Below are 144,179 nucleotides of genomic sequence, written 5' to 3' on the forward strand. Positions count from 1 at the left end.
GAGAAATTATAACTTTTAATTAAGAAAATAAAAGATATAACCGTAAATGGCGAAAACTTAGTTAATTAACACATGGAGCATTAGATCTAATGCAAGAATATGTGGAGGAGTTCAAGATGTGATACCGGGAAGTCATTAATTGTAAAGTGAATTAATTTTTTTTGTTCATGTCAATTTCATTATTTATTATTAATTTTTTAAAACTTAATCATTTTATTTTCATTAATAACTTTTTTTATTAATATAGTATTAATTATTGCTATATTATTATATAATGATTAACTCATAATTTATTAGGCAAACAATAATCAAATCATTACTAAATTATTATAGGGATATACGCGTGATCTGAGATTGTGAAGAGGTTTTTCAAGAGTTGATGAAGTTTAGAAATTGTTCATATTAAGATAAAGTTTAATTGCATGCTTATTGAAGAAATTATTCTTATCTAGATGAATTTCAAAAGTTGTTCAGTTTAAACAACTTTGACTATCACATATGGGGAAATAATTCTCACCATGCAGCATTTGAAGAATTAATTTCACTGTTTATAGGTTATGAGTAAAAAAACCTCTGAACTCGTTCCCCGTAACGTACAGTAATTAATAGATCAAACTTATGCATGATCCAATTAAAATTTAAAGTTAATGGAATATATTTTTTCTAGCTGGCAAATATTCAAGGTTCGAGCGCACAAACATGCATGCATACATACATACATATACATATTTCTGATCAGAAAGCAATTACAACATATTTTATTCCAATAAAAAAAAATTTTAAACCTCATTAACTCTGCATTACAATTTAATAACTTTTTAACTTAACTTTATTTAATATACATGCACTTTTAAATGAAAAAATAATTTATATGATAATAAATTAAAGGTAAAATTGCATACTCATAAAAATTTTAATGATGTGACTTACAAATAAATAGAAATAAATAAAATATTCTCTCCACTTTATAAATAGAATCAGAAAAGTGTGTGTATTTGCTGCAAATAATTGTGGAAAACCAAAAATATTAAGACATGAAAGCTACAAATGTCAATTATGCAGGACCATCTACACGTTCCAGACAAGACAGCGGGATTTTACGTTTACGGGGACCAAATCAACTAGGAAATAGGGTTTTTAGGAAGAATCACAATGAAATCCCAAATAAAGAATATAATTACTACAAAATCCTAGTGACAACAAGACAGCCTACAATGACAAGTTTTAAAATACTAAATGATAACTTGTCACTTGTTATTGGGACTTTTTAATAATTATATTCTTTATTTTGGACCTCATTGCAATTCTTTCAGTTTTTCCGTGGCCCATATTTAAGGTTGATGTATATATTATATTCATGATGCATGGTTGGTTACCGTAACTAACCAGAGGGAGTAGCTTAGCATAATTTTTCTCTATTTCTTTTCAAATCAAAGATCCATCATTAATTATTAATTAATAATTAAAAAATGCATATAATTAAAGAAACAATGGCACCATACTACGACCTCTCATCAATCCGCCACCTCTAAAAGATCTATCATTAATTATAATTCCCTACAATTTCTATCAATTATTAATTCCCTACAATTTCTATCAATTATTAATTCCCTACAATTTCGAGTTATATAAACACACACTACCCCACCATCTTTACTAGCCCACACAAACCTCTGCTCATCTCGGTTTGAATCTGACATCTGTCGAGCTGCATGTTTAGGCCATCTCTATTTTTTCCCCTTACCTTCTACTTAATGAACTGTTTGAAATAATGCCTTTACTTTGTCGCTTTGGAATTATTCTAAAAATTAACCGAATTAATACAATATAGTGCACAATCCGGGTTGTATTCACTTTGAGGAGCCGAAAATAAAATTAAATCCTACTAAATAAATGCAAGTAACCTAAACTATAAAAAGAATTTTTGATTTTTATGAATTGCTAACTAAATACTATGAATCAAATTGAAATTAAAATACTTTTTTTTAATATATAAGAATGATTAAAATGAATGATGATGAAGGAAATGAAAATGAAACACGCGAGTAAACAATGATAATAATCAATCCTCCAATTCAACAATGCAGGCAATCCTCACTCTAAAAGATACGTGAATTAAAACAATGAATTAAGAATAATAATTAAGCTTTTAATCCAACAACCGAGTCACCTCAAATTACCACAAAATATTTTTGTAAAATCCCAACTTACTAACTGCAACCAGAATAGTAAAATGGGATTAAGGATGCTAAAAACTAATGTTTAATTATAACTCTTAAATCCAAAACAATAGAATTAAAGCTAGCAAGAGACAATATGATCTAAGATTCTAAGCCACCTCAGAAAACCACAATATATTAACTCCAAAGTCAATACAAGTGTCATAACCACAACATTATAATTGAAATTAAAGCTATAAACAGCCCAATGTCAAATGCTAAACAGTAATCTAGCCACAATAATCCCCAAACATAATCAGATTAAGCAATACAATTATCCCAACAATCAGAAAAACTATCCTAAGACCTAGGAATTGTTAAACAATTATTGAGCAGGAAATTAAAGCAACTAAAACTCCCCTGTGAAGATCCAAGCTCCTGCCATTGTTGTTGAATTAGAGAATTGAGGAGCTCTAACCACGGTTAGCCATGAAAAATGCCACAATCAATGCTTTGTTACGATTTGCCATGGAAGAGATGATGGAGACGTGGAAGACGATGATGAAATAGTGGATGATATTGAAGGAAATGGAGGAAGGATACGCTGATGGTGGATTTTGGTGGATATGGAAGATGATGATTTGAGGTGAAGAAACAGGAGGTTGGGGAGATGATCGCCGTCGCTAGTCTCCTCTCTGGTTCTTGTCACTCTTCGCGGCGTTGCTCATTGGTTCGCTCTTCAAGAAGGAGAAGAAGAAGATGATGGATGGCAGTTGAGCTCCCCTAGTTGTCTCGTGTTCTTGATAAATCCTATTTTAATATATGATTTAATGTCTTTTTGGGGATATTTATCAATTAAAGTAGAATAATTTACATTGATTGTGGATATTTTGAATTAAATATTGGTGGCACAAAATTAGAAATTTAAAAGAAAATCTTATCATATTTTATCTCTTTTTAAATAATTGATTTTGGGCTTTATGATAGTACCTCAATTTATCTTTTGTAGGTCTCAGAAAAGGAAATAAACATAGAAGGAAAGCTGAAACAAAAGGAAAAGAATTAAAAAAAAAGAAAGAAAAGAAAAAGACGCAAGAGATGGAAGGCATGGATTTTGAAAGATATTAGGTTATATATTAAATCCATCAATTGCAAGACGGAGGCCATATACACAATCCCACCCTTCAATTCCATTCATCAATACCCTTTCCTTCATGCACGCATACACCACTGCCACAACACTTCAATTTCCATCTTCCAAATTCATCTTTCTTCTCCTTCATCTATCCTCCATGGCTATTGAATCTTTGGCACGAGTTGTAGCTTGGTTCAAGACTATGAAAGGCTGAGTTCGCTGTGCTCTTTGGGATTGAATTCAATGGCTTGAGTTTGAGAGCTACAAAGGGGAGTTTAATTCTAGTCCTTGCTTTGGACTATTTTGTTAATGATTTTTGGTTTGAAGTTTGTTATAGTTGGTTTAAGGCCAGGAATTGCTAGTTGTAATTCTTGGTTTGGATTGGAATTGTTGAGATTTGGATTGGTATTTATAAGTTTGAGTACTTGGTTTATACATATATTTATGTTTATGCCTTTGTTAATTCATTGTTAGTATGATTTTTATGTGAGTTGTATAGAGATTATGCTTGAAGTGAATTTAACAAGTAATTAATGTTCTAGTTGAGTATTAATTTAAAAGGAATAACTTATATAAACCAGTCCTAACCGCTTAAGTTGCTCCCATATTATTAAACAAGCTAGGATAGTCATTGATTCATTCCCCAGGAGCATTCTCGATTTCTTACAATTCAAATTTGCATTTTTCATTCCTTCTTTATTAGAAATACCAAAAAAAAAGTAGTTTATATAAAAAGCTCCTCAAGAGACTCGATCCGAGTTGTGCTTTACTGCATAATTTGGTTTTATTTTTGATTTAACCCAAAGCGACTAAAAAGGTTCAAATCAGTTCTCCCTCTGGTTCGCTGTCGCTGAATCTCTCAAGCTAACGTGTGTCCAGCTCACGCTGCTGTGCCTCCGCTCGTCTCTCTTTAATGGATACGATGATGATAAATAGTAGGTTATTTGGTGCGTTTTGCTCCCCTTTTTTAATTCTATTTTTTTTTCTTTTTTTTTCTTTTTATTTTTAAATCTTCCAAAAACCTGCAAACAAAATTTAAGAATAAGGTAGCATTAATTGTCCTAAAAAATCAATTAGTCACAATTAAACCAAAATATGATAATTTTACCCCTATTATGCACTAATTCAAGTTAAAGCACTCTAATATAAATTATACTCAAATAATGCAATTAAGGACAAATAATAATGACAAAAACCCACCAAAAATATATAAAAATGTATGCAAAAACATAGGTTTGTCACTGTTCCCATTTTATATATACTTATCCTAACATAATAATATGAGCCAGAGATATAGAATTCAACTGATCTCATGGAGAGGGCACCGCAATGGATCGTATGGTTTTTCTTCATCTAACAATTACTTAATACTTGTGATGCAATGGAAGGAAACTCATCACCAGCAACGATGCTGGTCGCCTTGGTAAGAACACAAAGTTTCCGTCTCATAATGTTCTATGTTTTGACTAAAGCTTATGACTCATCCAACCTTTTGTTTCGATGGTTCATAAGTTTACCTTAAATATAAAACTATCCATAAACTATTTGTGTCAACTTTTGCGTGCACAGACTTCATAAGCATTGACTGTGGAGTGAGTAGTGGAGACATTGACCCACAAATTGGAATATCTTATTAGACAGACATTGGTTTCGACATTGGTTTCGTAGAAACAGGAACAAATTATGAAGTAGCAGTCGAACAAAGAATTAACATAGAATATCCCCTTTTTGAAAGACAACTCCAGACGCTGAGAAGTTTCCTAGAAGGGAAAAGGAATTGCTGCACCCTGAAACCAAAACTGGGCAAAAACAACAATTACTTCCTCAGAGCTTTCTTCGCATATGGGAATTATGATGCCAAAAATCAAACTCAAAAATTTGACTTCTACCTCAATATCAATTTTTGGGAAACTTTGGATTTGGATGTGACTGATGGTTATGTCTGCGACCACATCATTGAATCTCTCCTCTGCTTTGCAGATTGACTATGAATCTCTCTGGTGGACACCGCCAATTGAAAAGTCCTTCAGATATTATGTCTGCTTTCGCTTTGTTGAAATCGAGGAGCTTCCCGCTGGACAAAAGAGAGTAATTGATATTGGTGTTGATGATGAAAATATCAACTCAGAGCCGATAACTCCTGAATACTTAAAACCTGTGACAGTTACTAGTATTACACATCTAGGTGGTTTTCATTTCAGCATAAGGGCAAGGGGTCAAGCTAAATGACGAAGAGGCTGGATGATAAAGGATAATATGTCCAAGGAGGGAAGAATGCTTGGTCAGACAGCTATGGTGGGAAGGGAGAGGAGGAGAGGCGGGGGTGATTGATTCCTACCGGCAATATTTAACGGTGTGAGTAGATGCTTAACAGCAAGGACTAACACATTTAACAATAAAGAATTAAAGGATCTAATAAAAAGAAAAAAAAAATCTTAAGGACCTAAAATCAAAATCAATCAAAACTATAAATATCTGCATATTAATTATCCCTATTGTATTCTCAAGTATATTTATCTTGAATTTATTTCTTATATACCTAATTATATATGTATTTTTTTCTTTAACTTTTTTATTTAATTATCACATTATTGGTTTGATTGCCAATCTAACAGGCTGAATCATGAAAGCTGAGACCCACTGTTTTTTCTGAATTGCCATCCAATTTGGCTTTTAAAAACATTGAATGTTAACAACTTATTTCAAAAGAGGATGTATAAAAACAGAAGGATGTATCGTTTTTTGTTTTTTCAATAAAAACAATATTGCTTTCAGAAGATTAATATGCTCTAATTCTGACGATATTAAAGCTCAAATACTTACCATAATCAGTATGGCAAATTTTCAAACCTTGCAGCGTAGATAATTTAGAATTGATAATAAAATGGAGAAAAAGTCATTATATAAAAATTGCTAAGCACATGTATTCTTTAAGTAAAAGCAACTCTATTCAAAGTATTATCAGGTATTACATGCGAGGGGATTTGAATTTTAATTCAACACGTTACAAAAGATTGGCATTTTCTAATTACCCTGTTGCTATGTTCTGTTTCCTTTTTTTTTTTTGGGTAGAGGTTTTTTTTCTTTTTTCTTTTTTGGTTGCACAGAGTTGCACAATAATGCTAATGAACTTCTGGTAAAAAAAAAAAAAAAAGGGTAATGCTAATGAACGACCCAAGTATTATTGAAGCTTTGTCGGCCCAGATAGCCCATAGCCCAAAATATAAGATGGCAGCGGATGTGGTCAGACAAACCAACCGTAAACGAAGAATTCTTAGCAAATCATGCAAAATGAAATAAATGAAAGAGGATAAAATATACCCATTATTGAATCCCCTTACCATGTAAGATTTTGATTGGTAGGTGTTGAAATAAGCACTTTCTAAATTTGAATACATACTCAGGGCTTGATGATCTTTGGAGACCCAATATGCCTAAACCTTCTTATAGTAAAAAAACTAGATTTCTCCCCCGTGCAGGAAGTGATATCCTGAGAAGTATCAACCATAAAAGCAATTGAAAATGGAAAAGTATGAATTGAAGCATGAGGTAATATTCACATTCTGTAAAATCGAAAAAGATTTAATGTCATAATGAAAGAAATTAAGATAACAAACAACAATAACTTCATCCAGTCACTATAGCGTCTCTTTTAAAATCAAAGAGTAATAACTTTGACACAGGCAGTGGAGGTTTAATCACCCAATAAAAAAGGACATGGCGACCCAATCAGTGACCATATTTGCTTTCCTGTGAATCAACCCATTGAATAAGATTATTTGTAATTTGATTTGTCATATGTAGAATATCTATTGTTTGAAACTTTTAATGTAATGAATTTTGTCATAGCTTAGGAAATAAATGAAGAACCTTTTTTTTTAGTCATTAACAATAAAGGTAAGGAAAGTAGTTTGATCAACTTGGGAGAAAGCACTGTTCACATTAGTTTCTGAAAATTCTTAGTAGGTGTCATTGACTTACACTTAGGTTGAGAGCCATGACTGGTAGTGGAATAGTGTCATCTCCAGCTGATCATCTTCGAAAGTCCAGATGTTCCCAATACAATTTTCAGATATAGCTAGTCATTTCTCCTTCTTGATGTTCTTTGCCGGTTTGGTGCTGCTGAAGCTAGGAGGGAACCCTTCGGAGAGGCCTATATCATCAAGTTCTTCTGATTCATTTTTCCCATTCCTCTTTCTCTTTGACGAGGTCTCCACAGGTGTGATTATCTGAGATATTGTAAGATCATCATCATCATCCGCAATGTTGTGAGCGCCGAGCATCTTGGGAGATGAGTATGAGAGGAAGATGACTCGATTGGTGAATTCTGTCCAGTAGAATAGTGGGAAGAGAATTAGGGGTAATTTATAAAAAATGTGATGGAGAATGATGATGGTATGGTAAAATAATTGAACGAACTATTAAGAATGATGCCAGAAAATATGCTATGACATGTAGAATTTAATAATCCAATTAAAATAGATTATAGTTTCCTGACCTTGACATTAGCGTTGGCATCAGCGCTGACATTAGAGTATGTGAACTGATCCAAAATATCATTTTTCACAGAGAACTGTGACACTCCCATACTACTGGCAGGATATTTTATGTTGTTTTCCTTAACCTTGACCATTACTACAATTTCCTTTCCAACAGGTCGATCTAACTCTTTTGGAAAAGATCGAGACGACCCCACCTGATATCATAATTTATCAACTAAATAATTCAAATGACAGCAAGACAGTTTAGATTAAGAATGACAACATTCAAAGGTATAAACCCATGCTACCTTCTTCTTAAGTTCAGAAGCTGAACATTCTAATAGAGCAGATACATGCCGGTGGAAGAAAAGCATCGAACATTGTCCAGTGGAATCAAATACTTTGCAATGAACTTTGAACCTTTTACAAATGAACAACTAATTATATAAACGATGGAGACGAAGCATGGACTTCAATGACAATGAATAACTTTATACGTACTTGGGTTCAGTCTTAAGCACTTCTTGATTACAAGAAGTACACTTCATCAATTTATCATCAACATGCACTGGTTTTTTATCGCATGAACATCCATCATAGGTCCAACCATACTCACTCTCCAATTTCTGGATGGTGACCTTGGTGACAATTTGACATTCCTATTTAGGTAGAAAATAAATTTATAATTAAATTTAATATATAGGTGTATGATTAATGACTAATTTGGTGAATGTGATATATATGTGATTAACTGGAGGGACAATAATTATTTGAATTATAATGGCAAGACTATATTAATTCGTGATGTCTAAATGTGTGACAAAGTGAAAGAAAAGGATAATATCAACCTTTGTGAGCTTGGAAATGTCAGAAAGGGGAATTCTGGTTGGGAAAGTCAGGAGTGAGTCACTGGTAGCATCAAGCATTATGGTAGATGAAACTTGTGAGAAGGTCTGAGTTGCTCCAGGTGTCTCATCGATTCTGTAGACATATTCAGATCTATAATGAATACTAACATTTGTCAGACAGTTGCATAATTTAGATATAAAAAGTGACAAAGACAATCAACGCAAGAATAAACTTGGCAATTAATTCTCTGACTTCAGGGAGGTCTGGATTGAACAAAACTCTTGTAGCATGGAAAGCATTAGTTATATGTCCATAACCTTAAGTAAATACAGGAAGGTAAGTACAGAATGTAACATCCAAATATAACATGAAGTCATTATTTTCGCAATAAGCAAATACCTTTAGTTGTTGATATCCTTGCAAATCGGATGACAACTACAGTGGGAACTTCCAAATCATCAGTCCTAGCTTCAAATGCATTGATTGCCACATCTCTGAAAAGAGCCACGTTAATGGGGATTTGGCTGCATTAAATTAAGGTCTAATAAAAAAATGAACTGATGAACAAGGAAGCAGTAATGTATCTTATTATGAATGATATCGATTCAGAGGAGTTTGTGACTGAAGTGATGTTAGTTATGATCAGCGATGGCGAAATTCAGTCTCTTTATGGTATGTGAGTCTTTTTTGTGGTCAACCAAGTTTCCAAATGCTTGAAGGAACCCAGTGACATTTGCAATTTTTTTTTTCATATGATTAGAATAGAACATAAAGGAGTGAACAAACATGTGAAGGATATGATTACTAACCAATCAATTCATAATTTGTAGCATTATAGTCAGCAATATCCTTTATTGGAACAAAGTTAAATGCATTTAAAGGGACTGCTAAGTCATGCTTTTGGAAAAACGTCATGGACTGGAAACGAATCTTCTAAGTGTGATGACAAAGTTTGAAAGCATCATTGTTGGGCACAGCTACAAAGTTCTCAAACTGATATACTTCACCCTCTGTTATTTCATCCATGTATCTTTGTAATTGTGCTTTCTGGGACATAAAAGCTTCAACTCTATACCCCTGCATGTTTTCATTACAATGAGAGCCGCAAAAGACAATTAATATGAGAATAAAAAATAAAGTTCCATTTTTTGTCAAACCTGTTCATCAACTAAAATCATCCCTACTTTAAAAATATCAAAAGGTGGTGTCTTTTTAGTCATAATCCATTTTCTCAGCACTCTCGCAACAATACAGCAGGTATCTTTAGAATCATCTACATCTTTGATGAGATCATGCTCGAAGTTTGTCATTTGTTGCTGTGATGGTACTGACCTGCACAAATTAGTTGAAGGAGAGGAATGTTTGAGGACCAAACATAAGGTAACGTTTGAAGGAAATAACTGTTTAACAGGAAGTAGATACCTTAAAAGTTAGGCTGTGGAGACCACGCAATGTACAGATCCCCGATAGATTGTACGGTAAGTCAGCAGCCTCAGTTTGAAATGGATATCTGCTTATATAGAGAATAGATGTGTGTATTACCATGGTTGATAATATGACCAACTATAATGAATGATCATATGCTTAGAGCCAGCGTCTAGTAGTCTCGTTATGCAAACATGCGTACTGACATCGAAGAGGCAAATGCTGATTGAAGTATCCAATGCATTAAAGGATATAGAAGGGGAATCAGTAAATGTATAAATAAATATATCTACTGGAAATATGAAATGGCCCTGCATTTTTTTTTTTGATAAATAATCTAAATTCATTAAAAATTAATCAGATTATGTCAAAAGTAATTATATAGATAACAACCCACGTCATTTAAAGGGTTAAGAAGATTCGAGGTGCAATTAAAAGATGGGAGTCAGGAGGTCTGCTGAGCAGTATATAATAATAAGGAAGAAATATTTAAGTGACATTGGTCTTTTTTTTATCGCCAGCTTTTAATCTTTCTTGAAAAATGTTCAGGTGGGAATGTATTTATGAGTATTACATCCCTAGAAATATTTAGTTCTAATAGATAGTTGATTAATTTATTCTATATGACTCTTCAACTTACCCTCACGGAATAAAATTTTCATTTGATTCAATATATATTAGATATCAAGGTCGGAAAATCATTAAAAAAAAGGGAGAATTTCACTGAAGGACCGCAGAACACAATTAATATCAAAGAGCCTCCAAAACTTTTTGAAACCTCACTGCAGGACCAAGGGACCAAATTTAAATTAAAACTTAGAGTGAGATTACAATAATACCCCTCTCCTTTTGTTTTATTAAAAAATAAATATTTATCGGAGTTACTGTTCTGGCCACTGGAGGTCGGAGGTCCGGCCACCGACGCTCAGGTGGCCGCCGCCGGGGGTGGCCGGAACAGTAACTCCGGCCGGCCTCCGGTGGCCGGAATTGTTTTTGTTTAAAACAAGGTGGCTAAGGGAGGGTTTGAACCCATAACCTATTGGCACACCAAAAGGTTTGCAATCACCAAGCCAAGCAACCCATTCAAACATAAGATGCAAATAAAAATCCATATAACAAAACAAACGCAACTGTTTGAGTGTAAATGAACAAGTGAAATTAGACGATTTACACGTGAAATTCATCAATTTACAACAAAAATTAGGTAATCTATAAATAACATAATAGAATTCATAATCCTAAATGCAAGTGTTTAAGTACAAATGAGCAAGTGAAATTTGAAGATTTACAATAAAAGTTTATGGATTCACAATCCAAATTTGGCAAATACAAGAGAATTCACAACCCAAAATATAAGTGAACAAGTGAAATTCGACGATTTACAAGTGGAATTCAGCAATTTACAACAAAAATTAGGCAATCTACAAATAATATAATAGAAGTCATAATCCCAAATGCAAGTGTTTAAGTGCAAATGAGCAAGTGAAATTTGAAGATTTACAACAAAAGTTTATTAATTTACAACCCAAATTTGGCAAACACAAGAGAATGCACAACCCAAAATGTAAGTGTTTGAGTGTAAGTAAACAAGTGAAATTTGACGATTTACAAGTGGAATTCAGCAATTTACAACAAAAATTAGGCAATTTACAAATAACATAATCAAAGCCATAACCTCAAATACAAGTGTTTAAGTGCAAATGAACAAGTGAAATTTGAAGATTTACCACAAAAGTTTATGGATTTACAACCCAAATTTGCCAAACACAGGAGAATTCACAACCCAAAATGTAAGTGTTTGAGTGTAAGTGAACAAGTGAAATTTGACGATTTACAAGTGAAATTCAGCAATTAGAACAAAAATTAGGTAATTTACAAATAACATAATTAAAGTCATAACTCCAAATGCAAGTGTTTAAATGCAAATGAATAAGTGAAATTTGAAGATTTACAATAAAAGTTTATGGATTTGCAAGTAAAATTCGACAATTTACAACAAAAATTAAGAAATTTACAAATAATATAATGGAACTCACCATCTTAAATACAAGTATTTAAGTATAAATGAACAAATGAAATTTGAAGATTTGTAACAAAATTTTATAGATTTGCAAGAGAATTTTACTTGTTTATTTGCACTTAAATACTTGCGTTTGGGATTATGACTTCTATTATGTTATTTGTAGGTTGCCTAATTTTTGTTGTAAATTGCTAAATTCCACTTGTAAATCGTCGAATTTCACTTGTTCACTTACACTCAGACACTTACATTTTGGGTTGTAAATTCTCTTGTGTTTGCCAAATTTGGATTGTGAATCCATAAACTTTTATTGTAAATCTTCAAATTTCACTTGCTCATTTGCACTTAAACACTTGCATTTGGGATTATGACTTATATTATGTTATTTGTAAATTACCTAATTTTTGTTGTAAATTGATAAATTTCACGTGTAAATAGTCTAATTTCACTTGTTCACTTACACTCAAACAGTTGCGTTTGTTTTGTTATATGTATTTTTATTTGCATCTTATATTTGAATGGGTTGCTTGGTTTGGTGGTTGCAAACTTTTTGGTATGCCAAGGGGTCATGGGTTCAAACCCTCCCTTGGTCACCTTGTTTTAAACAAAAAAAATTTCGGCCACCAAAGGCCAGCCGGAGTTACTGTTCCGGCCACCCCCGGCAGCGGCCACCTGAGCGTCGGTGGCCGGACTTTCGACCTCCGATGGCCGGAACAGTAATTGCGGTAAATATTTAGTTTTTAATAAAACAAAAAGAGAGGGGTATTATTGTAATCTCACTTTAAGTTTTAATTTTAATTTGATCCCTTGGTCCTGCAGTGAAGTTTTAGAAAGTTTTGGGGATTCTTTGACATTAATTGTGTTCTGCGGTCCTTCAGTGAAATTCTCCCTAAAAAAAATGAAACTTTGCAGAGTAATTAATGAGATCTGGAAAAAGTAGACGTCTGGAAAGATAAGCCACAAGGACTTTTGAAGGTATGATAGTCCAGAAATCATGGAAAACAGTGCAACCTCCATGAGCAACCAATCACATTGTAATGCAATAATTACAATACTTGAAAGAGAGCAGAGTAAATGGACGGAGAAAATGTAAAACAAATGACTGAAATGAAACGCATTGGAAATCAACAAAAATCCTAGCAGAACATAAGAAGATGATATTATGTGGTCCCATCCACTGTGGACGAATGGACTATCAGCTGAGATGCACCAATCAGAATCTGTTTAGGAGTTTTCTAGTTGATAAGTTGATTGATACCCATTATTAAATTTGACTTTGACCAGACAATAAGGATTTTAATAACGGCCTAGATAGTGCATTAGTACTATTTCAATATATTGAAATAGTGTAATTAGATATAAAAAGTTCTAATAATAAAAAATAAAATAAAACATAAAACAATGCCAAAAAAATTCAATATGAAATAAATGTAAAATGGTCCTTCTTTTTGCTGCCGCGATAAGAATACCTGAGCTGTGGGACTTGAGAAATTTTTTGGCTCAAATTGCAAGCCAACAACTTAACCAACAATTAATTAAAAAGGCAACGCAAATAATGTTCACTCCGCAATGCATCGTTTTAAGGAAAATTATCAGTAAATTCCAAGTAAGAAAATAAAATACAGATGTGAATGTCAGCAGTATTGAAGATTCCTCAAAGATGAAACTGGGCTGAGAGTCTCCTCAATCAGATTTGTGGTTCATTTTTTTTTTTTTGACAAGTTAGCGATAAGCGCAATTAAATCATCCGAGGAAATTCCAAATGATCGAACTTGCACTCGTCAAGTCAACTTTGTTTTTTTTTGGGTTTTTCAGAACGTTTTTTTTCCTTTTGGGACCATGTAGACACGCTAAAGAAGGCCGAAAATTCAAATTTGGCACATTTCACTCTTACGAGATCTACTATCTCCCGTACTTAATAAAATAACTAGTTTGATATTTAATTTGGTTTTAAATATAATATCATAATTTATTTTATCTATTATATTTATTCATTTTTTTAGACAACTTTATAGTAGTTGCACATCTTAAAGATTTCATCAAATGGTAATTCTAACTGACATATATTATTAGCAAGAATATTTTAGAGAAAACAACACTTATTTATTATAAATAATTAAATTTGTTTTTTTTCAATTTATTTAAATTAGTCATTGGAGGACGTATATAGGGGGGAAAAGGAATTGGAAGGTTGATACACATTTTCACGGGAAATTGTGGAAAACTACAGATATCTAGATTGATGAGAAACGACAAGATGTAAATTCTCACGGAACCCAAAGTTTGGGATGAAACTGGTCCCTTGATGTCATTCTCAAGTACGTTTCGTGTGGAAACTTGAACTACTCCAATGAGAGGTCTGTAGAAGAGAGTAGGAAGAATATTGGAAGTTAATTAGTGTCCATATCAATACAACTTTGTATAACTCGAGTAGGAGGTCTGTAGACTGAGATAGGTTTTGCTAAAATTCCCACTTTTCTACTTTAGAAAAGTTTTAAGCTTTTGATTTTATCAACGGCTAGTTGTCCCAGCAGTAACGCCACTGATCACGTTTGGATAAGGTCTTGGATTTGAACCTATTTTTCACATATTTATGTGTACTGTATTTAATTGTATTATATAAAAAATTGACTTTTTTTTCAATTTTCTTTATGAATTGGTTTAAGTTGAAGTAAGTTATATTTTCATTAAGCCTTTGTGTATTACTCCTTCTTGTGCATGTTATGAAGATTTCTATCACATTTCTTAATATAACTTTTTTTTTTGTTTAAAATAATAGTTTTCTTATCCAGTATTCCTTGCAAACTATAAAAATTTTTAGCTGATTAAATAAACTCTTCTAACTAATTGACTTTTATTGATAGTAATCTTAACATTTCACAAGGAAAAAAACTAATTTTATTAACTTATATAATTTACATAAAATTGTTAATAGGTGCTTATAAATGGAATCAGAGTGAGTATTATTATATAATGTGTTACACAAAAGATTTGAGTTCTTCCCTACAAACGTCAACTTCTCTTTCAAGTTTCAACAGTGTTTCTTATGGTGTTTAATATTCTTGTTTGTAAATATATCAAAAATTGCATCATACTACCTTTGATATTTAATATAAGAGCAAAATAACAAGTTTGCAAAAATTAAAAAATTAATTAAATTAGTTATTTGTAATAAATGGATGTTATTTTTTTAAAAATATCCTATTAATCTTGCATGTTGAAATTACTATTTCATCAAAACTCCTTAATTTGTATAATCACTATAGGTATTATTTAGTAGTAAAATAGATAAATATTGAAAATAAAGTAAATTAGGGTTTTATATTGATAATCAAATTGAATTTTTAACTGACTCTAATATTAAAGACCAAAGGCAGCATGTAATTTGATTTAGGCCGGTTCAGTGGGGTTACGATTCTGTTTTGCTGCAGTTCGTTATTCTGGATGTTACTTAACCTTATTTGAAATATGGAATAATTTTCAATGGCCACACGTTACACAAATTGGTGAATAAGGTTGATATATTTCCAATAGAAATTAATTGTAGACTCCAAAAGCATTTTTCCCCAGAAAATGACTATAAATATATCAAGAGATGAAAACTGCATATGCCGACTGCATAGGTTGTTAATTCTTAAACCATTATGGTGAAAAGAGCGAATTCGTTATAGTTAATTGCTAAGTAATTATTGTAGATAACATATTGCAGGAATGGTCAAAATTTGCTAATTATCTTACATATTATTTTGCACCATTATATATCAATATTTTTAATGGCTCAATGATCACTTGCTACTCCTCTTATCCTTAATGTAAGATATAGCTAATTAATTTGTATAGATTAAGAATATTAGTTAAATTAATTAATATGATATGGTTTTTTAAAACATTCTAAGTATCTTAATTCCCTCTCTCCCTCTCCTGTTTAATTATTGTTGGGAGAATATTGATAGGGTCAATTTGATAAAAAAATAGATACACTAGTAAATTAAAATAGGTCTTACATATAAGACTAATATTAACTCTCTAATTAGGTCTTACACGAGAGGAATATTATGCCTTGCGTGCAGATTGGCTGGAAAGACTAGTTGAGATGACATAATATTATTATTATTTTAAAGAATGAGGAGTATAGTTGAAAATTTCGCCAACGATAAATACAACTTAAATATCAATCGGAGAATTTGAAATGATAAAACTTTAATTTGACTGTTCATGTTAATTTTCCTATTGCTTTTCTTTTTGTTTTATGGTAATGTCAGCCATCTGATAGCTTCTTTTTTCTGGCCCATTTTACTTTCACACACACACACACACACGTATGTATAATAATAGGGAGAATTAGCTCACGAGAAAAGAAAATAATTACTACTCCTCCAATCCTTAATATAGGCGCTAATTGTTAAGTTAATTGTAATCTTAAATATAAAACCTATTTATCATATTTATCAATTTTTTTAAATTACCCCTATAAATACTCCCTTAACCATAATCAAGTAAGTAAAGAAGGAAGTATATTAAGAAAGATAATTATGATATTTTAGGAAAAACATGTCATATTTCTTATAATTAACTAACTTTCTTAATCTAATCAAATTAGTTAAATAAGTCTTATATTAAGGACTGGAAGAGTATTAAACTCTAATGACAAGTTAGTTACAGATTTTTTTCGTTTCGTTGGCCTAGTCAAATCATTCTTGCGTAGCATGCTTGGAAGTTGGAAAGGTTGTTAAAACAACAACAACACCACCAGAAAAATATTTTATAACAGTTTAAAAATGATTCCTATTTATATTTTCTTTTTTGCAACTCGGAAGAGCATAGGTATTGATATAAATAAGCATAAATAAGCATTAGCTTTTAAGTGTAATAATAAACTCCTCTATAGCAAGAACAAAAATATTGGCCGTAATGATCAACGACTAAATTATTGGATAGGCTTGGGAAAATAAGCTAAGTAAAATATTTGAAACGGTCAAGTTCCACCTATGCCTTAAACTACGTTTTTTTAGTAGCACTCATTATTTGTAAGTTTTTTTCCAACTAAACTATTGGATAGGCTTGGGAATTAAAAGGGTTTGATAGTTTTTTTCACCAAAAAAAGGGTTTGATAGTTTGGTGGTCACAAATTTTTGGTCAATTAAAGAGTCATACATTCAAACCCTGCTCTTGGGTATCTTAGCTGGTAGCGATTAACTTTTTTTTCCTCAAAAAAATAAAATAAGAGTATTTTGGTCATTTCACATGAAAAAAATATGTTTTTATCTTTATTCTTACATATTAGATTGAAATTTTAGAATCTTTTAGGACCTATTTAAAATTATGTATTTTTTAGGACTTTACTGAAATTCTCCCCCCTTTTTTCTAGGTTAAAGGACTCATTATATTACATTTTTGTCAATTGGTACAACTACTTTGTCATATTTATGATTTTCGTTGTATTGCATGGAGGTAATTCATTTGTATAAATATGAACATTCGTTAGCCAAAAAATAAAATAAAATAACTAAAATAAAAGCATTAGCTTCCAAGTGTTGAACTGTTCTACTTCTCTAGTCCTATGTATAAATCATTTTCAACATGTTTCATATATACCAAGAAAAATCTTAAACTTGATTAACTCTCATTTAAAATTTTAACTTTATCCCTATTTAATATATATTATACCTCATAAACAAAGCCAAACAATAATAAATAAAGGGTAAAACTGCACATTCATACAAAAAAAATTTCTCTCAGTGTCCTATAAATAGGACTAAAAAATATCTTCTCTCTCTACCGTATAAAGAGATGAAAGCTACAAATGTCATCTCCACGTTCCAGACAAACCAATGGTATTTTGCGTTTACGGGGACCAATTCAACTTGGAAATAGGAAAGATCAATAATTAATTATGAATTCCCTACAATTTCTAGTTATATAAACACACATACCCCATCGTCTTGACTAGCGTACACAAGCCTCTACTCATATTGGTTTGAATCTGACATCTCTTGAGCTGCATGGTTAGTTCATTTCTATTTTCTATTTTCCTTATCTTCTGCTTAATTAACTGTTCCCACTTTATATATGCTTATCGTAACATAATAACATGAGCCAGAGATAGCGTCTTCATAGAATTCAACTGATCTCATGGGGAAGGCACCACAATGGATTGCATGCTTCTTCTTCATCCAACTTTTCCTTAATATCTGTGATGCGATGGCAGACGGAAGGGAACTCACCACCGGCGATGCTGCTGCTCACCCTGGTAAGCACATGAAGGTGGATTTGGGGTGTTAGCTACCCCTTCTTAGCTGCCCCTAATTTTTCTTTTTCACTTCTCAATTTCGTTTTTTTTATCATTAGATTTTGTATAAAATAAGTAAAATTTTAATATCTTATGGGTAAAAAAAAGTACTTTAGAATTGTGTTGTTTCTTTTTAATTTAGATACACTTTTTAAAAAAATATATAAAAAATTTAAAGCCGTACCATTTTTCTCGCATAAAATATCAAACTATCATTTATTTTATATAGAAGCTAATGATAAACAAAAACAAGAAAAAAATTTCAGAAGTGAAAAAAAAATACTAAGAGGCAAAGAGGCCGCAGCTAAGAACGGGCTGATACCTTTAATGTCTGCAATTGTCCATCCAATAGCCTTTTTGTAAACCTTAAGGACTTCCACCAATTGCTCTTCTTGTTGTACAGTGAGATTAGAAGAAATAATCACCGGTAGGGTATTGTCAGAGCCTAAGTAGACATACTGCAAATGAGATGGTAAGGTCTTAAGTTCAAGTGTTGGTGGCTCTTTAAGAGATGGCTTTAAAGCCTGTCTTTCTAAGGATGAAAGGTCCCGAGTTTCAAAGTATGCTCGGCCCTTAGAGTAAGAAGATGAGGCATTCATTAATGCCAATACGTTCGCTACTTCTGTGTCATATGTTTCAAGTCCCTACAACACGGCTTCAAGAGGGTCCTTGAACATTGACTTGTTAAAATCCTCTTGGACAATTTGATCAATGATGTCTATAAAAGAATACTACTCATGATGGCTTGGTGCTTTCATTAAATGGTGCATGTTGAATGTTACATGTTTATCATTAACCCTCAAAGTTAATTCTCCTTTTTCAACATCAATAAGGGTTTTAGCAGTTGCTAAGAACGGTCTCCCTAGGAGCAAGGGCATTTCTTTATCGGCTTCAAAGTCACGCACAATAAAGTCAGCAAGGAATATAAATTTGTCAACCTTAACCAACACATCTTCAATAATTCCCCGAGGGTATGACATGCTTCTATTAGCCAATTGCAAAGTAACAGTAGTCAATCTAGCTTCACCTAACTCTAACTTATTGAAAATCGAGAATGGCATCAGATTTATACTAGCTCCCAGATCGCATAAAGCTTGCCCTAAGAACTTGTTTCCAATATGACAAGGAATAGAGAAACTCCCAGGATCCTTCTGCTTAGGAGGAATTTGCTTGATGACATCTGTGAAACTTGTAACACCCCGAATTTTCTGACTCAGGATGAGCAGAAAAGAGAAGGTTCATTAAAATTATTTAATAGCTCAATCACAATTGGGGAAAATTATGGAATATTGATTTTTCAAGGTTTAGAAATATTTTGGAAAAGTTCATTCCCCAAAAACTGGCTTAGATGATTTTAAAGCTATTTTCATAGAAAAATGGGTTATTTTCTTAGGAAAATTATTTTATGGGTCAAAGAAGCTAATGGATAAGAAAAATCCATTTATGATATTTTGGTTTAATTTCTGGATATATCTTATATTTCAGAAAAATAGGAGAAGGAATAAGATTGGAGGAATAATTATTTAGGAGGGCAAAATGACTCAGCAACCATGTAGTACACGTGCTGCCTTCTTTGTTTGCCACCTGATTCACTCCCTCAATTATCAGCTGGTCATCCACGTGTTCTGTCTCTTTAACCTCCAGACCGATCCTACCCTCCTTTTTCATCTCATTCTGTTCTGCAACGTAGAGGGAGAGAACGAGAGAGAGAACGCAGAAGAAGCTACCAGCGAGAAGGTGATCGGAGGTGATTCTATTGCATGCAAACCGATTAATTGATCAAGGTGAGTCTCTTAAGCACACTTCCATCGTTATTTTCTGCTTTGGGAGGCTGAATATGAAGTTGATGATGGGTTTGAGTTCGGGTTAGAGAGAGGAAGTGGAGAGTTGGGGTATCAAGTTGCAGAAATTGTATCCAAGGACTAGAATGGAGTGTATAGCTGTTATTTTAAGGTCTTCATGTCTTCTGTACGCCTCTGTTATGTGACTCCAAAACTGCGGCTGAGTTTATGAAGCCACGGGTGTCGGGTTTACTGTTAAAAAGCAAGAGAAGTATGTTTTCTTGGATGTATGTTCCTCTCTGTGCCTCTGTCTTGTGTTTCCGAAACAGGTGCTAATAACCCATGAAGACAGTATCCGGTTCTGCATGTTGAAGTTGAATCACCGAATGGTTGCTCTGTTTTGACTTCGCCGAAACAGAGTTTTATGATCACGCATGTGTTTAGTTGTGGTTGTGGGTTGGATATTGCTATTAAAAAAATATATATATATTTTTGATTCTGCAATGTGCTGTCCGGAGGGGGGTTTACTCGAAATGTCTTGAGTATATAAATGTTAGTTGATGTTTGGAAGTGAAGGGAACCGTCAATGAAACGGGAATGGTTAAATCCTATTATATTTATATAATATATATTTTGAGTGCTTGGTTCAGTCTTTGTGTACGAATGGAGAAGTTATATGCATATATACAAATACATATGTAATAAAGTATGTTGCTGTGGCGTGATGGGATAAAGTATGTCTGGAGAAGTAGTAAGACTTATTGTTTGAGGTTGTAAATGAGGAATAAAAAAATTAGATTGATCAAAGTGTGTTGCTGTGGCGTGATGGGATAAATTACGTGGGGAATGTCTTTGGATCTGGAACCAAAAAGATTTCCTGATTTGTCATTCTGTGAGGCGTGATATATTGAGAGGGAAGGAGATACTTGTTTTAAGATGAAGATATAATAAGATGGTTAAGGTTGAATAGATTAACGAATGGAACTCTTTTTAGTTGAATAAAAATGTATCTGGGGACTTAAAAATGTTGATTTAAAGTTGAAGGAGAGACTCAAATAATTTGAATTATTTAAGAGGTTAAGAGATTCAAGTGGATGGTATAGTTAGAGAGTGAAATTAAATAGAACTTGAGGTTATAGGTGATTAAATAATTATGAGGATGCTAAAACAGTAATTGTTTGGGTTGAGATAAGGAAGGAAACTCTCCAAAGATAAAAGTTTAAATAAGAAAAATTGTCCAGGATGACCAACTATTAAGTAAGGGTAGAGATTGAAAGAGATTGGGATTTAAAGAGAGTTATTTAATTTATAAATTATGTTGGATCAAGTATTAACCAACCCTTACTAATATAATAGGTTTTGATATCTGCTCAAGCCCACCAAGAAATAGAAAGAAAGGAGAATGGTAAGGTTTGATTTGGAGGGATGCGGACCAGGTAGTAGTTCTTTCCTACCTTACACTTGTGTATGATTGCTGCATGTCTGTTTGTGCCATATTACTTTTCTAAAGCATGAGAACATGTAATCCTTAATTCCTTGCATGGATTTTTAACCGTGACCACGTGCAGCTGATAAACATGGGGCAGTGATTGCCAATTATATGCGCGGCAGTGATTGCCAGTTATTTGCGCGGCAGTGATTGCCAGTTATATGCGCGGCAGTGATTGCCAGTTATTTGCGCGGCAGTGATTGCCAGTTATATGCGCGGCAGTGATTGCCAGTTATATGCGCGGCAGTGATTGCCAGTTATTGGCGCGGCAGTGATTGCCAGTTATTTGCGCGGCAGTGATTGCCAGTTATATGCGCGGCAGTGATTGCCAGTTATTTGCGCGGCAGTGATTGCCAATTATATGCGCGGCAGTGATTGCCAATTATTAGCGCATTATTTATTCAGCTTGTCTAATAGACATGGGACAGTGATCGCCAGGTATTTGTGCATTATTTATTCAGCTTTTCTATCTGTCATCGCGCATAAATGCTTAATTGTATTAGCTTGCAAGGTTATGTTCCACTTTGGCTTGTTTTGCATGTTTTATGTGATCTACACATTTGTTTGATGGAAATTACTACTACGGGGATTCTTCGGAATCTCACCCCCCAATTTATGATGAACAGTGAAGGCTAGTAGCTAGAAGGACAAGGAGGTTATTTAAGAAGAAGATGGGCTGGTTGAAGAGCAGAGATACCTGTTATAATTCTGTAAATTGTATAGCAAATTATATGGGCAAGTAACTTTACTTACTCTATGGAAATATTATTTTGTATCCTCTAGAAGAAGGAAGTGAGCATTGCCAGGTGCACGTATATGCTGTCAACCAAGAGCGTTGCTTTATTTTTAATATAATATTATAAGATTGTATAGTATGAAATTATTTTAGATGATAATAGATTAAGTTGAAAGTAGGGTTGATATTGGATCACTCATCAGTTATCTGAAGCTTTGAAATATTTGATCAACGGATTCTAATGTTAAAGGGAAAAAAAAAAATTCCCTGTCTTTTCCCAGAACGGAAACCTGGCGTTAGTGATTCACAGACGTTAAAATGATCCTATTAGTATATAAAAGTGAGGTGTTGCATTTATGGTATCAGAGCATGAGGTTCTGGCTTTAGGCAGAATGCTCTGCTTATGTTCTTGTTATATGTTAGACTTGTTATAATTCTTAGAGAAGAACTAAGGCATACTAAGATATGAAGTTCAAGTCCCCAATGAATCAAGGGTTTTGAGTAAACTTATAAAGCGTAGTTCGGGCTAAGCGTAGATTTAATGAGATAGGAATTATATAAATGTGATCCGAATAAAATATTAATTTGAGGTGTGTTTAAGGTATATTTGACATAAGTTTGAGGTATGGTTGAGGTTTGTACTTTAGATGATGTTCATTGATGTTCCTCATTTTAAGTTCAATTGAGGATGAACTAGATGTTTGGCATTATGATTTGAGAAGTGCCATGAGACAAGAGAATATACAATAGTTGTAAGCTAGCTTAGATTCCTGAATAGATAAGAGAAAGTACTATGAGACAATAAACTGAAAGGGATGAAGACTTGAGAAACTTATTATGAATAGAGAACCTCTTGGATATGTTGTCATAAACAAATATTTGAGCCCAAGAGATAGTCTAGACTTGTGAATCTAGTATACATGATTATGAGAATTGGGTACCAAGTTAGAGGATTTTTAACAAATTAGAATAAGAGAGCTAATGATAAGCTTGATGCCTAACTGTAGGGGCTATTCAGTGAAAATGTTTAAATGGTTATAGTCAATGAAAGAGTGTTATTTTGATGATCGATGGTTTGTTAATAACTAGTTAGTAAAAGAATAGTTGAGATTGATTTGAAACTTATTGTTTGAGGTTTGTTGAGGTTCTAAAAGGTAGATAAGGAAATTTTAGTAGCCATCGAATGATCAATGATGCAAAGGAGTTGGAAATTGAGAGGCTTGAATATAATAGAATGTGATTAAAATTATTAGCTGCTTGTCTTTTGAATGTCAGCACGTTAAATTTCTATTCTTAGGAACTATTCTTTTGAATAGTGGAAGGATGTTCCATACCAGCTAGAAGTAGACAAATAGGGGTACATGAGAAGGAAGAAAGATTCCCTGTGAACTTTATGCAATAGGTTCTAAACTATCTTAATAATGAATGACTAATGATAGAAGAGATTAACAGATTCATAAGAAAGACAAGAAAGAGAAGGGAATATATATATATATATAGACGAAAGGAAAGGAGCACAGCAACAATAGCTTCTGGTTTTTAGCCATAACTAGTTCAACATTTGATCTCTTTTGTCAATACAAGTAGAGTCAGTAAGGAAGCAATATCAAATAAAGTAACAAATTTCAAAGGCATGTAAGAGTTGAAGTTTTGAAGAAGTAAAATTCAAATTATTTACCTTCCTTGAAAAGTTCAAATTATGGTGCAAATTAGTGCAGGAACAGAAAGATATATCTTTTGATTCTAATAATATTATTATAGATACTACTAAGGGACAAGATGAGTAAAGGCGAAGGTATAGTCAGATGCCTAATTATAGTGCCTGCTCAACAGGAATATATTTGAATGATATTCAAATGCTCAGAAAAGTTGGGACTAGACAGTATGCCTATGATATTTGTAAGGTATACGAATAAAGTACTCAGGTCATTAATGAAATTAAAGATATAATTTTACCATCGAGGTTTAGTATTGGCATTTTAGTAAAAGAGTTATGGTATGCAGTAAGAGTTTTCAGAGGAACCTAAAAATAGTTGACTGCTAAACTTAGTATGAGAAAGGTCTTGGCCACTGAATGTTTCCCAAGATAGTGGGAACTGGTCCTCTGAGAGGAAGAGAAAAGCAGCTGAGGTAAGGTAATACGGAGTTGACCTTATGTTAATGAAAGCATAAAATAAATTAGGGGCCAAGAGTAATGATGGAATCAGATGTCCCTTGTGTTTAGCAGGATACTAAGAAAGATTCAAGAAAAAAAAAAAATTCTCTTATGCTGCCAAATAGCTGACTACCAAACAAATTGACATTACAACTAGATGAATTTCATGCCAAACACTTTAATGAGTATTATTGCTTTAATTGCAAGATGGATGCCACTTCTACAGTACTTAGATGAGTCAAGTTGAGAGGTAATGATATGTTTTCATAAGAAAGTATAGGTAGCCACTAACGCAGAGTAAAGAGACTTTCCCTGAGGTTGAGTCAAAGTTAAGAGACTCCCTTACCAGAGTGTAATGGCAAGAGTTAAGAAAGCCAAATAGGGATATAAGTCTATTTTTTTTCATAAAGGCAAAGTGGCGACCTAAGCTTTTGAACAGTTAAGGCGGCCTTAAGAGAGATAAGGCAGTATCATGAGTTCTCTCCTTGTACCATCTAAAGTTATTAGAAGTGGTAAGACCCTATACTAAGGTAGGGCAAGTATGGTATGTGGCCTAAGCATAATGTTGATTCTAATGGCCACAAGGATGAATAAATAGCTCAAAGAGCTAGCTGACATGGTGGACAAATAGATATAAAGCTTGAGAAAGTTGAGAATAAGATAATGAAGTTAAATGAGAAGTGTAAGGAGATAATGTTGGAGTTGCCAAAAGGAATGAGTAAGGCCTAAGAAAGCAATGTGGGTATCTAAGATCAGTTTTGGAGAATTATCAGTATGGTTGCCAGATTTCATAGAGATAAAGTTATTCTATAACTTCATTCTTTGGTATTGGAATTCCCAGAAAGGGATCACAGTTAGATCCAAGAAATGGGCCTAGTGAGATCGCAGTTAGATCTCAAGATCGTAGTTAGATCTTATGGTCATAGAAGACCCAGAGGAGAGTTATTAATGCCCAAAATAAAGCAGTTTTCTTTGGGAAGACAATGACCTTAGATGAATTTAGAATGTAAGATTTCTTGAGTCTGGTTAACCGTTACAGAGAGAGTATCCTTGATTTTTCTTCAGATAGCCAAGTTGTTAAATAGACCGAGCTCAATTCTAATTGGTCAACAAAGAAAAGTAAGAGTTAACAAAGTGTAGTGTTGCAAATCCCAAGTAGAATGCATTTAGGCAAGCTAAGTTTGGGGTAAGAAGGTAAGAGGAACGGAAAAAGTCCCCAAATATTATATCAATAGATTGAGTACTAAGAGATAATGCCAAATACTCAGAATAATTGATGCAATTGATATACCTTGGTTGATATTTAGGTACTCAGAATGATGGATGCCATTAACAAGTCTTAGTTGATGTCAGGTATCCAGCATTGTGGATGTGATCTATCACAACATATGAGTTAAGAGCACTGAGAAAAATTACATAGTTAGCAAAGAAGGTAGTCAACGTTGAAGGTGGGAGACCATGTTTCCTCAATGCATCCCCAACTACATACATAAGTCGATCTATAAAGATCAGAAGAGTTATACTGATGAAAGAAGAAGACCGTTGGAATTTGAGATGGAAGATTATGTTTCCTTGAAAGTAGTACCGACTATGGGCATAGGAAAATCAAAGAAAATGAGGAAATTAAATTCGAGTTACATAGGACTATTTGAAATTCTTGCAAAAGTAGGCCCAATGGTGTATCAGATAGCTATACCTCCATAGTTGAGTAAGTTATATAATGTTTTTCACGTGTCACAACTGAAAAAGTATTAACCAGACTAAGAGCATGTCATTGAATATGAAGAAGTTGATCTACAAGATGATCTGACCTATGCCATGTGACCCGAACGAATCATTGATAGACATGAAAGAAGATTGAGAAATAAAAGTATTCCATTTGTAGAAGTGGTCTGGAAAGGATTGTAACCACAAGAAGCTACATGGGAGGTAGAAGAAGAAATGCAAAAGCAATATCCATACTTTATGCCTCAAAGTAATTATCCAAATTTCGAGGACGAAATTTTATTTACGGGGGGAGAATTGTAACACCCCGAATTTTCTGACTCAGGATGAGCAGAAAAGAGAAGGTTCATTAAAATTATTTAATAGCTCAATCACAATTGGGGAAAATTATGGAATATTGATTTTTCAAGGTTTAGAAATATTTTGGAAAAGTTCATTCCCCAAAAACTGGCTTAGATGATTTTAAAGCTATTTTCATAGAAAAATGGGTTATTTTCTTAGGAAAATTATTTTATGGGTCAAAGAAGCTAATGGATAAGAAAAATCCATTTATGATATTTTGGTTTAATTTCTGGATATATCTTATATTTCAGAAAAATAGGAGAAGGAATAAGATTGGAGGAATAATTATTTAGGAGGGCAAAATGACTCAGCAACCATGTAGTACACGTGCTGCCTTCTTTGTTTGCCACCTGATTCACTCCCTCAATTATCAGCTGGTCATCCACGTGTTCTGTCTCTTTAACCTCCAGACCGATCCTACCCTCCTTTTTCATCTCATTCTGTTCTGCAACGTAGAGGGAGAGAACGAGAGAGAGAACGCAGAAGAAGCTACCAGCGAGAAGGTGATCGGAGGTGATTCTATTGCATGCAAACCGATTAATTGATCAAGGTGAGTCTCTTAAGCACACTTCCATCGTTATTTTCTGCTTTGGGAGGCTGAATATGAAGTTGATGATGGGTTTGAGTTCGGGTTAGAGAGAGGAAGTGGAGAGTTGGGGTATCAAGTTGCAGAAATTGTATCCAAGGACTAGAATGGAGTGTATAGCTGTTATTTTAAGGTCTTCATGTCTTCTGTACGCCTCTGTTATGTGACTCCAAAACTGCGGCTGAGTTTATGAAGCCACGGGTGTCGGGTTTACTGTTAAAAAGCAAGAGAAGTATGTTTTCTTGGATGTATGTTCCTCTCTGTGCCTCTGTCTTGTGTTTCCGAAACAGGTGCTAATAACCCATGAAGACAGTATCCGGTTCTGCATGTTGAAGTTGAATCACCGAATGGTTGCTCTGTTTTGACTTCGCCGAAACAGAGTTTTATGATCACGCATGTGTTTAGTTGTGGTTGTGGGTTGGATATTGCTATTAAAAAAATATATATATATTTTTGATTCTGCAATGTGCTGTCCGGAGGGGGGTTTACTCGAAATGTCTTGAGTATATAAATGTTAGTTGATGTTTGGAAGTGAAGGGAACCGTCAATGAAACGGGAATGGTTAAATCCTATTATATTTATATAATATATATTTTGAGTGCTTGGTTCAGTCTTTGTGTACGAATGGAGAAGTTATATGCATATATACAAATACATATGTAATAAAGTATGTTGCTGTGGCGTGATGGGATAAAGTATGTCTGGAGAAGTAGTAAGACTTATTGTTTGAGGTTGTAAATGAGGAATAAAAAAATTAGATTGATCAAAGTGTGTTGCTGTGGCGTGATGGGATAAATTACGTGGGGAATGTCTTTGGATCTGGAACCAAAAAGATTTCCTGATTTGTCATTCTGTGAGGCGTGATATATTGAGAGGGAAGGAGATACTTGTTTTAAGATGAAGATATAATAAGATGGTTAAGGTTGAATAGATTAACGAATGGAACTCTTTTTAGTTGAATAAAAATGTATCTGGGGACTTAAAAATGTTGATTTAAAGTTGAAGGAGAGACTCAAATAATTTGAATTATTTAAGAGGTTAAGAGATTCAAGTGGATGGTATAGTTAGAGAGTGAAATTAAATAGAACTTGAGGTTATAGGTGATTAAATAATTATGAGGATGCTAAAACAGTAATTGTTTGGGTTGAGATAAGGAAGGAAACTCTCCAAAGATAAAAGTTTAAATAAGAAAAATTGTCCAGGATGACCAACTATTAAGTAAGGGTAGAGATTGAAAGAGATTGGGATTTAAAGAGAGTTATTTAATTTATAAATTATGTTGGATCAAGTATTAACCAACCCTTACTAATATAATAGGTTTTGATATCTGCTCAAGCCCACCAAGAAATAGAAAGAAAGGAGAATGGTAAGGTTTGATTTGGAGGGATGCGGACCAGGTAGTAGTTCTTTCCTACCTTACACTTGTGTATGATTGCTGCATGTCTGTTTGTGCCATATTACTTTTCTAAAGCATGAGAACATGTAATCCTTAATTCCTTGCATGGATTTTTAACCGTGACCACGTGCAGCTGATAAACATGGGGCAGTGATTGCCAATTATATGCGCGGCAGTGATTGCCAGTTATTTGCGCGGCAGTGATTGCCAGTTATATGCGCGGCAGTGATTGCCAGTTATTTGCGCGGCAGTGATTGCCAGTTATATGCGCGGCAGTGATTGCCAGTTATTGGCGCGGCAGTGATTGCCAGTTATTTGCGCGGCAGTGATTGCCAGTTATATGCGCGGCAGTGATTGCCAGTTATTTGCGCGGCAGTGATTGCCAATTATATGCGCGGCAGTGATTGCCAATTATTAGCGCATTATTTATTCAGCTTGTCTAATAGACATGGGACAGTGATCGCCAGGTATTTGTGCATTATTTATTCAGCTTTTCTATCTGTCATCGCGCATAAATGCTTAATTGTATTAGCTTGCAAGGTTATGTTCCACTTTGGCTTGTTTTGCATGTTTTATGTGATCTACACATTTGTTTGATGGAAATTACTACTACGGGGATTCTTCGGAATCTCACCCCCCAATTTATGATGAACAGTGAAGGCTAGTAGCTAGAAGGACAAGGAGGTTATTTAAGAAGAAGATGGGCTGGTTGAAGAGCAGAGATACCTGTTATAATTCTGTAAATTGTATAGCAAATTATATGGGCAAGTAACTTTACTTACTCTATGGAAATATTATTTTGTATCCTCTAGAAGAAGGAAGTGAGCATTGCCAGGTGCACGTATATGCTGTCAACCAAGAGCGTTGCTTTATTTTTAATATAATATTATAAGATTGTATAGTATGAAATTATTTTAGATGATAATAGATTAAGTTGAAAGTAGGGTTGATATTGGATCACTCATCAGTTATCTGAAGCTTTGAAATATTTGATCAACGGATTCTAATGTTAAAGGAAAAAAAAAAAAATTCCCTGTCTTTTCCCAGAACGGAAACCTGGCGTTAGTGATTCACAGACGTTAAAATGATCCTATTAGTATATAAAAGTGAGGTGTTGCAAAACTCTTAGTCACTGTTACAGTTTCATACTCAGTAAATCGCCTCCTCTTCTTTAACAGGACATCTTTCATGAATTTAGCATACTTTGGCATTTGTTCTAGGGCTTCCACCAAAGGTATGTTAATGTGCAATTGTTTGAACATCTCAAGAAATTTCTTGAATTGGCCATCCTCTTGCTATTTCTTGAGTCTTTGAGGAAAAGGTGGTGATGGCACATAGTTAGGAGGAGAGGTCAGCATTTTCCTCTTCTTTTCCTCCGCAATATCAATAGTCATATGCTTGCCCTTCACCACATCTACTATATTCTCCTCAATTTGCTTTCTCTTCTTGTTGTCATCCTTAGAGATTGCCTCTTCATGTCTTTCTTCACTATTGTTAAGATCACTTGCCACATCATTTTAAACTTCTTGTGCAACTCTCCCGGGACTTAAACTGTCATGGAGGACCTTACCACTCCTTAAGGTGATTGCTTTACATTCCTCTTTATTGTCCTTCTTGGGATTAGGAGCAATGTCATTAGGAAGGCTATTTCTTGTGAAAACATTCATTTGAGAGGCTAGTTGTCCCATTTGAACTTTAAGATTCCTGATAGTAGTCTTATGAAGAGAGAAGGTTGCCTTATTCTCAGCCCTTGCAGATTCTTGATTTGCTAATAACTGAGCAAACATCTTATTGATTTTAGATTCTTCCTTCTGAGGGTACTGTTATGGTTGGCTATGAAAGCTAAGAGGCCCTATTTGTTTAGCACCAGATGATAATATTTGTGGCGGATTCAAACTTGGCCCATTCTGCCATGAGAAATTTGGGTGATTTCTCAAGTTTAGATTGTAGGTTTGAGAGTAAGGACTTCGTTGTGGCCTTCGCTGCATATTATTCATATAATTGACTGTCTCCAAAGTGTAAGGGCATTGATTAGAATGATGTTCCTTATTACAATGGTCACAAGTGTACCCGAAAGCCTAAAGTGCATGAACCCCTACAGTGTTGCCCTTCTTAATTTGCATCTCCAAATTGTCAAACCTTTTGGAGGTCGCTTCAAGTTGCGATGCAATATCTTTAGATGATAAAGAACTCGGCTCCTTGTATCTCCTAGAACTTTGCCTTCTCTTATTATATTGTTACATAGTGCTAGATGCCACCTCTTCATACAATTCATATAGCTTATTCTGCTTTTATCTTTCCAATTCCTCCATTTGAAGCGGTGTTCAGCATAGTCACTGTCTGATCATTCAACCCATTCCAGAAAGCTTCTATTAGAACATATTTCTTCTGCTCATGATTCAGACAATTTCTCTACATATCCTTGAATCTCTCCCGAGCCTTGTAAAATAACTCATCCGGATGTTGCTCAAAAGAAAGTAATTCACCCCTTAGTGTAGCTCGTTTACCTCTTGGAATAAATCTGGCCTTGAACCTAGCCACAAGCTCATCCCAAGTCTTAATCAAGTGTTCTGCCAAGGAATTCAACCACATTTTCACCTTGTGAGATAAAGACATGGGGAACGATCTCAACCTCAGAGCATCTTTAGTAACCCCATTTTGTTTGAAGTTCTCACAAACCTCTATAAACTTGGTCAAATACTCATTAGGATCATCATTGAAATTTTCTTCAGAAGTACCAATCATCCCCAGTAGTTGAATCATAATGGGCTTGATTTCAAAATCCCTGGCTTGAATGTCTGGTAGCTGAATATTAGAGTGAGAAGTGTGCCCTTCCTTGTCCAGATAGTCATCAAGTGTGTATACGTCATTTTCATCCTTTTCTGCCATGGTTTCTTGTGGTTCTGTTTCAAGTAGTGATGGTAGAAGTAGCTGGGGTCATTGCTGAATCTTTGGTGTGTTTTTAGTTTCTCCTGAACTGGATTCTTCTTCAGTAACCTCTTCCAAAATAACTTCCAGTCTTCCTTGCATACGTCAGGAGTTACCTGCACATTCAAATAAAAAACACAAGTATCAAACTTATCTAGTGAAATGACCTAAATAAATACTACTACTCTACCTATAACTATTACTACAAATGCTAAAAGAAACTTAAGCGTAACCAATCACACAATAAGGATAATAAACCACAAACAATCTTGCTGTTAGTCCCTGACAACGATGCTAAAAACTTGTTAACCGATTAGCTAAACTGCAAGCGGATGGGTCGCAAGTAATATAAAAAGTATCATTCCCTCAGAGACTAAGGCTAGATGAGTTAAAAATCATAATTGTGTTCTTGATTAGGTTAAGTGAAGCAAAAGTTATAAAAGAATTTGTGAGATGAAATTAGGAAAACAATGATTTAAAGCAATATAAAATCAACTTGACTTTGAAACAAATAAGGGACTAGGGTTATTCTTTGCTAAAATACTTCATAAAACTGGACTAATCACTTCTCAAGTAGTAATTAACAATAAGTTCAGTTAGCCAGGGTTCGCAAAATTGATTAAGCTTTCTCAAGTCAAAACCAAATTTTTACAATCATAATAAAACATCGCAATCTCTTGCATTTGTTTAAAAATGTTGCACTTTGAAAACCAAAACCCATTTTAGTCTATGCTAGTTTAACAGATACATCTCTGTTCTATCAACAAACCATCTATTTACTCAGTTAAATTTCCAAACTAGCATGTTTTTACCAAAGTTCACAGATTAATTGAACTTTCTCAAGTTTAAACTAATCAAACAATCAATCCAAATAATGGCCAAACACAAGGAAGCATTAAGCTCAAGGTAAAAACAACTAAACATTATCATTAATACTAAAGAGATAGTTAAACCAAGTCTCTCTGCTTCTGGTCTCTCTTTCTTGCTCGCTTCAGGCTTTTTCTTGCAAAATTGACTTCCAAAACATATAAAAGGGCTCTAAAACAAGTTGAATAAGTAGACATTTGGAGAGGTTATCAGACCCCTTATAATAAGGACTAGAGGGAGTCGGACTATTATTCTCTTATTAGTAATTAATACGGTTATCCAATTTATACTTTTCATAATTAATAGTATTTTATAAGATTAATATTATTAAAATATTTCAATGGAAATATATAATTCTGGACTGTCAAAATTTGGTCGAAATGCTTAATACCAGAATTATATTGGAGACGAGCCAAATTGGGTGGCGTCTCCCGCATATACTTAAAGGATTAAGTGAAAAGAGGGTGAATAAACTTCATTATTTGAATGATTTAGAACAAAAATAAAACTCAGATCAAATTATTTTTATCTATTATATCAGTTAATATGTGAATTTACAAATGAACATACACATTCTAATAATTAACAATATCACAATAATAAGTGTCTATATGAAAATTTACAAATTCTAATTTATATTATAAGAATTGATACAAAAATGTACAAGAAATTAATAATTAAATTCATAAGTGTATATATGCATTTTAACAACCAATAATTAAAAAAAGAAAAATAGCGTGATTAGAGAATTTCAACTAAAGTTAACTTCACCAAAAGTTGACGTAAGTCTTGCCTTTCAAAAAATTTCACATCTATTCAAATTTGAAAACATATATTACGTACGTTGCGAGAATAATTATTACACCAACTTTATATTATTTCGTTTTAATTTGCTGTCGTTTTCTTTTTAATTCACACAAGGGCAATCTATTTATACGAAGTTTTTAGCCAGCATCTATTTATATAAAGTTGCGCCACTAACGTATTCAAGAAATTTACCGTGCTTCTTAATATTTATGTCAAAACATTAAGCCACACTAACAGACTCAGTAAATCCTTAATTGGCTAATGGGTCTAATTTAGGATTTTGTGAAAATTGGGTGTTTTATCACATTGCCTCTCACCTTTTCCTTTCAAAGGCTCCTCTTCATTTTTTAAAGCCGCCTTTGCCAATGACCTGCTGGCAATACTGTTAGGAACCAGAGCTCCGACAACTTTAACTTTATCATCAAAGTTGTATATCGAATAGCTAACGGAAACTTGTGAATTAATAAAGGTTGTGTTGTTGTGATTGAATACCAATAAAGGTTAATATATTGAGAAGCACCATTTTAATTTATCACAAACATTTTGTTAAGGATAGCTAATGGAGACATGTGAAGTACTAAATAAGACTTGTTAATTTCTAAACTTGTGATTGCATAATAATAGAAGTTTATTAGAGAGTGCAACTTTATTGCAAAATTTTTGTTATGAATAGCTAATAAAACTTGTGAATTGCTAAATATAATGTTGATCGTCTTTCACAATAAATGTTCATTCATTTAGAATAACTTTTCTGCAAACAGTTGAGTTGGGTTTAGCGTTTGTAGTGAACCAATATTTAAATTCTCATTGAAAGAGTTGCCTACATTTAAAAAAATATCTCTAATCATTTTCTTTCCTAGGTTTTCTTTTCTTCCTCATTTTCTATCCTTCCAAACGAGAGGTTAGTGTCTGCTTGTTCCTCAAATATGATTAAGGAGAAAAAGAACTTTTCCAAATTAAGGGGGCAATAAAAAATAAACAAAAAGCCAAATGAAAGATTAACATTTTTGATAATAAACAAATAACTAATTTTCTTTATTTATATTTAGACCAGTCATAGAAAAGTCACATGATTATGTAGGATCCTAATATTTATGCTCACTAGTCCTCTTCTTCTCCCGAAAGCACATCGTTTCTCTATCCCTTTTTCCATCTAAACTTGAATACATGATGAAGAAAATATCACTATGGATTTTGGTTTTGTACGTGCTTGTTCGTTCATCATTATTGTTAGCCACTCAGCCCATGATTCAGCAGGTAACAGATTAACCTCTTAACGTGCATGCTTTTCTGTTATTCCTTTTTCCTCCTAAATCTACATTGAGGAATTTTTATTTAAAACAAGGAAAATAATTCATATATTGGTTCAGGTTTCCTAAGCATAGATTGTGGAGCAAGGGGAGATTAGTTGGACAGTCAAACAGGAATCTGGTACCAGACAGATGAAGACTTCATTGGCAGTGGAGAAAACTATGAAATATCATCCAACTTCGAAGACTTTCCACACCTAAGCCGACAACTAAAGACGTTAAGAAGTTTTCCGGAGGGAAAAAGGAACTGTTACGTTATGAAACCAAAACAACAACAGAAGATGAATCAAACGTATCTGATCAGAGCAATATTTTCATATGGGAATTATGACAACAAAAACACAGTTCCAGTCTTCGAACTCTACGTTGGGGCCAATTATTGGACAACAATTCGGCTGCCTAATGCAACTTATTTCCAATTCAACGAAATCATAATTCAACAGCTTCCTTCTGATCACTTGGTTCAAGTGTGCCTGGTGAACACTGGACTTGGTACTCCTTTTATTAACACTCTGGAATTAAGGCCACTTAACAACTCTCCCTATTCGGCAGTTCCACTTCCCTTGTTACTATATTCCAGGGTCAACTGTGGCTCTCCGCCTTGGAACCCTTTTACCAGGTAGGTGCTCTTTCATTTTTGTTACGCTACAATAATTAACTAGCTTGTATCTATATTTTTGTGAGACTTTGTGAATTTTATATATATATATATATGAGAGAAGTCAAAGATGTACAGTAAATAAAAAGTAAAAACTATTATTTTTGCTGACCTTGAAAATTGATCTTTTATATACATACATACATACATATAGGTGGACTAATGCCCATGCATTTTTCTTTCTTGATTAAATAATTTATTTGTGCTCTATTAATATGATAACAGTGTTAACAGACCAAAGTTATATGGGCTAACGGTGCGAACAGAAAAAAATTAAGAATTTAATGAAGAGAAAAAAAGTATAATTACCACCAGGAAAATTATATAATAATTACCACCAGGAAAATTATATAATAGATACTTTCACGGTTTTCTTACTTTAAAACCCATTTGTTCTAATTTGATTGAACAAAAGTATGGTAAGCATATAAGAGGAAGGATCTATGGCAATCTCTGTGTGTGTGTGTGTGTGTGTGTGTAAGAGTAAAGATCTAAGTCTTCTTCCTCGTGCAAAGAGATTTTGTTTTTTTTTTAAACAAGTGTGTACGCGCACTTTACCGTAGGTACAGGGACGATGTATTCGACCGCTTATGGAGAACACGTCATGCTGACGCTTGGGATGTTGCAAAATCAAGTGTAGAAGGAAACACAGAGAGCTCCAATTATGACCTGCCATTAGAAGTATTAAGCACTGCATCACAACCCCTAAACAATTCCAATGTATTGACTGCGAATTGGAGTGGCGATATATCTTATCCATATTATTGGTTCCTTCACTTCGCTGAAATCCAGAAGCTTCCTTCTGGCCACAAGAGGATTATCAATGTCACCTTTGATGATGACGACGACAATTCACCGTCTCATGTACTTACTCTTCAATACTTGAAGCCTATCACCTTAAGTTCCAACAAGATGAGTAAAGGTTACGTTAGTTTCACAGCAATGGCAACAGCTGATTCAGATGCTCCTCCAATCTTAAATGCCTACGAAATTTATGAAGCCATCTCACAACCTGATTCTCCTACGGCAACACAAGATGGTATTTCTATTATTGCCTCCAGTCTTCAATATAAGATCTATTTTCTAGTACAATTTGCCCAACAAAGTAGATCTTATACCGGAGATATTATTTCTTTTCCTTATCATTCGTTCATTTTGGGCATCGTTCTATCAGTTTTTGCTCTATTCATATAATCACCATACTAAACTAAAAGAGAATAAAATACTATACTGTCTAATGATTTATGATTGGAAATTTTGTAGTTGATGCCATGTTGGAAATAAAGCATACTTATGGGATCTCTAGAATTAGTTGGCAAGGGGACCCATGCGTTCCATCTAAATTAGCATGGGATGGCCTGATTTGCAGCTCCGACAATAATATAAGGATCCTTTCATTGTAAGTAGTCCCATATTTCTACTCTTATTTATGATGTTATTTTTGCTGCATCCAAGGACAACATCTTGCACACAATAGTTAAGGATGAGAGTAGAATGCCGTATTATTTCGAGGTATGAACATTATTATTTGCTGATTTTTTTATTCATGAAATGACCTGCATGTCTTAATTTGATGATGTATCTCAATCATAGACTAGTATATATTTGAACGTATAACCTTTAGATTCCATTTCGTTTCTCTCTCCTAGTTACGTTGCTTAAAATGGTGGATAAATTACAAATTGTAGGAACTTGAGCTCAAGCAGCCTCAAAGGTGAAATAAGTGAATCCTTTGCTAAATTATTAAAATTGGAGTCATTGTAAGTTTTTACATAAGATAGGCTCTAAATTTCAATTACGTACCATTATACTGAGCATCTTGTTAGGTTTTACGAATAACACTTACTCTTGTTCACAGGGATTTGTCAAATAATGAATTGATTGGACAACTACCAGAGTTTCTCTCAACTCTTCCGAATTTGAAGTTCATGTAAGATCTTAATTAAAATTACATTAGGTAGTCTTTCGTGTTCATGTTCATTGTGAAGTCGTGTATCTTAGAATTCCACTTGCAGTAATTTAGCAGGAAACAAGCTCACTGGTTCGATTCCCAAGGCTTTGAAGGAAAATGCTGGATTGCAGCTAAGGTTTACTGTCTTGAATGTTAAATTCTATATTTCAATTAGTTCCTCCATTGTTTTAACTTTTAAAGCATTAAGGGACAAAAATAACCCTAAATCGCAAGCATAGAAGCAATCTGCTTTAATATAATAAATCAAATTTGATATGACATTATGTGTATTATATATCCTTATACTGTTAACTCGGCTAACCCCTGCTCTATTTTACTAGTGTGGCCAACAATCCAGGTCTTTGCCAAAAGAGTTCCTGCAAAAAACACAATTTTGTAATTCCACTTATTGCATCAGTTGCGGCTTTGGTCATCCTAACTGTTATTGTTGCTCTGGTGATCTGGAGATTTAGACATAAAAGAGGTATTTATTCGTACACATGCTGCCAATTCATTGATAGAAACGTATCCCCAAATTCCCCTTTTTTAAGGAAAAAAATCTGCACATGCCTTGATTCTCTTTCTTCAAACGGTCTAATCTCTTTGGATGGCCAATAATCTAATTAAGCTCAATTAGTTGCTTTTACAACTTTATAAGATCATGAAAGTCTCACAAAATTTCATTTAATGTTGTAGTCATCCTAAGTGAATTTCAAAAAAGGGAAGCTGCAAAAGATAACAATCAATCATTTTCTTACACGGAGGTACTCCGTATCACAAACAATTTAGAAACTGCTATTGGAGAAGGAGGGTTTGGAAAAATTTACCTTGGTACTTTAGAAGATGACACAAAGGTTGCTGTTAAGCTACTTTCTCCATCTTCAAGGCAAGGCTATAAGGAATTTCAATCAGAGGTCAGAAATAAAAGTCATCAAGTCATAGTTTTCAATTTTTTTAATAATTCAATGTTGAATATGTTCCTACTGGGTGGTAGAATGATGTTCTTATTAAAAATTATGTTCTAAAATAGAGATCTGAGCAATTTTAACTTGTAGGCTCAACTCTTAACAGTCATTCATCATAGAAACTTGGTTTCACTAGTTGGGTTTTGTGATGAAAACGACATCAAAGCATTGATTTATGAATATATGGATCTTGGAGACCTCAGCGGACTATTGTCAGGTTTGTCTTAATGATCAAATTAAAACTTCTCTAGCATTGCGTAATGGTTGGTATAATTTTAATATGGTTTTCTTGCCTTTATAATACTATTTCTGGTCATTAATACAAGAGTTAGTTGACTAATTTGAGTGGATTAAAAAAGGGTGTTAAGTTAGTTATTTATAACAAATGAGTTAAATTTCCTAGAATACCCTTACTAATTATGTGTATTAACTAGAGTTACCATTTGATGAAATCTTTAATAGGTGCAACTACTACAAGAATTACTTAAAAAAAATAGATAAATATGAGAGATAAAATAAATTGAGATTTTATATTTAAGACCAAATTAAAAGTCAAACTAACTATTATTTCAAGGACTGAAGGTAGTATATCTATAAGGAAGAAATTGGTGGTGAATATTTTATTGACTAAAACTAGTGCGCAAGAAATTTATCGGCACTCGACCAAGCAAGTGAAACTTTCTCCATCTGTGTCCTTAACTCCTCACTTGATTTCACTATCTCTAGCATTGTTCCATCAATTCACATCAAAGTTATTTATTTTACCAGCACATAACTTCTAGACAATTCATTTGCTGAGATTACTTCTTCAGACTTTTGCGACACCTTTTCAATCATTAATCCTACTAGAATCTTTTTTTTTTTCCTTGGTGTAAAGTGATTTTGGATCCCTATATACTTCTAATTAACTCCAATGAAAATGATTAATTTTTTGTTCACCCGTCAAGTATTGATAATCACACTTTTGCTTAATTTGAGTGACACAAATATGTTAAGAGTGAAAGGAAACTATTTTCAAAATTAAAAATTAATATAAACAAATGATTCTTAGACTTCAAGGATAAAATGAGATCTAGGATTATTTATCCCCCTTGTATTTATTAACATGCAATTTATCTCCTCTCATCAAAGCTTTTAATGAAGAATATATGCTAGTTTAGGATTCATAATGTATGTGTAAAAGCTTTCTCAAGTCAAGAACAAGTGTTTAATTTCATTAATTGCTCAATCTCTTGTTACAATTAATAAAGCCTAATTTTAATCTCCAATCCTAAAGCGACTATATAAGGGTGGCAAGTATATCTCTACTTTACTAACAAAACCATTCATTCGACATGCAAACTTAAAGTTCTTACACAATTTTACCCAAGTTCTACACTCAAGCTAGCCTTCTCAAGCATCACTCAAATAAACAGAACATCTAAATGGTAATCAAGCACTTAGAAGCATTAAGCAAGGGGTAAAATAAACACACACACGCACACACATCATTAATCACAAAATGAGAGGAGGAATCAAGAGTTAATCCATATAAAGATTCAAAATAATCCTAGAATTAAAGGTTTAGCTGCACATGTTCAGAAATCCCATGAAAAATACAGATAAACTAGCACAAACATTGAACATGAGAAAGGAAAGGAGAATGGAGAAGAACCAAGATATGAAGCCAAAATCTCTTCCAAACTTCAAACCCCAACTCAAGCTCCATCAAAATCCATGTCCTAGCACACCAAAGAGCTCCCAAATGCACCCAAGAAGACTAGAATGCGTGAAAATAGCGCATTCCTTTGATTTATATAGCATATGAAGCCCTAGGAAGCATGCTGTTTTCAAAACACAAAGTATCAGTAATTTTCCGTTGGTTGTAGCCAAGATTTTCCTTGGTTGCGGCCAATTATTCTCTAGAATGCTGTTAATTGAGGCTAAGAGATTTTGTTGGTTGAGGCCAACAGTGCTCTATTTTACATCTCCTCTTTTCTTGATTTCTTCATTATAGCATGGCTTCCTAAGTATATTTCCAACTTCATGGGAATCAATACTTTGTTTCAAATGGCTCAATTGGCAAGCTTCAACCACCTAACAAAGTAAGACAAACTGTGAAAGCCAAAATTGATAAATTAGGGGCAAAATATTCACAGTTAACCAAAATTCCACAATTGTAGCCCAAGTATCAATTATGCTCATTTTCCTTTCATGAGTACATCCAAATATGCACTAGTTTACCAAAAAGTGAAATAGCTAAAGGAAAATGTGATGAAATACCATAAATTTCACGAGGTTAACATTATCCCAGCATCTAGTATCAAAAACTATATATACTAATCAAAAACTAATTATAAATAGCTCACATATATGATCTTTTGAAGCGATTGGCTTCTTTTGCCAAGCCAAGAGTATACCAACGAATATGGGGGAACTTGATTATCCTCTTAGAAAATAATAGTAAAAGAAGATAACAACAAAAAAGAAAAAAGAAATAGAAAGACATCTCTTTAAGGGTTAGTCCCCTCACAAAGTTTCCAAAACTTCTACTTTACCATACTCTTTTTTACCCACTTTTCCTCTTTTCTTCTAAAACATCCTTTTAGAGTTGATCCAACCTTGACGCTTCGATTTGTTGTTCAAATTCTTTTAACAACTTCATTTATATTATACACTTTACTGAATTGTTACATATACCATCATATGCGTGTTTTGGTTCCTAGCGTTCGATTGACCAAAACCCAATGTCTCTGCAGAGAAAAACCCAAAAGTTTTAAAGTGGAATGAGAGACTTCAAGTTAGTATAGATGCAGCAAGAGGTTAGAGAACTAACGAGTTTTTTTCTCTCCTTAACAATCACATTTTACCATAACTTACATAATTTGATAAAGTTGCAGGACTGGAATATCTTCATCATGGTTGTAAGACTCCCATAATTCATAGAGACTTAAAACCATCCAATATTCTGTTAAATCAGTCCATGGTAGCCAAGCTTGCTGATTTTGGATTATCGAGAGCATTTAAAAATGAAAGAGATACTCATCTATCAACTCAACCAGCTGGTACGCCTGGTTTTATTGATCCTGAGTAAGTCATTGCATTTTATCAATAAAGAATATTAATCCAAAGAAAATAAAAGACTATTGTATTGTAAGCTAATTATTTGTTGACACTACAGATTTCAAAAGTCTGGAAACCTAAACAAAGAAAGTGACATCTATAGTTTCGGGATGATTCTTCTTCAACTTATCACAAGCCATCCACCGGTGAGAAGAGAACTTGAGGATATATGTTTCGTCATTGATTGGATTCGTCCAAAAATTGAGTGTGGGGATATCCAAGGCATTGTTGACCTAAGGTTGGCAGGTGAATTCAATGTTTGTTCCGCATGGAAGGCTGTGGAGACAGCAATGTCATGCATTGCACCACAGCGCACCCAAAGGCCAGACATTAGTTATGTGTTGCATGAACTAAGGGAATGTTTAGCTATGGAGATTGGTCTTTCGAATTCAAATGGTATACCAAGCCATCCAATCAATCATTCTGGGAATCTTGATTCAATCACCCTCCTCTCAGCTAGGTAGTATCTTTGCATTAGTTTATACTAAAATGGATGTTGTTGTGTGTAATATAAAGTGGTTTCTCATTGGACTTGTTCTACAGAAGTTATGTTTTGTTGGATTATGAAACTTTCTGACTTGATCATGGTTGTGACATCTGTCTCTGTTAATTTGCTACTGAAGTTTCAGTTGATTAGTGGGTTTCTATGGCTCTATTTCATTCTTTATTTTATTCCCAATTACTGTTTGGTTTGATTTCATGAATGGATCGATAATTAATGGTCTCAAAAGATGGAAAAGGGAACAAGAGATGGGAACAATGCAATAAAGGACGCACGGAGGATTAGCCGAATACTAAATTGAATCTTCATCGATGTCATTACCTGAATTTTATACTAGATTCATATCGATTTTCCTCAGGCCATCAAAATTTCAAGTTTTGTTTGGGAATTAATGGTTCCACCTACAAATCATGTCCACATAATTTGAAGTGGAAAAGGTCAAACGTGATTTTTCCAAACTTTTGTTGGTTCTCCCATGGAGATGGCACACGACTGGCACAAAAAAATGATATAAAGATACGAAAAATGTGTTTGTCCAAAATGAAACGAGGGCTTATGAATCATATTAGAGGGTCAAAATAATCCAGATAGAGTTTGTGTAAAAGAAAAGCTTGTTAGTGGTTGGTAATTTTGACTTTTTATTTTTATGTTTTTTTAAACTAAAAAAATAAAAATTGTTTAACAGTAACATCATATTTTTTATATATAATTTCAATGAGAAACTATCTTTTATACAAAGTGAATTCCACAATCCAAGTCATCACATAATCTTTTAAATCACCTCGCTCTAACAACCACAAAAAGACCCACAATGATAATTTTACTGTTTATCCAAAGGTTTCTTAATTAGCAGATTCAAGCTTGTAACTACACTACGTTTATTAGTTAAACTGGAAGAATCTGACCTTCTTATATCCGAAAGCTTTTAATAAGATCTGAATGTTGGCAGATAACTAGGAAATAGTTTTAAACCATCGGCTAAGGAGAAATATCCTTGTATACATCGAACATTAGAATTTATTATCTATTTTATATTTTATATTAATGCATGATTGATAATATTCATAGGGTTATATTAACATGAATCATAATGAGACAACTCATTGACTAGAATTCAGAGATTAATTAGTAAACTTATTTATTTACGTGAACCTATTCCTTTGGTCTTAAATATAATATTTATTTTCTAGTGTAACTTATATTATAGAATAGGTCTTATATTTAGAACGGAAAAGTATCATATACCAATGATGAGACCCTTAACTTTTTTTTTTCTGGGGCCAACGAGACCCTTAACTACTTGATAGTAGAGTAAGAGCTCCAAGTCTGCCAACATTAACTACGACTTACCATGACCTTTAAATTTTCATTTCTGACTCATTTAATTAGAATTGCAGGACCAATGATGAGACCCTTAACTTTTTGTTTTTGGCCAACGAGACCCTTAAGAGTTCAGTAGAGTAGACTCCTAGGGATCCAACTCTGTAATATCCCAAATTTTATGGAGTTAAGTAAAGCATGATGAAGGATTTTTTTTTTGAGAAATTATTGAGATTAAGACCCTTAAAATATGATCTAAATAATTATAAAGTACATTTCAGGAATTTAGGACCTATTTTCTTGAAAAATTCAAAGAAAAGTAGTTAGAGGATAATTTTTGAGCTGAGGTTTTTAGGATAATTATTTTATGGACTAAAACGCTAATGGAAGAAGAAAATTCATATAAAATATCCAGATTTGATTTCTGGAATTATTTGATTATCCTAGAAAAATATAGAAGGATCAAATTGAAGGGAAAATGAAGAACAAGGGCATAATGGTCATTCCATACCCCATACCCACTTAATCTGCCCTAACATCTTCTCCCTTCTCATTTTTCCTCTGCTTTCAAAGTGAAAACAAAGAGAGCGCTGAGAGAGTTCGAGAGAGATCAAGAAGGGGAAAGGCTATCGGAGGAGGGAATTGGTTCATACAAAGGTGAAAGTCAAACAAGGTGAGTCTCTTGAATCTTTTTCCGTCTTTGTTTTCTGTTATTTGGGCATGTGTTGCAAGGTGATGATGAAGATGAAATCTGGTTTTTGAGAGACAAAGTGAAGAGCATGAGAGCCAAGCTATAGAAATCGTGCTTAATGGTGAGGATGGAGTTTGTGGTTGGGATTTTTGCATTTGCTTGTATAGTTGATTGCTCTGGTTTTAGTTACCGAAACAGGGATGTTTAGTTTGTTTGGTGGTAGTTTGAGAACCTTAGGGCTGTAGGAGATGTAATATATATATATATATATATATATATATGTATGTGTGTCGGTGTTGTCCGTGTCAAATCTGGAATTTTAGTGGCAATATCTCAAACTGGAAAATTGAAGAATCATTACGAGTTGATGCTCTACAGCTATTATTGGCATATTGAGTTATTGGATCAAGTTTCAAAGCTCTATTGTGATGGTAAGAAAATAGTTTTAAAGCTGGAGAATTTTTAGAACTAAGATAAAGGGGCCTGTTCCAAATTTGGGAGTATGTTTAGAATCTGGAAAAGTTTTCTAGAATTGCTTATGAATGTGGCGTGAAATATAGGAAGGGAAGAGAGATGATTAAACCTCAGTGTAGACATATTAAAATATTTTTGGAAGCATGGGGTGCTGTCCAAAATTGATTAAAGTGTGAAGATAGATATTGAAATATGAAAAAGTTTACAGATTAGCAAGGGTGTTGAGATTAATGTAGAATTTAAATAATGATTTGAAAGGACTGAATCAAGATTTTTGGACATTAAAATAGTAAATAGAATGATGCATATGAAGCTCGAATTGTGGTGGAAATTTCTGAAAAGATTAATGTATGATAATTTGTTTATAAGTTTGTGTAGTATAATTGTCATACACACACACACACACAAACACACATGCGTGTGTGTGTAACTTCTGGAAGTATGACTGTGGGAAGCATAAGGGAAATGGGAGAATACTTAAATACTTATACCTATATATACTAATCTATCCTCACGTATATAATTTATAGGATTTGATATTTGTTCAAGTCCATTAAGAAGGGAGCCAAGGAAGAAGCAAATGGAAGTTAGTACGGAAGGAAAAGCAAAAGGTAGTAACACTTTTTCTTTAATGTGATTGTGCATTGATTGTCACATGCTTGGATGTGCCTTTATGCTGATTGTGCATGAGAACAGATAAGTTGCCTTTGCATGATAATATTTGTCATGACAATATGCGTTGGTTTCCATTTATTTTGGAATGTGGGCACGATAGATAGCGATTGACAATATGGTTGTATGGTGTATGTGCATCATTGATTATATTTAGATGCAAGGTGTTGTTTTCTTGGGCTTGTGTAGCATGTTGTTTGTGATCTTTTGTGATTACGTGAAAGCAATTTGTTACTATAGGGATTCTATAGAATCTCACCCCTTCTTCCATGTAACACAGCAAGAGCAAGTACTCCTAAGGGTAAGGGAGTAGTGATTGGTGGAGTTTGAAGGTGCAGTGAAGTTAACTTGCCCTTAATTTGTCGCTTTGGGGTTACTCCAAAAATTAACCTAATTAATGCAATATAGTGCACAATCCGGGTTGTATTCACTTTGAGAAGCCAAAAATGAAATTAAATCCTAGTAAATAAATGCAAGTAACCTAAACTATAAAGAAGGATTTTTGATTTGATAATTGCTAAGTAAATACTTTGAATTAAATTGAAATTAAAATACTTTTTTTGTTTTTTTATATAAAAATGATTGAAATAAATTGAAGATGAAAGAACTGAAATGAAACACACAAATAACAATAACAATAATCAATCCTCCAATCCAACAACACAGGCAATCATTACTCTAAAAGATGTGGGAGTTAAAAATAATGAATTAAGAATTATAATTAAGCTTTTAATCCAACAACCGAGTCACCTCGAATTGCCACAAAATATTTTTCTAAAATCCCAACTTACTAACTGCAACCAGAATAATAAAATGGGATTAAGGATGCTAAAAACCAATGCTTAATTAAAACTCTTAAATCCAAAACAACATAATTAAAGTTATCAAAAGACAATATGATCCAAAATTCTAAGTCACCTCAGAAAATCACAATATATTAACTCCAAAATCAATACAAATGTCATAACCACAACATTATAATTGAAATTAAAGTTATAAACAGCCCAATGTCAAATGCTAAGCAATAATTCAGTCACAATAATCTCCAAATATAATCAGATTAAGCAATACAATTATCCCAACAATCAGAAAAACTATCCTAAGACTTAGGAATTGTTAAACAATTATTGAGTAAGAAATTAAAGCAACTAAAACTCCCTTTTGATGATCTGAGCTCCTGTCATTGTTGTTGAATTAGAGAATTATAGACTCTAGCCTCGGTTTGCCATCAAGAACGCTGAATCTCTGTTTTTCTTGTTTGTGCCGTTAGCTCGCTGGTCCTTCTTTCTGTTGTGGGTCTCTGCCTCCCTCTGGTTTTGCTGCGCCCAAGAGAAGAAGAAGGTGAAGGCGCCGGTGATGATGGACTGGACCGATGGAAGGACCTCTCTCTCTCTTTTCTTTTTGCCGCCGCCCACAGCTCGTTCAGCGTCCCTCCTTCGTGTGCGCTCTGGTTCCGTGTTCAAGATCAGCTGAGAAGACGAAGGTGAAGTGGCCGATGATGATGATTCTCGTGTTCTCCCTCCCTATTGCTCTGTTTTTTTCCGCTGCCCCCAGCTAGCGTGTGTGTGTGTTTTCGTGTTCAGCTCGCTTGCGTCTGTGTCTCCGGTCCCTTAATTGAAGATGATGGATTATAGTATATTAGGTTGGGGGGGACGTTGCGTTTTGCTCCCCCTTTTATTATTATATTTTTTTAATTTATTTTTCTTTTATTTTTTTATCTTTTTTTTTCATTTTTTTAATTTTAATTTTTATTTTTAAATCTTCTAAAAACCTGCAAACAAAATTAAAAAATAAGGTAGCATTAATTGTCCTCAGAAAACCAATTACTCACAATTAAACCAAAATATGACAATTTTGCCCCTATAAAATAATAATTCAAAATAAAATAAATTAAATCAATTAAAGCAAAAAGGGACCAATTAAGCTGACAAAACTCATATAAAAGATACCAAAATATATAAAAATAATTGAGTTTGTCAACTCCCCCACACTTAGCCTTTTGCACTCCTGGGCAAAACTTCATTAAAGAAGAATTCAATAGAGAGACTCAATGCATGCAACCATAAAATTAACTAAGCATGAATGTGCAATTAACTCAAGTAATCTTTATTCCTAATTAATCAACAATCATAGAATACTTCAGTGCAAAGAAATTAACACTTGAAACATAGCATGATAAAGGGAGAGAAACATAATAGAGCTCACATAGAGTACAAGTGTTTCACTCATCTCTCTAATGGGAAAAATTTCACTCAATCCACCTAGATTAGCACCTACCATAAGCTTGTAGAGATTCTAATATCTCCACCACTAGCATACCTTAGGTTCATGATCAAGGGGACTTGAAGGGTTGTAATGTCAAAAAACAAGGCCAAATGAATGCAATGGATTAACAAGTGAAATGCATGAGTAATAAAGTATCAACTCAAAGTGAGCTAAAGTACAATCATGAAACAACACCAATGTGCAGATTTTAACCTTTTGAGACAAAAATCCTTGCTCTTCAAACCACCATTGAATGCCTTATTTCAAATTTATTTTTTTGGTTGCAACTTATTTTTTTTATAACTTTCTTTATTTGGCTTTTTCTAAACATTTTCTTTTCTTTCTTGCCTTTTTCTTTTTCTATTTCTTTTTTTTTCTTTTGGCATCCAAACCCAAGAAGGCAAAGATATAGACTTTAATGATGTACTTTTCAAAATAAAAAATCCAAATGTAACTCATGCAAAACACTTGCTTAAAAAAAATGAATGGAATAAAAGTGAAGGCTCAAAGGGGTGAACAAAGGTTAAATGAAGTTGTTTGTGTTTGGGTAAAGGTTTAGAAATGAATGCCCCTATCATCTTCATAAACCTAGGTATTAATGTAGCTTTGAAAAAGAATCTAGACAAGTTCTAGAGGTTAACTAAAACTAGATGAAAATCACACAAGATGAGAAAATATATAGCTCAACAATCCTTCCATGAAGGCTTTTTCCAAGATGTTTCCTCCTTAAGGATCAAGCTATGAAACAAGGTTAATAACACTGCACTAAAGACATTCTACTATGCTAATCAACTAAGAACAGAAATCACTCAATTCAAATGCAATCAAACTCAGTAGTGCAACATTCAAAAGCATTGTGCAAAAAGATTTTAAAAAAAATGCTCAAGAATTACAAAAGTCAAGTCAGCAACAGAGAAAACAGCAACTCGCCCATACAGCAGTGCAAAACACTGAGGCGAATGAAAGCAAGAGGACATAGAAACCAGCATCAAAATTCCCAAGCAAGAATCACTCTCAAATCATGTGATGCAATTTAGAAATCAACTAATAAGGCAAAGAAGAGAGCAATTATAGCAGCAATACTTAGGAAACAGGAGCAAATCTAAAGGCAAAATTTTTTTTTCCCAAAACAGCTCAACTCAACAACAATCTCTCCCCCACACTTAAATTTTGCATTGTCCTCAATGCAAAATCCAAGGACAAGGTAATGACAAGAGAAAAAGAGGATCAATAAGGGAGTAAACAAAAACAAGGTTACTTTTCTACTAGAATAGCTCCCCCACACTTATCCTCTTCAATAATTCAGTTAAGCACAGTTAATCAATGCAAAGTTAAGAGAAAATAAGTGAGGAAAGAGACAACCTTGTGCTTAAAGCGCCTTAGACTCTTAAAAGAGAAATTCTCATCAATAATGAGAAACATGAAGTTTAGCAAAAAGGATTGCTCTTGATGATTGCACTTTCTTGGTGGTGGCTTAGGGTCAATTGAAAGAGGTCCAAGAGCATATGGTGGAGTTTGGTGTTAAGGAGATCCCTTCCAATTATATGCCTGCACAGAAAACAAGCTAGCAGCAGTACCAAATCTAACAATATAGACTTCGAGAGATTTCAAATAAATAAAGACATTTTATGATCTAGACTCTTCAAGTAGCTACAGCATCTAAGAAAGTCAATGATACTCCCATCAATAGGAGTCAAACAATCATTTAAAGTTTCAAAACACTTAGGTTCATGTGACGTGGAAATTGAAGAATCCAAGTGACAGTTATTGGAGTACAGCACATCACTATCACATTCACAAGAGGTGGGAGGTAAAAGGGTGGAAGCAGAAGAAGATTCATGCAAATTGTGATCATGCAATAAAATAGTACTATTTACACAACTACCTAAGTCAGGAGGTAAGTCACAAGACAAAATTTGTTGAAAAGACTCATCTACATGCATAATTTTGTCAATCAAAATTTCAGAGTCTTTCTTAACAACACTAGAAGCTACTAACTCAAAGGAATTATCATGCATTTGGTTCTCAAGGCAATGATCATTCTCACATTTGTCATCAATAATTGCACTCAAACAAGATTTAGCAACCTTAATGTTCTCATACTTGTCAATAACAATACTTCCAACACTATGAAGAGGAACATGGTTGGCATGTAAATCATCACACAAAACAGCATCTTCATCCAAATCACTACCACTAAGAGCAACAGGTTGAGTATTAGCATGTTCAAAAACATGAGGGGATTCACAGACAATTTCTTCATCCACCTCATCATTACTCACATCATCAATAGCTTCAACAGGAATAGTAGTTATAGTATAAGGATCAATCTCCTCGAGAAGAGGATCAATATTACTTGATGTATGGCACAAGTCCTTATGAGTTTGTAGATGCTCTTGCTTCATCTCAGCTTCTTGTATGAGTAAATCCACTACAAGAAAATGATGAAGTAGCAGCGGAACATTTCTAGCGGTTCAACAAAACCGCTAGAAATTCCAAATATTTCTAGCGGTTTCCATAAAAACCGCTGCAAAATACAGACGGTTTGACCATTGCCCGCACATTTCTAGCTGTTACCACCTAATCGCTAGAAAATTAGAGCTAGAAAATTCCCCGGGTTTTGGCGAGAACTTGGCGCCAAATTTGTAGCGTTTATTTTCTAGCGGTTCAGGCCAATAAACCGCTAGACACTGAAAATTTCTAGCAGTTGATGCATGAACCGCTAGAAATATTTTTCATTCCCCGAGGAGTTTAGAAATTTCTAGCGGTTTGGCACAAAACCGCTAGAAATTTCTAGCGGTTTTGGACCGAACCGCTAGAAATTCTAGCGGGGTTTTGGACCGAACCGCTAGCCAATTCCCGAGGCACATGTGACCGTTGGGAATTTCTAGCGGTTCGGTCCAAAACCGCTACAAATTTCTAGCAGTTTTGTGCCTAACCGCTAGAAATTCTCGGTCTATATATACCCCCTCCACTCTCACTTCTTCAATCGTTCTGGAAGCAAAGCTCTGCTGAATTTTCTCCACAAACATATTCGAGTTCTGATTCAGTTGCAGATCCTTATTTTCAGGTAAAAATAGTAATTTATTGATAAATAATTTTTATTTTATGTTTTATTTTATTTATTTTATTATGTTGTAGCTTATAAATAATTTTTCTTTTTATTTTATTTATAAATAATTATTATTTGTTGTTATTAGGATGACTCGTCGACACGGGAAAGACCCAGTTGATCCTAAGAGAGCTGGACCCAGTGAGGTTCATCATGATGCTGGTGAGCCATTCCCCAGCATTCATGACTACGATCTCAGCGAGGAGGATATCCTCAGTTTTATGGAGCAGGATGATGTTGAGCGGACTGAGGAGGCTCATTTTACTGGGGATGAGCAACCCCATGCTAATGCTGATGCTGCTGACGAGGAGGAGGAGGAGGAGCAGGATCAGGGGAATGAGTATCCCCAGGCTGCGCAGCGTCCTGCTCCGAGACGTCAGGCTGGTTATGAGGTGGAATTTGTCGGTAAGTATTTATTTAACTTTTTAAAGTTTTGATCAGTATTTATATTATATAGAAATTGTATTAATTTATTGATATATAATTTATTTCTTAATTAAATTTTGCAGACACTGAGGGGAACAGGTCCTATCGGAGGCTGACAGCCAGAGAGCTGTCTATGATGACGAGCGGACGAGTGGTTGTGCCGCTCAATGAGTTGGGCCAACCGACGAAGAAAGGTGGCCAGTTGTACAACAAGTACGTGTGCCTCCTTGGTCAGCAGTGGACGCTGTTCCCCATCTACGTGCAGGATTGGAAGAAGATCACCTCAGACAAGAAGCAGCAAGGCTGGGAAATGATGAAGGTAATATAAAATTGTTATTTATAATTTTTTTAATTTAAATAAATGATTATATATTTTGTTTTCAAATAATTTAATTGTTTGATTATAATTTTTTATTTATTTAATTTGTTTGTTATTTATAATATTTTTAAAAGTAGTTAAATGAATATATATTTTTTATTTAAATTATTTAAAAGTAGTTAAATGAAAATAATTTGTTATTGATTTCATTAATTTATTACTTATAATAATTTTAAATTTAGTTGAGTAAAAATATTTTTTCATTTAAATTACTTAATTGTTTAATTATTATTTGTTTTTGATTAATTTATATTTTATTTATAATATTCTTAAATTAGTTAAAAACTAATTATTTGTTTTTGATTATTGAGATTGCTTAATTATTTGTTTATAATTTGTTATTTAGTTAATTTATTATTTTAATCATAGAGTAAATTTATTCTGGGGGAGGAGTTGAGGGCTGACACGATCAAGAGGCTTGGGATGGCATGGAAGAACAGGAGGGCCGACCTGTGGAGGGAGAAGAAAGGTGACGGGACGAGGCCCCTCCAGGAGATACTGGCAGATGTACCTGGTGGAGTCCCGGACCAAAACTGGTCCAGTTACGTCTATTTTAGGATGACGGCTGACCAGATGGTATGATAATATTGTATTAATTATAATTTCTTTATTTTTTATCCGACTTGACTCATTTAATTTAATTTTTTTACATTTTGCTTCAGGCTCTTTCTAGGAGAAATGCTGGGAGTGTCAGGCATCAGACGATACGTCATAGGGCTGGATCCAGGAGCTTTGCGATCACTTATGACGAGATTGTGAGTACTTGAAATAAATTTATTAAATATGTATATGTATTTAATTTGTAACTAATTATTTCTTTGATTTCATTTACAGAGGGAAAAGACGCAGCAGGAGCGGGGATACACGCCCACTTATGGCGAGATGTGGCCGATGGTGTATAGACCCCGAGACGGGCGTGCGTCGGATGAGGTTGAGGAGATAGCGGTAAGTAATAAATTAAATATTAATATAATATCACAGTGTAGATATCATTATATATTATAATTAACTTCTTTATATTAATTTTGGTAGGCACGGATGACTCAGGTCGATTCCGAGTTGCGTGAGTCTCAGGGGTCTGCCTTGGATCCCACCGCCTCACTTTTAGCGGGTCGTGGCCGGCCGCAGCACCCTGGTCGAGTTAGCGGGCTTGGACTTGGACCTACACCGACTAGGTTGCCCCGCTCAAGTGGCGCTGGCCCTTCATATACTGCTGGGAGCTCTCATGCGAGTGCGAAGCGGCCGGGTTCCTCATCCTCAGAGGAATTGCGAGAGGAGCTCAGACAAGAGTTCGAGGCCAGGATGGAGGCCAGGATCGTGGAGCGTGATCGTCAGTTCCAGGAGCGTGATCGTCAGCTCCAGACGCAGCTTGACCAGCTCTTGGCAGCTGCTACGGCTCTGCGTCATGTGGTGGTCAGTATAGCTCCAAACATCTCGTTCCTGACATCCCCGACCTACACCTGCCACCAGTCCCGCCCCTACCCCCCCATCCGCCAGTCCAGTCCCAGCAGGTTGAGCGGCCTGCCCACCCCCAGCCGGAGGATCCAGCAGAGGATGATCACGATGATGCTGCTTCTGCCCCCCACCCATGATTTGCTTTCATTGTATGGGATTTTATTAGAATCTTGATTTTACGGTTTTATATACTATTTAGATATTTATTTAAATTTTATATTTATTTGTTTACTTTATTGATTTATTTCTATAATTTTATTTATGTCAAGTACTAATTAATATTGAAATATTTATTTATTTATTACAACATCAACATTACAATTTATTAAACACGTTAAACATGTTAATTAATCAAAATAATTCTATAATCATTTATTAATTTAATAAATATTTATTTTTGTAATGTTATTAATTTATTGTGCAGTATTTCTATTTAATATTTAAAAATAATATCGTTTGTAGCGGTTCTAAAACCGTTAGAAAATTCAACTGAATTTTAACCATCGTGAAAATTTCTAGCGGTTTCATAAACCGCTAGAAAAATACTAATTTTCTAGCGGTTTTCTTGTAAACCGCTAGAAAATTAGCAAATTTTACCTAATTTTCTAGCGGTTATAAAACTGCTAGAAAATTCAAAACCGATGGAGACAAAATTCCCGTTAAACCGCTAGAAATTTCTATCGGTTTGTAACCGATATTTAGAATTTCTAGCGGTTAATAACCGCTGGAAAATGAAAATTTCCGTTAAAACCGCTACAAATTTGTAGCGGTTTTGTAACCGCTACAAAAAAATGACCGTTCCACCAGCCTCCTTTATAAGCTGAAGCACTCCAACTGAATTCCATTTTAACTTCTCTTTGAGCTCTGTGTCATATTTTCACGAAATTTGAGCATTATTAGTGATGGATAGGTCGTGGATCAACTTGCACCGGTCGACTCCGCAATACTTGGCTGGTCTAAACTATTTCTTGGATTTTGCTTTCGCCAATGCTGCCGTAAATGGTAAGATTCAGTGTCCCTGTCCTAAATGTAATTTCAAAAAGTGGCATCCCAAAGATATTGTTAGGGAACATTTAATCTTTAAGCCTTTTCCGCGAGAGTACGTATTTTGGCAACTACATGGGGAACGGCTAGATATGGGTGCTGAGTCAGTTCCAGTAGTTTCACGGATGGGAGTTCGAGTGGATGAAGCCGATGCCGTGAATGATGCTGTGCGTGATGCTTTTGGTGTTCACGAAAGCTCGAATCCCAACGAAGATGAAGTAGAGGGACCTCAACCGGAGTTTCTAAGAAACGAAACTGCTCGGGAATTTTTTGACCTCATGACCGAAGCTGACAAGCCTCTTTATTCTGGGTGTACAAAGTATTCGAAGTTGTCATTCTTGGTGAGGCTGTATCACATCAAATGCTTGTGCGGTATGACTGACAAGGCGATGTCTATGTTGCTGGAATTACTGGGAGATGCTTTCCCCCAAGCTGAATTCCCTCCATCTTTTTACGAAGCAAAAAAGATTATTAACAAGCTTGGCTTGAACTATAAGAAGATAGATGCATGCCCAAACGACTGTATGCTATACTGGGGAGATGATGCCAACAAAGAGATTTGTACGAGATGCAAGACGTCACGCTATAAGTCGGTACGGAAGGGCAAGAAGCAAAAGAAGAAACCGGCCAAAATTCTCAGGTACAAATTATTACAGCGTGTTACTTGTTCCGTCTCTAAAAATATTCGATATTTGAAATTCTTAAAACAATTGATTATGTCATCAATTTTCTTAAATTGAGTCAATATTTAGTATTTAAATATTCGGTATTTTAAATTTTTAATATATTATTTTCTTAGATACTTTCCTTTGAAACCACGGTTGCAAAGAATGTATATGTCATCAAAAATGGCTCAGCACATGAGGTGGCACGCGACTGAGGAAAACCTAGATGGTAGGTTAAGGCACCCACGAGACTCGGAGGCGTGGAAAGCGTTTGATGCGAAATTTCCAGACTTTGCCAATGATCCTAGAAATGTACGTCTTGCATTGGCAACCGATGGTTTTAATCCCTTCGGAAACATGAGCACAAGTTACAGTATCTGGCCGGTGGTGTTAATTCCATACAATCTACCACCTTGGATGTGCATGAAGCAGAGCTCCTTTTTGCTTTCCATGATCATTCCTGGCAAGAAAGCACCAGGAAATGATATTGACGTATACCTGCAACCGTTGATACACGAATTGATCGACCTATGGACGAATGGTGTTGAGGCATATGACTCACATGACAAGCAACTATTCAATCTCCGTGCAGCCTTGATGTGGACAATAAGTGATTTTCCCGGTTTGGGAACTTTGTCTGGATGGAATGTGCATACTGGGTTGGCCTGTCCTGAGTGCAATTTTGATTCTGTGCCATGTCGCCTTCCACACAGTCGCAAGTGGTGCTTCATAGGACATCGACGGTTCCTTGATTCCAAGCACAGACTTAGATTGCAACGGATTCGCTTTGATGGGAAACAGGAGAAGAGAGATCCTCCTGTTACTTTGTCTGGTATGGATATTTTGCGGCAGTTAGAAGATGTTCATGTCGAGTTTGGTAAGAGTGTGGATCCCGAACGATTGGGACGACGATCTCGTGGGACATCTGATACGCAACCTATGCAATGGCGGAAGAGAAGCATATTTTTCACTCTTCCTTATTGGGAATCTAATTTGCTACGACACAGTTTGGATGTTATGCACATTGAAAAAAATGTGTGCGATAATGTGCTATATACGTTGCTCAATGAAGCTGGAAAGTCCAAAGACCATCTCGCAGCTAGAAAAGATTTACGGGCCTGGGGAATTCGTGAAGAGGCTTGGCCTGATGAAAACGACAAGTTTCAGCCAGCTAAATTCACCTTGACAAAGCAGAACAAGGATATCTTCCTCTCGACGTTGAAGAACATAAAAGTACCAGATGGATATTCTAGCAACATCTCAAGGTGTATCGATCTGCAGGCTCGAAAGGTTACTGGGTTGAAAAGTCATGACTCTCATGTTCTTATGCAACAGTTACTTCCATTGGCCTTGAAAAACACACTTCCTTCTGATGTATCGGTGGTTTTGGTAGAATTATGTTCATTTTTCAAGAAGTTGTGTGCGAAGGTCTTGTAGCGGAAGAGCTTGATCAGCTGCAAAATAAAATTATTCTTACACTTTGTCACTTGGAGATGATATTTCCTCCATCATTCTTTACTGTTATGGTTCACTTGACTGTCCACCTTGTTCGAGAAGCAAAGGTTGCTGGCCCAGTTCACTATCGATGGATGTACCCTATAGAGAGGTACTAGATTATCTTTTATTCCCGCCTCTTTAAATTTCACATTGTTCTTTCATTTACTCGTAATTATTAATGCAATTTTAACTTACAGGTACTTGGAAAATTAAAATCATATGTTAGGAATAAGGCATGGCCTGAGGGGTCAATAGCAGAAGGTTATTCCGGAGATGAGGTCCTAACTTTCTGTTCGAGGTACTTTGATGACATGGAGACATCTTTTAACCGCCCGCGTCGCGTAGATGATTCTCCTCCTGGTCCTTCCACGTCAACTTTATTTCCTCCTGTTGGGAAACCAGTTGGAGGATATGAATTCTTCAGACTCACTCCTACAGAGAAACTCCAGGCACACAGACACGTTTTGATAAATTGCAGCCAAGTTGAACCCTTCATGCAGTAAGTATATATATCATATAAGCTCACTAGCTTTTACACTTTATATTTGTTTCTTACTGACTCTTCTAACAAATTACACTTTACTATAGTGAGTTTAGGAGTTATCTCAGGCGTCAGCTACGGGGCCGTGCGCGTTCTGCTGACATTGATAAAAGAGTCCACAAAGAGTTTCCAGTTGGTTTACACGTCGAATACGTAATGACAACAGCCTATACACAGATGAATTCAAAGCTCTTTCTCTCGGTCCGTTAGACCATGCACGAAGGTTTACCGCGTACAATGTCAACGGCTTCAAGTTCTGTACGGTTGGACGTGATCAGGGATTGCTCACACAAAACTCTGGAGTTTGCGGGACATTCGGAACGAGATGTTATGCTAGCAGTAGTGATGGCGATATGCGCTTTGGAGGCGTCACTTACTATGGAAAGCTAATTGACATTATTGAGTTGAGTTACCAGCTTTTCACCGTGACACTGTTCAAATGCTCCTGGGCAAATACGACAACTTCACGGGGACTCGCTACTGACCATTTGGGCATCACCTCAGTCAATTTCTCTAGACTTATTCATACGGGGGCATCTGAAGATGATGAGCCATATATCCTTGCTTCTGAGGCACACCAAATTTACTATGTCGAGGACGAGAAACATAAATACTGGAATATGGTCGTTCACCTCAAGCCACGGGATCTTTACGATATGGGTGATGGTGACATTATTTACGACAATGAACCCTTCCAACCCTCGAATTTTAAAGACTTCTTTCCTTAAGGAGATGATAATTTGCCACTTATCAGGTACACGTCTTTTCTTAAATTATTTAAATAATTAACTACTAATTACTAATTTTTTCCAAATACAATATAAATTTAACAAATTTTTTTAAAATGTGTCCTTTCAGGCCGGATGATGATGGAGAATAGCAGCATCCAAAATAAATTATTTAAAAAATTTTCCATCCATAAATACATATGTATAAATTAAAATTCATACAGTTTTTTTAAAAATAAAAAAATTTTAATTTGTAGCGGTTACATAACCGCTACAAATTTTTTTTAGGAAATTGTAATTTGTAGCGGTTATTAACCGCTACAAATACATATATGTAAATTAAAATTCGTTCAGATTTTAAAAAATAAAAAATACTAAATTTCTAGCGGTTAATAACCGCTACAAATATAACCGCTACAAAATACTAGCGCTTATGTATACGCTAGAAAATGAATAACAGCTACAAAATGCAATAAAACGCTACAAAAACACCGCTACAAATGTGTCGCTGATCTCTATAAATACCATATCTTCTCTACATTCATTTACTCCATCTCTTTTCTTTCCTCTCCTATTCTTCTTCATAATTCTCTCTTTTTTTCTTACTATCTCATATGGTGGTTTTTTTCTCTTTACTGTATGGTAAGTGAATTTTATTTTATAATTCATTGTATCTTTTATTTGTTTTTATTTAAAATTTACTAACATTTATTTCTCCTTTCCTTTCAGATTTTTCTTCTCCACACTTGTCATGTCCTCCTCAACTGATTCAAATACTCATCAACCTAATACTATAGGTTCAATATTACAAAATATATCATCTTCAATTCAACTATCTTATTAAATATTCAATTAAATTATCTTATTAAATTAAATTCAGTTCTTTTGACACATTCATAATTTAATTACATATTTTTTATTACAAAATTTAAATATATAAAATGTAACATATAACTAATTATACAAATTAACAAAAATTCTTCAACATAATTTATTTAATGATTTTTAAAATTATAATATGAAAAACCATAAATTTTTTTTTCTGGCACGGTAAAAATTTCTAGCGGTTCCGAACCGCTAGAAATATTTCGTCAAATTCAAATTTTGAGCCAAATTTTCTAGCGGTTCAAATCGCTAGAAATTTTTTCCCGCCATTCCTAAAATTCAATTGCCGGGAAAATTTAATTTCCCAAACATTTCTAGCGGTTCTATAACCGCTAGTAATTTCCGCGCGCTACTGAAATTATTTAATTCCCGGCAAAATGGATTTCGTTTAGCCGGTTTCTAGCGGTTATAAAACCGCTAGAAATTTTTGTCCGGGAACATTTTCTAGCGGTTTTATAACCGCTAGGAATGTTTCTCCTTCAGATATTTTCTAGCGGTTAGAAACCGCTAGAAATTTTCTTTCATTTTGACCATGATTTGTAGCGATTGCAATAACCACTAGAAATTTTTTCTTGCACCTGTTTTTCTAGCGGTTTCCTTAACCGCTACAAATTTGATTTGTTGCGGTTAGAACCGCTAGAAATGTAACACTCTAACTGCTAGAATTAACATATTTTTTTGTAGTGATCTGGGCACTTTGGTTCATGCTTCCCATTCTCGTATTCAATTTGAGCTATATCACTCAAGATCTTCTCCAATGCACTCTTACATTCTCCTAACTCTTCCTCTGATTCCTTTGAAATTCCAGATATCCGTGCTTCTTCAAGTAATCCATGATAGTATAAATTTAAGCGGTCATAAGCTTCTCTTAAAAATCGTATCTGGTCCTTCTTAGGAATAATAAGAAATGGGTCAGGTTCATTGAATTGATGTTCATGAGATTGGGGGAGAGAATGGTACTTGGATTGAGATGAGGGTGGGTAGTAGTGTTCATATGGAAAAGGAGGTGGTTCTTGGTGGTGTGCATATGGTAGAGATATATGATTCAAGTATGGTTGGTGAGGTTGGAGTGTAGGTTAGGTGATTGATGTGGAGGATGGTTCATCCAAGAAGAGTCATGGGTAGAGAGGCGATTAGGCATTTGAGACTCTAGTTGAGTTTGGAAGGAGTCTAACTGTTGTAATAACTCTTCAATCTCTTGAGACCATGTTGAATTAGAAGGTGCTTCATTTCATGTACTATTTCCTGCAAAAAAGTGAGAATGCGAGGGTAGATCATGATTGCTATTAAACCAAGCCATGAGTCACACAATCAATTCCTAACCAAAGCCAAACTAAAGAAACTCAAAAAAAATCCTAAAAAGCTAGAAAAATCAGAAAAAATAATACAAAAACACACAAACAAAAAAATTTGGAAAAATCCCAGAAAAGAAAGAAAATTAGAAAAAGTAGGGAAAACGTTTGAATTTGGCCAAAATTTGCTGGGCTAATAGCATAGCTATTAGTCTTGCTTAAAATGCCCAAAATCTTTAGAATATCAATTTTCAGAATTTTCTAGGTGAAAAAACATTTTTTAGTTCCAGTAAAATGATTTTTTTGAAAACCCAGATTTTTGCCAAATTTTGGATGTAGATCCAACATTAAGATGCAAAGACATGCAAGTGTCTATATCTATATGCAAAACAAAGAAAAATCAAGATATTTGGTTGTATTTTTGAAAAATTTTCTATGCATATGGAAGAAATGCAATGAAAAACTATAAACCAATGCAAACTACCTAAAGATGCTAAAACTAACTACATGCAAAAACTAACAAAAATGAAAAACTATGAACCCCAATCAAGGCTACTTGACACTTAATTACTAGGGAACCAATTTCTTGGCTCCCCGGCAACGGCACCACTTGAACTTAACTTGCTCTTAATTTGTCGCTTCGGGGTTACTCCAAAAATTAACTGAATTAATGCAATATAGTGCATAATCTGGATCGTATTCACTTTGAGGAGCTGAAAATGAAATTAAATCCTAGTAAATAAATGCAAGTAACCTAAACTATAAAAAAGGATTTTTGATTTGATAATTGCTAAGTAAACACCTAGAACTAAATTGGAATTAAAATACTTTTTTTGGTTTTTTTTATATAAAAATGATTGAAATAAATTGAAGATGAAAGAACTGAAATGAAACACACAAATAACAATAACAATAATCAATCCTCCAATTCAACAACGCAGGCAATCATCACTCTAAAAGATGTGGGAATTAAAAACAATGAATTAAGAATTATAATTAAGCTTTTAATCCAACAATCGAGCTATCTCGAATTGCCACAAAATATTTTCCTAGAATCTCAACTTACTAACTGCAACTAGAATAATAAAATGGGATTAAGGATGCTAAAAACCAATACTTAATTAGAACTCTTAAATCCAAAACAACAGAATTAAGGTTATCAAAAGACAATATGATCTAAAATTCTAAACCACCTTAGAAAATCACAATATATTAACTCCAAAATCAATACAAATGTCATAACCACAACATTATAATTGAAATTAAAGTTATAAACAGCCCAATGTCAAATGCTAAGCAATAATTCAGTCACAATAATCTCCAAATATAATCAGATTAAGCAATACAATTATCCCAACAATCAGAAAAACTATCCTAAGACCTAGGAATTGTTAAACAATTATTGATAAGAAATTAAAGCAACTAAAACTCCCTTTTGATGATCTGAGCTCCTGCCATTGTTGTTGAATTAGAGAATTATAGACTCTAGCCTCGGTTTGCCATCAAGAACGCTGAATCTCTGTTTTTCTTGTTTGTGCCGTCAGCTCACTGGTCCTTCTTTCTGCTTGTGGGTCTCTGCCTCCCTTTGGTTTTGTTGTGCCCAGGAGAAGAAGAAGGTGAAGGCACCGGTGATGATGGACTGGACCGATGGAAGGACCTCTCTCTCTGTTTTTTTTTCTTTTTTCCGCCGCCCACAGCTCGTTCAGCTTCCCTCCTTCGTGTGCGCTCTGGTTCCGTGTTCAAGATCAGCCGAGAAGACAAAGGAGAAGTGGCCGATGATGATGATTCTCATGTTCTCCCTCCCTGTTGCTTTGTTTTTCCGCTGCCCCCAGCTAGCGTGTGTGTGTGTGTTTTCGTGTTCAGCTCGCTTGCGTCTCTGTGTCTCCGGTCCCTCAAATGAAGATGATGGATTATAGTAGGGCTGTGTAAAAAACCCGATGGTCCAGGTAACCCGGTCTAACCCGATATGGCCTGGTCCAACCCGGTCCAGGTAAAATCAGTCTAAAAAAAATCAGACCAGACCAGACCAAACTGATTGGTCAGGCTGGACCAAGCTCAGGACCAAGTGATCAGAACACTTAGTCTGGTCTGGTCTGGTCTGGCCCGGGTAATATATATTATATATATTTTTTAATTTGCTTCTGGGAACTGGTTTGATCAGAACACTGTCGTTTTACTTTTACTCACACAGTCACTCAGCAGCTCAGCGCCTTAGTCAGCTTGTCGCTCTTGGTCTTCTCCGTTCTCTCCCCATCTTCGTCGAAGAAGCCCTAGCAGTAGCCAGTAAGTAGCAGTGACGACGTCTCCTCTGTCAAAGGTCAAACTGTTGATCTCCTCAGCCCGTTCCTGATCGGCTGATCCTCCTTCATCGGAGATTCGGCGTGTTATTGCTCCATTCCTCCTCCTTCATCTATTCATCGGTCTGTTCTCACTCCACTCCTTCTTCATTGCTGTGCTCTGGTTCCACCGCTCCAGTCCTCCTTCATCGGCGATTCGGCGTGTTCTTGTTGTGTTTGAGGTAGTTATTTTTGTTCTACTTTTCTCCTTTACCTGATTTTTCCCAGATATTCGATTTGGCGTGTATCATTCTCTGTTCGTTTATTTAAATCACCCCAATGAAGGACTGGAGGAGTTCCTGTTCTCTCTGTTTGTTTATTTACTCTGTCTCTCTATTCTTGCTCCATTCTATGTTCGTTTATTTTAATAAATCTGATATGAGGTGCTGCGTATGTTCTTGCTCCATTCTCCATTCTCTGTTCGATGCCTTTTTAGCTGTTGCGACAATGCAACTTATGCCTTTCCTACTAGAGATGAACAATTATGACTCCAGATTTTGTTTTATTTTGGAATGGATTTGACTGGAGACAATGCAAATTCAATGATCGCCGTATAGCGATTCCTTTCTGGATGAAAATATGATTTATTGGTGTTTTCATTATCTGACTGAAATTGAATGGCTTCGTTGTAGCTCTACAATTCATTATTAATTTCAAAGCTAGCGGGATATTTCTTTGTCAGGGTTTTATCTTGTAGCCTTGTAGGTCACATTATATTTTGTTCAAAGCCAAATTTATCTCCTTGTTTGTTTGTTTATCTATTTATTTGTGTTTTTATCTTTGTGCAGGTATGGATATTGAACAATCTTCAAGTATTGACCAATCTCAATCTTCTCCCATTATTGGCGAGAATGTGACTCCAACTCCTAGTGCACCATCTTCCACCCCTAGTGGTCCTAGTTCTCATACTCACCAACCTCCAACTACCATAGAATGTCCTCCCCCTGCCCAAATAGCTACAACTGGAAATGTAGCTATAGAAGGGAGTAAGAAGAGAAAACAACCTGAGAAGAAACAATCACAAGTGTGGGATCACTTTACTAAGTTACCGTTGGAGGAGACAAATGGAGAGATTAGAGCTGCATGCAAGTATTGCAATATAGATTATGCTTGTGACCCAACCAAGCATGGGACAACATCTTTGAAAAGACACTTGCAAAAATGTAAAAGAAATCCACACAAGGCTGATCAAATACCAAAACAATCGATGTTGAATTATACTACACCAAGTGGGCAAGCAGGACGCTTGATGCCTCATGTGTTCAATCAAAAACGATGCCGTAGGGCTCTTGTTGAGTTCATCATATGTGATGAGTTGCCATTTAGGTTGGTTGAGAAGCAAGGCTTTAAAAATTTTCTCAAAGAGCTAGAGCCGCAATTTCAGATCCCTTCAAGAACAACGGTTGCTGGAGATTGTTGGCAATTATATCTTGGTGAAGTTAGGATCTTGAAGAATCTATTGAGGCAATGTACTAATCGTATTTCTCTCACTACGGATTGTTGGACATCGGTTCAAAACTTCAATTACCTATGTCTCACAGCTCATTTCATTGATAATGATTGGAACGTACATAAAAGGATTCTTAATTTTTGTATGATTGAGAATCATAAGGGTGAGACAATTGGAAAGACAATTGAGAGGTGCTTGTCAGATTGGGGCATACAAAATGTTTTCACCATTACTGTGGATAATGCAACATCCAATGACTCGGCCTTGACATATTTGAAAAGAAGATTAAAGAACTGGAAGGGTCTTGTTTGTGGTGGTGACTATCTTCAAATACGATGTTATGCACATATTCTCAATTTGGTTGTTAATGATGGCTTGAAGGAATTGAAAGATGCCTTTGAATCAATTCGGAATGCTATTAGATATGTTCGTTCTTCCCCTGCACGTCTTCAAAAATTTAAAGATGTTTGTGAATTGGAAATGTTGGATTCAAAAAATATGTGCTGCTTAGATGTTAACACTAGATGGAATTCCACATATATAATGTTGGATGTTGCTTTGAAATTCCAAAAGGCATTTGAAAGATTGGAGGATGAAGATGAAGATTATGTCACATACTTTAATAAAGGTTCAAGACATGATGGCCCTCCTAACAAGCAAGCTTGGCATAAGGCACAGGTCTTTCTTACATTCTTAAAAGTGTTTTTTGATGTGACCTTGTTATTTTCTAGCTCAGTAACAGTTACTGCAAACATATGTTTCCATCAAATTGCACTAATTCATGAGCTGTTGGATGAGACTACTCAGTCTGATGACTTTCTTCTTAGGGAGATGTCCTTAAGTATGAAGATGAAATATGATAAGTACTGGGGAGCGGCAGATAATTTGAATCCTTTGTTGATTATTGCTGTGATTTTAGATCCTCGATATAAGCTTGCCTACATCAACCATGTTTTTTAGCAGCTCTTTATTGATCCTGAACTTTGTATGTCCATGAAAAACAAGGCAAAAAACACTTTGTATCGCCTATTTGAGGAGTACTCTGCAGTGATTGGTCCTGAAACAAGTAGATCTGGTGGTTCTAGCACTTGTACTTCTTCTGGTGGTGCCAATACTTCTAGTGCAAATGATGGTAAAAAACATCCTGGTCGTAGATGGTTGGCATCCCAAAAAGAAAAGAGCTTATCAGTAGATACTCAATCAGAGTTGGATAGATACCTTTCAGCTAATTTATCAGAAGACATTCCTACTGATGATGATGATTTTTATATATTGACATGGTGGAAGGTTAATTCTACCAAGTATAGAGTGCTTTCCATGATTGCACGTGATGTAATGGCTATACCAGTATCTACAGTGGCATCTGAATCAGCTTTTAGCACTGGAGGACGTGTTGTTGATGATTATAGGAGTTCTCTATCTCATAGGATGACTGAAGCACTCATTAGTGCTCAAAATTGGCTACTTGCTGGGCAATCTATCTAAGAATTTATCTCTTTGTTGACTGAATTTGACAACTTTCAAGAGACTGATAATGTTGTTAATGTTTCAGGTAATATTTTGAATTATATGCTTCTCAATTCAAAATTGCATATTCATTAATTATTACTATTTCCTTCTTCTTATATGTATATATATAATTTGTTTTTGCTAGATGATCTAGTGTAACAGATGGAGGAGGAGAAAAATGAAAGAAGATGATTGATGTTCAACATCATGGAAATTAGATTTCAATCATTTGTTGTTCACTTTGTCTTGTTGTGTGTAATGTTATAGACTTATGATGGATTATTGGATTTTATCATTAGGACTTGTATTTTTATTGTTGTTGAATGCTATTGGATATTTTTAGATAATGGTTTTTTATTGTTGTGTGTACTGTGTAATGTGAAATTTTGTATTGGATTGAGTGGAGCCATGGAGTAGATAAAAATCAGTAGGAAAAAAAAAAGATGAAGGCTTGAAACTAGGAGGAAACAAAAAAAAAAAAAAAAGGAACTGGACTGCCTGGATTGGTCCAGGTGGTCCAGGGGACCAAGTCCAGTCCAGCCCGAACTCGAGCTGGCACTGGACTGGACCAGACCTTGGGCTGCCTTGTTTAGCCGGAGGTCCTACCCAGACCAGACCTCGGGTTGATACCTAACCCGGTCTGGTCTGGTCCATGATCACCCCTAGATTATAGTATATTAGGTTGGGGGGAGGGAACGTTGCGTTTTGCTCCCCCTTTTATTATTATATTTTTTTAATTTATTTTTCTTTTATTTTTTTTATCTTTTTTTAATTTTTATTTTTATTTTTAAATCTTCTAAAAACCTACAAACAAAATTCAAAAATGAGGTAGCATTAATTGTCCTCAAAAAACCAATTACTCACAATTAAACCAAAATATGACAATTTTGCCCCTATAAAATAATAATTCAAAATAAAATAAATTAAATCAATTAAGGCAAAAAGGGACCAATTAAGCTGACAAAACTCATATAAAAGATACCAAAATATATAAAAATAATTGAGTTTATCATGTAGGAAGTTGAAGATCTTTTTTATATATATTTTGCTTAAAATGCATCTTATTTTGGAGTGAAGATATATTGTATATCTATTTTGATATGTAAATATTCCTCCATAAGGTGTCTAAGACATATAAACCATAATAACTGCTATTGAAGGAAATGGTCAATATTTTGATATATAGTTATTATTTTGTCAAAAATTATGGGTATCTGTATATACAAACCGTTGTATGAGCCTATGGCTAGGGTATTGAATGTTAAACCTTACTGGCTATAGTTGACTTAATACAAGATTCAAAAGGCTGGATGGAAAAAGAATGGGTTTGATGGTTGAATACGAACTATGGGTTTTAAACGGTTTTTACCGTTTTTGTAAAAAGGTTAAATCGGGTACTTAAACCACTAGACAGGTTACTTTGAAAGTGAGTTTTTGAAAAGTTCAAAACTTTTCAGAAAATCCTCTTCCTTGAATAGGATTAGACCTTGTGTTTGGGACTTGTAAAAAAAACAAAAGAAAAAAATTGTCTTTCCCCATATTAAAACTTGGTTTTTAATGGTTTGAGATTAAATAAAATAACTTTATTGGTGTATAAGGGATAGTTGTTACAAACTCTCCCTTATTTGATATGGCAGTAATTATAGTATTTAATTAGATCTTTTCATGTTCTTGGAATTTTGTCGATACATGTTTTTAATCTCACTAATAAAGTAGTGGATTTATTAAAAAAATTATTATGCTGTTACTGAAAAAATTACTCTAGTATAACAATATGCTATATTTGTTGAGAGAGGTAAAATTCAATTAAGTAATCTCTATGCCTCAAAAGGATTAGATTTTAGTTATCGAAGTTTCAAGCCAAAACAAATATTATATTTTGTCAACATTTAATTATAAAATATTTTTAAAAAAAACTATAGTTTTTTTTGGGCCAAATAAAAAAACTATAGTTAAATGTTATATTTAGATAATATTTTTTTGGGTAAAAAAGTTATATTTTGTATGTAGTCTCACGTTGAAGCATGAAGTTTTCCGAGAGAAAACATCAACACAAGACTTCGAATTCGCTGGTCAACTTAATTTATTTAGTGATAAATACAGCTTGTTCTTGACATATTAAGAGACGATCAAATATTGTAAATTTTCACTCAGTAAAATGATCCTACAAAATTTGAAATGATATTCTGACTTTTAGTTGTCAAGTCAATTTTATTTTTGGTAAGTCTCAGTTACAATTTTAAAAGTCACCACACCAAAAAAAAAAAAACGCTCAGCGCCAACATTTTAGAGTGGCTACTGAAGTCGTTGCCAATTATTTTTTTTTGGTTTGTTAGTTATTTTGCTAAATAAATCTCCTCTTCCATTACTTAAATACTTATCATGGATGTCCCATTGGTCTCTCTCTCTGTCTCTATATATATGTACGTATGTATGAGCGTGCTTGGCAACCACATAATTTTCACGCAATTACTTGAATTCGAAACGATGAAATTAAAAATTGCCCAAGTGAAATCAATTTTATGAGAAGTTGGATGGGAAGAAGACTTCGCACGTCAACTTAGAATAATTGAAATAGCGATAAAGACAACTTAAATGTGATCCCAGAAAGTTTGAAGTGATAAAACTTCAGGTCAAGTCAATTTGTCTTTCTCTTAGCCCAAGAAATTAAAATTCAAGGTGGGTCATTTCATTTAAATTGAGTAGATGGACAACTACGCAAACGGGTTCTTCATTATCTTTGATCAAGTCAAACCATGAATGCATGCTTGAAAAGTTTGTTACTTTTTCATAACCACTCCCAATTTACATGTCTACAAATGCTAATTTTATAATTTCATATACTTGTTATTTTGTTATTGATAGTTGTCAAAATGAATACATATCCTTGTAAATTTTGCTATTTTATTAGTTGTTAAAAAACTTATATATACTTGTAAATTTTTTTGTGAAAAGCTCTTGTAATGTAAATATTGACCTGTAGATTATGCTATTTTCACATGTAAATTTAGTTATTTTCCTTTTTAAAATGCTTATAGAATTAACAGGGTTTGGTGGTTACAAATTTTTTTGTTAGTTGAGGAGCCATAGGTTCAAATCTTCCTCTTGGCTACCTTAGCTAACAGTGATTACTTTTTTCTTCAAAAAACTAAAGGGTGTTTTGGTCATTTCACATGAAATTTTTTTATTTTTATTCTTCAATATTAAATTGAAATTTTAGAATCTTTTAGGACCTATTTAAAATCGTGTATTTTTTAGGACATTACCGAACTTCTCCCCCCCCCCTTTTTTTCCCTCTAGGTTAAAGGACTCATTATATTACTATATCTTTGTCAGTTGGTACAACTACTTTCTCAAATTTATGACTTTCGTTGTATTGCATGGAGGTAGTTAATTTGAATAAATATTAACTCAGGCAAAAAAAAAAAAAGAATAAATATTAACATTTGTTAGCCAAAAAATAAAATGAAACAGAAATAGAAATAACTAAAATAAAAACATTAGCTTCCGAGTGTTAATTAAGATCCGAACTCGTTCCCTGTAACATACACTAATTAAAAGATCAAACTTATGAATGATCCAATTAAATTTGAAGTTAATGGAATATATTTCTGCTAGCGGGCAAATATTCAACGCTTGAGCACACATACATACATGTAGAGATATATATATATATTTCTCACTAGAAAGCAATCATAACATATTTTATTCCAATCAAGAAAAATTTTGAACCTCGTTAACTCTGCACTAGAATTTAAATTTTTTTACAATTCCTTTATTTAATATACATACACTTTTAATAATTTTGCATTTATATATAATAATACATTAAAAGTAAAATTGTACATTCATATGAACAATTTAATTATGTAATTTATCAATAAATAGAACTAAATAAAGATATTCTCTCTACTTTATATATAGAACCATCTTCGCGTTCCAGACAAGCCAATGGGATTTTGCATTTATAGGGACCAAGTTGCGTCTTTTGAGTTAAGTTTCATCTAATATTCTGAAATATTTTTTCATATGTATTCAGTAAAGATACTAGATGTATCTGAAAAAATATTTTAAAGTGTTGAATAAATCACAAAATATTTTAGGATATTAGACGCATCTGACAAAATATTGCTAGATGAATTAAAAAAAAATTCTAGGATGTTGAACTCACTTGAAGAATAATTTAGGGTGCTGGATAATTGCACGGCACAAATACTTTAAAATATGGGACATATCTGAAAAATACTTCGTTATATGCTGGATGAAATACAATATTTTATAATAATGAATATACCTGAAAAAAATATTTAAAAATACTACATGAAACTTAAACAAAAAAATAATTTTAATGCATATATATATTTTTAACAAGGTAAAAAGGGGGGAAAGCAAAAAAAAAAAAAAAGGTGCTCATCGGGCTGCAGGCGGACCAAGTCAACTAGGAAATAGGAAAAATCTATCGTTGATTATTAATCCGTACAATTTCTAGTTATATAAACACACACTACTCCATCCTCTTTTCTAGCGCACACAAGCCTCTGCTCATCTTGGTTTGAATCTGACATCTCCCGAGCTACATGGTTTGTTCATTTCTATTTTTTTCGCCCTTATCTTCTGCTTAGTTAACTGTTCCCATTTATAGTTTTTTCTCTCCCATGTGAGAGCTTTCTCTCTCTCCTGTGAGAGTTAGTTACGGCGGTTATCACTGATCTCCTTGAGTGTGACCTCCGCCGCCCACTGTGACGGAGAAAAAAGAGTGTGCTACATCTTCGTGCATTGCGATGGTGTAGTGGTGAGTCTTTCTTTGGTAGAAATGGAGGCAAGAAGTTGGCCTGGGAGCGAAGATGAATTTTGGTGATGGAAGTAGTAGTAATGGAGGTTTGACAACGAATCTGAAATGGAGGAGAAAAGAATAGAGGAAGATGTGTGGAGGTGCTTTAGTTGGCAAATTGATTTCAAAAAAATGCTTGAATAGAGGTACTACCATCCAAATGATTAGGAAGGGATGGAATCTTCTGAGGAATGAGGACTTAGAGATCATGGAGGTGAATGACCAGGCATTTATCTTTCATTTCCGCAGGGAAGAGGATTATACGAGAATCCTACAAGGAAGACCGTGGTCGATACAAGAAGTCCAGTTGAATATTCAGATTTGGCAGGACTTTATGGTGTATAAGGAGGTGGATTTCGATTGAGTACCTTTCTGGATTCAGTTTCATGACTTGCCTTTAGAAGCCATGGACATTGAAAATGCGATTATGTTAGGTTCGCTGGCTGGTGAAGTCTGTTTGGTTGAAGATTTGAGAAGAGGTGAATTGCTGATAAGGAATTTCTTGCGTGCTAGGGTGATGATTAACTTGTGAAAGCCTCTAATTACTGGATTGTGGACTCTGCGACCAGGCAAAGATCCTGTGTGGATCAAGATTAGATATGAACGTTTACAGAATTACTGTTTTCACTATGGAATAATAGGACATGATCAAATAGGATGCAACTGAGGTGAAGATGCTGAGGACAGAATTTTAGAAGTAGAGTATGGAAATTGGCTTGGTGTCCCTAATGCAAGACCAGTTGAGAATGCAATAAGGAGGTGTAAGGATGGATGGGAGCAGTACAAAGAAGGAAGTAAGATTAATATATGTGAGCTTATTGAAGCTCCCAGCACTAAACCAGATGAAGTTGAAAATTTTGAAAACATCTAATAAAAAGCTTCTGATGAGATCAAAATAAGTGACAAACATGAGAAGACTATAAAGGAGGAAGTTAGGAAGGTAGAGAGGGAGACTACACAAAAGTATGAATCCGAGAAGAAGGATACAGTAGCTAAGCAAATGGCAACTGAAAGAACTAATGAAGAGAAGTCTGGTTCTAATGCTGACACTGGTATCCAAAATGATGATCCACCACTGAATAGCAAAGAAGGTTTTTCTAAGGTCATTGTTCTATATGGAAGCAATTCCCCGATGATTGAAGTGACATGGGGAATAAATAGGATAAAATTAAAAAGAAGTTTAGAGGATGTTGAAGAGGAGACACAAAGGAAGAAGCGAAGACTACTTTTTGATGAAGTAGGGGAGAGCAGTGGAATCAAGAAGCTGGTGGTTACATCAACCACAGGTAGGAAAAACATGAGACTACTAAAGAAACAATCTAGAAAGGCTTATGGTAGAAAGATTAGAGGAATTGTGATCCAAGAGGCTGCTGATATGAGCAGAGTAACTGAGAAGGAAGTTAAAGAGATGTGTAGTTTGCTTGCTGAGGGTTTAGGTGGCTATCCTTCAACAGCTACCCAAGAGCAATGAAGTTCATATCCTAGAATTGTCAGGGCTTGGGAAGGGCCTTGACAATAAATAAATTGAGGGATGAGTGCATGAAGTTTAATCCTTCAGTTATCTTCCTAATGGAAACAAGAATGCATACTAGTAAGATCCAGTGTTTGAGAAGAAGGTACAGGATGGAAGAAGAATTTTATGTAGATCTGAGAGAGAGGAGTGGTGGCTTGGTGTTATGGTGGAAACTGGATGTTACTGTGAATGTATGTTACCATTCCAAAAATATTATTCATGTGAGCCTTGATTCTTCGACTATGCCAGTGCCTAGGTATATGACCTGTGTATACAGGGCACCCGTAATGAAGAGAAGATGGCTGTGTGGAATAAGATGAGAAGCATTGGTGCTAAAATAAATGATTCTTGGATCTGTAATGGAGATTTTAATGATATGCTTTTGAATTCTGAGAAAGTGGGAAGAATTCCAGCAGATATAAGAAGAATTATGAACTTCCAATGTATGCTTACAGATTGCCAACTTATGGACCTGGGGTTTCATGATGCTTGGTATACTTGGTGTAATAGAAAATTGGGAACTGATCATGTCAAGAAACGGATGGATAGGGCTTTTGAGAACACTGATTTCAGAATGACTTTTCAGAAGGCTGCGATACTACACAGTGAATCAGTGGGATTTGATCCTCACATGCTTGTTATTGACTATGATTACAGATATGTGAAGGTCCCAAAATTATTTAGGTTTGAGGTAGTATGGGTTGAACATGAAGATTTTCCACCTATAGTTCACAGAGGTTGGAGAATAAGAGAGGGGATTGGAGGAGCTAGTGTTGATGATATCGCAAACAGACTCAAAAATTGTCAAAAAATTTTGTTGGGATGGAGTAAAGAAGCTTTTCCAAATGCAAAGAAGCTGATTGAGAGTTTAACTTTGAAATTCTCTGAATGCAATAGTGGAATCCCTGATGAAGCTAGGAGAGAAAAGGCAGAGTCTTTGCTGAAATAGATTGAGGAGGCTTGGGAGAGGGAAGAGAAATACTAGTGGCAAAGGTCAAGAATTAATTGGCTTTCTATAGGAGACCAAAATACAAAATTTTTTCACTCGTGTACTATCCAGAGAAGAGTGAGGAATAAGGTTGTTAAGCTGAAAGGGGAAGATGGTGAGTAGTTAGAGGATGAGAAAGATATAAATGATGCATTCTTTAAGTTTTACTCTGAGCTCTTTACTTTAGGTGGTAGAAGGAATATGGAGGAAGCTTTAGTTTCTGTTAATAAAACAGTAACTGAAGAAGATAATAAAATGTTGCAAAAAGTTGTCACAATGGAGGAAATTAAGCTGGCTGCTTTTCAATTGGATGGGACAAAGGAGTCGGGTCCTGATGGTTTCTCTGGTTGTTTCTACCAGGCAGCATGGGGAGAAATAAATGGTGAATTAGTTGAGATGATAAAAGATTTTTTTGATCACAATGTAAGTTTGCAACCTATTAATAAAACTAACATTGTATTGATCCCAAAGGTTAATATTGCAGAAAAGGTTAGTCAATTTAGTTCAATAGGCCTTTGTAACTTTGTTTACAAGATAATTTCCAAAGTGTTAGCCAAAAAATTGAAACTGCTGTTAATGAGAATTATTTCTGAGAGTCAGAGAGCCTTTGTGGTTGAAAGGTTGATCCAGGATAATATAATAGTGGCCCAAGAAGCCTTTCATTGCTTGAAAAACAAAAAGAAGGGTAGGGAAGTGGAAATGGCAGTGAAGATAGATATGAATAAAGCCTATGAAAGGCTAGAATGGTGCTTTATTGAGGCAGTAATGAGAAGAATGGGTTTTAGTGAAACTTGGATTGGATGGGTGATAGAATGTGTTAGTTCTGTCAGTTTGGACTTGATGGTGGGGGGAAGAAATATAGCTGATCTTAATATGGAAAGGGGCATTAGACAAGGGGATCCTTTGTTTCCTAATCTCTCCATCATTGTGGCTGATGTGCTCTTAAAAATGGTCCAATGGCATGTAGATAATAAAAAGGCTACATGGAATAAAGCTTGCAAATCAGTGCCCAGTAGTGTCTCACTGCTTTTTTGCAGATGATGCTATCTTTTTCATTAATGCAAGGAAGTAGAATTGTAGGGTGCTGAAGAAGATTTTTTATGTTTATTGCAATGCTTCAGGTTAGGCTATTAATATGGAAAAATCTTGTGTCTTCCTCTCTAAAAATGCAAATGAAACTCAGAAAAAAGATGTGTATGATGAACTGGGAATCAAAGCAAATACAGATCGTGGGGAGTATTTGGGACTGCCTTTACTATGGGGAAGGTCGAAGTCCCAGGCCCTAGCCTTTGTGAAGAACAAATTGGGCAGTAAATTGCAAGGGTGGAAACAGAAGTTTCTGACTTTTGCTGGGAGAGAGATTTTGATCAAAGCTGTTGCTAATGCTATTCCTATTTTTCCCATGTCTTGCTTTAGATTTCCTAAGAATTTTTGTAGAGAGCTTGATGGATTGGTTTCAAGGTTTTGGTGGGGGGTAGAGAGACGAAAAAGGAAAAATTCATTGGAAGTCTTGGAAGTCTCTAGGTGCTTCTAAGATGGAAGAAGGATTGGGATTCAGAGACTTGGAGCTGTTCAATCTTGCTTTGCTGGCAAAAACACCCTGGAGGCTTATACAAAATCCTGAGGACTTTTGGTGCAGGATCTTAAACTAGTTATATTTTGCAGATTGTGATTTCCTTAATGCAAAAAAAAGGAAATAAAGCCTCCTAGTGCTGTCAAGTATTTTGGAGGGTAGGGAGTTGTTGAAGGAGAATTTGTGTTGGAAGACTAATGATGGTGGAAGTGCAAAAATTTTCTCTGATAGATGGCTGCCATCTGTTGCAGGTTTGTAAACTGAGAGGTAGAACACTGGAGGAGGATAAAAGAGATTTATATGTGAAGGCTTTAATTGTTAATGGAGGGTGGGATTTTACATAAGTTGAAGGAATTTTGAGTGATGAAGAAAAAGCCGGTATAAATTTGTGTCAACTTTTGTGTGCACAGATTTCATAAGCATTGGAACTACGACCTCTTACCAATTCTACTTATCTAACTCCATCTCCTCCTCAATCATTATTAGTCCTTGATATGAGAGTCGATGTTGGTTCCCCTCAGTGGACTTCAATCTTGTTTACAAGGTACGTCTAATCTTATTTGTTGTTAATGTTTTGACTTTTTCATCATCTAGCTCTTTATTTCCATGAATTCATGCTTTCCTAATACTATTTCCGGTTCTTACTATAAGACCTAGTTGATTAATTTGAGAAAACTAAGAAAGCTAAATAAATTATTTAATTATAACACATGTTACACAATCTCTCTAAAATACTAATGCATATCATTAGATTTATATATCAATAATTAATAAGTCAAGCAAATTAGTTTGAAGAAAAAAAGGTAAATATAAATACTTTAAATTAATTTATTTAACTTGATCAGTCTCTGTATATTAGTTAATTGATTGGCTTTTATATTAAGGACTGGAAGTAGCATGTGGAAGCAATTATAAATTTATATGTCTGATACTGGGAGAATATAGGTTTAGGGGTGACATCTATGATCGCATTTGGCGTGTGGACGATATTTTTGTACATAAAGGTTTGGGAAATGTTCAATAGGTCAGAAGATATTATTGATGTTGTTGGAAGCATAAACAATTCTTACAAATTACCGAAACAAGTGCTTATGTCTCCGACCAAATCAATTAATCTGTTCTTTGCTTTAAGCCTTGACTATGACTATATCTGGACGACACCACCTGAAAAGTCTTTCAAATATTATGTCCACTTTCACTTTGTTGAAATTGAGGAGCTTCCCTCTCGGAAAAAGGGAGTAATTGATATTACTGTTAATGGTGAAAATATCAACTCAGAGCCAATAACTCTTGAATACCTAAAGCCAGTGACAGTTAGTAATGTTACAGATCAAGATGGTCTTCGTTTCAACATAAGTGCAACATCAGAATCTGATGCTCCTCCAATCCTTAATGCCCTCGAAACTTATAAATTCATATCGCCACTAACACCTCCAACTTACCGAACAGATGGTATTATAATTCCTCAACCAACTATTTTCTATTGTTGTCTCATGATCTCTGAGTCTATTGGCCTTGACTTCTGAGACCATATTTATTATTGATAACAATATAGCGGATGCCATTCGGGACATAAAAGAAACCTACGAAATCTACAAAGTAGAGTGGCAAGGTGACCCATGTGTTCCGGAGGAATTTGAATGGCAGGGACTAAGTTGCATATATGACATCAATAACTCTAATCCCAGGATTTTCTCACTGTAAGTATCTGTTTTCACTCTTGTTGAATTACAGTAAACATTCCCTAGAGTATCTCACTGTAATTATCAGTTCCACTCATTCCAAAATTTTGGCTTGTTTGACACTTGACAGTAAAATTGACTTGAGTTAATTTGATATTAATTATTCAAAATATAATCATCAATCATGTAAGCTATATACCACTAGAAACTTCACCCATCTCCTGTGCCTGTGTCTATATATTAATCATTATCAAAAGCAGAAACTTGAGCACCAGCAACTTAAGAGGACAAATAGCTGCTTCTTTTTCACAACTTACAGAGTTAGAATCCTTGTAAGTATATAAATAATAATTTCATCAGGACAAAATCCCAACTATAATTAAGAATTTTGTCAAATAAAATGCTGCTTTTGTTTTTGGGATTTATCAAGAAACGGCCTGTCAGGACCGATACCGGAATTTCTTGCTAAATTGCCAAAGTTGAGAATCCTGTAAGTTTTACAAAATGCATTAATATTTTTTCAATACCTGATATATGTTCATAACTTGAAGACCACATGCTAATTGAATGCATTTCACAATGTTTTTTTTCCCAGTAATTTGAGTGGCAACAAGCTTACAGGTTCAATTCCTAAGGCTCTTAAAGAAAATTCAGATTTGGAAATGAGGTTTCTCATCTTAATTTGCTCTCCTATCTATGACTGTCTTTTTTTTTAATCTTAAATTAAACTAATTAAAATCAGCTTACAATTATTATTTTAATGTGATGAGAGTAATGTATATTTTACATTGGCTCTTGCTCTTTTTGAGGCTATTGTTGGAAAAAAAAATTTTATAATTATTAGATAAAACTCAATAAAGTTACCGACTCAAATTTAATTTGTGATTCTAATTATACCCACATTATTTGACTTATCTTTCAGTTTGGATGATAATCCTAGTCTTTGTTGGAGGGATCCATGCAAAAAACACAAGTTCCTTATTCCACTCATAGCATCTGTTTCAGCTTTGACGGTTGTAATCTTGATTTCTCTAGGAATATGGATCTTCAAAATGAAAAAACTCAAAGGTGAGCACAGAATGCTACAACATGTAGTTTGTATTATTATATATGAGCTAATATAACTTGTTTCCTCTGCATAGAAAAACACTATCTCCAGTGTTTTTTTTTTTTTTCAATGAGCACTATCTTGGTCTGTAATATCAGACTCAAAGTATTTATATTTATTTTTTTAAAACTAATTTATTTTATTTATAAACTGATATACATAAGTATTTCAAACGAATTATGTAATATATACTATAATTAAGTCGTTTGTTTAGCTTCCATGATCTCTCTAAATTAGTAAATTGAACTTTATATTATTTATGCACTCTGAACTACAGTTCTGATTATTTTAATTAATATTTGCAGTTTATAGAAAGAAAGAAGCATCAGAACTAAGAAATCGTGCTTTTTCTTACTCCCATGTCCTTGAGATCACTGATAACTTGCAAAACTTGATTGGACAAGGGGGATTTGGAAAAGTCTATTTAGGCACCCTTAAGAATTGCACTCAAGTTGCAGCGAAGTTACTTTCTCATTCATCAGTTCAAGGTCATAGAGAATTTCGATCAGAGGTGAAATATCCAAATCTATTAGTCTTATTTCGTTGCCTTATTTTGTCAGATATTTAATTACAAACATAATTTGATCTCCATTCGTTCCTTATTTATCATATAAATGATAAAGTAAAATTTGAATTGCAGGTAGAACTTTTGATGGTTACTCATCATAGACATTTAGTTTTTCTGATTGGATATTGTGAAGAAAGTGGCGTCAGAGCATTAATATATGAATATATGGTTAATGGGAACCTCCACCATCATTTATCAGGTATAAAATTTTGCTTTCTATATTTAGCATATCATAGCAATCTAGCCAATATGTTAGAACTAAAATATCTATAATAAAATTTATTACAAGGGTAGTAGATGTAATTTATTTCTTAAATTTCAAGGATTGCACAAGATAATGTATTTATTAATATATTATAAAAAACTATGATGACGTGGTACTTTTTTAATATATAAATAAGAGTCCATAAATGCATTCTTTTAAAGGCACAGGCAAAAGAAATCTAATCATACTGATTCTACAGGTAAGAAAGGAGGCCAATTGAAATGGAAAGATAGGCTTCAAATTGCATTGGATGCAGCGTATGGTAAGAAACAAATCATATACGATATTCTAGTTAATTGTATATAAAAATAAATAAATTACATTTAGTAACAATTTCTTTTTCAAATGACTTAACACAATGATTAAAAATTATGTCATTCTTTACCAAATGAGATTATTAATACTCCAACTGGAATTGGGATTCATTCTTTCTCTGATAGTTTCCTTGGTGATACATATAATGAACCGATTTGCAGGATTGGATTAGTTGCATAATGGTTGCAAACCTACAATTGTACATAGGGACCTTAAGGCCTCCAACATTTTGCTGGACAAGAATATGGAGGCTAAAATCGCTGACTTTGGATTATCTAGAGCTTTTGCAAATGATATTGATAGTCATGTTTCAACTCGTCCTGCCAGAACACTTGGTTACCTTGATCCTCAGTGAGTATTCTTATTTATAGAATATATATTTTTTTCATCAGCATATTGGCATAGTGTAATCCATATAATTGACTCCATCTATTGCAATATTGCTTTGTTTATTTCTCGTCAACAACGAAAACTCATAAAATTAGTTTAAGATTGCAGATAAGAAAATCAATCCATTACAATGAGAATTGTAAATGAACACTAACTTAAATAGGAGTACAATTAATTAATCACATTTTAATACATCAATTTTTTTTTACAGTATGAATTATATATAGACAATGATTATAAATTGAAGTTTTATTTAGAAATTAAAGAACTCTAAAAGGGAAGAAAATTCTCAATGAAATTCGTTTTGAATTTTTCAAACTCAATTTGAATGTATATGATTGAGTACAAAAATATTAAATGGAGAGATATATCTTGAGATCTATCTAACAATTGTTTTTTTTTTTCTATTTTTCCTTGTAATAATAACAAATTTCAAAATTCTGGAAACCTTACAAAAGGGAGTGATGCCTATAGTTTTAGAATAATTCTGCTGGAACGGGTGACTGGAAAACCAGCAGCAAAAAGACAACCAAACAATACCTTCATTCTTCTGCTTGAATGGGTCACCCCTAAACTTGGAAGCAAGGATATCCAGTCCATTGTTGATCCAAGGTTACAGGGACAATACAGTGTTGAATCTGCTTGGAAATTTCTTGAGATAGCCAAGTCATGTACCGCACCACTCGCAATTCAGAGGCCTGGTATAAGCCAGGTAGTAGTTGATCTAAGGGAATCTTTGGCAATGGAGATAAGAATGGAAGGGACCAATCAAAACACCCATTCAAGCAGTTCCTTGGATATGAGTGCTAATTTGCAAGTGGAGTCAAACTTTAGTGCTCCGTCTGCTAGATAGATAGATACTTGTTTACATTTCGAATTTAATTAATCGCTCCGAAATGCAAACAGTTACTATTTCTAATATGTTAAACGTTACTTGTGTTGTTGCCTATGAAATGTTTTGTCTCGGTCGAAATCTTATTCTTCTATTTGTATTGGTCTAATTCTTTACTTAAAATTGTATTTCTATAAAACTCAGTAGACGTTGACTCTATCGTACGTGTTCCTTTACCTTTGTTCCTAGAAATCTCAGAGACTGCGAAGTTTGAGTTTATTCGTTGTTATTCATTTACTCTTATTTCTCTAAGGTGAAACTTTGGTTTACTCTAATTAGCTATTCGCTTACTAGTGATTACACAATATTCAAGAGCATATATGCACGTTATGCTTATCTAAGAGTATCTTTTACTCAGATATTCATGACTGTTGTGTTACTGTTTATGCCAAGCACATTTAATGCTTCATCTAACAGCTAATTTGGATAATATATATAATATCTAAATCTTATATCTAACCACTAGGTGCTCAGAAAAACTATAAATAGAAGAATCATTCAAGGTAAGAATTTATGACCACTAAGTACTGTAACTCTTTTTTTTAGCCTATTTCATGAAATCTAAGCGTTCCCAATTACCAATAGATTGCACACATACATTTGTGAGGTTTCATAATTATTCTGATTATAAGGATCTTATCTCATTTGTATCCTTAGAGATACTCAAGGTTAGAATAAATCTTGAGGGGATTAAATTACTCTAAGAGCTGATCAAGTTGTTGCTAGAGCCCAGTTAATCAAGCCAGAATAATAAAAAATCCTGAACGAAGAGTTTAGGAACTGAACGTAAGCAAAAATATTCATGCATTTTATACCCATACATCGTATGAAGAAAGATGTCTACTTAGGAATAAAAGATAAAAAAAAATAGACTGAGTTCATGACATTCCACAGTAGCATTCAAATTTTTTCCTTTTTATAACTAGCATACACCAAAGGGAAAACCATCTAATGTAGTGATCACAAGTTTTCAGTATTACATAAACAAGATCAATCTTCAGATCTTCACACCAAACAAATAAAATAAAAAAAAGGGCTTTAACCCTCAAACAAGTCTGATGAAATGGACTTTAGCACAATATATAAACCACTGTAAATTAGCATCTAAATAGTTGAGGGGTTGGTCATTGAATCAAACCGTTCAATGTGACTGCTTGGATAGCTTGACATAATATTTGATTTGGCATGATCCATCTCCAGATCTAAACAACCATTTAGTTCTTGTAGCACGAAAACTGTGTCCGGCCTTTGTTTGGTCTCTGGTATAACACATGACATTGCTATCTCAACAATTTTCTATGCAGAAACAACATGGAATGCACCTTCCAACCTTGGATCAACAATGCGATGTATGTCCCCACATTCAACGTTAGAACGAATCCAATCAATAATATAACAAATACTTCCAACTTCTCTTCTTATTGGAGGACGACCTGTGATTAGTTGAAGAAGAATCATCCCAAAGCTATAGATGTCGCATTTTTTAGTTATGATTCCAGACTTCTGATATCTGCAATAATGTAATGGGATATAATCAGTCACTGTACATTAATTGTTGGGTTTTTTTAGTGATAATGTGCTTATGTTAAAAAAAAATTTCCATCAATTTGCGACTGTGTGGATCAAAAATTTCAGAACCACAAAAAACAATACCAGCTCAAATCCTTAATATCAGAGCTACTTGGAGTTGAATTTGGTTCTCATAAATATAAGACATTAATCTACTTTGTCTCCCAAATGTAATAATTCTTGCCCTCCCAAAAAGTGTCCCAATTGATTGTACATACTAAACAGTTTCCCTGAAAGGGTAGTTCACAAGCATATGACCAAAGAAGGTAGTTTAGGAAAGCTAACATACATTTGTTACAAATAACTAATTTAAATAGCCAACTTAACTAATCTTATTATCCCTGAATTAATTAAGAAATATAATTTAATGAATATTTCTTCATAAATGAAATGCAACCACTTACTCAGGATCAATAAAACCCGGTGTAACAGCTAGCTGAGTTGATAGATGAGAATCTCTTTCATTTATGAATGCTCTAGTCAATCCAAAGTCGGCAATTTTGGCAACCATGAATTTGTTTAGTAAAATGTTGGATGGCTTCAAGTCTCTATGAATTATGGGAGTCTTACAACCATTACGAAGATATTCCAATCCTGCAATTACATCATGTCATACAGGGGAAGACTAAAGTTAACTTCCCTTAATTGTCGCTTTGGGGTTACTCCAAAAATTAACCGAATTAATGCAATATAGTGCACAATCCAGGTCGTATTCACTTTAAGGAGCCGAAAATGAAATTAAATCCTAGTAAATAATTGCAAGTAACCTAAACTATAAAAGGAATTTTTGATTTTGAAAAATTGCTAATTAAATGCCTTGAATTAAATTGAAATTAAAATACTTTTTTTTGTTTTTATATAAAAATGATTAACATGAATGAAGATTAAAGAAATGAAAATGAGACACACAAATAACAATAATAATAATCAATCCTCCAATTCAACAATATAGGCAATCATCACTCTAAAAGATGTGGGAGTTAAAACAATGAATTAAGAATTATAATTAAGCTTGTAATCCAACAACCGAGCCACCTCGAGTTGCCACAAAATATTTTTCTAAAATCCCAACTTACAAACTGCAACCAGAATAGTAAAATGGGATTAAGGATGCTAAAAACCAATGCTTAATTAGAACTCTTAAATCCAAAATAACAGAATTAAAGCTAGCAAGAGACAATATGATCCAAAATTCCAAGCCACCTCAGAAAATCACAATATATTAACTCCAAAATCAATACAAATGTCATAACCACAACATCATAATTGAAATCAAAGCTATAAACAGCCCAATGTCAAATGCTAAACAATAATCCAGTCACAATAATCCCCAAATATAATCAGATTAAGCAATACAATTATCCCAATAATCAGAAAAACTATCCTAAGACCTAGGAATTGTTAAACAATTATTGAATAAGAAATTAAAGCAACTAAAACTCTCCTTTGATGATCCGAACTCCTGCCATTATTGTTGAATTAGAGGATTTCAGAGCTCTAGCCACGCATAGCCATGAAAAATGCCACAATCAATGCTCTTTTGCGGTTTGCCATGGAAGATATGTGACGGAACAGTGCAAAAGATGATTAAGGATGACACCGTGAGCCTCTGTTTTGCTGTTTCACTCCTTCTGGTTCACTGGTTCATCGAGCTCGTGCCGTCGCTGGTTCTGTGGTTGCGCTGAGAAGAAGAAGGGATGAAGACGATGGTGATGAAGGGAGGTTGCCCCTCTACCGTCGCTCAGCGTCTCCGTCTTGTGTTCGTGCTTCGGTCCCCTGTTTTTCCCAGCCATCGTCCCGCGCGTGTGTGTGTTTCGTTCTCTGCTCGTTCGGCGTGTTTTTCTTCCGAGTCCCCCCTATGATGAATGTAATATTAGATATTAGGGGTGGAGCAAAACACAGCGTTTTGCTCCCCCCCTTTTATTATTATTATTATTTTTTAATTTATTTTTTCTTTTCTTTTCTTTTGATTTTTTTATTTTCAAAATTTTCCAAAAACCTGCAAGCAAAAATTCAAAGATAAGGTAGCATTAATTGTCCTCAAAAAATCAATTAGTCACAATTAAACCAAAATATGACAATTTTGCCCCTATAAAATAATAATTCAAAATAAAACATATTAAATCAATTAATCAATTAATTAAGGTCAAAAGGGACTAATTAAGTTGACAAAACCCATATAAAAGATATCAAATATATAAAAATAATTGAGTTTGTCAACTCCCCCACACTTAGCCTTTTGCACTCCTGGGCAAAACATCATTAAAGAAGAATCCAATAGAGACACTCAATGCAAGCAAACATAAAACTAACTAAGCATGAATGTGCAATTAACTCAAGCAACCTTTATTCTTAATTAATCAACAATCATAAAATACTTCAGTGCAAAGAAATTAACACAAGAAACATAGCAGGATATAAGAAGAGAAACATAATAGAACTCACATATGGTACAAGTGTTTCACTCATCTCTCAAATGGGAAAAATTTCACTCAATCCACCTAGATTAACACCTACCATAAGCTTGTAGAGATTCTAATATCTCCACCACTAACATACCTTAGACTCATGATCAAGGGGACTTGAAGGGTTGTAATGTTGGAAAGCAAGGCCAAATGAATGAATGGACTAACAAGTGAAATGCATGAGTAATAAAGTATCAACTCAAAATGAGCTAAAGTACAATCATGAAACAACACCAAAGTGCAGATTTTAAACTTTTAAAACAAAAATCCTTGCTCTTCAAACCACCATTGAATGCCTTATTTCAAATTTATTCTTTTGTTGCAACTTATTTTCTTTTCTTTGTTTTTTTTTTTTCTTTTTTTTTCTTTTCTTTTTCCCTTTTTTTCTCTTTTTTTTTTTGCATCCAAACTCAAGAAGGCAAAGATATAGACTTTAATGATGTACTTTTCAAATGAAAAACCAAATGTAACTCATGCAAAACACTTGCTAAAAAAAATGAATGGAATGAAAGTGAAGGCTTAAAGGGGTGAACAAGGGTTAAATGAAGTGGTTTGTGTTTGGGTAAAGGTCTAGAAATGAATGCCCCTATCATCTTCACAAATCTAGGTATTAATGCAGCTTTGAAAAAGAATCTAGACAAGTTCTAGAGGTTAACCAAAACTAGGTGAAAATCACACAAGATGAGAAAGAATATATGGCTCAACAATCCTTCCATCAAGGCTTTCTCCAAGATGTTTTCTCCTTAAGAATCAAGCTATGAAACAAGGTTAATAACAATGCACTAAAGGCATTCTACTATGCTAATCAACTAAGAACAGAAATCACTCAATTCAAATGCAATCAAACTCAGCCGTGCAATATTCACAAGCATTGTGTAAAAAGATTTTAAAAGAGATGCCCTAGGATTACAAAAGTCAAAATTCAGCAATAGAGAAAACAGCAACTCGCCCATATAGTAGTATAGAACACTGAGGCGAATGAAAGCAAGAGGACATAGAAACCAGCAACAAAATTCCTAAGCAAGAATCACTCTCAAATCATGTGATGCAATTCAAAAATCAAGCAATAAGGCAAAGAAGAGAGCAATTATAGCAACAATACTTAGGAAGCAGGAGCAAATCCATAGGCAAATTTTTTTTTTATATAGAAAAAACTCAACAACTCAACAACAATCCTTTCCCCACACTTAAATTTTGCATTGTCCTCAATGCAAAATCCAAGGGCAAGGTAATGATAAGAGAAAAAGAGGATCAATAGGGGAGTAAACAAAAACAAGGTTACTTTTCTACTGGAATAGCTCCCCCTACTTATCCTCTTCAATAATTCAGTTAAGCACAGTTAATCGATGCAAAGTTAAGAGAGAATAAGTGAGGAAAGAGACAACCTTGTGCTTAAAGCGCCTTAGACTCTTAAAAGAGAAATTCTCATCAATAATGAGAAACATGAAATTTAGCAAAAAGGATTGCTCTTGATGATTACACTTTCTTGGTGGTGGCTCAGGGTCAATTGAAAGAGGTCCAAGAGCATATGGTGGAGTTTGGTGTTGAGGAGATCCCTTCTAATTATGTGCCTGCACAGAAAACAAGCTAGCAGCAGTACCAAATCTAACAATATAGAGTTCGAAAGATTTCAAATAAAGTAAAGAATTTTATGATCTAGACTCTTCAAATAGCTACAGCATCCAAGAAAGTCAATGATACTCCTATCAGTAGGAGTCAAACAATCATTTAAAGTTTCAAAACACTTAGGTTCATGTGACGTGGAAACTGAAGAATCTAACTGACAGTTATTGAAGTACAACACATCACTATCACATTCACAAGAGGTGGGAGGTAAAAGGGTGGACGCAGAAGAAGATTCATGCAAATTGTGATCATGCAATAAAATAGTACTATTTACACAACTAGCTAATTTAGGAGGTAAGTCACAAGACAAAATTTGTTGAAAAGACTCATCTACATGCATAATTTTGTCAGTCAAAATTTTAGAGTCTTTCTCAACAACACTAGAAGCTACTAACTCAAAGGAATTATCATGCAATTGGTTCCTAAGGCAATGATCATTCTCACATTTGTCATCAATAATTGCACTCAAACAAGATTTAGCAACCTTAATGTTCTCATACTTGTCAATAACAATACTTCCAACACTATGAAGAGGAACATGGTTGGCATGTAAATCATCACACAAAACAGCATCTTCATCCAAATCACTACCACTAAGAGCAACAGGTTGAGTATTAGCATGTTCAAAAACATGAGGGGATTCATAGACAATTTCTTCATCCACCTCAATATCACTCATATTATCAAAAGCTTCAACAGGAAGAGTAGTTATAGCACAAGAATCAATCTCCTCAAGAAGAGGATCAATATTACCTGATGTAGGGCACAAGTCCTTATAAGTTTGTAGATGCTCTTGCTTCATTTCAGCTTCTTGTATGAGTAAATCTGGGCACTTTGGTTCATCCTTCCCATTATCAGATTCAATTTGAGCTATATCACTCAAGATTTTCTCCAATGCACTCTTACATTCTCCTAACTCTTCCTCTGATTCCTTTGAGAGTCTAGATATCTATGCTTCTTCGAGTAATCCATGGTAGTATGAATTTAAGCGGTCATAAGCTTCTCTTAAAAATTGTATTTGATCCTTCTTAGGAATAGTAAGAAATGGGTTAGGTTCATTGAACTGATGTTCATGAGATTGGGGGAGATAATGGTACTTGGATTGGGACGAGGGTTGGTGGTAGTATTCATATGGAAAAGGAGGTGGTTCGTGGTGGTGTGCATATGGTAGAGATATATGATTAAAGTATGGTTCGTGAGGTTGGAGTGAAGGGTTAGGTGATTGATGTGGAGGATGGTTCATCCAAGAAGGGTCATGGGTAAAGAGGCGATTAGGCATCTGAGACTCTAGCTGAGTTTGGAAGGAGTCTAACTATTATAACAATTCTTCAATCTCTTGAGAGCATGTTGAATTAGAAGGTGTTTCATTCTACGTACTATTTCCTGCAAAAAATTGAGAATGCGAGAGAAGATCATGATTGCTATTAAACCAAGCCATGAAAAACAAAAAACAAATGCAAACTACTAAAAAAATCTAACATAAATGAAAACTAAAAAGGCTCAAGAAATGAATCTCAATCAAGGTTACTTGACATTTAATTACTAGGGAACCAATTTCTTGGCTCCCCTGTAACGGTGCCACTTGAAGTTAACTTCCCTTAATTGTCGCTTTGGGGTTACTCTAAAAATTAACTGAATTAATGTAATATAGTGCACAATCCGGGTCGTATTCACTTTAAGGAGTCAAAAATGAAATTAAATCCTAGTAAATAATTACAAGTAACCTAAACTATAAAAGGAATTTTTGATTTTGAAAAATTGCTAATTAAATGCCTTGAATTAAATTGAAATTAAAATACTTTTTTTGTTTTTATATAAAAATGATTAACATGAATGAAGATTAAAGAAATGAAAATGAGACACACAAATAACAATAATAATAATCAATCCTCCAATTCAACAATATGGGCAATCATCACTCTAAAAGATGTGGGAGTTAAAACAATGAATTAAGAATTATAATTAAGCTTGTAATCCAACAACCGAGCCACCTCGAGTTGCCACAAAATATTTTTCTAAAATCCCAACTTACTAACTGCAACCAGAATAGTAAAATGGGATTAAGGATGCTAAAAACCAATGCTTAATTAGAACTCTTAAATCCAAAATAACAGAATTAAAGCTAGCAAGAGACAATATGATCCAAAATTCCAAGCCACCTCAGAAAATCACAATATATTAACTCCAAAATCAATACAAATGTCATAACCATAACATCATAATTGAAATCAAAGTTATAAACAGCCCAATGTCAAATGCTAAACAATAATTGTAACACCCCGAATTTTCTGACTCAGGATGAGCAGAAAAGAGAGAAATTCATTAAAATTATTTATTTGCCAAATAAAAGGGGAAAATTATGGAATAATGATTTTTAGAGTTTAGAGACATTTTGGAAAAGGTATTTCCCAAAAATGGCTTAAATAATTTTAATAGATAATTTTAAGAGAAAAATGGTTTATTTTCTCTGAAAATTATGGAAAAATACTTAGAGGTTTCTAATTAACTAGAAAATTTTAGGGAAATTATCTTATGATGTAGAGAATTTATTTGAGGCATAAAATCCTTAAAATGGGTTAAGGATTAATTTCTGGATTTAAGGGCTATTTTCGTCCACAATTCAAGAAAAATAGGTAGGAGATTATTTTTGACCCGAACTTTTTATGGACATTATTTCATGGGTCAAAGAAGCTAATGGATAAGGAAAATCCATATAAAACATGGTGGAATAATTTCTGGATTTATCTCATTATTTCAGAATTATAGTGGATGAAATTGAAAGAAAATAGAGTAAAAGGGCAAAATGGACATTTCATTTCTACCCACTCCTACTTCACACGCTTGCCACTTCCTTTACATCATCAGATTATTTTCACCATCTTCATTTCACTTCCGCGACGCTGAGAGAGCACGAGAGAGAGAGAGACCGAGAGAAAACGTGGGAGCAGAGAGAAGGGCGTTGCCAGCGAAGTGGTGATCGGAGGGGAGAAGTTCACATGCAATAGTGTTTTCTGACTGAGGCAAGACTGATTAACACTCTCCTACCCTTTTTTCTTTTGTTTTGCACATCATGGAGGAGATTATGATAGATTAAAATCTAAGTTGTTAAAGAAAGCTATGAACCGAAACAAATAGTGGATGGAAGATGTAGTTGGAAGCTTCAACGAGTGAAATGTAGTGATGCATTTGTTTGTTTCACCCCTGTTCATGGCTGCCGAAACAGAGCTTGTGCATTCTGGTTTATGGGATGCCCATCAGGTTTAGTGAGAGAGAAAGTCTAAGCTAGTGAGAGAAGATGAATATCTGGATGGATTAAGGGTCAGAGACGGTTAAGGGATGTTTAATCGTGTAAATGATTCAATTGCATGTGGATTTCTGTGGCTGGAAGTTTGTTTTTCTGCTCTGTGTTTCTGGGCCGAAACGGGGGATTCCACTCTTGTGTGATTGTAATTTTGATTCTGGCAGAAGAGAAAAGAGTAGAGTATTGTATAATTATATATGCTGTATAAATCTGGAAATTTTAGTCAAGGATGCTGCCGTTCGAAACTCTTAACTGGAAGGAAGAAGTATGATGTTGGGATTTGAACTCTTTGGTTGAGTTTCGAAGCAGGGATTACATGTGTTTGTGTGTGTGTATTCATATTTGTGTGTGAGGTTAATGTAGCTAGAAGGAGCAAGACCATATACACACTCACATCCTGCTGCTATTGTCCGAATTGGAAGCTTAAGAATTGATTTAAGATTGAAGTATTAAGTGTTCTGAAGTGATTAAGTATTGTCAAAGGTTAGTCTTGGGTATGTGTCTGAAATCTTGAAAAATTTCCAGATTTGAAGTAAAAACATTTCACTATTGACTTCGATATTAGTATAGATGTAAAATGATTTTAGAGTTACTGGGGAAGGGTCCTTGTGCAAATGAGAGTGTGGTTTAATGTAAAAGTTGCTGTGTTAGAGGGATATTGGATTTAAGTCAATTGAGATTCTTAGAAGTTATTAAAGAGTGATTATTTAATTGGAATATAATGCCAATGAACGTTTAAAGTGTTTGGCCGAGGAATATGAAAGTAAAGAATCAAGAGTGAAATTATAAACTAAGGAAGAAGTTAGAGAACTATCAAATGAAGATAGAGATGATTAATAGAGACTTAGCTAATGCTTGATAGCTAGAAGATTAAAGATTGGTTTTAGATATCCTAATGTTCTTAAGGTTTGCAAATGGTGAAGAGGAATTATAATTGACTAAAGAAAGTTTATAGAATCAAGTTATTGTTGTTGAAAGGATTAAGAGGATTTGTGAGCTCTCTTAAATATGTATACACGTGTGCTGTCAAGTTAAATAAAGTTAAGCTAGGAATTTGCTTAAGGAAAATCAAGACGTACGTTGCATATATACGTACATATATTTTGGGTATGTGTCTTGACTAAGAATTGAGAAAAAATTGAACAAGCTTAACCTTGAATGTAAGAAGTAAGGATTGAATATATATGCATGTGGAAGGTTGAGTATTAATGGAATTGAAAGTCTGGAAGTTTTTATATGGAAGTAAATCTGAAAGCTATTTTGAAACTTCACTTACAAGAAGGATAGGTTGAATTAATGTGAAAGATTAAAAGTATGTTTGAGGATTCGAAGTTGATAGATTAATAGTGATGGGGTTGGAAAAGATGACCTTCGAATTTACTATACTTTGGGTCTTGTCCGATTTTGGGTGCTAAGCTTGTATATATAGAGTGAGATAATGGCTTAGAAAGTTATTGATTAAGTTTCAAGTGTTGTCCTTCAATCTGGAAAATTAATCTAGATTTAATTGAAAGGTTGTATGGAGTTAAAGAGATTATTAATGGTCAAGTAGTTATGAATGATGAATGAGTATTTTTCCAAACTAAAATAAGTTATGAGTTAATGTAATATATAAAAATAATATTGCTTAATCGAGATGGCTAGTTACTAAGTAAAGTAATACTATGGCTTGAGATAAGGAAGGAAGCGTTGCAAAGAGAATAGTTTAAATAAGAAAAATTGTCCAGGATGACCAACTATTAAGTGAGGGTAGAGATTGAAAGAGATTGGGATTTAAAGAGAGTTATTTAATTTATAAATTATGTTGGATCAAGCATTAACCTACCCTTACTAAAATAATAGGTTTTGATATCTGCAAAAGCCCACCGAAGAAGCTAAGAGAAAGGAAACAAGTAGGGTTTGATTTTGAAGCAGAAGGTTCAGGTAGTAGTTCTTTCCTCCCTTACACTTGTGTATGATTGCTGCATGTCTGTTTGTGCCATATTGCTATTCAAAAAGCATGAGAACATGTAATCCTTAATTCCTTGCATGGATTTTTAGCCGTGATCACGTGTAGCTGATAGACATGGGGCAGTGATTGCCAATTATTTGCGCTTTACTTATTCAGCTTGTCTAACCGACATGGGGCATTGATGCCAATTATATGCGCGGCAGTGATTGCCTATTATTTGCGCATTATTTATTCAGCTTGTCTAACCGACATGGGGCATTGATGCCAATTATATGCGCGGCAGTGATTGCCTATTATTTGCGCATTATTTATTCAGCTTGTCTATCTGTCATAGTGCATAAATGCTTAATTGCATTAGCTTGCAAGGTTTTGTTCCATATGGCTTGTTTTGCATGTTTTATGTGATCTGCACATTTGTTTGATGGAAATTACTACTACGGGGATTCTTCGGAATCTCACCCCCCAATTCATGATGAACAGCGAAGGCTAGTAACTCGAAGGATAAGGAGGATGTTTAAGAAGAAGGTGAGCTGATTGAAGAGTAGAGATACTTGTTATAATTCTGTAAATTGTATAGCAAATGTTTGGACAAGTAACTAGACTTGCTTTATGTAAATATTATTTTGTATCCCGCATAATGAGGAGAGCACTGCCGGGTGCAAGCATGTACTATTAACCAAGATGGTTACTATATTTCCAACATAATAGAGATTGCACAGAATGAAATCATTTTAGGTGATAATAGATTAAGTTGAAAGCAGGGTTGATATTGGATCACTCATCAGTTATCTGAAGCTTTGAAATATTTGGTCAACGGATTCTAATGTTAAAGAAAAAAAAAATCCCTGTCTTTTCCCAGGACGGAAACCTGGCGTTAGTGATTTACAGGCGTTAAAAATGGTCCTATTAGTATATATAAAAGTGAGGTGTTACAATAATCCAGTCACAATAATCCCCAAATATAATCAGATTAAGCAATACAATTATCCCAATAATCAGAGAAACTATCCTAAGACCTAGGAATTGTTAAACAATTATTGAATAAGAAATTAAAGCAACTAAAACTCTCCTTTGATGATTCGAACTCCTGCCATTATTGTTGAATTAGAGGATTTCAGAGCTCTAGCCACGCATAGCCATGAAAAATGCCACAATCAATGCTCTTTTGCGGTTTGCCATGGAAGATATGTGACGGAACAGTGCAAAAGATGATTAAGGATAACACTGTGAGCCTCTGTTTCGCTATTTCACTCCTTCTGGTTCACTGGTTCGTTGACCTCGTGCCGTCGCTGGTTCTGTGGTTGCGCTGAGAAGAAGAAGGGATGAAGACGATGGTGATGAAGGGAGGTTCCACCTCTGCCGTCGCTCAGCGTCTCCGTCTTGTGTTCGTGCTTCGGTCCCCTGTTTTTCCCAGCCGCCGTCCCGCGCGTGTGTGTGTTTCGTTCTCTGCTCGTTCGGCGTGTTTTTCTTCCGGGTCCCCCTGATGATGAATGTAATATTAGATATTAGGGGTGGAGCAAAACGCAGCGTTTTGCTCCCCCCTTTTATTATTTTATTTTATTTTATTTCTTTTTTTTAATTTATTTTTTCTTTTCTTTTCTTTTGATTTTTTTATTTTCAAAATCTTCCAAAAACCTGCAAGCAAAAATTCAAAGATAAGGTAGCATTAATTGTCCTCAAAAAATCAATTAGTCACAATTAAACCAAAATATGACAATTTTGCCCCTATAAAATAATAATTCAAAATAAAACATATTAAATCAATTAATCAATTAATTAAGGTCAAAAGGGATTAATTAAGTTGACAAAACCCATATAAAAGATATCAAATATATATAAAAATAATTGAGTTTGTCAAAAACGTAGAAAGTGATTGTTAGAGAGAGGGGAAAAATAGATCACAGATCCTTTAACCTTTTGCTGCATCAACAGCAACTTGAAGTCTCTCACTCCACTTTAAAACATTTTGGTTTTTATCTGCAAACATAAAGTCGTTGATCAAGAAATGTGCACACGAGCTAGCCAAGATACGCACATGATGATGGTGCATGAGGATTCAGTCTTAAATGTGAGTTTGAAAATCCAATGAGTGAAGTGAATTAAAGAAAGTCAAAGTACATATGACAGATTTTACTATATTTAAGGCAACAACCACAAATACAGTAATTAATGAAAAGTTAGTTGCATAATATTAGACAAACCTGACAATAATCCGCCAAGGTCTCCAAGGTCCATGTATTCATAAATCAAAGCTTTGACGTTGTTTTCATCACTAAACCCAACAAGTGAAACTAAGTTTCTATGATGAATGACTGCTAAGAGTTGTGCTTGCAAGTTAAAAGTGAGCTCTATCATTATTAAATAAGAACATCCTTCTGAAATGAAACTTGAATATATTCACTATTAATTGATTAGAAAAAATTGACTTTGAAAACTATTACTTCAATTTTATTTATTTCTAACCTCTGAATGAAACTCTTTATACCCTTGTCTTGAAGATGGGGAAAGCAACTTCACAGCAATCTGCGCATGATCTTCTGAAGTGCCAAGGTAAATTTTCCCGAACCGTCCTTCTCCAATTGTAGTTTCGAAATTGTTTGTGATACGGAGAACCTCTGAGTAAGGAAAAGCTTGATTCTTTTGTTTTAGAACATTCTTCTTCCGGGATTTCACGGACAAAACTGCAATATTAAATCAAACATCTTGACACTTCGTATATAATAAATGGACCAACATAGATACATCAACAAGTACAATGAAATGATAGCATGCATAAAATCAATACCTGCTTTCATTTTAAATCTCCTGATCACCAAAGATACAAGTACAATGACGATCACTAAAGTCGAAAATGAAGCAGTAAGTGGAATTGCAAACTTGTGTTCTTTGCGTGAATGTGATGGACCAAGACCAGGATTGTTGGCTATACTGGTAAAATAGAGCAGCCTTAGACTTGAATAATATAGGGATAATACTATACTTTTTAATATATTAAAAAAAACTATCCATCGATTATTATGGTGATTGCTTCATGCATGTTGAATAACTGGCAAAAAAATCATTTCACGTAAGTCAAGACAAAATTCTTCTCATATACTCGAACTCCATAAAATCACTTCTAAAAAGTTATTCTAAAGACCTCCTTAGTATTGGATTCTGCTGTCTAGCAAATGAATAATAGGAGCAATGTCTTCTCTAAAGTGCACTGAAATATATGCCCTTAATTTGTCGCTTTGGAGTTACTCCAAAATTAATTGAATTAATGCAATATAGTGCACAATCCGGGTCGTATTCACTTTGAGGAGCCGAAAATAAAATTAAATCATAGTAAATAAATGCAAGTAACCTAAACTATGAAAAAGGATTTTTGATTTGATAATTGCTAATTAAACACCATGAATTAAATTGAAATTAAAATACTTTTTTGTTTTTATATAAAAATGATTAAAATAAATGAAGATTAAAGAAATGAAAATGAAACATACAAATAACAATGATAATAATCAATCCTCCAATTCAACAACGTAGGCAATCCTCACTCCAAAAGATACAGGAATTAAAACAATGAATTTAGAATTATAATTAAGCTTTTAATCCAACAATCGAGCCACCTCGAATTGCCACAAAATATTTTCCTAAAATCTCAACTTACTAACTGCAATCAGAATAGTAAAATGAGATTAAGGATACTAAAAACTAATGTTTAATTAGAACTCTTAAATACAAAACAACAGAATTAAAGCTAGTAAGAGACAATATGATTCAAGATTCTAAGCCATCTCAGAAAATCACAATATATTAACTTAAAATCAATACAAATATCATAACCACAACATTATAATTGAAATTAAAGCTATAAACAGCCCAATGTCAAATGCTAAACAATAATCCAGTTACAATAATCTCCAAATATAATCAGATTAAACAATAAAAATCTTCTAATAATCAGAATAACTATCCTAAGACCTAGGAATTGTTAAACAATTATTAGACAGGAAATTAAAGTAACTAAACTCCCTTTTGATGATCCGAGCTCCTGCCACTATTGTTGAATTAGAGAATTATGAAGCTAGCCACGGTTTGCCATAAAAAATGCCACCTTCAGCAGTCTACCATATCCAGCCATGAAGAATATTGAAGGAGGAGTGAAGAAAACCATCGAGCTTCTCTGGTTCTCGTTCAAGCCGTCGACTCCACTGGTTCGCCGCCACTGTCACAACTATCCTTTATACACCAATATAGTTGTTCTATTTAATCTCGAATCATTAAAAGCCAGGTTTCAATCCTTTGGAAGACAATTATTTTTTTTTTGGTCCCAAATACAAAGTTTGATCCTGTTCAAGGAATGGGATTTTTTGAAAGGTTTTAAACCTTTCAAAATTCACTTTCAAGTAACCTGTCTAGTGGTTCGAGTACCCACTTTATCCTTTTTACAAAAATGGTCAAAACTGTTAAAAACCCATGGTTCATATTCAACCATCGAACCCATTCTTTTTCTATCCACCTTTTGGATCCCATATCAAATCAATTATAGCCAGTAGGATCTAGCCATAAGCTCGTACAATGAGTTACATATATAGATACACATAATTTTAGACAAAATAATAACTATATATCAAAATATTGATCATTTCCTTCAATAGCAGTTACCATGGTTTATCTGCCCTTAGCCACCTCCTTATGGAGGAATATTTACATACCAAAATAGATATACAATATATCTTCTCTTCAAAATAAGATGCATTTTAAGCAAAATATTTATATACACAAAAGATCGCCAGCTTCCTGCACCTTTAAACTCCACCGATCACTACTTCCTTGCCCTTAGGAGTACTTGCTCTTGCTGTATTACATGGAAGAAGGGGTGAGATTCTAAAGAATCTCAGTAGTAACAAATTTCCTTCACGTAATCATACAAGATCACAAACAACATGCTACACAGGCCAAAGAGAACAACACCTTGCATCCAAACATAATCAATGATGCACATACACCATACACCCATATAGCCAATCGCTAGCTATTGCGCCCACATTCCAAAATAAATGGAAACCAGCGCATATTGTCATGACAATTATTATCATGCAAAGGCAACTTACATGTTCTCATGCACAATCAACATAAAGGCACATCCAAGCATGTGGCAATCAATACACAATCACATTAAAGGAAAAGAGTTACTACCTTTTGCTTTTTCTTCTGTATTCCCTTCCCCTTGTCTCCTTCTTGGCTCCTTTCTTAATAGATTTCGGCAAATATTAAATCCTATAAATTATATAGGGAATGGTAGATTAATACACACACACATATATCTATGTAAAGTAGATTATTTATTCCAATTCTTTCAAAAATGAATATGTACCCTGGAATATTTTCAGCATCCTTACTTAATATTTATAATAGTAACAACATTTCACCCATACTTTCTTGAAATTCCAGCTTCATAAACATCATTCTATCCACTACTTTAATGTCCCAAATCTGGATTTTGCCTTCCCAAATCAATATTCAACATTAAAATGCATTAAAGAATGAGTACTCAATTAATTTCAACAACTCTTCCTAATCTATAGAATTTTCCAGAATTATATATATTTAAAGCATTAACTCAATGCTAACCTTTCCTAGCATTTCCACAAAATTTACATCAATTTCTAGCTTCAAAAATTTCAGATTCTCACACGCATAACCAGCCACACATATATATAAATCTATACACAAACTTTTTGACCATCTCCCTTTCCACTAAATCCAACGGGCCCACCTCTCTTACACGACAATTTCACTTTCAACCACAACATATTCATATAGATACACACTTCCAAAATATTCCTTTATGTCTTCACTTTGGGCTTTAATCATCTCCCTTCCTCTCCTACATATCACGCTACATTGAACAACAAATCTGAAAATTTTTCTAGATACCAAGTGTACTTCCAAACCAGTCACCGAAATCTCAGAAAAGAAAGAGTAAACATCATGCCATCGCGCATATATATATATATATATATATATGTACATCACAACATCATCTTCTCTTTCATGAAACCTAACACTCACAACAGAAAAGTAGAACAGGGGCTTGGTTCAAACATTCCAAAAGCAAATCAACAACATATACAACCCCATAACTTACTTGATCAAGCCTTTATCTACACTTTACTACTTTTGTTACATTTAGATACTGATTTTTCCTCCATAACCCAGAATTTTAAACTTCCATTTCCTCTTCTAAAGTTGCAACGGATGAGAGAAAGAAGAGTAGGAGAATGTTCACAAGGCTTACCTTGCTTGATTTCCTCCTTTGAATGAACCGATCGTCTCCTTCAATCACCTCCTCTTCTTCCTCGTTCTTCCCCTAGTCCACCGTCTCTCTCTTTCTCTGTTTCAGTCGTGTAGCAAGGGAAAAATAAGAAGGGAGAAGATGTTAGGGTAGATTAAGTCAGTGAGGGGTGTGGAATGACCATTATACCCTTTGGTCTTCATTTTCCCTTCAATTTGATCCTTCTCTATTTTTCCAGGATAATCAGATAATTCCAGAAATCAAACCTGGAAATTTTATATGAATTTTCTTCTTCTATTAGCTTCTTTAGTATATAAAATAATTATCCTAAAATCTCAGCTCAAAAATTATCCTCTAACTACTTTTCTTGAATATTCCAGGAAAATAGGTCTTAAATTCCTGAAATTAACTTTATAATTATTTAGACCATATTTGAAAGGTCTTAATCTCAATAATTTCTCTAGAAATTTCTCCTTTATCATGCTTTAGTCAAATCCATAAAATTTGGGATATTACAGCCACTCCTCTAGTTCTGTTGTGCCCAAGAGAAGAAGAAGGTGAAGGCGTCGGTGATGATGGACTGGACAGATGGAAGGACCTCTCTATTCGTTCACGCTGAATCTCTCCCTGTCGAGCGCGTCCCCTGGTCCCTCTTTCTTTTTCTCAGTGCTGTCCAGCTCCTCTGAATATGAAGATGATGATGATTAATTGTATATTAGGTTGGGGGAAATGTTGCGTTTTGCTCCCCCTTTTATTATTATATTTTTTTAATTTATTTTTTATCTTTTCTTTATCTTTTTTTCTTTTCTCTTTTTTTGTTAATTTTAATTTTAATTTTTAAATCTTCCAAAAACCTGCAAACAAAATTCAAGGATAAGGTAACATTAGCTGTCCTCAAAAATCAATTAGTCACAATTAAACCAAAATATGACAATTTCCCCCTATAAAATAATAATTTAAAATAAAATATATTAAATCAATTAACGATCAATTAAGGTCAAAAGGGACTAATTAAGTTGACAAAACCCATATAAAAGATATCAAAATATATAAAAATAATTGAGTTTGTCATGCACCAATGTTATGGTTGTCGTTATAGGGTGATGTATTGAATAAAAAGCAATTATAGACTTGTAGACGTGGATACTGGATATATATTACTTGCTAACATAAAAGAGAGTGACTTCCATTTACTTTAGAGAATCGATATGAAAATAATAGCTTTGATATATTGAAGCCTATAAGGCTAATAATAATTTTATGAAGTATCAATAATAATTTTAAACATAAAATAATTAGTTTTAAATTTTTAAAATAATTATCATTATTTTCGGGTGCAATGCAAAGATAGGAGAGGGAGCGAGGCTTTCCATAATAGAATAATTTTATGTTCAAAGCATGACGGTGAAAAAGTAAAGTAAAAAATAAGCTTCGTAGGAAGAAATAAAATCCAGGTAAGATTTAGGTTCATCGTGGTGTGCTAGCATATAGGTGATGTCATAATTGTAAACCCAACTTAAGGGGACCATAAGCAAAATAGAATTTGATAATGGAGAAATATGTAAACCTCAGCTCCAAACTAGCCTTTTCCATCAAAGCCTTTGGAATTGGACCCGTGAGATTATTTCCCGTAACATTACTGTAAGATGGAAAAGAACAAAAGAGAATGGGAAGTTTAAGATTATTTGGCTTCACAATCCGAGAATGAAAGCTGTAATGCAATAATATTAGATAGGCGCTGCCTTACAGGAATTTCAAATTAGGAAGAGATGCAAGAAATTCTGGTAATGATCCAGTCAGTTCATTGTTTGACAAATCCCTGTGAACAAAACGTAAATGTTATTCATAATATTGAACAACCTCATTAATTGATACTATTTGAATGTTTAGAATCTATCCAATGAAACAACTTACAAGGACTCCAATTTTTCCAAACTAGCAAATAATGGAGCTATTACTCCAGTGAGTTAGCTTGAGCTCAGGTTCCTACAATAATTTATATATAATTCACAATTTTGTCACAGTAGCTAAGAAACTAAAGGAGAGGCAATCAACAACTCATACCACTTTTATCTTTATTTTTTATCACTTGTAGGTGTAATATCCCAAATTTTATGGATCTGACTAAAGCATGATAAAAGAGAAATTTCTAGAGAAATTATTGAGATTAAGACCTTTCAAATATGGGCTAAATAATTATAAAGTTAATTTCAGGAATTTAAGACCTATTTTCTTGGAATATTCAAGAAAAATAGTTAGAGGATAATTTTTGAGCTGAGATTTTAGGATAATTATTTTATATACTAAAGAAGCTAATAGAAGAAGAAAATTCATATAAAATATCCAGGTTTGATTTCTGGAATTATCTTATTATCCTGGAAAAATAGAGAAGGATCAAATTGAAGGGAAAGTGAAGACGAAAGGGTATAATGGTCATTCCACACCCCTCACCGACTTAATCTGCCCTAACATCTTCTCCCTTCTTATTTTCCTCTGCTATTCGAAGTGAAAATAGAGAGAGAGCTGAGAGAGTTTGAGAGAGATCAAGAAAAGGAAAGGCTATCAGAGGAGGGAATCGGTTCATCTAAAAGTGGAAATCAAACAAGGTGAGTCTCCTAAATCTTCTCCTTCGAAGTGAAAATAGAGAGAGAGCTGAGAGAGTTTGAGAGAGATCAAGAAAAGGAAAGGCTATCAGAGGAGGGAATCGGTTCATCTAAAAGTGGAAATCAAACAAGGTGAGTCTCCTGAATCTTCTTCCATCTTTGTTTTCTGTTATTTGGTCATGTGTTGCAAGACGATGATGAAGATGAAATCTGGTTTTTGAGGGAGAAAGTGAAGAGCATGACAGCCAAGCTGTAGAAATTGTGCTTAATGGTTAGGATGAAGTTTGTGGTTGAGATGTCTGCACTTGCTTTTTACGGTTGATTACTCTGGTTAAAGTTTCTAAAACAGGGGTTTGAGGATTTAAGGAAATGGCTTCTGGTTTGGGTAATAGATGATTAACGAGTCTAAATATAATTAATTATTTTCTGGTTGTATGATTATAATATGTTGATTTTATATGCTCTGTGTGGTTATTGAGGGATCAAAGAGTGTGTGCTTTGAATAAGAAAAATTCCAGACTTAATGATGGAAGGACGCTGTTCGATTTTGCTGGTCAAGAAGCATTTGAATGCTAAACGAATGAGCTATAAATATATATATATATATATATATATAGATATATAGAACAAAGCCTTTTGAGACCGGAGCATTGGGAGAAAGAATTGGGCTCTTTATATATATTCTTTTGGTTTTGGCTCCACGTTCTGAATTATAGTGAACAGATTTTCTTGGAGTTAAAATGGAAAAGTAATGCCAAAATCTAGAATTTTCACAAGCGAAGGAAATTGTTGAGATTGGGCACTAATTAAAGCATGATATGTGTGTATATGTTTGGTGTTTATCTCAGCAATGTTGATGTTATGATTTGAGGGATGAAACTAAATCCCATGGTATTAATTACGTATACCTGATTGATAGGGCAATCTGGAATTTTTGAAGGAATGGTGTAGAGGGTGAATATATATATATATATGTATAATGAGGAATAAAAATAATGTTTTAGTTGAAGCTTGATGCTGGAAAAATTTAGAAACAGTGGCAGAATGGTGCTGTTCGAATTATAGATGGTGTTTAGGGTGTCCAAATGCAAAATGTTTAAATAGGAAGTTTATAGGCTTATATAAGTGTTATATTATAGATATGTATGTCAAATAGGAGTCTTAAGAGGATGGAAGTTAAACGTGATGCCCCGTTAAAATGATCATAAAGGATTTAAATTATAAGGAATGTGTTAATGTGTTAATGTAACGCTCTAGATGAATATCTAGATATATATATATATATTAATCTGCCCTTGCTCAAATAATTTATAAGATTTGATATTTGTTCGAATCCATTAAGAAAGGAGACAAGGGAAAGGGAATACAGAAGAAAAAGCAAAAGGTAGTAACTATTTTCCTTTAATGTGATTGTGCATTGATTGTCACATGCTTGGACGTGCCTTTATGCTGATTGTGCATGAGAACATGTAAGTTGCCTTTGCATGATAATAATTGTCATGACAATATGTGTTGGTTTCCATTTATTTTGGAATGTGGGCGCAATAGCTAGCGATTGGCTATATGGGTGTATGGTGTATGTGCATCATTGATTATATTTGGATGCAAGGTGTTGTTCTCTTTGGCCTGTGTAGTGTAAGAACCCTCTACCTCAAGACATTTTAACCCATCACAAAACCTCTACTATGGTAGAAAGGAAAGTTGTTAATACGAGCTACCATAGTAGAAGGAAATTTCATATTTTTAGAAATTAACTTTCAAACTCGGGTCAACCCGATAGACGTTGCATGCAACTAAAATAATCCATTCATATCTACTGGGCCTCCGAGCCTCCGGCCCGGGTAAACACATACATCAAAATCAGCCCATCCAATTCGTTTTCAACCATATAACAAAGTTCCATAAAATAATAGCAATGGCCTCCGGCCAACAAAACGAGTAGATAATGTATTCTCCAATTTACAATAAGGCCGGGAATCAAAATATTTCAAGAAAACCCTAGCTGTGGCAATATACAACTATCCATACATAAATAAAGCTAGAGGCCTAAAGCTAACCAAGCTCAAGCCTCCGCGTCTCTTCCCGAAGGCCCACGCCTAGAACCTTCACCTGAAAACATTGTAAACCACGGGGTGAGATGTAACACCTTATATTTATACCAATTAACTTTCCTTGCGGAAGCATTTGGAATCACTTTTGAAGGCTACAATTGATGAAAAATCAAGTTTGAAAATTTTCATTTACGGGTTACTATTCATTGTCACCTTAAAATGTGACAAACTTCGAAAATTCATAACTAATTGTAGAAAAATTGAAATTGAGTGATTCTAAGTTCTACAGAAAGCTCTTTGGATAAAATTTTGAGGAAAAATAGTTTCTGAACTGATTGCCTTGAAATTCGAGCTCAATTTCCTTTGAAAAATTTACTGTTCATTTGGTCATTTTCGGATTTTACTGTATTTTTGCCTAACTTTGGAAAGGCATAACTTTCTGCTCGGTTATCGGAATCGGGCAAACTATCCCTCATTTTAAATAGAAACATCAGATCTCTTTGCTTGCCAAATCTTATGACCTAACTCACTCGTTTGATAGGTCAAACTGAGCTACAAATTCACTGCTCCAGGACTTACGTTTTATCCCTTAACATCTCTTTAATTCTTTTTATTTCTTTGGCATACATAACATGGCCTTACTCTTTCCCGTTCATGCTCATACACTTTCATTTACGCCATAAATATTATAATTAAATACATGGTATCATTGGCATCCATAACATAGTTCACAAAATAGTAGAATTATACATATATCAACAGTCTCATCCATTAACAAGAATAATTCTCCGCTTACTTCTCCTTGCTTCTCATGCCATTATTGCCCATCATTGACTGACCTAAATGGTTGGTTAGGGAGGGGTGAGATTCGGGAGAATCTCAGTAGCAAACACTACCCATAAGCATGCAAGACATAATGCACATGCATGACATGTTATAACATTAACACATGAATGCCATGGAAAGTAAGCTAAAGCATTTCATGCTTCCATAACATATTGCCAAGGCAAAACATAACATAAACTTGCAAACATAACTTTGCAAACATTTCATCATAGCTTAGTCACATCATGGCAACACAATCACATCATGCAAGCATACATATCAAGCACACAGTATAGGTAAGTTCACTACCTTGTAACATGGCTTTCCCCTTGCTTTTCCTTTGGTTTCCTTGCCTTTCCAACCATGTGGACATTCCGTCAACATCACCAAACATCCTCTTGGATGTTCCAAAGGTCCTAAACATAGTCACATTGATCATACAAACCATTAGGACCACTAGATTACATAAAGTTCAAGACTAGCTTTCTTGAACCTCAACCCTTTCTCTTAGTCTTAGGGTTTTCTTTCCAACTTTTCTAACATAAATCTTATCATTTCCCATCCTTAAGATCCATTTCTTGTCAATTAGGACCACTTTAGATGGCCTTAGATTCAAGAATACCAAATCTGGAAATTTTGCTTCGCGGGTACTGTTCACGCAGAATTTCCAGAATTTTTGCTCAAGTTTGAAAATTCATAATTAATTCTAGAAAACTCCAAATTGAGTGCTTCCAAGTCTCACTGAAAGATCCTTAAGTTAAATTTAAATGAAAAATAGTTTCAGGAACCAGTTCTACGCTGAACAGTACCGGAACTGTACGGAACTCGAAACTCTTCCAAAAGTTCAACACTGTTTCCAGATTTCAAACCCTAACTTTGAAAAATCACCATAAATCGTACACATATCCAAATGAAGTGTTCTACCTATGGATTTAAAGCTCACAGAGTGTACTTTAAGCATGCAAAATTTCAGAATCAGATACGCACAGTAACTAATCCGAAATAGGCATAAAATCAGGTGCTATAACCACCACATACCGTGTTTTAGAGTTTGATCTGGCTTGGAACCACTTGGCCTTTCTTTCTCCCTCTTCTTTCTCTCTCTAGAAACCATTTTGCAAGAGCTTCCCCATGGATTCCTTATGCTTGGACGAAATGGTAGGGAGGGGAGGGGGTATTTATAGAAAAACAGACCGAATTTGGACCGTTGATCTTAAAAATACGTGGCTCGATCTGGACCGTCCATTTTCTCTTTTGATCTTACGGTGACAAGTGTCCTATGACATCATGCTTACCTCATCATGATGACATCATGCTTACATCATCAAGCCACATGTCTTTAATCCGACCGCACACGTGCCTTGCATCCGACCGTACACGTGTCTTCCATCTAGCCGTACACGTAATATTTTCTTTTTCTCATCTAACCGTACACTTGTCACTTTTATGTCCTTTCATCATTTATGGCATTAAAATAGGGAGAAAATAAATGGAAATTCGTGCAAAAATATCTCCTTAATTATTTCTCCACCTATCAAGCCAATCTTGCACCATATCAGATACTTTTCGGGTCCTGACTTACCCTGTACCACCAGGACATGTTCTGACACTATTTTCTCATCTTAATTAAGTACATATATGGTGCCACCTTAGAGGAGCATAGATGAAAATAATTAGCTCTACTGATAGGCTACTTAACCTTACTGAGTCATGCAGTAGAGATTTCGCTATAATGGGTAGACAAAAGATTGTCTAAAATATTCCCATACTGCGTTCTGATTTTTATGCTGTCCATAAATATCTTCTGGTGACTCAGCATGATGACTCGTAGGTGTCATGATTACGCTTGATGACTCAGCATGATGACTCGTCGGTGTCATGATTAAGCTTGATGACTCAGCATGCTGACTCAGCATCGTCATGATGGCTTTTAGATATTTTCTTTGGTTTTGTCTCCTATTTAGGGGACAAAATTATTTAATATTTGACTGGAGCATTTTATTCAGTCCAGAGCTCCAAAAATTCATCCAAAAATATCATAAAATTCCTCATATTCTAGAGAAAATCTGTAAATTTTCTCAGGTCCTAACTCAACCTATAGCCCCACTTAAAAATCATTCTTTAAAATGCCTTTTTTGGGTACAACTGGCTTTTAAGTATTCTTAAAGCCATTTTGCTTGTCTTCTAGGGATGAGACTAATTTTATAATTTTCTACAGTCTCTTAGATCATACATCCCCATTTTACCATAATTTTCTGAGGTTTCCTTATGACTCAAACAATTAAATCTACCTCTACATCTTAAATTGAGCCATAAACTTGTAAATTCCTTTTAAGTTACCTCAGGGGTATTTTCATCATCTCTCTTCACAAAAGAGTCTTAGAATATTATTTCCCATTTTCTGGGATTTTCTTAGAATTTTCTAAGTACTTTCCATTTTTACCTCTGATGGCCGTAACTTTCTGAATTTACGGTTTTACCCCTGCTTAGGCTCAACCTCATAAAACAATCTCTTTGAGGCTTCTAACTTAACCTTTGGTTTGTATCTAGCCTCTTTTCTCTTTCTGGGCCTTTGAGACTTTACTGGAGCCTCTAACTTTGATTACCCTTTAGCCCCTTAAAACATTCACTTTGCAGTTTAGTCCCTAAAACTGCTTTAACTTTCTTTCTCATCTTTAAGACCTCTACTAAAAAGGGGTCTGGTAGCCTATCTCATTTAGGCTATTTTTGATACTTCTAGGTCCAAAAATCAGGATGTTACATGAGACAAAGTCCCAGTAACCAGCCTTTCCAATACTAGGTACTACTAAATAGGTGCTCGTGAGGTGTCGAGTGGGGCAGTTCACAAATAATACATAATGATAGCCACAACAATTTATGCATGTGTAATGATGCAATCCCATCAACCAAATCCCTCACTTTGGGGGATTTTCAGGAGCCGAACCCGGCCTATCCCTCACTATGGGGGACGTAAGGAGCCATAAAGGCCTATCCCTCACTCTGGGGGACGTAATGAGCCCGAAGGCCTATCCCTCACTATGGGGGACGTAAAGAGCCAACCATCATGCATTAATGGAGGCCTTACCACGTGGTAGTAACTATCAAACTCTCACCAAATTTCCCAATTAATGCATCATGCTCAAATCATAATCAAGAGTAATAATCATTTCACAATTAACCTCGTTCAGTGGCATATCTTTCACAATTCCACAAATTCATTCATCATAAATCCAAACCCCACAAGACGGTTTTCCATTATCATATACAATATATAGTTCGAACACAGTTACTATTTGGAGCACAAAACACAAATCTACTCACAATACCACAGAAGTAAGTACTAAGGATTGGAAAGTGGTTACCTCTCGCCTGAGCAAGGAATAACAAACCAACGATGTGACCCCGTGCACCACCAAGACTCACAACCGGTCTACAAAGCACACAAACACACAACCAACATATATTAGCTCTCAAACTAATAATGTGGCCAAAACAACACTTGGGGATACAAAATTCCTATCTCCCATCAAAACTCTACCCAACTCAAAGGGTATAACTATCAAAACAACACTCCAAAGTCCTCAAAGTCTATTAAAACATCAAGTCTCCTTCCAAGCATCAATTAGAGTTCAAACCTCAAGGATCCACTATAGGAATTCAACCTCCAACATCCCATTTGAGCAATTAAGGTTCCAACAACAATTCTAAACCGATTAAACCTCCAATTTAACCCTCCTTAACATAACCCAATTCACAAAGCTCAAAATCAATCTCTACATTATCATCCTCAATCCCAAATCATCCAATTCCATAAACCCTAACTTCAAAACTCAAGATTCTTTAAATCCAAGGAAACTACACCGATTAAATACTTAAACTAACCCAATGCAATCAATTAAACTCAAAACAATCGGTCAAAAACCTCAGTTCAATCACAACTTAGAAAATCTAGGGTTTCACCAAAAAAGAAAGAAAGAAAGAAGATTAGAGGTTAAAATTACTTACTTGAGGTAATGGATCCTTAGAAATGCCTTTCTCAAGCCTCCTCCACGAAACCCTAGCAGAGCTTCTCTCTCCTCCTTCAGATTTTCCAATTTTCGCACATCTGAACCCTCCAGCGATTATATAGAATTGCGACCTTTCGCCGCGGCGAACTAATCCCGAGAGGGATTACTCGCCTGAAAAACCGACTTCGCCGCGGCGAAAGCTTCCCGAGAGGAAACTCTCGCTCGCCCAGACAACCTTCGCCGCGGCATACCCTACCTTCGCCGCGGCGAAACCTTCCCGAGAGGGAAGCCTCGCTCACCTGAACAACTTCGCCGCGGCATCCCCAAGACTTCGCCGCGGCCAAACCTGCCCGAAAGACATAGCCTACTAGGAACTCCCGGGGCGAACATACCCTGAGAGGGGTACGTTCACCTATACCTCCAACCAACCTCAAATTCAACCCAAACACCCAGATCAAGATTAAATCACTAATCTATCCTCAAAATCAACCCAAAAGAGGCTATTAAAACCCGATCAAACTTAGGATGTTACATGTAGCATGTTGTTTGTGATCTTGTATGATTACGTGAAGGAAATTTGTTACTACTGAGATTCTTTAGAATCTCACCCCTTCTTCCATGTAATACAGCAAGAGCAAGTACTCCTAAGGGCAAGGGAGTAGTGATCGGTGGAGTTTAAAGGTGCAGGAAGCTGGCGATCTTTTGTGTATATATATTTTGCTTAAAATGCATCTTATTTTGAAGTGAAGATATATTGTATATCTATTTTGATATGTAAATATTCCTCCATAAGGAGGTGGCTAAGGGCAGATAAACCATGGTAATTGCTATTGAAGGAAATGATCAATATTTTGATATATAGTTATTATTTTGTCTAAAATTATGTGTATCTATATATGTAACTCGTTGTACGAGCCTATGGCCAGAATGTTGAATGTTAAATACTACTGGCTATAATTGATTTGATATGGGATCCAAAAGGTGGATAGAAAAAAAATGGGTTCGATGGTTGAATATGAACCATGGGTTTTTAACTGTTTTTACCATTTTTGTAAAAAGGTTAAAGTGAGTACTCGAACCACTAGACAGATTACTTGAAAGTGAATTTTGAAAGGTTTAAAACTTTTCAGAAAATCCCATTCCTTGAACAGGATCAGACTTTGTATTTGGGAACTAAAAAAAAATAATTGTCTTCCGAAGAATTGGATCCTGACTTTTAATGATTCGAGATTGAATAGAATAACTCTATTGGTGTATAAGGGATAGTTGTGACAGTAGGAGTCTCTCATATACCAAGAAAAGTCTTAAATGGATGAAATCTTTTACCTTTGTCCTTTCTAAGAAGAGCATTAAATACTAGTATTTTCTCTAACTCATTCCCTCTCTCTTCAACTTTACTATAATTAATAGGGGGAAGAATTGGAAATAAAGCATTAAATGGTACAAATGATAAATAAAGAGGGCCAAAATCCTTCCTTACAAGTGACAAATAATAAGGACTAGCATGGTATGTTATATGACCAAAGAAATAGAAGCTCCTGGACATATTAATATAAACTCCTAATACTATATTTTTCTTGAATGCTTCAAATATAACAAGATAACAACTTACAGTGAGATGATTCTTATATTATTGTCATAACTGCAATTCAGACAGTCCCAAGCTAAGTTAGATGGAACGCATCGATCACCTTCCCAACCGACTTTGGAGACGCCGTAGATTTGCTTGATTTCCATGATAGCTTTGACTACACATATAATTTCCAATAATAAACAGAACAACTACGTCAGCGTACGGTTGTTTTAGAATGAAATTATTGATGAGTAAGACAAAGAAATGATATAAAAAGGAGGTAATAATAAAAGGGAATTACCATCTTGTTCCACTGTAGGGGGATTTGGTTGCAGGATCACTAACAAACCTATGTTTTACACGTATTTTCATATCTTTTTAGTGGGTTTTTGTCATTATTATTGGTCCTTAATTGCATTATTTGAGTATAATTCATAGTAGTGTTTTACCTTAAATTAGTGCATAATAGGGGCAAATTGGTCATAATTGTGATTAATTGATCTTAAAGACAATTAATGCTACCTATCTTTCAATTTTTAATTGCAGGTTTTTGGAAGGCTTAAAAATAAAAATAAAAAAGAAAAGAAAAGGAAAAAAAAGAGAAAGAAATATTTAAAAATAATAATAAGAGGGCCAGGTAGTAAAATGGTGCATTTTACTACCTGCCCTAAAGATAACTCATCATCATCGTCTTCAATCAGAACAGCAGGTAGAGGGACCAGTGACAGTAGTGAGCAAACAAAGGGAGGCGTGAGAAGGAGAACAAAGGATCAGAGCTTGATGGAGAATCACACACACACACCTCCATTATCGACGCCTTCCCTTCGTCATCCCATCATCATCATTTTCTTTCTCCCTGCACTTCTCTCCAGTTTGCTGTCTTCTTCATTGCTGCCATTCACGTTCTGGAGGCAGGGAAGACCAGAGCAGAGTGATTAGAGACAGAGCAGCGACGCCATATCCCATTCTCCAGTGAAATTTCATCTTCCATCGGTCCAGTTCCATCCACCACCATCATTGTTCTCTCCCACCTCCTTTCAAGTCTACCATTGTCACCGTCCTCGGTACTTCTCTGATTCTCCCATCGACTCCTTCACTGTTCTGATATGGCTGTGATTATCGAAGCATATGGTGGAGCTTCAGTAATGCAGAGCCTTAGCTAAATCCTTCAATTCTCTAGCACAGTATTTATGGCTTGAACTTGGAGCTTCAAAGGGGAGTTTTCAGCTCTTCTAATCTTTACTTCTTTCATTTTATCTGTGATTCTTAGGTCTTAGGATGAATTTTATAATGTTTCAATGTGCTGTGATGATTTATATTTGTATTGAGATTGGTTGTAGTTGTTGGAATTTTTTATTAGCATTTGACATCATGATATGATTAACTTTAATTTATTTACATTGTACTTGGTTAGACTATGTTTTGAAATTATTGTAAATATTCGGTGGTAATTCAAGGTGGCTTGGTTATTGGACTTAAAATTTTAATTGCTTTCCTTTGATTATCTTTAGTTAATTGTGCTAAAACAGTTTAATTGTAGATAATTAATATGTAAGGTGGCTTGGTATTGATTAGTCCAATTAAACCGAGTCCAAATGGTGGCCCTTGGAGTCTTTTGAATTTAGCTAACTCCTAAATTAATTGAAGTAATGATAGCCTAGATTATTGTGCTGGAGGATTGCTTTTTGATTTGTTATCACTTGTTAATTCTCTTTGTTTATTTCATTCATATCCATGTTATAAACTAAAAATCCAAAAATTACTTACTCATTTTGCATCCTTGTAAATTTTGTCATTTAGTTAGTTAAAAAGAAAATCAATCCCTTTCCAAGTCAATTCTTATCTTTTGCATACTTAGTTACTTAGGATCTTTTTAGAGGCTCCCTAAAGTGAATATGACCCTGATCGTGCACTGTATTGTATTAATTCGGTTAATTTTTGAAGTAGACCTAAAGCAACTAACGGTTCGTTCTTTAGTCACTTTATAAATTTCAAATGCATTTAGGATAGGAGGAGCATATGAATTAGTTGCTGCTTTGATAGTGAAGTTTATATGACCTTTGGTGACCTTGTTGGAAATTAGGGTAATAGGCTTCAAGTATCGAAGGGTAAGTTCATGAGAGAGGGAGTTTTCATCATCATCAAAAGTGACATTAATGATCCTCTTGTGGCCAGCAGGAGGCTTTTCAATTTCAGCAAAGTGAAGGAACATATAATATTGGGCGGACTTATCACCATATCTCCAATAACTGAAATTTGCAGTTAAGAGAGTGGAATGATTCTGGGGTTGTGATGCGGTGCGCAATGCTTCCCGCGGCAGTTCATAAAGGGAATCCTCTACCTTTGCTTCTTCTCTTGTTTTTAAGAGATCCCAATCGGTATTATCATTGTTCCACCATAGGCGATCGTACACATCGTCTTTGTATCTATATTTTCAAAAATATCTAGGAAAATTATTTATTAATCCCATTTTTTTAATAGTTCAAGACATCTAATTTATCAAAATACATAGAAATTTACTTAAAGTTAAAAAAAACAAAATAAAAACTCAAAATAATACAACATTGTTTGTTACTCAGAATGTCTAGTGAAAGAAACTATTCATTAACATTTAGTATAAAAATTTTTTCTTTTTGGTATTTTTGTATATCCCAAATTTTGAACCTAAAAACTCAAGCTAGACTAAGTTTAGAAGACTACGATGCTAGATGAGTCAATGTCCCAAGAATGTCACGGCGATCAAATGGCTCAAGATATATAATATTACCTCTGGTAGTTAGGGGTTGAATTTGGTTCTAAATATAAAATCTCAATCCATTTTGTTTTTCATATTTTTCTAAAATATCTCTATTGATTGTAAGGGATTCCTACTGAGAGAATTACAATCATCCGATACAAATAATTGAAGAGGATAGTTTAATAAGACCAACACACATTTGTGACTGATAAGCAACTTAACTATTTTTTTAATATTCCCAAATTAGTTATCTAATTTTTATATTAAGGACCAAAAGTAGTAATAGAATGTTTTAGGGAATAGATTGCAGGATTTTGATGCCCTTTTGTGCCAAACTCATATTTGGAGTCAAAGATAAACCCAAGCAGCATGAGAAATCATTAAAAAAAATATATATTAGCAGTTAAAACCGCAACAAACACAACTTTTTAACCACTGTTAAAGCATATTTTCCGTTCAAACCGGTGATGCGACAATTAAAAAAATTTAATAAAAGTTAATTATATAAATACTATTAATATATATAAAAGAAATTAATTCATAACAAATCTAATTATTAGGATAATAATGTCATAGCATATGAATTTTTAAATAAAATAACACCATATAGCTACAAATTGACTAAAAAAATTATGAACTTTGGGAGAAAGAGTCAATTGTTCTTTTATAGGTTTTTATTGAACTTTTTTCCTCATTTTCCATGATGCCAAAAAAATCATTCGGTTTTCTAAAAATTATTCTTGTTCTTGGTTTTATTTCGACTCCCGGCTCAATAGCGGCTCAGCTCTAATCTAATCCAATTCAAACATGAAAACAGTTTTTTTGTTTCAAATTAGGCCATTAGCAAGTCTGGATTAGACGGTCTAACCATCTAGCCCGGTTCGGTTCTTCAATCACTGAGATGTAGCGCCACAGCAACACAGACACACAAGAAGTTGGAGTTTTTAAAATACCATAGATTAATTACAAAAACTTGAGTTATTAGCATGAGAATCAAGACGAAAAATGGGGAAGACAAAGGGAAAGTGAGGGCAAAGTTAGGAAGAGCATACCTGGTATCAGTGGGCATGAGCCCAGAGCCCAAGTCCATTCTTACAGGAAAAGTGAAATCCACAATAAGGGGAAGCGGAGCCAGATAGAGAGAGTTGCTCAATGGTCTCAAATCCAAAGCGTTGATGAAAGGTGTCCCTTGTTCTGTGTTCACCAAACACACTTGAACCATCTCTCTAGTGCCATCCTGCTGCATTATTATCTCAGTTGGAAAGATTTGGGGACCATTAGGAAATGTTCGAACCGTGGTCCAATAATTGATCCCCAGGTAAAGATCGAACACTGGAGCTTGGTTTCTCAGGTCATAATTGCCATATGCAAATATGGCTCTGATCAAATACTTCTGATTATTCTGTTGCTTTGGTTTTAGAGCGTAACAGTTTCTTTCTCTCTCCACAAAACTTCTCACGGTCATTAGTTGCCGGTTTATGGTTGGAGCACAATTGTTGAAGTTAATGTTGGGGGCTAGTCCGTGATTGGTTCCGCTTTCAATGAAGCCCTCTTCTGTCTTGGACCGAATCCCTGTCACTTCATCCAAATAATCTTTGCCTGCTCCGCAATCCATGCTTATGAAACCTGCTCCCATGAATCCATTCACACATATACGCACAACCTCTCGTCCTTAGTTATTAATTAGGATTAATATGATTTTTTGTCCCTCAAATTTACCTTCATTTTAGTTTTAATTCCTTAAATTTCAAATCATAGGTTTTGGTTCCTTAAACTTCTTTTCGTCTAAAACATCAGTTCTTATACTATAATAAAAACCTAAACTATTTTGTCTTTAAGGGACCAAAACCAAAATGATTGCAAATTTAAAAGATCAAAGATTGTATTAACATGTGTTTTTTTTTTTTCAAATGAAACTTCTATTGGATTCCATTTCTTCTTTTCTTAAATATAAGGTCCCTTTAACTAATTCATGAAATATAAAAGTAGGTAATTATTGTCATTAATATGTAGAAAATTTGTGACTTTTTTTTTCTGAAGCATCATTGCCATTAGATATAAAATAGTAATGTTATCATAAATAGGGGTATTATGAGAAAGATAAAATAAAAAAAAATGAGATTTTATATTGAAGACAAAACAAAAGCCTTCACAATATAACTTATATTTAGGGGAGAGAGTATAATATATGTTGTGTTATAATACTTTCGAGAGAAAATACTCCCTCCGGATTCCAAAATTTGAATTGGTTTGATCCTTCTTATAAGATCTTATTAATGATTGTTTGAACATTAAATATGTTTTTAACAATTTTGTCCCTAGTTAATTTTCTATTCTCTTTCATCTTTTATCTCCTAATTACTATTTCTCTTTCTTATTTGCTGTCTCATTAAATGAGGATATATTTGAAAAAAAGAGGTTTAATTTTTACATGTTTATTACTTTTAACTAATTTTAACTATTTCCTTAAACCGTATAGTTTAATTAATAGGATCTTATAAAAAGGACCAAAGGTAGTATAACTTTAGTCTCTGAGGGGTTAATATAATCTTTAATTAGTCACTCAAAGTTTTCTTCAATTGGTTTTTTATCCTTGAAATTTGAAACTAGTAATTTGAAACTATTTAGGCATTTTGGTTCACCTAAATACTTTTGGTCCCCAGAATAATGTTTTTGGTCATATCTGAGACGAGGTTTCAATGACCAAAACAATTGGTTTTAAATTTCAGGGAATAAAACCAAAATGAGATCAAATTTCAAAATCCACATATAATATTTACAATTTTTTCAATTATCGATTAAACTCCTAGGCTTTGATTCATTATAATTCGGTCCTTGTAATGTAGTTAGTCAAGAAATTATAGGAACTAAATTGTTTCAAGTCAAGAAAATATGAAAACTAAGTTGTTCCAAGTTACAGTAAAAATTTAAGGATTGAATCGATAATTGAGGAGAAGTTTAGGGATCAAAAGTCATAATTTTCTTATTTTCTGCTAATTGGATATTATTATCTCTCAGCCTTTTTAATAAATATATATGGGAAAATACAACTTTTGGTCCCTCAAATTTAGGCCCATTTAGGTTTTGGTCCCTAAAATTTGAGACCCGAGGTATTTGTTTCTGAAATTTACTTCGTTACAAACTGTTAATCCCTGGTAGTTAGACGCTATTAAACTTTGTTGAGCTGGCACAAACGGTGTCAGTTATGATGATTTGGCTTTTGACTTAGCAGCAGGGCGTGGGGAGCTGGATATCTGATTAGGGGGAAAAAAGAAGAAAAAAAGCCCCCTGTTTTCAGTTCATGCATGCTCTATTTCTAATTCTTTTCCAGAAGTCGTTGGCATGAGCATCAAGAGGGTGTTTATTTGATTTCATTGTATTGTAAAGCATTGACCTGTCAGTTTGAGCATCCGTGTTGTTTTTGTTGAGCAGTGAGTGTGCTATGTTTTTGTTTGCTTCCGTTGAATTGTTATTAAAATTTTGTTGGGAAGAATGCTTCCTTCAAACCGAGGAAAGATATTTCCAGGTAGAGATGGGGGAAAGCTGGGTCTAGGAAGGGAGGACCGGAGGACGAGACAAATTTATGCAACCACCAGTACAGAAGCTGAACGGGTTGATTAAGAGGCCTATGCACCGGATTTACCCAGAAGAAGTTGAGCGTTGAGATATTTAAACAGATTGATAAAGAGAACTTAATTATGCTAAACATTTTCATGGACTGATTTGCAAAGAAGAAACATAAAAGATTTAACAAGTTGAACATTAGCAAATTGTCCACTCAAACTCAAACGAAAATCTTTGCTTCACACGGATGTAATAGCGAAAGAGAACAACTGCAATCACACCATTGAAAGGTGGTAAGAAAAGAAAGATTTAAGTGGATGGTAGCTAAACCTTGAAGGCGAAAATTTAATCCTGCAACGCACTCAAAACCACCACTTTCTATTGCCTCCCTCACCATTGTCACCCCTGGCATCGATTCACTCTTCTTTATCGAGTCTCAGCCGACGGCCTTGTTGCGGCACCGAACTCCCGCACCCTTGACTTCACCTCATCATTCTCACCCAAATAAAGGCCCTAGCCATAATTTTTTTTTTCCCTCACCTCCAAAACTGCTGTTCTCGCGGGCTACGATTTCGTCTTCTCTAGTAACTCTCTCAGTCTCCGGTTACCCGCACTGCATCCAAACACCCCCACCCCCCAGTCAGCAGCCAAGCCCTCGGTCCTTCTTCGATGCCCCACCTAATTCATCTCGTGAAACATGAGTCATCAATTTTTATTTCTATTAATCTCTCTTTGTAGTGCGTGTAATCTCTTTTTTATTTGGTTTTAAAGTTTTTCCTGCCTTTGTAACCAGTTTGAGTTAGGTATTCCCCCCCCTAATTAGATATCCAGCTCCCCGTGCCATATTGCTAAGTTAGAAGCCAAATCATTATAACTAACACTGTTTGTCCTAGCTCAGCAAAGTTTAACGGCATCTAACTACCATGGACTAATGTTTTGTAATGGAGTAAATTTCAGGGACCAATACCTCTCAAGTCTCAAATTTCAGGGACCCAAACCCAAATGGGCTTAAATTTGAGGGACTAAAAGTTGTATTTTTCCTATATATATATATATATATATATATATATATATAACAAGCCCCAGTAAATTGTGGAAATGATTGTTAACCTTGTGAAATTTATGTTATTTCAGCACCTCTTCCCTTAGTTATCATACTTTTTGATGAATTAATGCATATTTGAAAGTATTTATGATAGGAAAATGTGCATAGTTGATACCTGGGCCAAAGTTGTGGATTTTGGGTTAATTGTGAATATTTTGCTCTTAACTCGTCAACTTGGCTTTAATAGTTTGTCTTGCTTTGTTAATTGGTTGAAGCTTACCAATGGAGCCATTGATGAGAGCCTTTGTCGTTCGCCTTGGGGTTCCTAAACAAAAATAAATCCAAGCAATGCAATATAGTGCAAAACACAGGTCGTTTCACTTTGAGGAGCCTTTATTTGAAATTCTAAGCAAACCAAATATCAAAAATAAAGAATTGACTTGAAAAGGAATTGATTTTCTTTTTAATTAACTAATTGGCAAAATTTAAAAGGATGCAAAATGAGTAAATAATTTTTAGATTTTTAGTTTATAAAATGGATATGAATGAAATAAGCAAAGTGAATTAACAAGTGATAGCAAATGGAAAAGCAAGCCTCTAGCACAATGATTACGGCTATCATTACTTCAATTAATTTGGGAGTTAGCTAAATTCAAAAGACTCTAAGGGCCACCCCTCAGACTCGGTTTAATTAGAATAATCAACACCAAGCCACCTTGCATATTAATTATTCACAATTAAACTGTTTCAGAACAATTAGCCAAAAAGAAAATCAAAGAAAAGCAATTACCATTTTTAGTCCAATAACCAAGCCACCTTGAATTACCACCGAATGTTTATAATAATTTCAAAATATAGTCTGACCCAGTACAATTTAAAGAAATTAAAGCTAATCATAACATAATGTTAAATGCTAATCAAAGATTCTAACAACTACAACCAAACTCAATACAAATATAAACCATCACAACCCATTCAAACATTATAAAATTCATTCTAAGACCTAAAAATTGGAAGAGCCGAAACTCCCATTTGAAGCTCTAAGTTCAAGCCGTAACCATTGCTCTAGAGAATTATAATGAAAGAAGCAAAAATTGGAAGAGCCGAAACTCCCATTTGAAGCTCTAAGTTCAAGCCGTAACCATTGCTCTAGAGAATTGGAAGTATTTAGCTGCTCCTAACCATCATGTTTTCTGGTCTCTGGTGCTGTTACGCCGTCGCTATCTGTCTCTGTTGGCCGCCACTCCTCTGGTTTTGTTGCGCAACGCAGAGAGAAAGAAGATGATGAATAGTGCCACACACATAGCCGCCAAGCGCCCCTCACGTTCTAGTTGTTCATTCTTCCTCTTTTCTTTTTCTTCCCGCTAGCTCTCCTTCTTTTCTCCAGCTCATGTGTGTGCCTCTGTCCTGCCACCAGGAAGAAATCGTGGAGAAGAAAGAAGAAGAGATATTGTCGATGGAAGATGAAGACTCAGAGGAGAGAAAGTGTGATTGCAGTGAAGCTCTGGTCCTTCGTTCTCTCTTCCTCACCGTTGGTCCTCTCTCGTCGTCAGTTCGCTGGCTCTGTTTTTTTTCTTTCGCCGCCCCTCAACTTGCTGGCATCTCCGTCCCCAAATGATGATCGTTTGAATAATAGGTTATTAAGGGGTAGCGTTTTGCCCCCTTCTTTTTAATTATCTTTTTATTATATTTTTTTCTATTTTTCTTTTATTTTTCTTTATTTTTCATTTTTATTTTTAAATCTTTCAAAAACCTGCAAACAAAATTTAAAAAAAGGGTAGCATTAATTGTCCTCAAAAAATTAAACCAAAATAAAACCAAAATAAACCAAAATATGACAATTTTACCCCTATAAAATAATAATTCAAAATAAAATATATTAAATCAATTAATAATTAATTAAGGCCAAAAAGGCTAATTAAGTTGACAAAACCCATATAAAAGATATCAAAATATATTAAAAATAATTGATTTTGTCAGCCATTTGAAGCAAATATTGATCCTATGAAGTTGGAAAGATGCATAGGAAGCCATGACACATTAAAAAAAAATAAAGAAAAGAGGAGATGCAAAACAGAGCATGGCCTCAGCCAACAATACTCCAGAGAGCAATTGGCCACAGCCAAGACTAGGACAGAAAGGACGTTTGCACCGCAAGTACACGGGTCATCACAAGTAATAAAGTGATAAGTAGAGTATCATTCCCATGAGGATTTGGTTTCAAAACTCAGTCAAGTATTGATTATCACCCTTTTGCTTAATTTGAGTAATACAAATATCAAGAGTGAAAACAAATATTTATAAAATTAAAAATTAATAAAAAGAAAAAGTGATTCTTCAATTCTAAAGATTCAAAGGGACCTATGATTATTTATCCCTCTTATATTTTAAAAGTACTCAATTAAATCCCCATTGTATTTGCTTCTTAATTATAGAATATGCTAGCCAAAGGTACTAAATTACCTATAAGTGCTCTCTCAAGTCTCCAAATAGGTGTTTAGCTTAATTAATTTTTTAATCTCTTAATTAATTAATTAATTAAGCCCCAATTTTAATTACAATCCTTATGTGATTATGTGAGGTTAATGAGTACATCTCTATCTCATTAACAAAACCATCCATCCAACTCACGAATTTTAAGTTCTCACATAGTTAAACCCAAGTTCTACACTCAACCTAGCCCTCTCAAGCATCAATCAAGTGAACCAAACAATCTCATTGGTGGCCAATCAACAAGAAGTATTAAGCATAGAGTAAAGTCAACACAATCGTATCATTAATCACAAATATATAGGGGAAATGAGTACTTAATCCATACAAGAGTTCAAAATAATCCTAGAATCAAAGTATTTAGCTACACATACTTAGAAAATCCATGTGAACATACATCTATATCAGCACAAACATGAAACGAGAGTAGAGAAAGCAAGATGGAGAGGAAGAACTAAGGAAAGAAGCCCAAATCTCTTCAAAGCTCCAACTCCTAGCTCAATCTCCTCTGAGAAACAAGTTCTAGCACAGCCAAAGACTCCCAAGAACCACCTAGAATTGAAGAATGGCGGCCAAGATGGAGTTTTGGGGCTTAAAACCTAGAATTTTCAAGCTTAGTTGAGCTGTGCGTTTTGCTGTCAGCGACTGCGCCACTGCCCAAAAATTTTGCGCCGTGGCCAAGTTTTCTTCTGTTTCAATTGAGCCATAGCCAAGTCAGAGTGCGCCGCAGCTCATTTTGCCTCTGGAAAATTTTGTACTTCTAGCTCACATGAGGAGTTCTACTTATGATTTGGCCTCTATTTATTCTTCTTTGATCACCATAATGTAATTCTTAAGAGACCTTGATCTTTAGATCTTTTTGAAGTACTTCCAAATGGCTTGAAACTTTAATTCTTAGACCAAAATAACCTTGCAAAAGTGACAAACTTTATAAGCTCAAAAATAACAAGGATAAATGCCAAAATATGAACAAATACATCTAAGAGTGCATAAAAATTAAAAAAAAGTACTAAAATGACATGAAATTCTAGAGATTAGCAAAGGAATTGGCCGCAGCCAATGTAGAATTACTAATACTCTGCATTTTGAAGACAACATATGTTCTAGGGCTCCATATGTGATGATGCCTTTGTCCTTAAAACACTCAATTAAACTAGGTCCTAATTAATTTGTAGTTTAGAATCGACCTAGGTCATTACTTCCAATGAGCAAGTTATGGGTTTCTTTAGGTAAAAATTCAGGTGATAAAAAACAATGCAATAAAATGGACCTAAACTAAAATGTAAAATTCTAATTCTAAATGCAAGATGCAAATGTCCTAAAATCTATATGAAAATTAAATTATACTTAAATGAATGCAATGCAATTTTTGGGGGATTTTTTTTGGAAAAAAATTAAAATAATAAATAAGGAAAATTAACTAAAGAGCAAAGAAAATTAACAAGTGAAAATTAAGAAGTTGTCTTTGGTAAGGTAGAGGGGACAACTTAGGATTCACATGGATTCAACCTTTATAACCTTAATCAGTTAATTAGACCAAGGGGAAGTGATAAGAGAGTGGGATTAATAAACCTAATTACCTACTTGAAATAAAGGAAACCCTCAACTTCAAAAACTATAAACTATTAGAGAACTCATAACAGTATAAGGTTGGTTAATTAAGCTTATTAAAAACCAATGAAAACAACTCAAATTAATTCTGGTAATTATGTTTAGGATTATCCAATTAAACAATTCGATAATTAACCAACTTAATTAAACAATTAAGAGGCAAAAGGACCCAAATTTTGCAATTCAAAACGCATTAATAATTAAATTCATAATAAAACCTCAATTATAAATTCAATTAACAATGCAAAGGTTCATAAACATAAATTCCAGCTAGTGTCTCAATACAAACAAAATCTAAATATCAATCCAATCCAAGAATAAAAATGACAATCTAGAACTAAATTCTCTCACAAAAAATACAACTTAAAATTATTTGAAACTAAATAATCTCAAGTCCTTGAATTAAAAAGATAAATGGAATATCACTCCCTTGTGGTCTTCAAGTGCTCGCCCAAGGCTCAAGCCTCCTCCATTCTCCTCCCAAGTTATCTTCCTAGCAAGTTTAAGTTGCCATCAAATTGCCTTCTCCTTTAGATGCCACAGCCATGAATTGATTGAATGTGATGATGGAATATGGTGAGAATGGTTGTTGGGTGACTATGGAATGAAGGAAGGCCTGGTGCAATCCGTGAATGGAGAATAAATTGACATTAGGCGTGAATATGGGATGAAGGAAGTGATTGACGGTGGATGATGCTAGTGGGTGTGAATGGAGAAGGAAAAGTGATGCTAGGCGTAGGCTGGAGAGATTATTTTAGTAGGAGAAAAGTAAATTTTCTTGGATCCAAAACTTAAACTCATTAGTAATTGATCGACCCACTTGATATTAGTCATTGGATTGTGCTTAAATCTCAAGAAACAATCTTGCACTATTGGATTTCCTCTATGCTCTTTCTTGACCTACAAGAATTTAAGTGCATCCATTAATGTAGATTATATCCAAATATAATCAAAAATTAAATATCAGATATGCACAAAAATTAGGCAAGAAATTGCAAAACTTTCTAAAAATAATCTTTCTAAAAATATGAGACTTGTTTCCAAAGAAATAGAAAAAATTAATTCCAAGTCAAAAATAGGAAATCACAAAATATTTATATTTTTAATCCAAAATCTCAATTTTTATGCAAAATCTAAAAATCAACCAATTAATTCAATAATGCATAAAAATCCAGTTAAGCTCAAAATTATCATTTAAATCCTAAATTAATGTGGGATAAAATATATAAAAATTGGGCTTTATCAATATGTTATAAAATTCGAAGGGATGTGTTGTTTTCACCATTCTTCACCTTTAGAGGTTCATTTTGGGAGGTTGCTCTACTAGGGTTTGAGGTATTTGGAGCTATGGAAGCCAAGATTTGAAGATTTGAAGAGATTCAAGCTCATTTTCTTTGATTTTGCTGTCTCATTCCTCTTTCCTCTTCATTTTTCTGATGTGGCTGTAGTTATTCACTGTAGTTATGGTTGTTTTCTGAACATGAGTAGCTAAGCTTCTATTCTAGGATTATTTTGAACCCTTGTATGGACTAAGTACTCATTTGCCCTTTATATTTGTGGTTAATGAAATGATTATGTTGATTTTATTCTATGCTTAATGCTTCTTGTTGATTGACCATCAATGAGATTGTTGGATTCACTTGATTGATGCTTGAGAGGGCTAGGTTGAGTGTAGAACTAGGGTAAAATTGTGTGAGAACTTGAAGTTTGCAAGTTGAATGGATGGTTTTGTTAATGAAATAGAGATATACTAATTAACCTCACTTCGTCATATAAGGTTTGCAATGAAAATTGGGTTTTAATTAATAAATTGAGAGGTTAATGAATTAATTGAACTAAACACCTATTTGGAGACTTGAGAGAGCACTTGTAGGTAATTTAGTGTCCTTGTTGACTAGCTTAATCTATAATTAAGAAGCAAATATGATGGGGATTTAATTGAATGCTTTTGAAATACAAGGGGAATAAATAATCCTATGACCCATTTTGTCCTTAGAATTGAAGAATCACTTTTTCTTTTTCTTTTTATTAATTTCTAATTTTAAAAATAGTTTTCCTTCACTCTTGATATATTTGTGTAACTCAAATTATGCGAAAGTGTGATAATCAATACTTGACCAGGTTTTGTAACCAAATCCTCATGGGAATGATACTTATCACTTGATTACTTGTGGCGACCTGTGCACGTGAACAGTGATGTTTTCAGTATTCTTTTAATTAATAGAGGTATATATAAATGAAATATCGGGTTGCTTTTGAACAACTTGAATCATATAACTAACTTTTCTTAATATAAATGATTTACTTGAAAGCGTCTTACAACAAAGACCAGGAGCATCCCTTAATTATTTTGAATATCACTTCGTTGGAGGAGAAAAATTAGAAATTGGAAGGCAAGCCATCGTACCTGAATTATCACCACCGTCTGCAACGACCTTTGCTGAGTGGCTAACAGTGATTAGCGAAAGAGACACGTACAAAGAGAGCATCCACAGCGATGTGATTTTCATCTTTTGGAGTTTATAGGAAAGAGAGGAAAAGATATCAGAAATGAAGTGGGTAGCTGCAAGCGAACCTGGGCTAATTACATAGGGAAAAATTTTTTAAAACTTTTTTTTCTTAAAATTTCAATTTTTTTTGTTTTTTATAGTATGTGTAAATTACACTATAAACTAGATCTTATATTTAGGATTGGAGGTAATATAATGTAGTTATACACATAAATATTTCAAAGAGATCATGTTGCATATATTATAATAAAATAATTTTTCAGTTTTCTTAATTTTCTCAAATTAGTCAATCAAGTCTTATATTAAAAATCAGGACAGTATTTGAGAGATAAAATGATACCATTAAATAGTTTTGGTTGACGGATGAACTTTTAAAAATCTTTCGGGCTGTCAGTGTCTCAAAAATGTAGGGCTGTTGTGGGGTTGGGTTCAGGACATTTTGACTTTTTCATTTGTTTGTGGTTTGAAATTCTGTACTCACAATTTGTTTGGTGCATACCAACGGAGTTGGGTTTAATAGAAGGGACTAATCCCTCATAACGTGGCAAACCAAGATTAGAATCCTTATTGGGAGATGTGTCTATATTTAGTGTCCAAAGTGTTTCGAATATGATTGCCTCTAATAAAAGGATACCTATGTTTTAGCAAAAAAAACAAAAAAAAAAACTTTGTTTGGTGCATGATCCAGCCCGTAATAGCGATGTTAACATCGGACCTGGCTTCTCTCTTTTACCCCTTTCCATTTGCTGTCCTCCTTTGCCTCAAATTACACTGTTTTCGTGTGGAAATGACTGGGTGGCACCTTTTTTCTTTTTTTCTTTTTTAAATAAACATCTAACACTTTGAAATATTTTTTTAGTACCACTTATTATCTTGAAATTTTGTTAATACTATCTATTCTAATATAATTTTTGGTCCAATCAGAGCCCTAAAATGTTTTTTTTTTGTAATACCCAGTATTTGACTTCCAGCACACTGAAGTATTTTTAGTAGCACATAGTATCCTAAAATATTTTTTCAATAGCACCCAATATTCTAAAATAATCTTTGATTTAGTCGAAACCCTAAAATATTCTTTTTTGTGACACCCAATATCTAACTTCCAGCATACTGAAGTATTTTTTCAGTAACACCCAGTATTCTAAATTAAGTTTTAGTGCATTCACTATGCTAAAATATTTTTTAAGTGGCACTTAATTTTTTGAAATAATTTTTAGGGCAATATTTTAGGTATTGAATGCACTAAAAATTAGTTTTGGATGCTAGATGCTACTGAGAAAATACTTCAATGTGTTAGAAGCCAGATATTGGGTGTTACAAAACAAAATATTTTAGGGCTCTAACTAGACCAAATATTATTTCAGCATACTGGGTGGCGGTAAAAAAAACACTTTAATGTGCTGAAAGCCAGATACTAGGTTTTACAGATAAAATATTTTAGGGCTCTGATTGGACCAAAAATTATATTAAAATAGATACTACTGAAAAAATATTTCAAGATAATAAATGGTATTAGAAAAATATTTCAGGATGTTAGATATTTATTTGAAAATAAAAGGTGCCACCCCACCATTTCAACACAAACGGTTATAGTTTGAGGCAAAGAAGGGCAGCGGATGGGAAAGGATAAAAGAAAGAAGCCAGATCCATTAACATCCATATAACTCGCAAATTGTAATACAATTATTGTATTATGAATTTTTTTCGTGACAATTGTATTATGAATGTTGTCGATAAGAAATCTATTGTAAAAGTCTTGCTTTTTTTTTCCCCCCTGTCCCACAAAAGCATGGCATGAATTGGTTTTTGACCTAAATTATTAGAATTTATTCGGGTGGGCTAAGAATGATTCAATGAGTTTGATGATTTTATTTCTTCAAATTGAAATGCATTTATTGTTAATTCTATGGATATTCAAAATTGAAAACTTTATTTAGGAAGACACGTCCAATTTAATGTGAAAAAAAAAATAATAATGTTCGTCAACATATTATGAATAAAAATTCTGTGGTAACAATACAATCAATTTCATTTAGAAAATTTTCATTATTCAATATTATTATATCAATATATAATATAAAGTTTATAGAATAAATTATGGGTTAAGGGTTATTTTTATTTTAAAATTATTTGTGAATGAGCTGTGAGTATTTAAAAAAATTTGAAAAATTTAATCTTTTATTCCTCTAACTTCTAATTTACTTATAACTCAATCTCTCAATTATGACTTAGTGTAATTTAGTTTCTAAACTTTTAACTTGTCTACAACTTAGTCTTTACTGTGATCTTCACTTTATGTTAAGAGGTGATTTTGACCGTGGTGGTGCTCTGAAGCGGGGCCTATAAAGCAGATGGGGTGGTCACCTCTTCTTTTCGTCTTTACAACATCCACCACTCCTGTCCTTGCTTCTTTTCTTTTAACTTTATATAAAAGAAAATTCTAAATGGAGCTAACTGTTTTTTTGGCCAAATAAATGGAGCTAACTTGAAAGCTATTTTGCCATATCAATGACTCTTAAAGAAGAATAATAATATAAAAAGTGAAAAACAAAAAGAGAGACTAACTCATAACGCGAGTTAAAAGTTTAGGGATTGAATTATATCATAATTAAAGAATTAAATTATAAGCAAGTTAAAAGTTAAAAAAATAAAATTAATTATTTACTTTAATATCATCCTTGAAGTGTTGGAAGAAGAGAACAAATATCGCCCTTACCAAACCAAGGTTACGATTAGAACGGCATTACTCATTTCTTAATACTTACGGTGAGAACAAAAAAATAAGGGGAAAACGACGTAAAAATGGCACTTGAATATTGAAATCCCCATTTTGTCACTTAAATAATAAAAATTTCTCTTTAAGTACACATGACCAAATTGGGATTTTAAAGTTTGCTGAAAAGACCACATCGCTCTTTAAAATTTTTCAAAACCCATCAAGCAACCTCACCAATCAGCCGGTCATCGAAGCTCTAATGCCAGCGACGACTGCCGAAGTTCAGGTGGGCCACCAGTCACCAGGGCTTCAGTGGCCAACCGATTGCATCTGGCCGGCAACTATTTTTTAGGAATTTTTTCAAGTCTAGTAACATGATTAACAAATTCTTTAAAGCTATTCAGTATAACAGTTAATAATGGGTTTTTTAAAAAATTCAAAACGTGACATTTTTAGAACTTCAGTAACGCGGTTAACAAGTCATATAACTATATTAATAACTTGCATAAAGTCATTAACAAAATTTCCCCTTATTTAAAAAAAAATCACCGAGGTTCTTTTCTTGAGCAAAAAAATCACTGAACCTTAGACCTTGGACCTTGTCATTTCACGCATGAAAGCTTGTTATGCACTTGTTATGAAATTTTTAGTGATTATATTTTTTTATACCACATGGTAATTTTCTCTGTCTTTTTCTTTTGATTAAATAAAACGGTATTATTTTATAATTTCATGATTTTTTAGAAATCATAAAACCGCAGAATTTCATAAAATTTTGTAGACACACACATATTGTATATATTAGTGTTATAAGGCCACCATGTGTCCCAATATGAGAATCTTGATGGTGGGCAATCTGTAACCATATTCGTTAGCGTTCTCTAAATTTAAACACATGTCCTAGTCCTAATAAATCCCTTAGGACCCAACTTACCTAAATTTTTTTGTCCTATTTGGAAATTGGGATTGAGATTAAAAAAATATATTAAAAGAGTATTTAGTATGAATAATTGCTTATTACTTAGAATTGGATAAATCCATATATATGAGATTGGGGAATGCCATGGCGGGAGGTGGTATTTCACAATCCCACTTACATGAGATTGGTCATTGGTTAATCCCACAAAACAAAATTATTTATACTAACACTTTTTTAATGGCTTTTTAATCACAATCCCAATCCTTACTCATCATTTTCAATACTTTTTACCAAACAACACTTGTTACAGAAAAAAGACTACTATATGCCTTCATTCAGATTTTCACGTACTGCTAATTAATACGATGTGGAGAAAATGACTTATAATCTTGTTGGCCATAAACTCGGAAAAAACTTACAATCTTGAACAAAAGCATGAAAAAGACAAGAGAGAACCCAAAAAACTGCACTATATACTGTCTGCTATCATTTGAAATTTGTTGCAGGAATGGATCGAACTACGTCCCACAAGATCGTATTATTAATTTATTGGTAAATCTTGCAGCCATTCCCGTGCTATAACAATGGACGAAGGAATAGTAATAATGAAATGATCTGTTCAATTCCAAGTCATGCCGCGTCCGTGTTTCTGGATCCACTTCTTCTCGGTGTGATCCAAGTTGAGTTTCAAACACAAACCTAAATCCCCAGCTGAGGCGCACCCAGTGAACATGTGGATTTTCATAATAGCCATCTCTTCTACAGCACAGTTCTTGGCATGAAGAAGAGTATGCACAACTAAGTCTAGTGGTAACTATGACGATGTTCTCAACAATATCCTCCTCGTCTTTGGATCGCTTTCTTCAGCTTCTCTGTTCTCAATCTTGCTTCCAGACTTGCTTGTGCGGTTCTTGATCATCGTCTGGGCATCATTGCCTGTAATACTCGTGCGTCAATTGCTCAAACACGTGTTTCGTAGGACTTGGTGTTGGACAGTGAACGTCGTTTCTGGAGCTGTTCGAAGTTTTAATGTTATGCGGGATGAATCGGTTAAAGAAGGAACACTTCCCCAGATGATATAATAGCAAGCATTGGAAAGTAGGTTCAAATTATCGAAGAAACCTGAGAAGAATTATCGAAAAAAGGAAAGTAGGGTTCAATCTATGGCCCGCATGCTTTTGTTGTAATTATGCTGTGTGATTCCCTATGTCTATGTATGTTATATGGTGAGAAATTGGTAGTAAATAGTGTAGGGTTTTAGGGATACTTCGATTGGACCAACCTATGAAGCGCCCATGTGAATAGAAACAATTTCGCTGCTCATCATTATAGTGAAATCTAGAATTCGATAGACAATTTTAATAGTCTAGATTTAAATTTTTTAACTAGTCATTTTTAAATAAAAACTATCTTTGAAAAACTTACAGTTAATAGATTATATTTATTTTGGAGTATGTACCTATTAAAGAAAAATATTTTTCAGAAAACAAAAATATTAAATATAAATATGGCCATTCATATTAAATTTGAATGGTTGAGATTTAATGAGCATCATAATGCTTATTATCCCGATAAGTATTGATACTGGTTTCCATATGAAACTGATCACAAGACTCCGACTAGGCAACAAGCAAAAATACAATGAAGGGAGAGAATGGGGAGAGATTAGAGAGAGGGGAGAGTCGTCTGGTTTAGGAGTTATTAGGAAAAGAAGCTCTTCACTTCTATTATTATCCACTTCCCACCACTTTTTTTTTTTTTTTGGATCTCGTAGATCAATTGTAAAACGGTTAAGATTTAATAGTTTTGTAAAATATTAAATTTCAACTATCCAAAGTTGATCTAATGGTGCGAATAAAGAAGCGGATAATAAGGGACCAAAAAAGGTAAGTTCTCACTTGTTGCTTTCGCAGTAATAAGCACCATATACTCATTGACATGATGATATTTAAACCATTCAAAACCTGATTTAGATGGTTCAGATAAAAAACTTTTAATGTGTAATTTTTAATGATAAATTTATTTTTAAAAATTATTAGTTATAGGATTATCTTTATTTTAAATTTTGTTTCTATTAAATTTTTAAAAATGATATTATATTAGATTTATACTCATAATTATTTTAGACAAATAATGATAAGAAATATGAATTTGAATAAGGACATTTGACATGGCTTATAATAATTTTTTAATTATAATTTTTGAAATAAAAAATAAATATATAAAAAACTTTTATCTCGAGTGGTAATCGTGTTTGTGGTATCTTCATGCCACCTGTAAGAATCCAGAAGATATTAGTTATGGCACGTGACCCAAATTTTGGGATTTTTCTTTTGCAAAATAAGATTTAAGGGCTGTAATTTTAAATCATTTTAATAATAAAATTTAAACAAATTGAATCGTCATGAGAGAAATTTCATGAGAAAATCTTGTTATTTAAATTAACATATTTTTCATTATCTTTATCCTTGAAAGCTTATATATTTTATCTCAAAATTAAAATCCTTTCAATTATGAAGAACTATGAAGATAAGTCATTATATTTGATCAAATTCTTAATAACGTAAGAAGGAAAGTTTATATATCTAAGTAATTTTAATTTGAATTCCTTTAAATCTTTGACCTAATTTCAATTAAATGATTGAATTTAAATTGCTTTGATTAATGTATGTCAAAATTACAATTGTATGGCTAATATTGCATATGGATATCATATGTGGGTATTATGGAACACAACACAGGTGCAACTTATTCTTATAGACTAATTTCTTATAGTATCATATAATACATATAATCATTCAACATACATTTCGTGAATAAAATTATGACTCCTAAGCCTAATAAAAAAAATCCAAACAAATTGACTTGTAAATAATATTTTCTTAAATAGTGAAATCATAAGAAAATCTAGTTATTTTAAATTAAAATATTTGTAAATTATCTTGATCCTTTAATTTTATCCTATCCCAATTCTCAAAGTTAAAATCTTTTCAAATATCATTATAAATAATGGAGCCCCCTAACGGTGAAGGTTATGTGATTTAGAATCATCGACCCCTGTTTCATTCTGTAGAGCAATCAAGAGGGTTCCTATTACTTCCAACCACAATGTCGTCACCTGTGGACAAGATAACGGTGGTGAGCAGCGGGCGACGAGTTCAATAACGGTCGCCGCCGCGATGCAATCGGAGCAGCTGAAGCAAATGCTAACGGATGATTCCATCTCGATTGACAAAGCCCCAATGGAAAATTTAAGCACTGAATATTGGTGAAAGTGATCGAATATTGCCAGAAGCATGCGGATCATGAAGCTGCCGCCAAGGCCAACGGCGGCGGAGCCTCCGATTCCGAGGCGGAGGAGCTAAACAAATGGGGCGCTGAGTTTATGAAGGTAGATGTGGAGGATAGGCTGTTTCATATTTTAATGGCAGCAAACTATTTAGAGATTAAGGGGTTGTTTGATTTGGCTTGTCAAACTGTGGCGGATTTGATCAAAGGAAAGATCCCAAAACAGATTCGAAAGATCTTCAATTTAAAGAACGATTTCACCCCAGAGGAAGAAGAGCGACTTCGTAGACAGCATAATTGCTCCTTTGATTAATCAAGTCTGATGGAAGAACTACTTCTTATGTGTTGAGTTTCTTGTTTCTTTTATTATCGTGTGTTAGTAATAGTGAAGTTTTAACGACTTCACTTCTCAGGAAGACGATCGAAATTTGTCAAATTTTTATCAGCGGACCTTAGAAATTATGTTGGTGAAAAAACTCAATTTTTTTTTAATATTATTAGATTCCGCTTGTTATGACTTTAACATTTCAACTTGTTTGTATAAGATTTAAATTTTGATTTCTTCACGTTCTGTTATTAGTTTTTTACAATTTTCAATTAATAGATATAACTATGAAATAATTATAATTAATTAAGATTTTAAACTTTTTTTGATATTTAGTATTATTAGGAAATATATTTGGTTTTAATTTTGATGTGATTGTTATCTTTTATCATTTATTGTTATTCAATTTAATTTTAAAATTTTAATTTTTTTTCTCTTAATTCTTAGAATTGAACTAAGTACTATAGCAAGCTTTACATAGCAATATCAATTGAAAACTACACTAGACATCTCATCAGGCCAAAAGGAAAACGCATCCAAAATTCAATGAAGCATTATTTTAATAATTTTTATATTATTGATTGATTTTTAGCAGTATAAAATTAAAAAAATCCATTAGTAAAACAATAAACCTTATTCAACTGATTCGATATATTGCTATTTAAAAGTTTGTAAAATATAAATTAATTTTTTCTAAAAGTTAATTATTAGGGAAATATAATAATGTGTTTAAAAATTGGTTTATTTAGGAAAAACTAATGTATTTAAGCTTTATAATTTATTTTTTAATTAAATTACATTAAGTTGATTGCACTTTAAAAGTTTTAAAAAGTTTAGTAACAAGAACTTGTAACAGAAAAAACTTCGAATAAAGGAATTTGCGCAACTTTTTTTTTTAAAAAAAAAACTCTCTCACAACTCCCAAAGGCTTTTTTAGAATAATTTACTTTAACCAACAAATTTATTCTCCATGTTAAAGTCATAAGGATTTAATTTGGAGGTCCCGAAATTAACTAAAGTTAATAGAATAAAATATATCATCATCATCATCATCACATTATATACGGCGAAATTATAGGAGGCTTTCTGTAAAGTTCATATAATAAAAAGATATAGATGTTTACTATATAGATTCATTACATTGAAAAGAAAGCTATTATAAGGATTAAAGAAATAAAAAGTAATTGAGCCTCTGTATCATTTATAGGATCTCACATCATTTGATAATACTTCCCAGATAGAAAGCCCTTTAAACCCATATATATGTTAATTATTTAGACAACTAATAATATGAAGTTTTGATCGAGACTTTGTATCTCCATATATACTTCTCCTTCTTTTGCAATAATTTACTATTGATTATTTTGTTGGTGCAGGAAATTGCTTTCCCTAACATGAAAGTTTCTCTTCTCTTGCAATTGTAGGATTTAATCCCTGATTATGTATACCGGGGGAAAAAAACTTCATTAGGAGAGGCAAATTAAAATTCTCTTGACTTCTGTGATTTTCAAGTCTCGAAAGGAATAATTTTACTATATATGGGCTATGAAAGATACCCTTGCATAAACTGGGAAAAAATTTCCCTGTCAATTATAATTTTATTTTTGTTTACCTAATTATTTATTGGGTTAAGGTGCAAATCTACCCATAATTGTTTTAATTGAGACTGTGGCATTTTTTCACCATTTTAATTTTAAAAATTTATGTATACTTTTGCAACCAAAAAAATTTAGATGTCTAAAGCCTCTGCTAAAATAATTTAGAGGTAAATTTGTACATGACTCCTAATTTAATTTATCTCGACTGAAATGAAGTAATAACTTATAACAAGTTGAGTTTGTATGTCTTTAATTTAAAACTGCAATTCAACATCATAGTTCCTTGATATTACTACCGGCCGGCCAATGTATAATACTCAATTATGATTTGGTTGACGGCAAATTTTCTACTTATTGTGATAATTTTTTAACCTATTCTATCTGTGGCAATTATTAAACATTGATGATGAGGTAATGTCTAATCAGTTTTTGAACTCTTCTGGTTATGGAACAGTTAAGAGACCAAATCATTTGAGTGATACTTTTATCAAGTTATGCTCAATGCGATTGGAAATTGAAATTGAATTAAGTACATACGATTCAAGATCGTTTCTCCAGCAACAATATTGTTCGTGTGACACATCTGATGATTTAGAAGAGCCAAATTGTCAAAACATTAAAAAAGCTAAATTAGCAAATGATGGCCCTTGAGGTAAACTAAGCGCGAGGAAATTTTCAGTAAAATACACATATAATACCATCGGGATTTGGTTCGGCAAAAAGGCTAGTTTCTCACAATGTGTTAAAAGAGTTACTCATAGTTAATAGGCCTTGAACAAGATTGTTTTCAAATAAATGATATCTGTGTGTAGCGGAAAAAATGCATTGGATGGAGAAAACAAAAAGTTAGGACGGTGAACAATACTGTTGCTGGAGAGAGACGATTGATTGATTTCTTATGGCAGGTGATCTATATAAATTATGAATGGGGCGGCATATTAAAATTTTTTGTTTTAATGTGAATTATTGAACTTACAAGAGGAATAACAACCAGCGCTATAATTTTATTACATATTTTTTTCTGGTTATAAAGTACATTCTGTTTCATTTAGTGACTTGTTTATTAAACAATCTGATAACGAAGTCCTAAAACTCACCTATATTTTGTTTCCCTTTTTATAACTTATTTTCTTTATAAACAATATAGTACTACATCCAGTACTTAATATAAGATTTAAATAACTAATTTTTGAGTATTAAAAAATTAGCTAAGTTAGTTACATATAACAAATGTGTAATTACTATGGATATTTTGAACAAAAATTATAAATTTAAGAGTCAAAATGGATTGAAGTATTATATTTAAAATCAAAATGAATTTCACATCTGACTTCTCTATTTAGTACAGGAGTCAGTACAGTACCTCTGTAACTTAGTTTGGACAACCATATGATTAAAATGCTATGGTTATATTAATTAAATGAAATAATTCGAAATTATTATTAATTGATTCGCTCAGCTCATATTTGGTAATCCAATATTCCGAGGAATATTGTAAAATACAAAAGATGTTGGTGTACTTCACTGACAATAAACAATTGGAAATTGATTTTTCTTTTCTTTTAATTGATCAACATGTAAAATCAACATCGATATCTTGTACCAAAACCACCGAAAAAAAAAATCAAGGGAAAATTGTATTAAGGTTCTACCTGGGAAAAATAAATATAAAAAAAATCCCTTAAAATCATTAAATTAATTTGAAGTCCTAAAGAACCTCATTGGTAAGAGATTTCACTTATTCAATTACTAAACTGCCCTTATTTTCTTTTTTAACTATGCGTTAACAACTGAAAGAACAGTTATTGACAATTTAAGTTGCAATAATTAACAATTATTATAGCAAGTATTAATAATATATTTTCTCAACGCATGACATATAAACATATTTAACTTGAAATCCTTGTGATGCGCTGAGAAAATGTATTGTTAATACCTGCGATGATAGTTGTTAATTGTTGCACATTAAGTTATTAACAATTGCCTTTTGAGTTGTTAACGCATAGTGATAAAAAAAAGATGATACTTAAAAAAAAAAAAGATAAGAATAGTTTATTAATTGAATAACTAAATAGAGTCTCTTACAGTGAGCTTCCTTAAAATTTCATATCAATTTGATGATTTGAAAAAAAATTTATTTATTTTTCTTGAGTGGAATCTTAATGCAATCTTCTCTTGATTTTAGGGATAAAATCAATGTCACCATCAAATTCAAAACAATTCCTCTTAATGACATGCACGTGTCATTCACGCATAACCTGTTTGACTTTGGTTAATTAGTTTAACCAAAGTCAATCTACGAGTTTAGTCATGAATCATGATCGATCTTGGCCAGAATTATAAGTAGCCATTATGACAATTATCAAATTTATACATTTCATAACTAATATTTTATAAGATCAATATTATTAAAACATTTCACTGAAAATAAATAATTCTGGACCGTCAAAATTTGGTCAAAATGCTTAATACCAGAATTATGTTGGAGATAAACCAAATTGATTTGGGTCTCCCGCATACAGTTAAAAGATGAAATAAAAAGAGAGTGAATAATATGCATTATTTGAGTGATCTGGAAAAAGAAAACTTAGATCTATATCAGCTAATAGATGAATTTACGAATGCATATACACATTCTAATAACTAACAATATCACAATAACAAGTGTCCATATGAAAATTTATAAATTCTAATTTATATTATAAGAACTGATACAAAAATTTACAAGAAATTCTTAGGTAAATTTATAAGTGTATATATACATTTTAACAACTAATAATAACAAAAAAAAACGTGATTAGGGAACTTCACCTAAAGTTAACCACACCTAAAGTTGATGTAAGTTGTCTTTCAAAAAATTTCAGATCTATTCAAAATTTGAAAACCAAAAAGGAAAGCATTTTATTTTTGTTTTTAATTAATAACATATATTACATACGTTGCGAGAGTAATTATTACACCAAAGTTATATTATTTCGTTTTAATTTGCTGTCGTTTTCTTTTTAATTCACACAAAGGCGATCTATTTATATAAAGTTTTGTTTATTGCCTTTATATAAAGTTGCGCCACTAACGTATTCAAGAAATTTACCGTGCTTCTTAATATTTGCTGTGTCAAAACGTTAAGCCACACCCAAAATTCTTTGGAGCAGTGAATAATTTGTTTACATATAAATTTTATGTGGAAAGTCCAAAATAAAGCCTCTCGCAGTAGAAAAATCCCAAATCGTGTTTACGGCAAAGCACCTCCCCCCACCCCCCAAAGGCACCTCTTCATTTTTTAAAGCCACCTTTGCCAATGACCTGCTGCTACTACTGTTGGCAACTAGAACTCCGACAACCAACAACAATTTTATTATAAAGTTTTGTACCGAATAGCTAATAGGAACTCGTTAATTGTTAAGATTGTGTTGTTGTAATTGAATATCAATAGCGGTTTATATATTGAAGAGCACAATTTTAATTTATTACGAAAATTTTGTTATGAATAGCTAATGGGCGACTTGTGAAGTACTAAATTAGGCTTATTAATTTCTAAATTTATCTTGTGATTGAATAATAATAATAGATGTTTATTAGACAACGCAACTTTATTGCAAAAGTTTTGTTATGAATAGCTAATAAAACTTGTGAATTGCTAAATTATAATGTTGATGGTTTTTTCACAATAAGCGGTGATTCTTATTTGTTGTTTAGAGCAGTTTAGAATAACTTTTTCGTGACCAATTGAGTCGGGTTTAGCAGAAAGTGTCAATTATTCATAGTGAACCAAGATTTAAATTTTTATTGAAAGAGTTGTCTACATTTAAAAAAATATTCCTACTTATTTTTTCTTAATTTTTTTTCCTTCTTCATTTTCCCTTCTTCCAAACGAGGGGTTAGTGTCCATTTGTTCCTCAAACACGATCAAGGCAAAAAAAAAAAAAAAAAGAACTTTTCCAAATTAACAGGGCAATCAAAAATAAAATAAACAAAAAGCCAAATGAAAGATTAACATTATTGATAATAACCAAATAACTAATTTTCTCTATTTATTTCTAGACCAGGCATAGAAAAGTCATGTGATTATGCAGGATGCTAATATTTATGCTCTCTACTCCTTTTCTCTTCTGAAAGCACATCATTTCTCTATCCCTTTTCCATCTAAACTTAAATACATGATGAAGAACACACCACTCTGGATTTTAGTTCTGTATGTGTTTGTTTCGCTCATCATTATTGTTAGCCACTCAGCCCATGATTCAGCAGGTAACAGATTAACCACTTAACCTGCATGCTTTTCTGTTATTCCTTTTTCTCCTAAATCTGCATTGAGTAGTTTTTATTTAAAACAAGGAAAATAATTAATATATTGGTTCAGGTTTTGATAAGCATAGATTGTGGAGCAAGCGGAGATTACTTGGACTGTCAAACCGGGATCTGGTGCCAGACAGATGAAGACTTCGTTGGCAGTGGAGAAAACTATGAAATATCACCCAACTTCGAAGACTTTCCATACTTACGCCGACAACTAAAGACGTTAAGAAGTTTTCCAGAGGGGAAAAGGAACTGTTACGCTATGAAACCAAAACAACAAAAAGAACAGAAGATGAATCAAAAGTGTCTGATCAGAGCAATATTTTCATATGGGAATTATGACACAAAAACACAGTTCCAGTCTTTGATCTCTAAGTTGGGGCCAATTATTGGACAATTCTGCTGCCTAATGCAACTCACTTCCAATTCGAAGAAATCATAATCCAACAGCTTCCTTCTGATCACTTGTTTCAAGTGTGTCTGGTGAATATTGGACTAGGTACTCCTTTCATTAACACTCTGGAATTAAGGCCACTTAACAACTCTCCCTATTTGGTAGTTTCACTTCCCTTGCTTCTACAGTCCAGGGTCAATTGTGGCTCTACGCTTTGGAACCCTTTTACCAGGTAGGTGCTCTTTCATTTTTTTTTACGCTACAATAATTAACTAGCTTGTATCTATATTTTTGTGAGATTTCATGTGAATTATATATATATGAGAAGTCAAAGATGTACAGTAAATAAAAAGTTTAACTACCGCAAGGAAAATTATACAATAGATACTTTCATGGTTTTCTTACTTTAAAATCCATTTTGGTCTAATTTGATTGAACACAAGTACGTTAAGCATATGAGAGTAAGGATCTATGGCAAATATATGAGAGAGTGTGTGTGTGTGTGTGTGTGTGTGTGCGTGTAAGAGTAAGGATCTTGGATTCTAAGTCTTCTTCCTCGTACAAAGAGTTTTTGTTTTTGTTGAAACAAGTGTGTAGGCACCCTTTACCGCAGGTACAGGGACGATGTATTCGATCGCTTGTGGAAAACACGCCATGGTAACGCTTGGGATGTCACAAAATCAAGTGTAGAAGGAAACACAGAGAACTCCACCTATGAGCTGCCATTAGAAGTATTAAGCACTGCATCACAACCCCTAGACGATTCCAATGTATTGACGGCGAATTGGAGTTATGATATATCTGCCCAATATTATTTGTTCCTTCACTTCGCTGAAATCCAGAAGCTTCCTTCTAGCAACAAGAGGATTATCGATGTCACTTTTGATGATGATGACGACAATTCACCCTCTCATATACTTACTCTTCAATACTTGAAGCCTATCACCTTAATTTCCAACAAGAGAGTAAAGGTTACGTTAGTTTCACAGCCATGGCAACAGCTGATTCAGATGCTCCTCCAATCTTGAATGCCTACGAAATTTATGAAGCCATCGCACAACCCGATTCCCCTACAGCAACACAAGATGGTATTTCTATTACTACCTCCAGTCCTCAATATAAGATTCATTTTCTAATGCAATGTGCACTACAAAGTAGATCTTATACTGGAGATAGTATTTCTTTTCCTTATCATTCTTTCGTTTTGGGTATCGTTCTATCAGTTTTGGTCTATCCATATAATCACCATACTAAATTAAATTAAAAGAGAATATATGTTATGTTTGATGCATTCAAGGACAATATCTTGCATACAATAGTTAAGGATGAGAGTAGAATGCCCTAATATTTCAAGGTATGAACATTACTGTGTGGTGATTTTTTTATTCACGAAATGTCCAGCACGTCTTAATTTGATCATATATCTCAATCATATGTATATGTATATAAATATATATAAATATGTATGTATGTATATATTTGAACGTATAACCTTTAGATTCCCTTTCGTTTTTTTCTCTTAGTTACGTTGCTTTCAATGGTGGATAAATTGCAAATTGTAGGAGCTTGAGCTCAAGCAACCTCAAAGGTGAAATGAGCGAATCCTTTGCTAAATTATTAACATTGGAGTCACTGTAAGTTTTTACATAAGATAGGCTCTAAATTTCAATTACGTACCATTATACTGAGCATGTTAGATTTTATGAATAACACTTACTCTTGTTCACAGGGATGTATCAAACAATGAATTGATTGGACAAATACCAGAGTTTCTCTCAACTCTTCCGAATTTGAAGTTCATGTAAGATCTTAATTAAAATTACATTAGATAGCCTTTAATTTTCATGTTCATTGTGAAGTCGTGTGTCTTAAAATTCCACTTGCAGTAATTTGGCAGGAAACAAGCTCACTGGTTCAATTCCCAATGCTTTGAAGGAAAATGCTGAATTGCAGCTAAGGTTTACCTGTCGTCAATGTTAAATTCTATATTTCAATTAGTTCCTCCATTGTTGTAACTTTTAAAGCATTAAGGGACAAAAATAACCCTAAATTGCAAGCATAGAAGCAATCTACTTTAATATAATAAATCAAAGTTGATATGACATTATATGTATTATATATCCTTATGCTGTTAAGTAAGGCCAGCCCCTGCTTTACCAGTGTGGCCAACAATCCAGGTCTTTGCCAAAAGAATTCCTGCCAAAAACACAATTTTGTAATTCCACTTATTGCATCAGTTGCAGCTTTGGCCATCCTAATTGTCATTGTTGCTCTGGTGATGTGGAGATTTAGACATAAAAGAGGTATTTATGCTTACACATGCTGCCAATTCATTAATAGAAACGTATCCCCAAATTTCCTTTTTTTTAAAAAAAAAATCTGCATATGCCTTGAGTCTCTTTCTTCGAACAGTCTAATCTGTTTGGATGGGCACTAATCTAATTAAGCTCAATTAGTTGCTTTTACACCTTTAAAAGATCATGAAAGTCTCACAAAATTTCATTTAACGTTGTAGTAATCCTAAGTGAATCTTAGAAAAAGGAAGCTGTAAAACATTAGAATCGATCATTTTCTTACTCGGAGGTTCTCCGTATCACAAACAATTTTGAAACTGCCATTGGAGAAGGAGGGTTTGAGAAAATTTACCTTGGCACTTTAGAAGATGATACAAAGGTTGCTGTTAAGTTACTTTCTCCATCTTCAAGGCAAGACTATAAGGAATTTCAATCAGAGGTTAGGAATAAAAGTCATCAAGTTATAGTTTTCAATTTTTTTTTTTAAATAACTCAATGATGAATATATTCCTATTGGGTGGTAGAATGATGTTCTTATTAAAAATTCTGTTCTAAAATAGAGTTCTGACTAATTAATTTTAACTTGTGGGCTCAACTCTTAATAGTCATTCATCATAGAAACTTGGTTTCCCTTGTTGGATTTTGTGATGAAAACGACACCAAAGCGTTGATTTGTGAATACATGGATCTTGGAGACCTCAGCGGAGTATTGTCAGGTTTGTCTTAAAATGATCAAAATTAAACTTCTCTAATATTGCGGAATATGACTTTGAATGGAAACGTCTACTTTATGACTAAAAACTTGTGCACAAGAAAATTATTGGCATTCACAACAAAGAAGCTTAAACTTTCTCCATCTGCGTCCATAACTCCTCACTTGATTTCACTATCTCTAGCATTGTTCCATCAATTCACATCAAAGTTAATTAATTTACCAGCATATGACTTGAGATGACCTCTTCAGACTTTTGCAACAGCTTTTCTTTCTTTCTTTCTTTTTTTCCTGGTGCAAAGTGATTTTACTTCTAACTAACTCCAATGAAAATGATTAATTGTCCCAGCATCTAGTGTCAAAAACTATATATACTAATAAAAAATTAATTATAAATACCCCAATGACATGATCTTTTGAAGTGATTTGGCTTCTTTTGCCAAGCCAAGAGTATACCAGTGGGGATGGGGAGACTTGATCGATCATCCTCTTAGAAAATAATAGTAAAAGAAGATAACAACTAAAAAGAAAAAAAGAGAAAAATATCTCTTCTTTTCAAGGGCTAGTCCCCTCACAAAGTTTCCAAAACTACTACTTTATCATACTCTTTTTTACCCACTTTTCCTTTTTCCTTCCTCTTTTTTATTTGATACAAAATCCTTTTTCCTTCTAAAACATACTTAGGGTTGACCCAACCTTGACACTTTGATTTGTTGTTCAAATTCTTTTACCAACTTCATTTATATTATACACTTTGTTGAATTGTTACATGCATACATCATATGTGTGTTTTGGTTCCTGGCGTTCCATTAACCAAAAACCGATGTCTCTGCAGACAAAAACTCAACTTTTAAAGTGGAATGAGAGACTTCAAGTTGGTATAGATGCCGCAAGAGGTTAATTAGAGAACTAATGAGTTTTTTTGTCTCCTTAACAATCACATTTTACCGTAACTTACATAATCTCATGAAGTTGCAGGATTGGAATATCTTCATCATGGCTGTAAGACTCCCATAATTCATAAAGACTTAAAACCATCCAATATTCTGTTAAATCAGTCCAGGGTAGCCAAGCTTGCTGATTTTGGATTATCTAGAGCATTTAAAAATGAATGAGCTGGTACACCTCGTTATATTGATCCTAGGTAAGTCATTGCATTTTATCAATAAAGAATATTAATCCACAGAAAATAAAAAAAATTATATTATAAACTAATTGTTTGTTGACACTACAGATTTTAAAGGCCTGGAAACCGAAACAAACAAAGTGACATCTACAGTTTTGGGGTGATTCTTCTTCAATTGATCACAGGCCATCCACCGGTAAGAAGAGAACTTGAGGATATGTGTTTCATCATTGATTGGATCTGTCCAAAAATTGAGTGCGGGGACATCCAAGGCATTGATGATCTAAGGTTGGCAGGTGAATTCAATGTTAGTTCCGCATGGAAAGCTGTGGAGACAGCAATGTCATGCATTGCGCCGCGGTGCACCCAAAGGCCAGATATTAGTTATGTATTATATGAACTAAAGGAATGTTTAGCTGTGGAGATTGGTCTTTCCAATTCAAATGGTATACCAAGCCATCCAATCAATCATTCTGGGAATCTTGATTCAATCACAATCCTCAGCTCGGTAGTTTCTTTGCATTAGTTTATACTAAAATGGATATTGTTGCGTGTAATATAAATTAGTTTCTTGTTGGACATGTTCTATAGAAGTTATGTTTTGTTGGATTATGAAGCTTTTTGACTTGATCATTGCTGTGACATCTCTCTCTGTTAACTTGCCACTGAAGTTTCAGTTGATTATTGGGTTTATGGATGTATTTCATGAATGGATTGATAAGTAATGGTCTGAGCAGATGGAAAAGGGAACGAGACATGGGAACAATGCAATAAAGGTCGCGAGGAGGATTAACCCAATACTAAATTGAATCTTCCGTTGACGTCATTACTCGAATTTTAAACTCGATTCACATCGATTTTCCTCAGGCCATCAAAACGTCAAATTTTGTTCGGGAATTAATGATTGCACCTACAAATCATATCAACATTAATTTGGAGTGCAAAAGGTCAAACATGACTTTTCCAAATTTTTGTTGGTCCTCCCATGGAGATGACACATGAATGGTGTAACATCCCAAATTTTCTAACTCAGGATGAGTAGCCATATTACAATTAGAAAAAATTATGGAATATTGATTTTCAAGGTCTAGAAATATTTTAGAAAAGTTCACTCTCCAAAAAGTGGCTTAAATAATTTTAAAGCTATTTTCATAGCAAAATGGGTTATTTTCTTAGAAAATTCTAAGAAAAATATTTAGAGGTTTCTAATTAACTAGAAAATTTTAGGAAATTATTTTATGAGGTAAAGAAGTTATTTGAGGCATAAAATCCTTAAAATGAGTTAAGGATTAATTTCTGGATTTAAGGGCTATCTTCTTCCAAAATTGTAAGAAAAATAACTTGGAGTTGATTTTTGACGCAAAATTTTGATAGACATTATTTTATGGGTCAAAAAAGATAATGGAGAAGGAAAATCCAAACAAAACATTGTGGAAAAATTTCTGGATTTATTCTATGATTTCAGAAATTTAGTGAAAGGAGGAAATTGGAAATAAGAAAGGTTGAGGGGGTAAAGTGATCTTTTCAACACCCCCCTAATTCACTTAACTCGTCTGAAACTCGTCTTTCCCCTCCATTTCGATCAGACCAGAGAAAAAGGGGGAGCGCGAGGAGAGTTAAGAGACACAGAGACGCGACGGAGGATGACGAAGGCAAAGGTCGTGATCGGAGGTGCTTGGGTCACATGCAAACCGATTAACTTTGCAAGGTGAACCTCCTGATCAATCTTCCGTCTTTTTCTTTTCTGCTTTCAGTGTATTCTAGGAGAGAGAGAGTTGGGGTAGTGAGAGAAAGTGAAGAAACGAAGAGGAGGACCGATGGGTTAGTGTCCTATAGCTAGATTGAGGTATTTGATACTGGTTTTTAATCTTGCATGTTGGGTTTGAAGACTGCATGTCAGTCCGAAAATTTCATGTGTCTCTTTCGGTCTGGAGGTTTCCCTCTTCGTCCCTGTTTTCTGAATCCGAAACAGGATTTAAAGGGAGGAGAAGGACGTTTCTTGTGTGTGTGTGTGTGTGTGTGTGTGTGTTTGGCATTTGAATCTGAGGTGTTAATTTAATTTGACGGCAAGAGTTGATTACAGTGGGTCGCTGTTTTGAGATGATTGTTGATCTTGCTATTGCATGTTGATTTTCGACTGGAAGGTTGTTTTTCCTCCTCTGTTTTGGCTGCCAAAACAGAGGCCATTGTTGCTGGTTTAAGATGAAAATGGGTTGTGTTGCTGGAGTGTGTTGAATGGATTGCGTGTGGGATTTTTACTCTGTTGTGATTTGACTGAAACAGAGATTATATAGCTCATGAAGATATATAGAATCAGATTTGTGATTGTAATGAGAAAGATTTCGGTTTGGTTATGTTGAGTGTTAGTCGAAAGCATAAACAAGCTTAGTAACATAGTTTATGTGGGTAATTTCAGTTGTATATAATTTCTAATCCTAATTATTATATTGGAGATAAGCTTGTAATTATAAAAAGTTTGTTTGTTTAGTGTGATATTTAAATGTTTAAGTGCATTAAAAAAAAAATACACGCACAGTTAAATGGTTTCGGCTTATGGAAGTAGAGAGGATTTAGTTTGATGACATTATTTCATTTCAATGCTTGTACATGTGTGTATATGTGTATACATTATTTATCTTTCATGATGACCAACCATTTAATAGTGGAACTGAAATTGGAATTGGGAACACAGCGTTACCTTTAAATGCAATAATTAAAGATAATATATTTGACCAAGATGACCGGTTACTAAGTAAAGTAACTATACAGGTTTAGATAAGGAAGGGAGCCTTTCAAAGAAAATAGTTTGAATAAGAAAAATTGTTTAGGATGACTGACTACTACGCAAGGGTAGACATTAAAGAAGATTTAAGATTTAAAGAGTTACTTAATTTATGAGATATAGTTGGATCAAGTATTGATCTACCATTACCAATATAATAGGTTTTTTTATTTGCTTAAGCCTACGAAGAAGCAGAAACAAAAGAGAACAATAAGGTTTGATTTGGAGCGAAGCGACCCAGGTAGTAGTTCTCTCCTACCTTACACTTATGTATGATTGCTGCATGTCTGTTTGTGCCATATTGCTATTTTAAAGCATGAGAACATGTAATCCTTAATTCGTTGCATGGATTATTTAGCCGTGATCACTTGTAGCTGATAGACATGGGCCAATATCTACCAATTATCTGCGCATTATTTATTTAGCCTGTCTATCTATCATTGCGCATAAATGCTTAATTGCATTAGCTTGCAAGGTTATGTTCTTTTTTGACTTGTTTTGCATGCTTTATGTAATCTGTATTTGTGTTTGTTGGAAATTACTACTATGAGGATTCTTTAGAATCTCACCCTCCCTTCCATGATATACAACAAAGGCGTGCAGCTTTAAGGGAAAGGAAGTTGTATAAGAAGAAGGTGGGCTAGTTGAAGAGCAGAGATGGCTGTTATATTCTATAGCAAATTATCTTGATAAGTTAATATTTACTTTATTGTATGTGTTACATGGGCAAGTAACTTTACTTGCTTTATGGAAACATTATTTTGTATCCTCTACAAGAAGGAGAGCACTGCCGGGTGCAAGTATGTGCTGTCAACCAAAATGGTTACTATATTTTTAATATAATATTATGAGATTGCACAGTATCAAATTATTCTAGGAGATAATAGATTAAGTTGAAAGCAGGGTTGATTATAGATCACTCTTCAATTATTCTAAAGGTTGAAATGTTTGATCAACATATTCCAATGTTGAAGGAAAAAAAAATTTTCCTGTCTTTTCCCAGGCCGGAAACTTGGCATTAGTGATTCACAGACATTATCATGACCCTATTTGTATATATAAAAATTAGGTGTTACAAATGGCACAAAAAAAATCGATAAAGATACGGAAAAAATATTTTTCCAAAATGAAACGAGGGCTTATGAATCATATTATAGGGTCAAAATAATCCAGAGTTTGGGTTAAAAAAAAATTGTCAGTGGATTGGTGATTTTGAGTTTTTATTTTTACGTCTTTTATTATTAAACTAAAAGATAAAAATTATATAACACAAACGTCATATTTTTATATATAATTTCAATGAGAAACTATCTTGCATGCAAAGTGAATTCCACAGTCCAAATCATCTCATAGTCTTTTAAATCACCTCGCGCTAACAACCACAAAAAGACCCACAATGATAATTTTACAGTTTATCCAGGGTTCCTTAATTAACAGATTCAAACTTGTAAATACACTTTAATTAGTTTAACCGGAAGAATCTGACCCTATTATGATGTTTGGTGACTTCAAGATCTCAGAAATCATATATGCCCTAAAACTTTAGATATGGACTCTAAACCATATGTTAAATTATTTGGACAATTATAACATGGAGTTTTAATCGATTGAGATTTTGAATCTTCAATTCCGAACCTTTTTTTTTTTTTTCAAATTCAATATTATCATCCTTGTGATACCACCAAATTTTCTCTTATGATTACTGATAAGATCCCACAGTTGGTAGATAACTAGGTTAACTATGAGTATGAAAAAGACTTTGTTAAGAGAGGCAATACTTATGTGATCTCCACATCTATTTTTTTTTTTTCCATATATTTCTTTCCCTTTTTTATTTTTAATTCTTCAACAAACCTGCAACCAAAATTCAAGAAAAAAGTAGCATTAATGGTCCTTAAAAATCAATCAATCACAATTATGACAATGTTATCCCTATTATGCACTAATTCAAGTTAAAGCACTCTAATGTGAATGAAACTCAAATAATACAATTAAGGACCAATGATAATGACAAAAACCCACCAAAAATATATAAAAATGCATATAAAAACATATGTTTGTCAACTCCCCCACACTTAGCCTTTTGCACTCCTGGGCAAAACATCATTAAAGAAGAATCCAATAGAGAGACTCAATGCAAGCAACCATAAGATTGACTAAGCATGAATGTGTAATTAACTCAAGCAACCTTTATTCCTAATCAATCAACAATCATAGAATATTTCAGTGCAGAGAAATTAACACAAGAACATAGCAGGATAAAAGAAGAGAAACATAATAGAGCTCACATAGATTACAAGTGTTTCACTCATCTCTCAAATGGGAAAAATTTCACTCAATCCACCTAGATTAACACCTACTATAAGCTTGTAGAGATTCTAATGTCTCCACCACTAACATACCTTAGACTCATGGTCAAAGGGACTTGAAACGTTGTAATATTGGAAAGCATGGTCAAATGAATGAAATGGACTAGCAAGTGAAATGCATGAGTAGTATAGTATCAACTCAAAATGAGCTAAAGTACAATCATGAAAGAACACCAAAGTGTAGATTTTAAACATTTGAAACAGAAATTCTTGCTCTCCAAACCACCATTGAATGCCTTGTTTCAAATTTTATTCTCTTGTTGCAACCCTTTTTTTTTTTTTATCACTTTCTTTCTTTGGCTTTTTCTATATATTTTCTTTTCTCTTTATTGCTTTTTTCTATTTCTTTTTCTTCTTTTGTATTCTTTTTTTTCCTCTTCTTTTTTTTTTTTTTTGCATCCAAACCCAAGAAGGCAAAGATATAGACTTTAATAATATACTTTTTAAAATGAAAAACCAAATGTAACTCATGCAAAACACTTGCTAAAAAACAATGAATGGAATGAAAGTGAAGGCTCAAAAGGGTGAACATAGGTTAAATAAGTGGTTTCTGTTTGGGTAAAGGTTTAGAAATGAATACCCCTATCATCTTCACAAATCTAGGTATTAATGCAGCTTTGAAAAA

At 33.9% G+C, this 144,179-nt stretch overlaps 3 protein-coding genes, 3 long non-coding RNA genes and 1 pseudogene across 7 annotated transcripts; 5 read left to right on the top strand and 2 right to left on the bottom strand.

Annotated features, from left to right (window-relative positions):
• Window positions 1-18,025: 18,025 nt before the first annotated feature.
• Window positions 18,026-41,799, top strand: LOC114721619 (probable LRR receptor-like serine/threonine-protein kinase At1g07560). The gene is made up of 13 exons (XM_028907480.1): window positions 18,026-18,074; window positions 18,170-18,319; window positions 34,541-35,099; window positions 35,702-36,177; window positions 36,402-36,537; window positions 36,997-37,068; window positions 37,154-37,225; window positions 37,431-37,573; window positions 37,786-38,003; window positions 38,145-38,271; window positions 40,793-40,855; window positions 40,934-41,123; window positions 41,215-41,799. The coding sequence occupies exons 3-13, from the start codon at window positions 34,738-34,740 to the stop codon at window positions 41,618-41,620; spliced, it is 2,265 nt and encodes a 754-aa protein (XP_028763313.1). The 5' UTR covers window positions 18,026-18,074; window positions 18,170-18,319; window positions 34,541-34,737; the 3' UTR covers window positions 41,621-41,799.
• A 19,445-nt stretch (window positions 41,800-61,244) lies between these two features.
• LOC114721616 (uncharacterized) lies at window positions 61,245-75,319 on the top strand. The gene is made up of 4 exons (XR_003738101.1): window positions 61,245-61,255; window positions 74,613-74,756; window positions 74,860-75,004; window positions 75,247-75,319. It is a non-coding gene; the product is annotated as an uncharacterized LOC114721616 (long non-coding RNA).
• Window positions 75,320-75,410: 91 nt separating this feature from the next.
• LOC114721618 (putative leucine-rich repeat receptor-like serine/threonine-protein kinase At2g19230) lies at window positions 75,411-77,587 on the top strand. The gene is made up of 7 exons (XM_028907479.1): window positions 75,411-75,476; window positions 75,582-75,653; window positions 75,909-76,054; window positions 76,400-76,605; window positions 76,735-76,861; window positions 77,127-77,189; window positions 77,404-77,587. Exons 2-7 carry the CDS (start codon window positions 75,649-75,651, stop codon window positions 77,412-77,414), a joined length of 558 nt encoding a protein of 185 aa, XP_028763312.1. The 5' UTR covers window positions 75,411-75,476; window positions 75,582-75,648; the 3' UTR covers window positions 77,415-77,587.
• Window positions 77,588-94,288: 16,701 nt separating this feature from the next.
• LOC114721658 (uncharacterized) lies at window positions 94,289-95,798 on the bottom strand. Its single transcript, XR_003738106.1, has 2 exons — window positions 95,723-95,798; window positions 94,289-94,701 (listed from the first exon to the last, which is right to left on the bottom strand). It is a non-coding gene; the product is annotated as an uncharacterized LOC114721658 (long non-coding RNA).
• A 2,614-nt stretch (window positions 95,799-98,412) lies between these two features.
• Window positions 98,413-106,061, top strand: LOC114721659 (uncharacterized). Of its 2 annotated transcripts, none has more exons than XR_003738108.1 (2): window positions 98,413-98,454; window positions 105,835-106,061. It is a non-coding gene; the product is annotated as an uncharacterized LOC114721659 (long non-coding RNA). The 2 variants fall into 2 exon arrangements; XR_003738107.1 differs by lacking the exon at window positions 98,413-98,454 and adding an exon at window positions 99,671-99,706.
• Window positions 106,062-107,792: 1,731 nt separating this feature from the next.
• On the bottom strand, window positions 107,793-111,130 carry LOC114721626 (putative leucine-rich repeat receptor-like protein kinase At2g19210). Its single transcript, XM_028907487.1, has 3 exons — window positions 110,568-111,130; window positions 108,742-109,204; window positions 107,793-107,888 (listed from the first exon to the last, which is right to left on the bottom strand). The coding sequence occupies exons 1-3, from the start codon at window positions 111,128-111,130 to the stop codon at window positions 107,793-107,795; spliced, it is 1,122 nt and encodes a 373-aa protein (XP_028763320.1).
• Window positions 111,131-116,204: 5,074 nt separating this feature from the next.
• LOC114721627 (SKP1-like protein 1A) lies at window positions 116,205-127,971 on the top strand (annotated as a pseudogene).
• Window positions 127,972-144,179: the final 16,208 nt, after the last annotated feature.

Source organism: Neltuma alba, unplaced genomic scaffold (assembly GCF_004799145.2).
Source record: "Neltuma alba isolate B1F8T4 unplaced genomic scaffold, ASM479914v2 tig00012051_pilon, whole genome shotgun sequence".
NCBI lineage: Eukaryota > Viridiplantae > Streptophyta > Magnoliopsida > Fabales > Fabaceae > Neltuma > Neltuma alba.

Bases quoted from the DNA above. Each gene is read 5' to 3' on its own strand.
- LOC114721619 (XM_028907480.1), top strand. From the start codon at position 34,738: ATGAAACCAAAACAACAACAGAAGATGAATCAAACGTATCTGATCAGA. The intron at 37,226-37,430 runs GTTTACTGTCTT...CTATTTTACTAG, and splicing joins AATGCTGGATTGCAGCTAAG to TGTGGCCAACAATCCAGGTC. The intron at 38,004-38,144 runs GTCAGAAATAAA...TTTAACTTGTAG, and splicing joins ATAAGGAATTTCAATCAGAG to GCTCAACTCTTAACAGTCAT.
- LOC114721618 (XM_028907479.1), top strand. The intron at 76,055-76,399 runs GTGAGCACAGAA...TAATATTTGCAG, and splicing joins CAAAATGAAAAAACTCAAAG to TTTATAGAAAGAAAGAAGCA. The intron at 76,862-77,126 runs GTATAAAATTTT...CTGATTCTACAG, and splicing joins CCTCCACCATCATTTATCAG to GTAAGAAAGGAGGCCAATTG.
- LOC114721626 (XM_028907487.1), bottom strand. From the start codon at position 111,130: ATGGATTGCGGAGCAGGCAAAGATTATTTGGATGAAGTGACAGGGATT. The intron at 109,205-110,567 runs GTATGCTCTTCC...TTGAAAATATAG, and splicing joins CTCATGCCCACTGATACCAG to ATACAAAGACGATGTGTACG. The intron at 107,889-108,741 runs GTTAGTTGCTTT...CGATAATCACAG, and splicing joins AAGTGACTAAAGAACGAACC to CCATATCAGAACAGTGAAGG.